The sequence below is a fragment of the Dipodomys merriami genome, unplaced genomic scaffold (assembly GCF_024711535.1).
Source record: "Dipodomys merriami isolate MVZ:Mamm:240054 unplaced genomic scaffold, mDipMer1.0.p SCAF_15, whole genome shotgun sequence".
NCBI lineage: Eukaryota > Metazoa > Chordata > Mammalia > Rodentia > Heteromyidae > Dipodomys > Dipodomys merriami.
The window spans coordinates 557861-679756 of NW_027202826.1; the positions used below are offsets into that span (position 1 = coordinate 557861).

General features: G+C 51.1%; 2 protein-coding genes across 5 annotated transcripts; both read left to right on the forward strand.

Annotated features, from left to right (window-relative positions):
* Positions 1-59462: 59462 nt before the first annotated feature.
* Jade1 (jade family PHD finger 1) lies at positions 59463-121602 on the forward strand. 4 transcript variants are annotated; one of them, XM_070022083.1, is made up of 11 exons: positions 59463-59511; positions 91253-91329; positions 96771-96856; positions 99674-99831; positions 100487-100674; positions 102146-102357; positions 105237-105404; positions 106233-106349; positions 111262-111780; positions 115724-115841; positions 118071-121602. In XM_070022083.1, the coding sequence occupies exons 2-11, from the start codon at positions 91278-91280 to the stop codon at positions 118973-118975; spliced, it is 2523 nt and encodes an 840-aa protein (XP_069878184.1). In that variant the 5' UTR covers positions 59463-59511; positions 91253-91277; the 3' UTR covers positions 118976-121602. The 4 variants fall into 4 exon arrangements, with proteins under 4 accessions (XP_069878184.1, XP_069878181.1, XP_069878183.1 ...); XM_070022080.1 differs by lacking the exon at positions 59463-59511 and adding an exon at positions 77229-77438; XM_070022082.1 differs by lacking the exon at positions 59463-59511 and adding an exon at positions 81301-81989.
* On the forward strand, positions 80228-81648 carry LOC138827043 (uncharacterized). The gene is made up of 2 exons (XM_070022567.1): positions 80228-80702; positions 80834-81648. The coding sequence occupies exons 1-2, from the start codon at positions 80228-80230 to the stop codon at positions 81646-81648; spliced, it is 1290 nt and encodes a 429-aa protein (XP_069878668.1).
* Positions 121603-121896: the final 294 nt, after the last annotated feature.

The window sequence follows — 121896 nt, forward strand, 5'->3', positions numbered from 1 at the left end:
GTCACCTCGATTACTATGAAAAGCATAACTAGGAGGATAGCCGTCCAGGTTGGCCTGGGCAAAGAAGGATCATATCTCAGAAATAACCAGAACAAGAAGTCCTTGAGGTGTGGCTCAGCGGTAAAGGGCAGCTTAGAAAGTATAAAACCCTAAGTTTAAACTTCAGTGCCACCAGAAACAAAACAAAACAAAAGATTTGGGTGGGTGGATGGAGAAAGGGATAAGAGAGGTGGACGGACGCACAAATGGAAGAATAGATACTCTTCCAGAAGTAAGATACATATTTTACTTGTCAATGTTGATAGTTGATGTCTCAGAAAGGACTATTTTAATAAGTGAAAATACAAATAAATACCTGAGAGTTCATAATAGCCATTATAATGGCTGCAGTGAATCAAGGCTTCTATCCCAAGACATCTTGGCTTGGCCATGTGCCCCTTTAATGGCTCAGGAGGCTAGTGATAGATAATTTTCTTCACTACTAGGATTTTCCTTGGGAATGCTGCTTCAGTGGCCCATGAGAAGGCCAGGCTGCATCAACCAGAGAGGGCAAAAGATTCAGAGTTGCTCGGTTACACAGAGTAGCCTGGCGTAGACAAACATTTCTTTCCTATCCCTGAAATGCTGTTTATAAAGAAAAACAAGGAAGTTCAAATTGGAATATATTTTCCCCAGTGATGTTTAATGAAGTTTATAACAGTCCTCCTGGAGTTTGGTTCCTATAGCTCCTAGCCCCCTTGGGTTTAATTATCAACCAAGTATTGAAAATAGAAACCTTTTGAAGAAAAGATGTCACTCTGTCCTCTGAGAGTCCTATACAATTGTGGGCCCTCTCAAGTTGTTGCCCTGTTGTTAAAGTATTGCCCATGTTTCTACTCTGTCCTCCTTGAACTTGACTCTGTCCTGAGCTTGCTTTCTTTCTTGCTCACTACCTATTTCTTAGACTGTCCTTTCTCATAGTCCGCTGCTGGAACCCACCCATCCTCCAGCACCAGGAGTTGACAAGCCATCAGTTTGTCCTTAGCTCCGTAGCTCTTACTACACACCATGTGTGTTTACACACATCATGAGGCTCATTCTTGTATCTCCATTGTAATCTCCAGCTTCAGATATCTAGTCTTGACCTTTGCCCAATGTCAGATCTCCAGCCTTTAGCGACTGTGGCCTGTCTGCGTCAGAGCGCCACATGCACTTTGACCACTGCTGTACAGCCTGCGTCTCGCCTGGTGCCCATTGTGTCTAGAATTGGAAAGTCATCTAGTAGAGTCCAGCAAACAGCAAACCAAGACGTCAAACATCTCAGTGCTACTTCATGCTAGCTGTCATGCTAAACGTGAGGTACAGAGAGAAAAGTGACATTCCCTGTCATAAAGAACATGCATTGCAAGGGGAAAGCAAGCAAGCTAACGCTAAATGCAATGCAAGGGCAGTACTTCAGAAGGAAAACACCGGATGTGTAGAAAGCCTGGAAAGAGTAATGTTGGGTAGGGACTTGAAGAAATGACAGCTCACCGGGCGCTGGTGGCTCACGCCTGTAATCCTAGCTACTCAGGAGGCTGAGATCTGAGGATCGCGGTTCAAAGCCAGCCCTGGCAGGAGAGACCGTGAGACTCCTATCTCCAATAAACCACCAGAAAACCGGAAGTGGCGCTGTAGCTCAAGTGGTAGAGCGCTCGCCTTGAGCTGAAGAGCTGAGGGACAGCGCCCAGGCCCAGAGTTCAAGCCCCACGACCGACAAAAAAAAAAAAAAAAAAAAAAGAAATGACAGCTTCAAAGATGATAGATTTCACAATAAAAATGAGGCATAGTCAGGTGCTGGTATCACAATTTGAGGGCAGGCCACAGCTGGGTGAGGTGGTGTGTCCCTCTTAACCAGCTACGTGAAAGGCTGAGGTTGGGAGGCTCAAGGTTCTAGGCCAGCCTGGGCAGGAAGATCCTCAAGACTCCAGCATGCACCTGTGATCAGCAATGACCGGATCTGAAACAGATCACAGCTCAGGTGTGCTCTGGGCGGGAACCAAGACCCTATGTCAAAAATGGAGCTGGAGATGTGGCTCAAGCAGCACCAGCCTAGCTGGTAGGAGGCCCTGACAACTGCAGTTGCTCCCCCTACACACACATACACACACACACAGAACGTGGAAAACCAGGATATCACCAAAAGCGAGAACCACATGAGAACAAGCACAGAGGTTAATGTATGGCTTATTTCAATCATCATTCATTCATCTAATTGAAATTTAAAATTTGTTCTTAGAGGAAAAGGTATCATAAATATACCTGGAGGATTGGGTGACTGTGCGTGTCAGGGAAGATGGGATATGGCCACAGAGGATGAGGCAGTAAGTTGGGCCAGCCCTGAAGGTAGATGTTTGTGTCATGAGCTTTAGTGAAGCATTGTACTTCCTGTGAGGGGCAGGCATTCACTTATTCATTTATTTATAAACTAATACAAGTTGACCTCAAGTTAAAAATGTACCACCACGTGATTTCTTGCTATATGCCAAAGAAATTTATAGCAATAAAATAAGTATTTAGTGAGCCAGTATATTGTGGATCCTTTCCCAAGTCTCCTTGCTCTCCTGGCCAGCTCTGTACAAGAAGGCAGCTCAGATTAAGAAGGAAAAGGAGGAGGAGGAAAGGGAGACATGGAGGTGGCCAACACAGCTCTGCTTTCAGGAACAAGGCCAATACATGGCTACCATTCTCCCCAGTGAGTGTGGGCTGAATGTGCCTGGAAAAATTCCAAATCTTCAATCCTTGAGCAAGGAAAGCAGGAGAATTTCCTTGAAGGGTGGTACCCGCCACACCCTAAAAGACACAGTGAGGAACTGTGAAAATGGTCTAAATCCAGGTTGTGGGCACCAGTGCATGGGAGGTGAGCTTCCTGTACAGAGGTGACATCTGGCATCTGAGCACCTGCACAAGAAGGGATGGGCCTGGGGCAGACCTCAGGGATGACGGTGTGCTGGTCGAATCTCACTGGCCTAGGAAGCAAAAGAACGAGGGGTTGGACTCTAGGGTTTGCTGCCCATGTCTGTGAGGTGCTGCCAGTGAGCAAAAGCCACTTTTCCTTGGGGTAGTAATCGGTGCATGACACACCTGAGTGTCGACCTCTTATCCACAGTGTTTGTCTAAACAGTCCGTTACCTAGCCTGAATTGGAAAAGTGATTGCACACACAGGCCTCATAAATGAATTATTTTGTTCCTCCAATGGTTTGAGGAAGATTGTAAGTGAGGATAGAGAACTCCAGAAAGAATTGGTGACACTAACAGTAACACTAGCAGTGACAGTGACCCTAGTGCGGTGTATCCAGAGGGTGTGAAATCTGAGGGCATTTGCCAGATCTGAGAGGAGATGTGCTGCTCTGCCTGTGGACATTCCAGCCACACCAGGGGCCCTTTGTTGCTAAGTTCATGCACGTTATCCCAAGACATGGCAGGGAGTCAGCAGGCCCTGGGCAGAGGGCGTGGGTGCTCTGGGGAGAGCCATGGAGGCCCTATGGGGAGCCTGGAGGCTCCCTCCATCCTCTCTGATGTCCCAGGGTTCAAGGGAGATGCAGAATGGACGCCTCTGGGGAGGGTATCAGAGTGAGCCAAGGGTTTATCTTGGTACCGTGAGCAGGGCTGGTGGGAGCTGTGTGGTCTGGTGGTGTCTCGACTTTGAGCTCTGTATTCCGATGACTAATGCCTCAAGCATTTTCTCTCTACTCAGAACAGTGTTTCATGAATTGACCCATTGCATCATTACAGCAACTCGGCAAAGCACACCATTTATCACCATTTAGATTTTTTTTAAAGTAGTGAGGTAAAAAGATGCGAGTAACCACTTAAAGCCACAAAGGGGCAGAGTCTCTCGCACTCTTTCTCTTCATCTCCCTCTCTCTCCCTCCCTCCCTGTCTCTCTCTCTCACACACACATATAGACAACACATACAAACACACATGTTTTTCAACCTGTTCCTTTTTTTCTCTAACAGTACTATGGTTTGAACTCAGCCTGTGTTTGCTGGTCAGGTACTCTACATCTTGAGCCATATTAGTTTTTTTTCTTTTTTCTTTTTTCTTTTCTTTCCTTGTCTTTCAGATGAAGACTTGTATCTTTGCCTGAAGCAACCCTAAGACATAGATCCTCCTACTTTTCCTGGTAGCTGGGATTATAGGCATGAACTGCTGTATCTAGTCTGTGGCCCATTTCTCTAGGCTAATCTTGAGCTCAAACTCTGAGGTCTCCTTCCGGTGACCCTGGCAGTCACTGATTCAGTGGCCATTGCCTCCCTGCTTCCTTCCTTGCTCTGGTAGACAGGAGTGCTGCCTCACACAAAGGCCCCATGGTTCCCATGTGACTATCAACAAGTATTTGAGTGTCTTGGGATGGCATTTCCTTGGCAAGCCCGCTACACTATTGTGTGGTACTAGGAAGTGTTACTTGGTTACTTGCTCATGTTCTCGGTGTCTTTTCTAACAGCAGATCAGACTGCTTTAACCACAATGAGTAATAATTGGTGGTAGTGATGACAGAAGGCTTAGATTTTGAAAATAAGCTAATTTTGGATCAAAAGGCCTTTATGTTGGAGGTTAGAAGCCAATGGTGAAATGTGAGATAAAACCACAGTTATCTAAAGTATGGTAGAAGCAGTGGACATGTGCAGTTGGTGTTGGGCATAATGAACTCCTGCCCATACCTGGTGCCACATGCTACAGCCACTCTGGGACCTGGAGTGAGGTTGGCAGCTGTCCTGGGCACAGGCAGGGGTGTCTGTCTGCCACGAGCAGAGGTGTTCACCATGAATTTAGTGGCCTACACAATGTGAAGTGGTTACCTTACAGTTCTACAGTTCGTAAGTCCAAAATGGGCTGAAATCAAGGCTGTCTACTGGAGACTCACCTCTGCTTTCCAGCGTGGAGCTTGCCACCTTACATCAACAGTGCTTTCCTCTGTCTCCAGGCCAGCAGCATCGGTGGAGTTCTCGAGTCTCCCACATCCAAGGACTCTGATGATGATATCAAGCTTCCTGGATGGATTGTGAGTTTGAGTTTATAGTTATCAGTACATTCTGTCAAAATCGTAAGGTTGTAATAGTGCTGAAAATTCCCATTACCTAATGCCACAGTTGTGGCAGTCGGGTAGTGTGGTCTCAGTCATGGGATCGTAGTAGTGTGGCGGAAGCTGCGGCAGTGTGGAAGTTGAGCCCTCCGTTGTGGCAGTGTGGTAGCCTGGTAGTAGGCCCACAGTTGTGGTAGTGAGGCTGCAGTTGTGGCTGTGTGGTAGTCAAGCCTGTGGCTCATGACAAGGAAAGTGTGAGCACATATCCTGAGCTGTTCAGGTTGTATGATTATAAAGGCAGAGTAAGCATAGATAGGCACATTGTGCTAATAAACAACTATGTTACCAATGAAGGATTTACTGCACAATGCTTTTTGCCATTATTTTAATGTGTAATCCTCTATTTATTTAAAAATATATGTGGTAAACAGTATGCCATGTTGTGCTAGCAATAACTTCATATCTCATGTTTACTGTCTGTGGATTTTGTCTCTTGCTTAATTTAACATATGGTATGGTATATAAGACTAGCCTACCTAGGCTCATGTATGTGAATTCCTGATGACACACTTTTCAGAATGTGTTCCTGGCACTAAGTGATACAAGACTGTAGTTACTTCATACTATGTGAACAACTACCTCAAAACTTGGTGGCTTAACCATTGGCTAAGTTTTGGCATCAGCCTAAGTACTTACTACAAATGAGCAGAGAAAAGGTGGGATAGATACACAGTAGAATATTGTTCAACTATAAAGAATGAATTATATCACTTGCGGGAAAATGGTAAGTGAAATAAGCCTGGTTTGGAAAGCCAAACCACATATTTTCTCTCATATACAGAACCATAGGTGAATGTAGAGATGAGACTGGGGGGAGGGATTGGGAGAGGAAAGAGAGTGATGAGGTTGAATGTCAACATATGTAAGTCTAATAAATGAAGACAATGTGATGAATCCACTGAAAGCTATTGAAAAATCAGGGGCAGGGACAGGATCAAGAAACGGGAGAGCAATTAAAAAAATATATATGCCTATGTGAAATGCCAAGATGAAATGCCTTTATATAATTAATATACGTTAATTTAAAAAATCTAATTTAATTTAAAAAACACTGTCTTAACTATTAGAACAACAATTGCTTCTCAAGATCAAAAAGTAGGGTGACAGAAAATAGGATGACAGATGGTTACCAGCCGGAGGTCCAAAGCTAGCTGAGGTATAGGCAAGGTGGGAGATAGGACTGAAGAGCCACCAGTGGTGTCCTACCTAAAAGTATGCCGACCCTGGTGAATGCAAACATGGGATTGTGACAGAGTTATCCCATATCCAGGGACCGGCAATAAGGGTGGGGAGGACCAGGAGGGCCAGATGCATGCTCACTAAGAAGGGGCTGTTGATGGAGTCTGATCTCAGCCTAGGATTGCTGAGTGAGGAGGACAGAAGGCCAAGCCTGGCCCCTGCTCAGTAGAGAGTGAGGTGCCTCACAGCTCCACCTGGCCCGTGGAAAACACGAACTAGAGCCAGGGCAGGCCACAGAATGCTGACAGATGCTCACAAAGAACAGCAAACCGCTACAACAGAGTCACACCAACAGCTCTTTGCTAACTGGGAGAAAGTCCTGTCGACTCTCAGCTTGCTGGCCAAAGCTGCCTTCTGTCATATTACAGTCTCGGAATCCATTAATGTCAAATTAATACCCTATTAGTCTGTGTGGTCAGAGATAATGAATCACAAAGAAGTGATTTTTCCAGGAATGGAAGGTCAGACTGTTTAAGCACAAGGCTTTTGAAAAGTTGAGCCATTATCACAGAAATTGAGATAAAGTAAATTTCAGTCTTCACAGCCTCATTGAACAGTACATATTGCACATCATTTGGTCTGTGCTTGGTGCTGTGACTCCGGTGATGGATGGGCAGTCCTTGCTGATGAATGTCCACACTGCAGTCCTTTCCAGGCCCAGAGGCAGGGTGGTTCTGCCCTCATCCTCAGCCCCCACCTGCACCCCGGTCTGGGCTAGTTTCTAGTCTTTCTGCCTTGACCACGCTGCTCCTAATGGATCATCTCTAGCTTTTGTATCAAAGGAGAACTCTGAAAGCAAAATCAAGTTTCTTATCTGCCTTCCTATTGATGTGGAGTTTCTATCTGCAAGTTATAAGGCCTTACAGACAGAGGACCCTGTGTTATGCTGTAAATTTACTGCAGACTCGGGCGGGGACTTTTCTTAGAGTTTAGGCGCGCTTTACATGCGCTCACCTACAACTCCAGCTGTGTCCAGATGTTTCCAATCTTCCAGTGTGACGCTGGGCAGGAAGAACATCATTGGCTACATTGGCTTGTGTTCTCAAAGATGACCTCATCCAACACCGTTGTCTCATACTATTTTCAGAATTTAATTTGTCCAAAGAACAAGTAAGGAAGGACACCCAGCCTGTCGTAGCCTTTTCTGTGTAACTAGCACTCTTCCATGTACAGGCATATATCCACAGTCATTAGTTATTTCGCGCCATTGGTGACTCAAGTTACTTCCTGACTCTGCAGCTTCAGCTAGACTCAGTGTTCACACACTGGGGCATCTTCTGAGACAACCAGCAACAAGCCTGAGTTTTTTCACATGGCAGACAAGGAGGTGACTCCTCTGCTCAAACACTCTGCAAGCTCTGTTCTGTCATGTCTGCCCATGCCAAGCAAGGCATGGGGCCAGTGCCAAATTCAAGACAGGCACAGTCTACACAGCCTGATGGCAGGGCCACCGAGTCAGGACGGAGCGCATACATGGGGCAGAAAGACGTCCTTCCTCTGTGCTGTCGGTCACACACACTACTTGTGTCCTGCTCAACACACATGGCATATGCTACTTGTTTGGCAGAGAGACTCTCGCTCTTCCTTCCTGCAGCCCACTAGGGTGGGTGCTCCTCCCGCTACCAGCCCACGAGAGTGTTCTTCTTCCCACTTGGGGTCATCTCTTACTTGTTCCTTCCTTAACTATTCAGCAACTCGATTATCCTCAAGGGCAGCTTCTCTGTCTGTCTTTATTCTCATGTTTACTGGCTGATAACACAACGGGCCTTGTAGATTGTTAATATGCCCTTTTTGAAACTGTTACAAGTGAACTCTCATTTTTCTCTAGTTCTCTGATGCCTCTCTTTTGTTGTCTTGTTGTCTTTTCCAGTGCTCTGTTCCTCCTTCCATGTTTCAATGTGAGGTCTACCTCTTTTCTTTGACATTCACTTATATAGCTTCAGAGCAAACTTCCTGGCTCATGGTTTCACAATCTGTATTACCAGTTCCTAACTTTCTTCTCAAAGTCTGGCTCTGTTTTTCAAATGGCCCACTGAATATTTCCACTCAAGTGTGTTATCTAAAGTTCCTCTGAAAACTATTTTGTGTACAGAGAAGGTAGTGTGGGTAACTTGTGACTACGTATGGCTCACTCATAGCTGCTAAATCATTGGACTCCAGGCTTTCCTTCAGGTGGAAGGGACTGGGGTGGGAAGGCAGTGTGCCAGCAGCTGGAGGCTGATCACATGGTGATTGGATGCTATCCAAGGTGGACAGCACTGTGGACATCTCAGGGGAGCTACAGCACACTAAGGAAATGGGGCTATAGACAGCTCTGTTGTAAGAAATTCATGGTGTCTGACCAAAGCTTTCAACAACAGGTATCTCAGGGTTCATGAAGAACATCATTCCCTTCTGAGGAACCAGGGTACAAAACAAAGCTTCACCTCTCCTCTCCCCCCTGGAAAGATGCATAGAGGTTCCTGGATATAAACGAAGCTCCTGGTAGCATTTGTAATATCAGCAGATTTCACTTATGGAAGTAAGGGAGATAACAGGTCAGACTTCTGTTCCTTCCTCTGCCATTTCTCTCTCACGTCCTTGATGAGCTAGTTAGTTACATTGTCAGCTTGTTCCTAGGGCTCTGCTCTTCCGGGAGGACTCTAGAAAGCATAACTCAGCAGGCCATCTGGGGAGACAGCAATGGCCAAAGACAGGCTCTAATGCTATGGTTAGGACCAATTTCAAAACTACCTTGGCTTTGTTTTATTTTCATATCAATAATGCAGCTGGAGGTTCTCAGCCCCCACTGGAGTCTGTGATAGGATGCGGACTGGTGGGGACAAAGGATGCTTGATCCCCAGCAGGCAGCCTGCTGGGTGGCCATGTGGCTGGCATTATATTCCTCTTTCTCTCCCTCCCTCTCTCCCTCTCCTCCCTCCCCCTCCCCCCGCCCCCATCTTTTAAAAATTGGATTAGATGAGAATTTGTCAGTGCTACTGTTCCCTTTTGGCTCAGCTTCAGTGTACTCACCTTGCTGTCAATATTCCTGTGGAGAGTTGTGCCTCTTCTCATTACTGCCTTCTCTGGGAGCTTATTGTAGGAAGCATTGTGTTGTGAACACGAGTTACCCTGCTTTGCTCATGCCTCTTCCTGCACAGTCCTTACTGTTAGGTGAAGTACGACTGTTTGTGAATTTGGCTAACAGCCTTGGAGGCAGATGAGAGTTTAGCTCATGCTTGATAACTGCACTGGCTCTGTCTGGGCTCTTTCATTAGGGGAGCAGACATGCTGAGGAAGAAGGTGCTATTTTTACATGGGGACTTTTTCTACTGAAACCACATGATAACACTGTGCTGTTAAAACCATCTCGAGCATGCTGAGTTAGCTGAGGAAACAAAGCCAAGCCAGAACTATTCTGAGCCTCTTCGCTGAGGTCCTCCGGCTCTCCTCAGTGGTGAGGAGGAAGAGACCAGGAGAGGAGCTGGTGAGGTGTGAATTTCAGGTTGCTGTGATTCTTGCTTGCTTGGTTGAAACACGGAAGGCCTGCGTATCACTGCTGTTGGGTATCACTGATACCTGCCATCCTATAGGTTACACACAGGTAGAAAGCAGCCTGTGATTTCAGCTGGGCAGCTGAAGTGTGGCTACCTCCAAAGCAGTCCACACACAAGTCTGCAGATGAGGCAACCTGTTGTGTGTGGAGTCAGGCCCTCTACCACATAGTGCTTATGTTTCACTTTTCCACATCCAGAAAGTATTCATGAGAACAACTGAAAAGTGTGGAAATGGAATCTTTCCAGTTCGCTTGTGAACCATCTCAGGGTATCCTGAGCCCTCAGACATGGTCTCCCCTCTGACATGGCCAGGGTCCCCTCAGCTGTACCCCAGAATTTGAATCGCAAGCAAATTCCTGACAGAAACATCATTGAGATAGCTCTTGAACACTCTTCTTCACTCAGACATGACTCTAGAGAAGATTTCCTCTGGGGACCAAGGTAGTTCCCAGGATCTCATACATGACCAGGTTTTGGGCAAGGAGATGAGTTGTTAGCCTGGGATCACCAAAGGTGCCACCTGCAGAAGGGCCTCGCTCTGAAACATGGCGAAGAAAGAGGCAAGAAATTCTGCATGTGCTGAATTTGGGGAAAAGTTGAATTCAGAGAGAGGAAACAAAGTATTTGGGAAGCAATGTCACATATACAAGGAGTAAAGATGGCTGTGAAAAGTGATTTAAGAGTTTACAGAGTGTTAGTAAAACAACCTCACTCATGTCATTTCTCAAAAAAAAAAAAAAAACCTACAAAAAGACGTTAACTAAACACAGCTTCTTTTGGAGGTCAGGTCAGTGTTTCCTGGCAGTGTGGGGACACTGTGGGTCACCCTGAGGCTGCCGTGATGTTGATGAGGCTGCCAGAGCAACAGTGATGGACCAGCGAGGGCCCAGGGTGCCTGGCCCTGGGGAGGGGTCCCTGCAACACTGGCAGAGGGACAGAGGAGCCTCAGCAAGCCCACATGAGGGTTGGGGGGGTCTTCTAGGCAGGCCAGAAGAAGGAACACTGTGACTGTCCCAAAGCATATCAACCCAGGATAGAAACAGAGGATGATAAAACTAACAAAATTGCCTTCTGCTGAGCCCAAGTGACCAGCACCAGGTCTGTCTGGTGGCTGCTTGAACGCCAACACTGAGGGAAAGGAGCTGCTGGGGGGAAGTCGGGTATCTCAGGCTGGTGCTCTTAAGAAGGCAAGATAAAAGCAACATGTGGGACTCAGGTGCAGGAAGAGGCATTTATTGGAGGGAAAATGAGGTGTGAGGGAGGGGGGCAGGAAGACAATGTGCTGGGCAGGGCCTTCATTGTCAGGGACATGAGTCTTTCTCTTTTTTTGGCCAGAGTATAGCAATGAACTTGGCTCCCGGGTCTAGATCTTGTAACTCCTCAAACAAGCACATCACCCTACACATGCTGAAATGATCTCAAGATCACCATCTGTTTAGAGACAGCTCTTGTTTACCAGTTTTAGAATGCTGGGCAAAGGGAGGGCCAGCAGCTCCACCGAGGACAGCCCATGAGGCAGGGTCTGTTACTAACCCGCCCCCCCCCCCCCCCGTGAAGCAGGGCTATCACCCCAACCCCCAGCCTGCAGAGGCCCAGTGCTCTGGGCCTCTCTTCAGTGCAGGCAGCATCCTTACAGGGCTGATTGTAAAGGTCTCACAGTGGTCCAGGCCTCCATCACCTCCATCACCTCTATCACCTCCATATTGGCAGTCTTCCTGCTTTAGTACCTCCATGGTTTATTGAAAAAGTCACCAGAGGTGTAAATGATTTTATGAACATGAAGCTACTTTCACATATTCATTTTAAACATATTTCTCTGTCTTCACTCACAGTTGATCAAAGAGCATGCTTGGTTGATGTTAATTACACATGAAGTGACAGACAGAGTATAGAAAGACTTAAATATAGGGGTGAGTTTAGCAGAGATTTGTAAAAGCCTCATTTCACTATAAATTCCAGAAGTGAAATAATTTCCATGTCTTAAATTCTCAGGAATTGACCCTGTCTTTATAGCCACATAGCTTCCACTAAGATTTCTAGAAAATTCACCTTAGGTTTCATTTATGTTTGGGGAAAATTCTGGTGTTTTTCTTCTTGTTCAATATCTGAGGAATGGCCAAATGGTTGCCACTTGCTGTTTTAGAAGAAGGGTCAGCGACAATGGCAGATGTTCAGACATTCCCCTCTGCTCACTTTGATACTTCATTGCTACCCAGTGGTCAAAACGTCCATCTGTTGCTTAGAGCCCAGTATTAGTTTATGTAAAACATATTCAGGAATGAAACAACAACTTCCGCAAAAAATACTCATTTTTGTCAATGGTGAACATTTCTTAATTTTGGTTTTGAAGCAATCAGTAATTTAAAAAGAACAATAAGTTTCTATTTTAGAGACAGTATTCAAATCCAATAAGATATTTCGTGTATAAACTGAAAATAATGTGTAAACAGAAACCTCCATCAATGAAAACAAGAGTGGTCCCGGAGCCCAGTGGGTATGAAGTCCTTGGGTTCTGATTCTTCTCTGAGTCACTGAGCTCTCCTGACCCCTGCACCACAGTTCAGTGCAGAAATAAGGAGTGCTGCAGGGGCTGGAGAGCTCACTGCCCAAGCCAGCATTTCCAGTAGAATGCCATGGTTTTTAAGGGAGATGTGATTTTAAAAAGTTGCTAACTTGAAGCTTACTTATATGTAAAAACTGGAAGACACTGGGGTAATTGTTTAGTGTTCAGACCAGTGGAAGATTTTTTTTTTAGGGAGGACAGTTTTATCACTAACATTGTTTATAATGGCAGAGAATGGTGATAATAAAAACCAGACCACGTCTTCTTCAGCTCTGTTACAGTTCCTACCTTTTCTTGACAGAATGTCTTATTACTGCCCACCCTCTGGGTGGACCACTCCCCCCTGAACCCTCGACAAGCCTCTGAGCAGCTGCTAAAGCAACAAAACCTTAACAAGGACACATAGATAATTTTGAAATTGAACATTTCACAAAATATTTAACTGCATAAAATCTTAAAGGCTGGGCCTAGAACAGTAATGTAGCAATAAAAAACCAAGAGATTGTTACTTTCATGGATTTTAGGATTTTAATTTTGAGCAAGTATTTACAAGAAAAGTCAGTTAAATGTGTATTATAAATATGTGGTGTTGGACCCCAGACAAATGCCTGCTTCTGTGGCAGGCTAGTGTATCTTTTTCTTTTCTTTTTTCTTTTTGTTGGTTGTGGGGCTTGAACTCTGGGCCTGGGTGCTGTCCCTCAGCTCTTCAGCTCAAGGCCAGCACTCTACCACTTGACCCACAGTGCCACTTCCAGTTTTCCGGTGGTCAATTGGAGACAAGTGTCTCACAGACTTTCCTTCTTGGGCTGGCTTTGAACCATGATCCTCAGATCTCAACCTCCTGAGTAGCTATCTAGCAGTCAAATGCTCTGTGATGACTTTGTGAATGAAAGGAGGAACTGTCTTCTCAGTTTAATTCCTACAGCTCCTCCCTGCTTCCAGCCTCTGGCATTTGCTAGTAAAGGAGAGTGAGGTCCCAGGGTCTCGGTACTGAAACATGGGGGATCCTAGACAATGCAAGTTAATGCTCAGGTCTCCACCTACAGGTGTTGAGAGAGGCAGATGGTCCTGGAAAGGACTGAGGGAGAAAATACCATTCTGTGTAGAAACATCAACTGAGAGCTACCTTCTTTGTGGCAAGAAGTGATGTTGGATATGAAATTGAATATTGTAGGTTTGTTTGTTTCTGCATACATAGGTCAAGCTGTCCTCAGACTGGCCTCAAATTTGAGATCCTCCAGCCTTAGCCTCCCATGTACTGTGATTATAGGAGTGTGCCATGCTTGTCAACTACTTCTGAAAAATATTTGTTGTAATTGGAAAGTCTGTGTTTACATGTGTATTAGTGTGTGTGTCTGTATTTATGTTTATTGTGTATGATCACATTTCCCTTTGGGAGACCCAAAGGGATGTAAAATGTGTCTTCATCCCACACTGGCATACATTCCTTCCGAGTACTCAAAATGCAGGAGACAAAAGCTAGAGAGAAAATGTGAAAGGAAAATGCAATGTGTAGCATAACAATAAAATTAAGGACTTTACCATTCTTCCCCTTCTTCCCACAAAAATGGATGTGCTCCAGGGTGGCCTCCATGCCTCCTGCAGAGCTCTGGAATTCAGCATGGAATGGTTCTCCAGGACTGAGGAGCGAGGTTATCTTCACCCACACCCAGCACTGACTTAAGAAGAAAATGATGCTAGGATGCCACATGACCACAGAAGGCCACTTCATCACCATTGGATTGTTTGAGCTGGTTATTTGGAAAAATGGAGCCACAAGAGATATTCTGAAAACAAGTGGAGTAAACATGAAGACTTGTGCAGATGTGTCAGTGCTTTTCATCAGTGAGTTTGGGATCTTGGGGTGGAGCAGCTTGATTCTGTTTTGTCTTCTTCCTGGTACATGGCAGGAGTCATATTTATAAATTAAGATTTCCTTTATAGGTGCAGATTTCTCTTACAATGTGATTATACAGCTTCTTTTCAGAAAGTTGCTCACCCACCTCATTGCCTACAAATGACAATTGACCTGTGTACTCTACATTCATTAATTTGTACTGATGTTTGCTATGTCTAACTGTTAAGACAAAAATATTAGAAGTGGTGCTGTGGTTGAAGTGGTAGAGTACTAGCCTTGAGCTGAAGAGCTCAAGAGACAGCTCCCAGGCCCAGAGTTCAAGCCCTACCACCATCATCAAATAAAGACAGAAATATTGACAAGTATTCAGTTTATTGGTCTAGAAAACTCATCTTCTTCCTCATTTTAATGACAGTGTCTAAAATTGAGACATAAGACTTAATCCCTGAAGTTTCATGTGTTACCCTGATATCTCTTCCCAGATTCAGAGTCTAGTCACAGCTTGTTTTTCTCCATGTCTGGGTTCTTAAGACCTTGGGGTTCTCCCTCTTCTATCTTGCTTACTGAAAGCTTCTATTGTGTTCTTTCTCACTTACTTAAATCTTCTTTCTTATATCAAAAGCCAGGAATTTTCAGAGTCATAGTGTTCGAGCCTCTAGAAAGTTCTCTTGGCTCAGAGGTGGGGACATGACCACAAGCAACAAAATGTCAAAGGCCCAGTCCAGCAGGAAAGGTCGTCAAAGCAAAAGTGGAAAGGAATACTGTGAGCCACTGGCACTGGAGGGGAAGGCCTGGCAGAATTCTCAAGGGAAAATACAAGAGCCTGTCTGTCTCACACAACTGGGAAACACTAAATACCAAATCAACCCAATGCCCAGGTTGTCTTCGTGCATATTGGCAAAGCTGTGACATTAAATGGCTCTGTTTTCAAGAGCCTCAGAATTCTCATCCTTTGATCCAACAGTCTTCCCTAGTTACTCCAAAATGCATTGAACCAACTATTATCTAGCTGAAAAGAAAATCAAGAAAATAATCCCACTCTTAATGACATAATAAAGTATAAGATGTCTAGGAAAAAATTTAATCCAAGAGGTCAAATATCTATGCACGAAAACTATAAAACCTGGATAAAAGAAATTGAAGAAGACACAAATAAATGGGCAGACATCTATCCTCATCGATTTGAAGTACTGATATTGTTAAATCAAAGTGATCTAAGATTCAGTAGAATTACTATGAAAATTACAAAGACAAGTTTCACAGAAATAGAATAAACAATTCTAAAAAGGCTCCAAATAGCCAAAGAAGATTTGAAAAGAATAAAGAATATCTCCTGATCTCAAGTTATATTGCAAAGCATTTGTAACTAAAGTGTTGTGATATAGGCGTAGAAACAGACAGAATCAATAGAACAGACAGCCCTAAGTAAACCAAGGTATACAGTCATTGACATTGAACAAATATACCAAAAACACATAAGGGAGAAGCAATAATCTCTTCAGTAAATGATGTGAAGAAACAATCTCCACCTGGACAAGAGTAAAATTCCTATTTTATGCCACCCACAAAAATAATCAACTCAAAATGGATTAAAAGCTTAAATGTTGAAAATAAAATTATGAAACTCCTAGAAGAAAAGTGGGAGAAATGTCCCTGGCCATTGGAGTTGACAGTGATTTCAGGGATACAACACCAGAAGTACCAGCAACCGAAATCTGAGTTCTCACTAGTGAAGGGAGCAGCATCTCCACAAAATGCAGCCTGCACACCACAAGAAAACATGGGATGCTACTATTGAGAACATATAAAGAACTCACACAATGCAGAAAATAACCCAGGCAACAACACTAGCTGGAAAAACTCTGAATTACTTGGGACCATGAGTTTTATTTTTTTATTGTGAGAATACCATACAGAGGAGTTACAATTACATGGGCAAGATAACAAGTACATTTCTTATCAAGCATTGGTGCCTCCTTTTTGTTTCCCCTTCCCCTCCCTTCCCATACTCCCCCTACTTCCTCCCACCTGATCCTTCCCCCCCCCACCAAAGTTGTGAAGTTCGTTTTCCGACATAATGATTTGTACATCTCATTGTTGCAATGGGTCCACCTATATCCCTAGTTAAATGATTTGTTTTTGCCCTTCCCTTCCACAAATTATACCAACATCAAATACAGTGAAAGCAGGGGTTATACCGTGGGGGAGGGACATACAAAGCAGCATAGAAATCATCTTATAAATAGGTTAGAAACAATTGCATAAAAGAAAAAAAACACTTGAATACTTATCTTGGGGTTCATTCCCCTAACATCAACTTATCTGACCTTTTCTGCTTGACTCAGACATATACTAGTTATTGCAAATAAGGGAAACCATGGGACCTATGTTTCTTTGGGCCTGGCTTACTTCACTTAATGTAATTTTTTCCAAGTCTTTCCATTTCCTAACAAATGGGGCAATGTCATTCTTTCTGATGGAGGCATAGAATTCCATTGTGTATACATACCACATTTTCTCGATCCATTCATCTACTGAGGGGCATCTGGGTTGGTTCCATATCTTAGCTATGGTAAATAATGCTGCAATAAACATAGTCGTGCTGGTAGCTTTAGTATGGTCTTGTTTGTGAACATTTGCGTAAATGCCCAAAAGTGGGATTGCTGGGTCATAGGGGAGCTCTATGTGGAATCTTTTGAGGAACCTCCATACTGCTTTCTAAAGTGGTTGAACAAGTTTACACTCCCACCAACAGTGTAGTAAGGTTCCCTTCTGTTCACATCCCCTCCAGCATCTGTTGTTATTAGAGTTCTTGATTATAGCCTTCTAACTGGGGTGAGGTGGTATCTCAATGTTGTTTTGATTTGCATTTCTTTTATGGCTAGGGATGTTGAGCATTTCTTCATGTGTCTATTGGCCATCCTTCTTTCCTCTTCAGAGAAGTTTCTCTTTAAGTCTTTCGCCCAATTATTTATTGGGCAGTTGTTTCTTTGAAGATGTGTTGTTGGGGGATTTAATTTTTTGAGTTCCAGGTATATTTTAGATATGATACCCTTGTCCGTTGTATGGCTAGTGAAGATTTTCTCCCAATCCATGGGCTTTCTATTGCTCTTGCTAGCTATGTCCTTTGCCATGCAGAAGCTGTGCAATTTCATGCAATCCCATTTGTCCAACCTTTCTTTGATTTGTTGTGTTTCTGGGTCTCTATTAAGAAAATTTCTCCTGTGCCAAGGAGACCTAGGGTTTCTCCCATTCCATCCTGTAATGTTTTCAGAGTGTCCGCTTTCACTCTGAGGTCTTTGATTCATTTGGAGTTGATTCTGGTGCAGGGTGATATATAAGGATTTAGCTTTAGTTTTCTACAAGTAGTTAACCAATTTTGCCAGCACCATTTACTGAAGAGGCTGTCTTTCTTCCATTCTATTTTTTTATCTCCCTCTTTCTTCCATTCTATTTTTTTATCTCCCTTATCGAAGATTAGATGGATATAGGTCTGTAGGTTCATTTCTGGGTTTTCCATTCTATTCCATTGGCCCTGAGGTCTGTTCTTGTGCCAGTACCAAGCTGTTTTGATTACTATGGCCAAAGTTTGTAGTAGAGTTTGAAATTTGGTGTTGATATTCCTCCAGCACTGTTCTTTCTGTTGAGGATGGTTTTTGCTATTCGGGGTCTTTTATTGCTCCATATGAATTTTTGGATTGCCTCTTCTGACCAAGGGTTTTAGAATTCATACTTTTCAGATTTCAGAACATATGCATATATAGATGAGTTTTTGGGGGGAAGAGACTTGGGTCTAAATGTATCATTTGTTTTTGGTTCATACATACTGGCTACTGCTCATCTCAGGCAATTCTAAACAGTATTCTTAGATTTTGACTGTGACCCGTTCCTAAAGTCAGGTATGAACTTGCCTCTGTAGCATCACGTTCATGCTCAAAAAGTTTCAGATTTTGGAGATGCAGATGCTGATTTTCAGGTCAGAGATGTTCAACTCTAATAACCTACTTTGAAAAAGACCAAAGTCTTAGCATAGACATTTTTTTCAAGGAAGACAAAGACACACAAATGGCCAACAAGTCTATATAAAAGGTTAACATTACTAGTCACCAGGGAAATGAAACCCAACAGTAATAAAATAACAACTCATGCCTTACCATGACATTTAATCAATAAATGGACTCTCTCCACTGCAGAATGGCCCTGCTGGAAGAGGGGCCAGTAGCCTACTCACTGCCCCACCCAGCCATTCTGACGCTCTTCCCACACACCGATGACATCATATGAAAAGTTTCATGTCACCTAAATACTGAACCAAATGCCCATCTAAAAAGATTATTACAATTATAGGCAACATTCCAAATAAGGAATTGCAATTATTTTTCTTACCAGTTCCCGTGTTCTTATATAATTCACTCTTGATCAGTAGGGCCTTAGTAATCCGAGTTCACAAAGTTATCAACTCCCAGATCCAAAAAGTGAGGCCTGGAAACCCCGGCATAGTCCCGAGCACGGTCTGAACACAGCAAGACTGTCGGCATAGAAGCTCCTGTTTGTGAGTCCACTCTTTGAAGTATCACTGGCTAAGCATACTCAGCAGTCCTTACATCAACCATACTAAGACATTTTGTTGAAGGTCTGATCTCTGACAGCTTACAGCAGAGCCTCTGGGCAAGCACAAGACAAAAGCAGAAAGGCCTCTGAGGCCTGGTTCACTTAGTATAGCAGCAGAAGAGAAAAGGCTGTCTAATGCATGAGTGTTTCATAAGAGTTGATCAATGCTTTTGCCCTCTTGGGCATACTACAGGCATCAAGAGTAATTCAAATTCTTCAGACTGTCCTCTCAAGTTAGGAAGTGCCCAAACTGGTATATGAACCACATTCCTCCCTATCAGTCTAACTTAGGAAGACAGAGCACCCTTTGTCACTGCATAGCACTTCCCAGCAAACTCTTAACAACAGTATTGAGTTTCTTAGAGAATCGAGCTGCTCAACAAATGTAGTTATTTCTACCATTCTTTTTTTGGTTGTTTTTTTTTTTTTTTGGTCTGGTCATGGGGCTAGCGCTCTACCACTTGAGCCACAGCGCCACTTCCGGCTTTTTTTTTTCTTTTTGCTTATGTGGTGCTGAGGAATCGAACCCAGGGCCTCATGCATCCAAGGCAAGCACTCTACCACTGAGCCACCTTCCCAGCCCCTACCATTCTTTTTTTGTAATGTGAAAGAACAAATCGTTGCAATTTTCCAAAGTTCTTCTGGGAATCTAAAAGATCAATTTAGTTGTAAAGATGTCATGAGACGTTTAGTTTTTCTGAATCTAGAGGCTGCTCTTAGGAAGGCAAAGGGTGACATAGAAACTTAGGTAAGATCATGAGTGCCTGAGAAAGAAAAGAGTAGTTACTTACACAGTACAACAATGGTGCAGCATTCCCAAATAAGTGCAGAAAAAGAATAATTTTAAAGAATCACTATTCTGGGGCTGGGAAGGTGGCTCAGTGGTAGAGCGCTTGCCTTGCATGCCTGAGGCCCTGGGTTCGATTCCTCAGCACCACATAAGCAAAAAGAAAAAAGCCGGAAGTGGTGCTGTGGCTCAAGTGGTAGAGTGCTTGCCTTGAGCTGAAGAACTGAGGGACAGCGCCCAGGCCCAGAGTTCAGGCCCCACGACTGGACCAAAAAAAAAAAAAAAAAGAATCACTATTCTGGCTCAATATAATTTTCTTCTTAGATTACACAGAAGTAAGTAATAACTGCTTATTCCCCTAGCTGAGAACTCTTAAGGCCAGTTTATCCATTTTAACAAAGGGAAAGTCAAATTCTGTTTTTGCACTAATTCAGTATTTGGCAATAAAAGATTCCAAGTTCCTGTTTAAAAATCATCATTTGAATAATCCTATCAAAAATAAGAAAGCTTTGTGACGAAACGTTAGCATATTTTATTCCTTCTTCCCAGAAAAGCAAGATAAATATGGTTCACTTTCATCAAACCCTATTAAATTTTCTATATCTATTTATGTTTTGTTTTTCTCTGTCATATTTTATAATCTAGAACAGACATTTTCCTTTGAACCAACTACTCACTTTCCTTGAAAAACAGCAACATTATTCCTTACTTTGGAAATATTTCTGTACTTCTCTACATGACTGTCTGTACTATTGGCACCTTTGTTCTAGCACTGTCTACTACCCATAGTAACAAGAATGAATTATTTATTCATTTAGTGCTGGGGGGGGTCAAACCTAGGGTCTCATATATGCTAGACAAGCACTTTATCTCTGATTTCCATCCTCAGCCTAGTTCAGTGTAACTTTTTTTCTTGGGGGGGGGGGAGGAGTCTGGTCGTGGGGCCTGAACTCTGGGCCTGGGCGCTGTCCCTCAGTTCTTCAGCTCAAGGCTAGCGCTCTACCACTTGAACCACCACACCACTTCCGGCTTTTTTTCTTTTTGCTTATGTGGTACTGAGGAATCGAACCCAGGGCCTCAGGCATGCAAGGCAAGCACTCTACCACTGAGCCACCTTCCCAGCCCCACGTTTTTTCTTTTTATGTCACTTGCAGGGCTTGAACTTAGGGCCTGGATGCTGTCCCTGAGCTTTTTTGCCCAAGCCACAGCTCCACTCCTGGTATTTTTTTAGTGATTAATTTAAGATAAGAGTCTCACAGAACTTCCTGCCCAGGCTGTCCTCAAAGTCTCAGCCTCCTGAGTAACTAGGATTACAGGTGTGGGGCACTGGAGCCGGCCAGTTTAGTATAACTTTAAGCAAGTTTATCAGTCTCTATTTCACAGAGAAAGCTATGTGATGCATACTTGATAACTGAGTACCATATACAAGCAAAGATGAACATGTTCATTAATACAGCCAACGTGATGTCACTCTATCACAGAGCAGACTAAGAAATGGAGCTTACATATGTTTAAAAACTGTTTGGAAATTTGTACTCTATCATAAGATAATCCATATTTTCAAGGATTTTTCATTAATCTTTAAAGTGGTTAATCAAACTTATTAAATTTAGGATTAGATAACCTTAAAATGATTATTTCATTTATTCCAGTGTGACAAGGCATTAGAATTGGTTTGAGCCTAGCATATTTTAAAAAGTGATTATTGATTTCGACTAGATTGTCAAATTATATAATTCAATGTGTTTAGACACGTAATAGTTGATTGTTCTTGTTGTTGTTTGTGGTGCTGGAGGTCAGACCCCAGGGCCTATTGCATGCAAAGCCTGTGACTAGGCATATAGTTGTACCCCAGTCCTACATGCAGAGTCCTTCACATGGTTCATGATTCCCTAACAGTTCATCAATAAACTAGTACACAGAGTTGAGGAAGTTCAGAAAGCAAACAGATTCTGTAAAAATGAAATTTCCAGTATGGGCGTGGGGCTCACATGTGTAGCTCTTGCCAGTTCAGGGCCTGAGGTTTAGTTCAAGTGCATTTTCTTACTAGAGAACAAAATCAGGGTTTTTTCCCTACTTAAATAAAAATTACAAACTAAATTTATCCAAAGATTTACTATGTATTACATATTTAGATCATCATATAAAGATTTTATATATTTAGATCATATAAAGATTTTTATATATAGATCATATCAAGGTGCTACTGGGTTAACACCTTTGAAAACTTTTTTATTAAAAGGCTACAGAACAGAATATTAAAATTGCTTATTTTCTGGTTAGTCTAGAAATATATATAATCATCTACTACTCTCTCTAAGTCGACTAGAACAGTGTTTCTTTAATTAGAAGACCTTATAATACAGTTTAGTAATACTCCTAGAGGCAAGAAAACATTGTACACACAGTGCAGGCTGGATGCATTTCTAGATTACAGAGAGCATTTGCTTCTGCTCAGTAATCTCAGCCATAGGTCAGACATAAGCATAGGGACAACTCACCATTTCAGCTTTTAAAGCACCATTTTCCTTTCTGGTGGTCTCAAAATATTTCCTTAATTAACTTGAACTCATAAATAGACAATAGGCAAATGATTGACAAAGTACATTAGCTACTCTTTCTCTCCTGATAGAATATAGAAAGGTTCATCCCATAGAGGTCACCAACTGGCTATAGCCCAACACCACTAGTTCCCTGGCAGTAGTCCACCATGCCTCTCGTATGAGTGTGTTAGAACATCTCCTGACCGTGAGTTCCATAATACTGTGCTTTAGATTATGAACTTGATATTGATTAGAAACAAAACCATGGATTCACCAGTGCTGGACCTGTGGCCTAGATATACCAGCTCTCTAAATGCTGTCTTAACCTGTAACATTTGCCTATTTCTGTGGTATAAACTCTACTATAGTGGCTATTTTATGCTGTCAACACAATGTAAAGGATGTCAGATTGGGAAGAGATGACTGCCTTTGGTCCTCAGAAAACTGTGACCTGGATCCAGGGCATAACTATGCTTGACCATAAAAAGTTAGCCCAAACACAGACACTCCAGCAGAAACAGGCAGAAAAACAGAATCAGAAACCAAGAAAGAAAGCATTGAGGAGTACAGAGTTAACCATCTGGAGGACAGGGAAAGCTGTGCCTGGGCTGAATTAGACCAGGAGATCTGCTCTTCAGGCCATGCAGCTCAACAGCACCTGCGTTGAGTCCTTGGGATATCTCAGGGCATCTCCCCAAACACCCTCGACGCACTCTTCACAAGACAGTCGTCGTGTTGTGAACAACTTCCATAGCTAGAAGGCTTGCCTTTATACTCTGCCAAAGACCCTTTTTCCTTCCACTTCTGACCAGTGGCCTACTAATGCCCTGGGGCAACACACCAGATAAATCCATCTCTGAGCCAATAAGCCCTCCATACTGAGTACAGCTGTATTAGGATCTGACCCCTTCATTTTACAAATAAGGACACTGAGGCCCAGAGAGATGTCAGTGATGTGATTTGTCACCTTTGATGGAATCAGGAGTAAAACTCAAAAGTTACTGCTACACATACCTCTTGAATTTTTGTTCCTTGATTTTATTAATACTTCGTATGTTTTCAGGATCTCTCATCTAATTGCTATCTTCTTGACATTCTAAAAGCCAGTACGCAGGGTCTAATCAAATGCTGTAGTTAACTGTGTTAGTACAGTCTAGAAAATGTGTCTGTCTGGATTGCCCTTTAGCAGCGGTCCTGCAGATCTCAGCCTCTGGAGTAAGTGGAATTACAGGAGCGAGCCCCAGCTTCTGGCTCCGTGTAGCTTTTATGAACTGGAGATCTAGATTAGAGAAGAGACGATGTGGCCTCAGCATCTTCCTCCCACACAGAGAAGGCTGAGGACAGCCTGCGGCATGCAGGTCATAATGCCCCGGGACATATGCCGGCAGCCTCCCACATTCCCGGAGCCCCTCTGCTGAGTATCGGGAAAGGCAAATGCACACGTGGAACCAAACAGCTAAGAGCTCATTCCGTGACTTCCATTCTTGACTGATAGAGTCTCAAGATGGAGCCATCTTGACGTCCACGCCCCAAATGTGCAGTCTTGTCGGCTGGGCACTGCTTGTTTATTTTCTCTAAATCATAAACCTTTTTTATCATGTTTCCACTCAGACAATTATGGCTATAATGCAGCAAGTTTTAGGTAAAGATAAAAATGTGTGCCAACAGAGAAGTCAGATGAATCTGGGCAGAATTCTTTTTTTTTTTTTTGTCGGTCGTGGGGCTTGAACTCTGGGCCTGGGCGCTGTCCCTCAGCTCTTCAGCTCAAGGCGAGCGCTCTACCACTTGAGCTACAGCGCCACTTCCGGTTTTCTGGTGGTTTATTGGAGATAGGAGTCTCACGGTCTCTCCTGCCCGGGCTGGCTTTGAACCGCGATCCTCAGATCTCAGCCTCCTGAGTAGCTAGGATTACAGGCGTGAGCCACCAGCACCCGGCTGGGCAGAATTCTTGCTGATACTCCTGTCAGTTGCCTCTGTTCTTACTTAGTGTGAGTGACCCATGCTGTGCAGTGTGCAGAATGACACAAAAACTGAAAAAAATCCCAAACGGTTAAAATTTACTGTTCTGTTGCCACATGTAGTAAAGCCTTTATTCTGAGCATAAAGGGCTATATACATTTTATTAGCAAAAACCATTTCTCCCATTCTTTCTCGATACATGGTTAAGAAATACTAAAGGGCTCTAGGCTTGGACTGTTGCCCAATCATGAGTCCACTTGTGTCTTTCTGCCTTCGGATTGGCGCCAGCTCTAACATCTGGAGCTGTGCAGACCACGTCGCTTGACTAGCCTTCAAGGATTTGAAAACAGCTGCTTCAGCCTTGTGCAGGCTTCTCTTCTCCAGATTAAAGAACCCCTCATTGGGAATGGTTTCAGGATTTGAGATTTAGCCTTCCTGTGGGGGTGTTCTGAGGGGGCATTTGAGTTTGCCAGTGTGTCCCAGGGTGACTTCCAGGGTTGAACACAGCACAGCAGGTAATTGATGCCACATTCTCAACAGGCAGTCATCTCAAACAGGCTCTACCTGTTTGCCAACTCTGTGGTAAAATAACAAGAGAAGTTAAAGGAAAATAACACTCCTTTCATGGACTGGCTTCATGTCTTCAACTTCCGGGAGCCACTGGTCAGATTCCAAGGTTGTCCAACCTGTGTTCAATCAAGAGAAGAAACACCACACCAGTTGTTAAGGAGTGAATTTAGTGTAAAGAATGAGCTGGGGGCCGTGTACTTGCTTGTGTGGCTGTCACTCTCACTTGAGCTATACCTACAGCCTGGCTTTGGAAGTCTTCTCAGCTTTTCGGCTCAGATGGGCCGCTAACAGTGGTCAACTAGATCTCTAGTTGCCATTATAGGAGTGAGCCACAGGTGCCAGGACAGAGTTGTTTTCCTTTGGTCACTGTCTACAGTCATACTTGTGGGACAGATTGGACAGAGGCTTAGAAGAGAATAACTGACCTCCGTTTAACTGACATCGAATAACCTTGGAAAGTTGCTTTTGAGTAAAAAGGTGATAGAGTCAGATCTGTGCCTTTCTAGAAGAGGATTTTGCCCGAGGAGAAAAGACAAAGACCTATCAGAAATTTACTCGAGATAATAAAGCCTTAGACTAAGCTGGTTGTAGGAGTGGAGCTCATGCCAATCCAATGCTTGAGAACAATTTCCCCAACACAGACAGGGATTTCCAAGGAGATGAAAGTTGTAAACTATTTAGAGAGTAATGGGAATGTTGGGCTTGGCTTTCTATTCTCTTTGTCCTGTTTGGCGTCTTTGCTGTATTCATATCCATGTGCCCATTTGCAGACAGTACAGACTGGTGGCAAGGTAGAGATCCCGGTACTCTGGGTGGGATTTATGTGATCCAAATCAATGAGAATACAATGTAAATCACTGGGGGAAAAAGAATTCTGTTTGTACGATAATTATCATTTTCCGTTCAAGAGATTCAAGAATAGAAGAGCACCCTTTGTTAATTACTTCCTGCATTAGTTGTCTGTAATTGCATAATAAATTTTCCCAAGGCTTAGTGGCTTAAGACAATAATAAACACTTATGATAGCCTTGACAGCTTAGTGGGTCAGGAATCCTGGCGCAGCTGTGAAGGGTTCCGAGTCAAGTTGCACATGAGGCAAGGGGAACATGGGCTGGCAGAGGCTGCAGTCAGTTTGCTAAGGCTCTGGTGCTGAGGCTCCCGGGGCTGGCTGGCCTGAAGACTTGGATTCCTCACACGGACCTCTCCCCACCGTGAGCGGCCTGTGGGGCCACCGATGGGAGGCACAGGCCTCTTCAGAAGCTAGCACCAGAGTGGAGTGCTACCCCGCCCCTTCTAGACTCTAGACCAGCTCACCAACCCAGACAGCATTCTCTCAAGGAACAGGAATTAAACTCTACCTTTTGAAGAGAGAACAGATAAATACGTTTTAAGCCGATCCTTTATTGTAACAAAATACCCCAAATTGGGGAATTTCTGAAGAAAGCAAACTTCCTTCTCACAGCTCTGGAGGATGGAGGCATCAGCGGTGCAGGGTTCTTTTTCCAAGATGGCGCTTGGCTGACACAGTCTGGGGTGGGGTACAGACGCCTGCTCACATGCTAGGAAGGGGTGATGTGCTTACTTCCCCAAGCCCATCGTAGCAGTCCTCATCCCACCCCTGAAGGCAGAGCCCTCCCACCCCACTCACCTCCCACCGCTGCACAGGGTTGCGCGTTCATACCACAGCGGTGTGTCCACCACTTTGTGAGCATTTCTTTCAAAACTATGCTTCCTTAACTTAGAAAATGGGTTTTGATACGCTGTACTCCAAATAACATTCCCAGCCTGTCAGACAGCATGGCAGAAGGAGGCCCTTGGGGACTGATGCTTCCAGAACTCTGACAAACAACAGTCTACCCATTTTCACTGAGATGTCTGAACTACAAAGTTGATAACAGATGAGAAAACTGCCAGCCTTGTTCTCCAAGGGTAGGAGTATCCAAACCACAGGAGGGAATCATTCATTCATACGATTTCCCCGGCATTTCCACAGGGAAGTCTTGAAATTCAAGCCTTGGTATGGTAAGAATGAAAAAGCCCTACCTGGTTGCTGGCATGGACAGCAGGAAGTGGCATCTAAACAATCGGTGCCCAGTGGGAATCGGGTAGAGCGATCTGCCCAGGACACAAAAATCAGCACAGCCAAAGAAGAAATGTTTCTGCATTTAGCAAGTAAGGAACAATGTCTTCAAGATTTTTTACAACAAGGTTTTGCTGGGTGGTAGTCCAGACTAGCCTTGACTTTACAATCTTCCCACTTCAGCCTCCTCAGCACTGAATTACAAGTGTGATCCACCACTAAAAGTCCTCACGATTTTTAGAACACTGCCTGGGTGAAAATCAAAGGTCAGTACCTTTCTTTTTTTTTTTTTTGTAGTTTCTCACCTTGATTGGTGTGAAGTTAAATTTGAGCTGTGATAAATTTTGCTACTGCAATTACTTTTGGAAGATCTGTATCTTTCTGTCTTTCACATCTGTGAGACAGGCAGGGAGCCCTGTCGCCTGCCCCTTGGATTGAGTCTTGGCTCCCAGAATTTCTTTGTAGCTGAGCTGAAATCAGGAATCAACTTCTGAGAAATCTCAAAAACAAGTCTCACTAAAAAGCAGAATAATTTACAAATAGCAGCAACTTTAATAAGACACTCTGAAGCCAGTTCCACTTCCTTTCCTTGGGAGTAGAGGAAAACATAAATCCAGAACTTGATGCTCTCTTACGAGAAAGGAGAGAAGTACAGGGTGCATATGGGGGAATTTGGGACCAGGAGGAGCCAGGAAGTCAGTCTGTAATGCATTTAGAGAAATGCAACCAAGATGGCCCAGCACTGTAAGAGCTGGACACCTGCTTGGCAGCCCTGGACTTGACAGCAAAGCTGTGTTGGTGTATGTTTGTAGGACTGGGTCGGGCAGTGGGAAAACAACAGTACAAGCTTAAGAGCTCACGAGTGTTATGGGATCTCTGAGGCCCTCTCTCCTACTTGGCTTCCACACCTCCACTTTGTTCTAGAAGAATGAAGATGGTATTGATCCAAATCAAACTAATCTTCTACCTCACTAGACAAGAGTGATCATAACACCATCTGTTTTTTTTTGTGTGTGTGGTGTGATTCTCACTAATACAACTCATAGAAGATTCTGTATACAGCCCAGGCAAACAGTAACTTCCAAGTTCCTCATTGTGAGATTGTTACTTCTGCCATAAAGAAATTGGGATTGCATCTGGACCTGATATCTCTCTGTGCCCCCCCCCACTCCATTCTACCACTCCTCTATTAAAGGCTTCAAGGAAAAGTTTAAAGTCTGAGTCCCAACTTCTAGAAAAGGGGCTTAAACATTTGTAGACTCCAGTTAGAGTCTTTCCTGTGTGATGTCCTTCACAGTGGAAAGGAAGTTTGATGTTTTCTTTTATTTGTTTGTTTTTTGTCAGTCGTGGGGCCTGAACTGTGGGCCTGGGCGCTGTCCCTCAGCTCTTCAGCTCAAGGCTAGCGCTCTACCACTTGAGCCACAGTGCCACTTCTGGCTTTTTCTGCTTATATGGTGCTGAGGACTTGAACCCAGGGCCTCATGCATACAAGGCAACTATATCACTGAGCCACCTTCCCAGCCCTGATAGTATTTTTAAAGAGTGGGAAATACAGTGTGATAAAAGAAAAGTTAAAAAACAAGAATTTATTTCTCAGAATACCTCCATTCACAGAACACCATGATGACTATGAAAATCAAGGATTTTGTGCTCTGGGAGGCTTTTGCAGGCTCAGGAGTCACCGTGCTACGGGGCTCTCCACTTACTCATCTCTACGAGAGTCATCAAGTGGTTGTCATCCCAGAGGGCATGGCTGTTGGTCAGATGCCCCTAAGAAATGGCTTTGCCATGCTTACCATTGCCTTAAGGTCACTGAATTTGGTCTGTCTGTGGACGTGGCCCCATGGGAACCATCAGCAAATTATTCTAGACGCTGGCATGGTGGTCATACTTTACTCTTCCCCTTCCACCACACCATTCCTATCCCCTCCTGCATCCCTCAAGCTTCCTTACCTCAGATCCTAAACCCCCTCAGGCCACAAGCCACAGAGCATGGCCATCCCAGCCACGGGACACGGCCATCCCAGCCACGGGACACAGCCATCCCAGCCACGGGACATGGCCATCCCAGCCACGGGACATGGCCATCCCGCCACAGAGCATGCATCCCAGCCACGGGACACGGCCATCCCAGCCACGGGACACGGCCATTCCAGCCACAGAGCATGGTCATCCCAGTCACAGGACACGGCCATCTCAGCCACCGGACATGGCCATCCCAGCCACGGGACATGGCCATCCCAGCCACAGGACACGGCCATCCCAGCCACAGAGCATGGCCATCCCAGTCACAGGACACGGCCATCTCAGCCACCGGACATGGCCATCCCAGCCACGGGACACGGCCATCCCAGCCACAGAGCATGGCCATCCCAGTCACAGGACACGGCCATCTCAGCCACCGGACATGGCCATCCCAGCCACGGGACACGGGCATCCCAGACACAGAGCATGGCCATCCCAGCCACAGGACACGACCATCCCAGCCACGGGACACAGACATCCCAGCCACAGAGCATGACCATCCCAGCCACAGAGCATGACCATCCCAGCCACGGGATACGACCATCCCAGCCACAGAGCACGGCTATCCCAGCCACGGGACACGGCATCCCAGCCATGGGACATGGCCATCCCAGCCACGGGACACGGCCATCCAAGCCACGGGACACGGCCGTCCCAGCCACGGGACATGGCCATCCCAGCCACGGGACATGGCCATCCCAGCCATGGGACATGGCATCCCAGCCATGGGACACGGCCATCCCAGCCACAGGGCATGGCCATCCCAGCCACGGGACATGGTCATCCCAGCCACGGGACATGGGTCATCCCAGCCACAGGGCACGGCCATCCCAGCCACGGGACATGGCATCCCAGCCACGGGACATGGCCATCCCAGCCATGGGACATGGCATCCCAGCCACGGGACACGGCCATCCCAGCCACAGGGCATGGCCATCCCAGCCACGGGACACGGCCATCCCAGCCACGGGACACGGCCATCCCAGCCACGGGACACGGCATCCCAGCCATGGGACATGGCCATCCCAGCCACAGGGCATGGCCATCCCAGCCACGGGACATGGTCATCCCAGCCAGGGGGCACGGCCATCCCAGCCACGGGACATGGCATCCCAGCCATGGGACACGGCCATCCCAGCCACGGGACATGGTCATCCCAGCCACAGGGCACGGCCATCCCAGCCACGGGACACGGCCATCCCAGCCACGGGACACGGCATCCCAGCCACGGGACACAGCATCCCAGCCACGGGACATGGCACGTGGCACAGCCATCCCAGCCACGGGACACGGCCATCCCAGCCACGGGACACAGCATCCCAGCCACGGGACACAGCCATCCCAGCCACGGGACATGGCATCCCAGCCATGGGACACGGCCATCCCAGCCACGGGACACCACCATCCCAGCCACGGGACATGGCCATCCCAGCCACGGGACACCACCATCCCAGCCACGGGGCACGGCCATCCCAGCCATGGGACACCACCATCCCAGCCACGGGACACGGCCATCCCAGCCACGGGACACGGCCATCCCAGCCACAGAGCACGGCCATCCCAGCCACGGGGGACATGGCCATCCTAGCCACGGGGCACAGCCATCCCAGCTGGGCTCCCAGGTTGCTCTGCCTTTCCTAGGTGAGGCCGCGGATAGTCTGCTGGGTGAAGGGAAGGCTCGTCTGGTGGAGAGGTAGAGATTGTTTTTGGATCTATTTAGTTAGTCCCTTTGCTTCTCAAAATAAACATCTTTGTGCTCAGTTAAAAGCTTTCCAAGATGTTCACAAGGGAAAGAGGGAATTCTTGCCAAAAACCTAATCCCAGCCAGACAGGGATACTAAAATTTTTCTGCCTGTGGAAACACGTGACCAAGCAGTATTTTGGCACGAGTGCAGTGATCTGTGCTTAAGAGCTGGCAGCCCAGACTTGTGGTGGCTCGGAGGCTGTGTCCGGACGCCCTGGCCCTGGCACAGGGTCCGACAGCTTCCTGACAGGTCCCACTCAACTTTCACTCACAGTGGACACTCACTCTTTCCAGAACCTGCAGCTTGACAAACTCTGGTCCTGTGGTTGTGGGAGCCCCGTGGGGGGTGGGGGGATGAAGAGAAGTACTTCCCTCACTCTTCCCGTTTACATCCAGCTTCTAATTTTTAGCTGTCACAAAGTGCTTTGGGAGAGCCAGGCCCCAGAGCTGGGCTGCCATTTCCAGTGTCGTGACCTTGCGCAAGGCACTTAGTCACCTCTTCAATTTCCTCATCCAGAAGTGTACTGACAGTGCTTCCTGCCTTTTCTTGTGTCAGCTTAGCAGATGCCTGCGACCGTCGGCTGAAGGTGGCTCCCAGGGCTGGCAGTTCCAGTGAGGGGCTGAGGGGCCTGTTTCTCAGGGTGGGAACATTCTACTCATGAAAGGGCACCAAAGGGAGGAAGGGGAGGGAGAATGCAGCTCCACTGCCTCCAGAAAGCATCCTAGCCTTTAACCCAGGAGCCTCCTGGAAAGACTTAAGGTCTGAGTGTGGCACCGTACAGGACAGTTGAAGATCAAGTGAAGGAACACAAAGGACCTGCTGGGGACAGACCAGCGTCTCCACTTCCTAGCTCTGTCTTCCCTTCACCTGCCTCTTTGCTCTTTAAGCATCTTCCTGGTCTTCTCACTTCAAGATTCTCAGTGTGGCTAAAACTAGTCAAATCTGTGTCTGTACTTGACAGATCTACCTTTCTACTTAGGGGCCGATTCACAACATCGGCACAGCTCCTTCCATTTCTGCTCTTGTGCGTCTAAGGTTAAATAACTCTGTGCTCCATGCTAGAGACACAAAATTGAATGAGTAGTGGCAGGACTCAAAGACCTGCCACTAGATCTGTGCATTTCATTCCAACAGGTGTCATCGAGCTGGACAACACAGAGCCGTAGGCAAGTGTTCGCTGTAGAAGGGAGAGCCATGCTTCTTGGAATTCAGATGCATTAGGTTCCTTAAAAGTTCTGCTATTGTCACATCCCTTGTTGCCTTGCCCTGTGCCTCCCCCTTTTATTCCTAAAACATTTTAGTTACCTTTGTGGTTTTGTGGGTGTTGGATTCTCTATTAGGCAAGAAGAGCTCATTCCATTTGCAATTACCAAGTTTAAATAGGAAAGAGAGCCGAGCCCACACGAAGCAAGACAACTTATTATTTGATCTTAGAAAAATCTTGCCCGGGAAGGTTAACTTGTAGAACAATCCACAGTTCCATTGTTTGTATCAGGAAATTCCTGGACACCAGTTTATCTGAACAATAAGTTTGCTCCCGTGGGCAAATGTACGCAGCACATAGATGACTCCTTTGTCTCCTCAAACAAAATTGCTTGGAGACCCTCTCATTACTGTACTCAGCAATACCAGGCCACCATAAATGTTCCCACCCTCTACTTGCTCTCCCTCTGAATCCTTGTCCCAGTCTTACACATCTCTGCTCCCCATTCCTGCTTCTGAAGATTCCAGGCCACCATCAAAGTGGTGCTGTCCTTTGTATCTTACGTTTGAGCAAAAGATTATTTTGGTAGGTGTGTGGGTAGTTTGCAGTTGACAACTTGAGTCAATCACTAAAGCAAAGGAACCAAATTTTTTTTTAACATTTCTTTAAACGTATTTCTAGAGTCATATTTGTGTGAAAATTTGGACATTTGTTGGAATTTGTGATTCCTATTATATGGTTTGAATAGTTTCATTTTAATGACATGACATAATTACTTGGAGTTTCTTGAAGGTTCAGTTCACACTTTGGTAACACCAAAGATGTGATAACCACAAAGCATTCCCTTTTCTGTCCATTATTTTTCTTTATGTATATTGAGATTTTAGCTAGTTGTGTTATAATAAAGTACCTGGAAGTTTATCACCAGTGTCACATTGGGAGTGGGTACTATGACTTTTGCTTAAGTTCATGATTGAAGATTAACTTTGGATCAAATTCAAATCAAGCAGGTTTTGGGAAAATGAGTTCACTGGGTCCCACAGCTGCAAAGTCCACAGATAAAGTTCCCTGAAGACACACATGAAGGCGGGAGTCATGGAGGTTTTAAAGAGCTCTGGGTTTTAGCCTCTCTTTAGGCTGCGCTTTCCTCTAACTTCCCTTCCAGTTTAAACAGTAATTAATCCAAATTACTGGTACCCTGAGAACTCTTAGTTCAATGCAGTTTACCTTTTATGTTGATGAATTTGACCTAATTATTCTACAATTTGTAAATATCATTACAGTGCATTGTACCTCATAAATATATAACTTTTTGTTTGTTGACTAAAAACAAAATATAAATTTTAGTAGTTAAACAAAGAAACCCAGTGACTCTGAGAGAAGAAATGGGGGAGTGTAACTCCTGCAGAGCAGCCAGCGCCGCGGGACCCAGCCCGTTCCTCCACAACCTGTCGGGCCGCAGTGCCGGGGCGGCAGCGCCGGCCCGCTGACACCGCGCTTCCACGGCTTCGTGTCTCCTAAAACTTTCCAGGCTTCAAAGGCAACATAGGAATTCTGGCTTTTGTTCCAAAAGACATAGGATCTTTTAATGTTATGTACCTCATGGTCATTCAAGTCTTACTTTTTTCTCTCATGTATGCCCTTTATTTTAGGTTTATTTCTCTCAAGACATAAATCATGAAGCCACCATGTGGACATGGTTAAGGCCACCATGAGGCCATGGTCCCAACCTGTGATCTGAGGGGCTGTGTCTGGCCTGAAGCCCTGGGTGGGGTGGGAGCTAGCATCTAAGCTGAGATCATCATGTACAAGTATTGAAGCCAGTGCTTCCTGAGCCCTATGTGCAAAGTCCCACAGAAGAACCTCCCTGCTGCCTTCTGCCCTCCAGGCAGGGTTCCTTGGTCCCCTATGGGAGCAAATCCCAACTTTGGCCACCTTGTTCTTCAGCAATACCCTGGTCACATTCCCCAGCCCACTCGCAAAAAACAGCCCCGGGCAGAGATCTGCTGACTTAGCATCACCTCTCTCTCAGCTTGCCTGTTACCTCCTTTGTCTCTACCTACCTCAGTGGTCGCTTGGCGGAAAAGGAAAAGGCAAAAATTTTACGGCTTAAAAGTAGAAGTGTCAAGACGGTGTCACAATTACAGCATGAGTCTGGAGCTGCGCCTCACACATAGGAAGCTTCAGAATATAGAAAGCTGATTTCTAAAACAGTTTTATGGCACGGATTTAAATGGTTTGGATTTTTCCTCTATGAAGTTTATTTTACTTTTTTCTCCTTTTGGTTGTAATCAATCATCTCAAAGGCAACTGGGAGAGGCCCTTGGAAATGGGATGTTTTTGGGTTTTAATTTATTGTTTCTCTCTTGGTGCTGAAGATGGAACTGGGGCCTTAATCACACTCAGCTCAGCAGGTATTTACCACTGAGCGGCATGCTCCCCCTCGGGAAAAGTAGTTTTAAAATAAGGTATCAAAATGACCTTAGAAGACAAAAGGAAGAAAGTACAGCACACCATCAAGAAACTGCAGGATGCTAAAAGCATCCGACCCCAGAGCTCAGTTCCAGCTCAGTTCCATTGCTTAGAGGCTTGAAAACAATGAGCAAACTCCACAACCTTAGACAGTCACCTGACACAAACCTTAAACAGTCACCTGACACAAAGCCTGTCTTGCCGGAGGAGAAATGTCAATGGCATTTCTGATTGGAACAGCCATCAAACATGGCTGCTTTAGATGTTTGTTGTTATTGTTGTTGTTTCTGGGTAGATCTCCCTACCCTAGTGTCTTCATGATGAGCTTTAATCTCCACCAAAAAATGTGTAGTCAGCCAGCCACATGTCATTCTATTTGACTGAGTTCTTCTGAGTTACCGCCCAGGACTGTTGCTGGTATAGAAGTCATGCCATCTTGGGTGGGGGGACACTTGGAAGTGTGTGGGCTGGGACAGCATCAGCACATGGAGTGTCATGAAAAGCTTGTGATATTTTACCTGTTTCCACTGACTTCTCCGTACACTAACGAATGCCACCCACAATGGAAACGTAACATTTTCTGAACTGCTGAGTAAAATAAGGTAAGATGCTAATATTCCTAGCTGCTCACACCTGCAGCAGATACCACGCACTTGCCATTTCATGTGAACATAGCCTCGAAAGTATTCTTTTTGGTCCTGTGCCTACACTGCAAAAAGATAAAAATCAAAAATGTCAGTTGGAAGTTCATATTTTAAGCTTACACTAACTTGTGCAAGTGAGTATTAGAGCCAGAAGAAAGGAAAGAAAGTCTAGTGATGGCATACAATACTGGGCAGATAGCTGAGGAATTTCTCTCCATGATAGATGACTCTGAGCAAAAGTGTCAGGCAGTTCATAAAGAAAAAGGCAGGCTGTAACATCTCCAGGCAGAGGGCGGTCTTAATATACATTTTGTGGTGTGAAATGCCTACAGTCTATCAATCATTTCAGTACAACACAGATACATGACTTAGAAAACCTCCGTGATAAAGCCTGGCAGGAAAGAAATGGACAAATGTGTACAAACAGAGATTTTAGTGACACTGCACAGTATGTCCATGTGAGTTGTCAGATACTGGGTCCTGAAGGAAAAACATCCACCCACAGCAATCATCTACCCACCCTCCCATCCACCCTCCCATTAATTCTTTCGTTTTTCTAGCAAAGACTCAATGAGCATCTACTAAGCACCAGGCCCTGATAGGTCAGGGGGCTGTGAAGATAGAGAAAATGCCTCTCTATAGTGAAAATCTTGGGTTTTATTATAGCCTGCCTTCTACATATACTTAGTAGACATGCATTCATATGTACACCAGAAGATGGCACAGCATTTTGTAACAGCTCTGTTTATAATTGCGCTTACTGGAACCAGCCCAATAGGCTTGGCTCAGGAGCCTAGATAAACCATGGTCATGACAGAAACACTACTCAGCAATGAAAATAACAAAGTACCAGGGCACGGGTACATTTTCAAGCAATGGGAATAAAGTAGACTCCACCCACATAGAATGTGAACGTGGCAGACCTGAAATGTGGCAAGGGAGCACTGAGGCGAGGCTATCGATGAAGAGGGGTGGGCGAGCTGCTTGGTGAAGGATTATGAGGGGTGCCATCTCACATTTCTTTTTCCCTGGAACTCAAAACAGCTCAGTGCTGTCCTGGCCTGTGGAACCTTCACGAACATCACTGGAACATATATGATGGAAGATAGGAAGAGAGTGGAGCTCTCTTTCTTTCCCTTGGAGATTGGTAGCTTGGTGGCCATCTAAAGAGGTGGATGTTGGTGACTCAGTGGCCATCTAAAGAGGTGGAGACTGGTGGCTGGATGGCCGTCTAAAGAGGTCTAAATAATGTAAAAGAGACTAATGTAGCAGTCGTGTTTAGGGCTGGCCTCACACAATGCGGAAAACAGTCCCAGGCAGACACGAGGTGTTCTGTGGAGTGTCCACAGCAAGCGTGGGCTTCTGCCCTGCTGTCTCACGGCCTCATAGGGCTGGACTCCAAGCGGCCTTGCCAGAGGGTACACTGAGCCAATCTGTCTGAAGTCAACGTTGATTCCATGGCATTTTTTTTTAATGAATTAGAGTATTAAGACAGTAATAAAGACAAAAGTCAAGAGCTTTCCGTGGGTTTCATTTTGTCATTTTTATTCACAAGTGCACTGTTTTCAGTGTTGTTCATCCTCTGTCATTCTCTTTTCTTCCCCCTTTTAATTTTCTTGAACAGCTCAACAATTTGTGTGTGTGTGTGTATGTGTGTGTTTACCTTCTACGTGCTTAACTTTTGTATCTAGCATTCACAAATGAACCCTGCTTACTTTGCTTAATGTGATATTCTCTAACTCTATCCACTTCTGGGCAAGCAACATAATTTCATTCTTCTTCATGGCTGAATAATATTGCATTGTGTGTGAGTACCACGATTTCTTTATCCAGTCACTAGTGGCATAATGTCCAGGCTGGTTCCATGGCTTTGCAATTGTGAGGAGTGTTGACATAACTTGAGATATGAGTGCCTATGCTGTATCCTGACCTTCTTCAGTGTGTTCTCAAGAGAAGCATTGCTGAATCCATAGTTCCTGACCTCCTCGTTCTTCAGTGTATTCTTGAGAGAAGGATCGCTGGCTGGATGGTTCAGTGTGTTCTCAAGAGAAGTGTGGCTGGATCAGTGGTGGGAGGATGCAGAAGAGTGACGAGGTTTGTCAGTCTGTGCACGTGTGTGTGTGTGTGTGTGTGTGTGTGTGTGTGTGTGTGTGTGTGTGTGTGTGTGTGTGTGTGTGTGTGTGTGTGTGTGTATGTAGTACTACAGAGAACCTCTGTGAATAGTTGGTATACTCTAGAAGATGGGAATGTAGAACAGGCCCTGTCTAGGCCGAGGTCCCAGCGGTAGGGGAGAGGGAGAAAGATGAGCCAAGTACTTTACGACAAGTGTAGAGATAGGACAGCCAAGCTTGCTGAGATGGCTTGGAACCCAGAGGAGAGGCAGGAGGGGATTCTGATTGAGATGATTGTATGCATAGTTTGGCATGTCAGAAGGCAGCACCTTTACAACTCATTGACATTAATAAAATTTAAAAACATAGAAGAATGTGAAGGAACATACAAATCCTCTGGGACATGATTGAAAGGCCAGACATTTTTTATATTGAATGTTGAGGCAGATTAAAGGCATATTAAACCTGTGGACCAGAAGAAAATTCTCAACATTAAGAAAAGACCTGGAAATCCAGATCAGGAGGCATTTGACTCCCTGCACTCAGAAAATCACCTTTCCATGCCACATTACAGCCAAGAGTTTATGACATTGGTTAACCTCAAAAGTGTATTTTATGGTATTAAAAATTCATACTTGGAAGCATTTCAACAAATTCCTATGACTGTAAATCAGAATTATATTAATATTGTTATTTATATTTCCCCTTTTATTCCTGCCCAATTCTTTTTTAAATGAGACGAAATTAATTGTACAAAGGGTTCTATTATGATATTTTCATACATATAATGTACTCTAACTCCTCTCCCTTCCCTGTGCTTTTGAAAACATTATGCTATTTTCTTATACATACATAATGTACTTTTATCATAGTCACCCCCTATCACCCACTTCATCCCTCTTCCTCCCCCAAAAGTGCCCCTTTTACAATCATCCCACATAATAAATAATTATGATGATGATTATTATTACAACTTCAGGCCTGAATTCCACATCTGCCTGAAACATATGGCATTTGTGTATTTGAGCATGGCTTATCTCATTGAGCATAATCTCTAGTTTTTATAATTTTCCTGTAAGAAATGTAATTTCATTCTTGTTTATAGGTTAATAATACTTGATAATTATGCATCTGTTCCACATTTTAAAAATCCAATCATAGCTGGGTGCTGGTGGCTCATACCTAGCTATTTAGGAGGCTGAGATATGAGGATTGTGGTTCAAAGCCAGTCTGGGCAACAAAGTCTGTGAGACTCTTATCTCTAGTCAGTCACTAAAAAAGCTGGAAGTGTTACTGTTGCTCAAGTGATAGAGCTCTAACTTTGAGCAAAGGAAGCTCAGGGACAGTGCTCAAGCCCCTGAGATCAAGCCCTCGGACACAGTATACATGGACACACACAGACGCACACACATCCATTCATTTGTTCATCCTTATACAATTCTAACTGCTGCAGGAAAGAATTAAGTTTTTCTAATTTTTAGCTTGTTTCAGAACAAGTTCAACAGATCAAGAAGCATGTATTCCTTTGGCCTAGATCAATTTTATGTGTATCTTATTTTTATACATGTGATTTTCATTACACTGCAGCAAGTTTTTTCTGTGCAAAACGGAGACACTGGAGACTACAGAACCTCTTCCCCTGCAGTGTAGAGAGCTGGAGTCTTTGAGCAGCTAGGTGTTCTGCAGTATATAACTAGCATATGTGTGCACACATGCATATAAATGCATGTGAATGTTTATGCATCTGCCTTAGCAAAGTCATTGGGACCTCTACAGGAATATCAAGTACAAAGTTTGGGTATTATCAGTAATGGAGATGCCTAGTGAACCCAAACTTGAATGAATAAAAATAAAAGAAGTGCAGAGAACTCATCAAAGGGAAGAGGCCCAGCAGCAGACACAGCAAGCCAAGTTTTGTTTTTATTTTAATAAACAATAGAAATCTTCAGGATTAATTAAAATCTTCATAAAAGTTATAGCTTTTACAGTATATGTTTTATTGTTCGTTTTTGTATTAAAAATCTTAAAACAAACGAGGCTATTTGTAAAAGAGAGAATGGAAGAAATGGAAATATGTATGCATGCTCTAATGGGGAATTAAGGCAGATAGATGATGGCAGCTACAGAGAAGAGGCTTTTGGAGGTCCCAGCTCTGTCTACCTGGGGTAGCAAGAAATGGCATGAGGCTCTAGCTGGCCTGGGCCTCCTCAGCTCAGCCTTGGGGTATGGTCGTGATGCTAGCTAGAATCACCAAGAACTTCCACAGAGTACGCATTGGAGGGGAAACTTCTCCAGAATAGAGCAGCAGGGGGTGGGGAGGCCTGAAACTCCCCAGTGAACCAGCGTGAAGGTCAGGTTGTGCCTTAACGTGCTTGCTTTTGTAAGTTCTACACCTCCGATGTCCTTTCTGGTTTATGATGTCCTATGACTGTATCTGGAGTGTGAGGGTCATGAGTTGTCCTGCTGAGGACACTGTGAATGCTATCACCGAGGATACCACTGAGACCACCACTGAGACCATCACTGAGACCACCACTGAGACCATCACTGATACCACCACTGAGACCATCACTGATACCACCACTGAGACCATCACTGAGACCATCACTGAGACCACCACTGAGTCCACCACTGAGTCCACCACTGAGTCCACCACTGAGTCCACCACTGAGACCACCATTGAGACCACCACTGAGACCACCACTGAGTCCACCACTGAGTCCACCACTGAGACCACCACTGAGACCACCACTGAGACCACCACTGAGTCCACCACTGAGACCACCACTGAGACCACCACTGAGACCACCACTGAGTCCACCACTGAGTCCACCACTGAGACCAGCACTGAGACCACCACTGAGACCACCACTGAGACCACCACTGAGACCACCACTGAGTCCACCACTGAGACCACCACTGAGACCACCACTGAGACCACCACTGAGTCCACCACTGAGTCCACCACTGAGAGCCACCACTGAGACCACCACTGAGACCACCACTGAGACCACCACTGAGACCATCACTGAGAGCCACCACTGAGACCACCACTGAGACCACCACTGAGACCATCACTGAGAGCCACCATTGAGACCACCACTGAGACCATCACTGAGACCACCACTGAGACCACCACTGAGACCATCACTGAGACCACCACTGAGACCATCACTGATACCACCACTGAGACCATCACTGAGTCCACCACTGAGACCACCACTGAGACCATCACTGAGACCACCACTGAGACCACCACTGAGACCATCACTGAGACCACCACTGAGACCATCACTGAGTCCACCACTGAGTCCACCACTGAGTCCACCACTGAGTCCACCACTGAGACCACCATTGAGACCACCATTGAGACCACCACTGAGACCACCACTGAGTCCACCACTGAGTCCACCACTGAGACCACCACTGAGACCACCACTGAGACCACCACTGAGTCCACCACTGAGACCAGCACTGAGACCACCACTGAGACCACCACTGAGTCCACCACTGAGTCCACCACTGAGACCAGCACTGAGACCACCACTGAGACCACCATTGAGACCACCACTGAGACCACCACTGAGTCCACCACTGAGACCACCACTGAGACCACCACTGAGTCCACCACTGAGTCCACCACTGAGAGCCAGCACTGAGACCACCACTGAGTCCACCACTGAGACCACCACTGAGACCACCACTGAGACCATCACTGAGACCATCACTGAGTCCACCACTGAGAGCCACCACTGAGACCACCACTGAGACCACCACTGAGTCCATCACTGAGACCACCACTGAGACCACCACTGAGACCATCACTGAGAGCCACCACTGAGACCACCACTGAGACCACCACTGAGACCATCACTGAGAGCCACCATTGAGACCACCACTGAGACCATCACTGAGACCACCACTGAGACCACCACTGAGACCATCACTGAGACCACCACTGAGACCATCACTGATACCACCACTGAGACCATCACTGAGTCCACCACTGAGACCACCACTGAGACCATCACTGAGACCACCACTGAGACCACCACTGAGACCATCACTGAGACCACCACTGAGACCACCACTGAGACCATCACTGAGTCCACCACTGAGTCCACCACTGAGTCCACCACTGAGTCCACCACTGAGACCACCATTGAGACCACCATTGAGACCACCACTGAGACCACCACTGAGTCCACCACTGAGTCCACCACTGAGACCACCACTGAGACCAGCACTGAGACCAGCACTGAGTCCACCACTGAGACCACCACTGAGACCACCACTGAGACCACCACTGAGTCCACCACTGAGTCCACCACTGAGACCAGCACTGAGACCACCACTGAGACCACCATTGAGACCACCACTGAGACCACCACTGAGTCCACCACTGAGACCACCACTGAGACCACCACTGAGTCCACCACTGAGTCCACCACTGAGTCCACCACTGAGAGCCAGCACTGAGACCACCACTGAGTCCACCACTGAGACCACCACTGAGACCACCACTGAGACCATCACTGAGACCACCACTGAGACCACCACTGAGTCCATCACTGAGAGCCAGCACTGAGAGCCAGCACTGAGACCATCACTGAGACCACCACTGAGACCATCACTGAGACCACCACTGAGAGCCAGCACTGAGACCACCACTGAGACCATCACTGAGAGCCACCACTGAGACCACCACTGAGTCCACCACTGAGACCACCACTGAGTCCATCACTGAGAGCCAGCACTGAGAGCCACCACTGAGTCCATCACTGAGAGCCAGCACTGAGAGCCACCACTGAGTCCATCACTGAGAGCCAGCACTGAGAGCCAGCACTGAGACCAGCACTGAGACCACCACTGAGACCACCACTGAGACCACCACTGAGACCAGCACTGAGACCACCACTGAGACCACCACTGAGACCACCACTGAGAGCCACCACTGAGACCACCACTGAGACCACCACTGAGACCATCACTGAGAGCCAGCACTGAGAGCCAGCACTGAGAGCCAGCACTGAGTCCACCACCGAGTCCACTGCTGGCGGGCTCTGGACTCTAGAGACCAGAAGCTCTTCATTCTTGAGGCAAACACTGCCTTCTCCTCAGAAGCTAGCCAGGCAGTCAGTAGGTGTCCAGCGAGCCTTTTGAGAGGGGTGGGCTCAGAGACTGCAGAGAACTCGTCTGATGTGCGTGAGGTCCTGGGGTCAAACAAAAGCAACCTAGCCCCAGCCACACAAAGCACTGCCAAGAGTTTGGCTACCTTGGAGAAATGGCACCCCATTGCAATGGCTCTGCATGGTATGCTCTGTGAGTAGAAAAGACCCTAGAAGGAAACCTCCCAACACAAATCATAAATGCCCTGTTGCTTACCATTCAGACTAGTGGACAGCACCAGAGTATTGTGTAAAACACTACCATGAGCCCCTCACACAAAACTGTCTATAAACATTTTCATTTTCTTACAAATAATTACAGTAAGAGAAAAGCATGGAGAAGAAAGGACTTTGCACCCTGAGCTCTGCACCTCATCCAAATCCGCCTCCCAAAACGCCACAGAAGGACAAGGAATATGATTTTAATGGCCGGGGGTGGTTCTTGCATTGTAAGTGAACAAAGCAGTAGGTTTGGAAAGCGCAGTGCTCTGAGTCACCCAATGTACTTTATACGTTTATTTAGAGAAGAATAGTGCAGCTTTAATTATTTATGGTAATAGCTCTCAGTGTACTAGTAGATGTCCTTTGGTGCATATTTTGTAAAGTAATGAAGTCTTTGTAATGCAAGCTTTCTCTTCAGCTCGAAGCTGTCCTTTCTTTGCTGGAGTTCTAAGGTAGCAGAGTGTGTTTGTGTTTGTGTATGAGTTGTGTATAAATTACCAGGCTTGAGGTTTAGCAGGTGTCATTGAATCTAATTTAGGATTTTCCAGAGTGATTCCCAAATATCCTCATAGCCCCTGTCCTCCACCTCCCTTTCCCAGCCAAAGTACCAATCATCATCTTAACTGACGAAAACATCTCTTTATGGGAGATGAGTTGCCTGTCAGTTGATTCATTGTTCATGGCTTTTTTTCCAATGGTTGTTTTTCTTTTTCCTTTGTTGTTTTAATTATCGTATTGCAATAAAACCCAGAGAGTGAGAGATGGGGAGGAGAGAGAGTATAAATCTATTATATTCCCCTCTGGCCTAAGTGGTAAATACTCTACAGATAGGTCTTTTGCTGTCAAAGAACCTCCTCTCTCATTTTGCTCTTCTCTTCCTGAGTCTGCTTCCAAGAACTCTAGGAAGCGTCCCTATATCAAGAGCAGCAAGTATTTAAAGGTGAAGTCAGCCTTCATATGTTGTCCTGTTAGCTCACAATTTCACCAAATTACAGATGCTGTCTGTTCTTTCCTAGTAATGTGACTGGTTCCAGCTTAGGGCCCCAAGAAACCTTGATGATGAGAGTGAACAGTGTTCTCACCACAGTTTGTAGAGCAAACCTTTGGGGTAGCTGTTTTACTATTTTTCAAGTCTCTCAATGGACCTCAGTATGTTGTAGTTTGCAACAGGTGTCAAAGTCATAGAGATTTTGTAAGAAGTAGGTTTGGGGCTGGGAAGGTGGCTCAGTGGTAGAGCGCTTGCCTTGCATGCCTGAGGCCCTGGGTTCAGTTCCTCAGCAAAAAGAAAAAAGCTGGAAGTGGTGCTGTGGCTCAAGTGGTAGAGCACTAGCCTTGAGCTGAAGAGCTGAGGAACAGCGCCCACAGTTCAGGCCCCACAACCGGACCCCCCTCCCCAAAAAAAGGTGAGCTGATGTCTGTAAGGTTCTGTACAGAAAAATAATTCAGCCAAACCTGAATGGTGGTAGGTGAGAATGACAAGCAAGCAGATGAAGAGGAAAGGGACAGGCAAGGGACCCAGCAAGCCAGTCAAGATGGTCTTCATTACTGATGTTGGAGACTTGGGTTATTACGACTTCTAGACACAGCCCCTGAGGTTTTCCTGTGGTGTGTATCTCCTTGTCAGATGAGACTTCAGACAAATTGTATTTGTCCTGACAGGACAAAAACAGTGGTGCTGCGGCTCCGTAGAGTGCTAGCCTTGAGCAAAAGAAGCTCAGGGACAGGGCCCAGGTCCCGAGGTCAAGCCCCAGGACTGACCCAAAAAAGAGCAGTAAAGCCCACCTGCCTTGAGTGTCGGCCCCAGGAGGCAGAAGAAAGGACTGGGAGGGTGATGAGGAGAAGTGCCTGCCCATGGTCATGATGTGGACTGTGGCTGCCCACCAGCACACCAGGGGGTAAGCCAGACCCATCCATGTGTGCTTAAACACTAGTTTATGCAGTAAGATCCCACACACAAACTTACTCTCTAAGAAAGGTGCTAGGTAAATGGACTAAAATCTTGTTATGAGACAGAACTTAGAATTTATCTTAGCCTTCCATCTGCTCTACATCTTAGTATGAGTATTCTGAATATTTGGTGAGGAGACATTTTCATCTACAAAAGTACTCAAACTGACAATGAAGCAGTGAAAATAATCACCACTTGCAACCCTGAATGAAGTACAAACTCTGGGTGCTCTCAGTGTCTGATAGCATCTGGAGAAGAACTGATCGGACATTTTGTGCTTCAGGATCAAGGAGTGCAAGACCTACACAGACTTGTTGCAAGCCATAAAGCAGCCTGATGAAGCCTTTTGGCACAGCTGCCCTTTCACAGGACAGACCGGGGGACTGGAGTGGTTTCCTCACGAAGTACCTTGAGGATGGAATCTACAAAACTCAGCCACGCTTCCTCAATTAAAATGGATCTGATGGAGGGCCCGAGGGAGGTGTGGTGGAGGGGAGCTGCACGGACCTCATTTCTGTGACGTAGGAGCAGCAGTGAGATGCTGGCCATGTGTAGATGCTGCCCCGAGGGGATGCCTGGCGATGTGCAGTATGTTCAGCATTTTGGCCGATAACGCTGTCGTGATTATATTCATAGTATCCACGTACAGGGAGAACAAATGGTCAGATTTCTTCAGAACAATGAAGAATCAGAGGTGGAGTCACCTTTGATGGGGAATAGATGAATCAAAACTATTGATACAGACTCGCTGGTTTCCTCAGTTTGTGTTTGAGAAATTTTGCAGTGTTTTTTAATCAATGGAAACTATGAAATTCAGCTGTCATAGCTTTCAAACTAGAGAGAGGGCTGGGGACAGAAAAGGCAAGGAAATTGAGTTTGCCAACAATAATACAAGGCGAGGAAGAAGGAAGAAAACAACAGTTGCCCCAGTAGTCAGTGGAAGTCCTCTCCTCCCCTGACCACTCACTCGTGGGCTTCCCAGATCTAGCCGCTCTGCAAGCTGGTTTTGAGCAGGAGACAGGGTCTAATCTCTGCCCAACCACAGAAGGTCTGTCCGTGGAGCCTCTGGGCTGAGGTAGGCTCAGGCTTTGGCAGCTTTGTGACAGCTGTCTGGGGCTAGAGATTCCCTTTTGCCACAGAGGGAAACAAAGCCACTGGGTGATCGGGAGCACTTAGCTCCCACCTGAGCCACCTCAGTGCTGCCCACCTGCCCACACTCCCGGGGCTGCAGGGACAGCCCAAAGCTCTCGCCTCAAGGAAGACCAGCCTGACATAATGCCAAGAGCCTCAAGGCCTCTGACACACTTGTGATATGTGACTTGGCATTGTGTAGTAGGAGGGAGCTGCACCTTGAATGAATGAGTGACACACACACACACACGCACACGCACACGCACACGCACACACACACACACACACACACACACACACACACACACACACACACACACACACACACACACACGGGAAGGCGGAGGCCACAGCTGAGTGAGAAGCTTTCCGAGAGGATGGGAAGCTTAGAAAGGAGGAATGAAAAGAAGAGGAAGAATATCTTTCTCTCCCCCCCCACCACTGCTATGAATTTAGGTTCCTTTGTCTTTCCCAGGTTTGTCCCTTTTACCTTTATCTAGTTATTTTCCCAGTTGCCCTCTGATATTTTCTTTGTTCTTTGGCTTCATATTTCAAAGTGTAACTGTACAAATGCCTAAACATTTCATTTGTTCCCATGTTGCCCCTAGAGCTGCAGCTCTCTCATTCCATTCCTCTTCCTCTTTGTCAGGTCTTGGTTTGGGTTTTTAATCTCTCCTCCGTTCCCCCTCCGTGGCTCTCTGGCTTATGCTTGCCCTGCTCTGGCTAGTAAGGACCAGGACCGGGACGAGGCCAGGCCGGGGTGGGCCTCGGAGCGGTCAGAGTGTGTCTGCTGCACCGCTGTGGTTACCACCTCTTCTTCCCATCCCGCACACTCACTAAGCAGAATGTCTGAATCTTCCTTCATTCTGCTAGTAAGGTCTCTTCGGGCTGTACCAGTCAGGTTGCTTTTTGCCTCTCCCAACTTGCTTCTCATCTCTAGTATCACCTTAAATGGCATCTGGTTGAAGATGAGAAGAAAGAATTCAGAGCAAGAAATAGAATGGGAAAAGAAAATGACCTCTGTCACCTGCCAAAACCAGCTTTGAGAAAATCATAGCTGATTTTTTTCTTGTGGGAAATGGAGCTGCACCAACACAGGTGTGAATATCACAGTTAAAGATGGTAACAACCCAGAACTGTTCTAAAAAGAGAAAACTACATGAAGGAAAGCTTAAAAGGGGAAATCAGTACTCCAGAAATAGACCTCCAGATTATTTATTTAGACAGGATTTCTGTATCGGTGCCAGTGCAAGCCACATATGTGTGTATATATACATATATTTTTACCGTATTTGCTCTCTGTGAAATATAATGCATATACATACACACATGTACATATACACTTTCTGTGAAGTGTACATATAATACACATACACATACATGTATTTTATTAACAAACTTACGGAGTGGCTCCATTTCAAGCCCAGTTTTACAAATGAGAAACTAAATCACAGAGGAGCGAAATATTATTGTATGGTTTCACAGCTGTTCACTGGCAGTCCCAGGATTAGATTGCAAGCTGTCTAACTATAAGGCAGCTCATATAATTACTTGTCATATTTGGGGATATTTTTCAAATAGAATTTTTACTTCATGAATCAACTTTTTGTTTTTATGAGATAAGGTTTCACTATTCAATTTAGGCTAACCTTGAACTCATGACCCCTTGGTGTCAAGCCTTCTGAATAATGGGATTACAGACATTTGTTTTCACACCAGTAATAAAATTTTAAGTACAGTTTAGTTTTCCAGGGTTTCAGACGGAAGATGAATTCCAGAATCTCTATAAAGTGAAGTTTTTGCGTGGACCTTATCATATTTCTGGAACCCGATGGCTTCAGGCTCTAGGCAGCAGGCACCACAGGGGACCCAAAAGAGATGCCAACAATAAGAAACATTTTTTTGGCAGCAATGGAAGTTGAACTCGGGACTTTATACTTCCTAAGGAAGCGCTCTACCGCTCAAGCCGCACCTAGCCCCTCTAGAACATAGAACATGATTCTAAATTCTTTAAAAGATTAAGAAGAGAATCTGTTAAACTCTAAGATACCAAGAAATCTGAACAGCCTACTGGAAGTAACAATTAGTTGTAAAAACAAAAATGCAAGATTTACATTTGAGGAATGTTGATAGGAAAACGTCGTTTCTCTACATGAATGTGCTGTGATACACAGTTCAGGTGACTCCCAGATCACATGATGACTTGGTAGATGGACCTGGGCTGGTGGCAGCAAGGGTGAAACTCCACCAAGGAGACCTCTCAGGAAAGGAGTCACCTGCACGGCATTGAGATTATTGAGCAGGAACCAGGAACCAAGCCTCCGGAGCCATTCTGTTCCTCCTGGCCCTCTCTGAAGTGCACAGGGGCTAGTCTCTAATCTTGTCATGGCTGGCAATGAACTTGCTGGGACAGCTAAGTCATGATGAGTTCTGAGGCTCTGTTGATCAATAATGCATCATTAAACTTCGGGTGTAAGTTTCCATTGGTAGGGAAGAGGAAGGAGTCCTGACGTGGAGAGGTGGTGTGGCCACGAGCTGAGGTCTCCACAATGAGGAGACTTCCTTTAGTCTGGGAAGTGCTGCTGCAGGACATGCGGGGGGTGGGGGGTGGAGGCCCACCTCTTCCTTTAGTCTGGGAAGTGCTGCTGCAGGACACACAGGGGACGGAGGCCCACCTCTTCCTTTAGTCTGGGAAGTGCTGCTGCAGGACATGCGGGGGACGGAGGCCCACCTCTTCCTTTAGTCTGGGAAGTGCTGCGGGACATGCGGGGGACGGAGGCCCACCTCTTCCTTTAGTCTGGGAAGTGCTGCGGGACATGCGGGGGACGGAGGCCCACCTCTTCCTTTAGTCTGGGAAGTGCTGCTGCAGGACACACAGGGGACGGAGGCCCACCTCTTCCTTTAGTCTGGGAAGTGCTGCTGCAGGACATGCGGGGGACGGAGGCCCACCTCTTCCTTTAGTCTGGGAAGTGCTGCTGCGGGACATGCGGGGGACGGAGGCCCACCTCTTCCTTTAGTCTGGGAAGTGCTGCTGCGGGACATGCAGGGGACGGAGGCCCCTCTTCAGGTTCACTGCTCAAATAGATGGGTGCATTGTTAACAGCTTGAGATATTCTTCTATGTCTCTTTCTCTGTTAAACCCTATATTGGTAAGAAAAAGTTCTTCCTTAAGGTTGAATTATGTCAAAAAATGAAAATATTTTGTGGATATATGTCTTCTAATTCTCTTTCATAGATATTCTGAAAGTTTTTTGTTTGGGGGGGGGGTCCGGTCGTGGGGCCTGGGCGCTGTCCCTCAGCTCTTCAGCTCAAGGCTAGCGCTCTACCACTTGAGCCACAGCGCCACTTCCGGCTTTTTTCTTTTTGCTTATGTGGTGCTGAGGAATCGAACCCAGGGCCTCAGGCATGCAAGGCAAGAGCTCTACCACTGAGCCACCTTCCCAACCCTTACTCTGAACTTTTGTATGCTACAAACATACTATTCTATTCACTGATTAGTGATAAATTTGTTATGCATGCTTGTCTGCTCCATGTTGACTGTTTAAATGTAAACCCCTAAATATATGGTTCACATTTCTCTTTTATTATGGAATTTAACTAATAAATAGCTCTTTGGCTCTGACTTTTGATTTTTTTTGTCACCTGCTTAGTATTTTGCAACCAGTCCTATCTACTTTTTTTGTGTGTGATTTTTTTTTATTGTAAAGATACTATATAGAGGGTTACAGTTACATGAGTGAGGTAATAAGTACACTTCCACTTCCTCTTGAACATTGTTACCCCCTCCATTGTTTTCCCCCTACCATCCCCTCTCTCCCTCCCTTCCCCGAGGTTCTTTTTTTTTTTTTTTTGATTGTGATTAAGTGATTACATAATTTCCGGAAATTCACAGTATTGTGGAATAATGATGCTCATTTAAAGTCACAAGTTCATTCTAACTTTCCTGGAGCAAATTGTCTATCACAGTCTGTAATATATAATGGTGCTCACATGTTATATACCATATATGTGATCAGCAGCATGGGGATATTTGGTAGTGGTTCAACCAGATGAGTGGGAGTTCTTTGTTTCTTAAGTCCTGTTAGTTTTGTCATATCACCTAACATTTTGGATTTAGCATCCACTTATCAGGGAGACCATGTACCGTTTGTCTCTTCGTTCTTGGCTTACCTCGCTCAACATGATTCCTTCTAGCTCCATCCATTTCCCTGCAAATGCCATTCTTTTGTCATTTCTAATGGCTGCATAATATTCCATTGTGTATAGATACCACAATTTTTGGATCCATTCATCTGTGGTGGGGCATCTAGGTTGTTTCCATATCCTAGCTATTGCGAACAGTGCTGCAATAAACATGGAGGTGCACGTGTCCTTGTATATTGGTTCCTGTTGTTCAGGGTAGATGCCTAGAAGTGGTATGACTGGGTCGTAAGGGAGGTCAATCTTTAGCTTTCTAAGGACCCTCCAGACTGCTTTCCAAAGTGGTTGTATGAGTGTACATTCCCACCAGCAGTGTAATAGCATTCCTCGTTCTCCACATCCCCTCCAGCATTTGTCGTTGGCTGATTTGTGGATGTGGCCTATCTACTTTTATGACTGTTTAATTAGATTCAAACATGTTAATAGACAGATAAATAACATGGACAGGCCAGATTCTGGCTCAATTTCCTTTAGTAAGTCAGTATGTTAGGAAAAGAGTTAAGAAAATCATTGTAAATCTGTCCATCCTTTCTATCTATAAACACAGTACAATTAAAAAAGATGCCAGCTAGATTTTTTAGGTATTTGGTAAACATATGATGTGAGTAGGCAGAGCTAATTTTTAAAATCCAGAGTACAGAGGTGTTAGTGTGTGCTGTAAAGCCTTGGTAAAGACGGGGACACATGAGTGGACAGTGAAGTTCTTGGGGATGCCCGTGTGGCAGTGGAGTTCCCCAGACCCACAGGGTCAGGAGACTGCGCTCTGGGAGGCGATCAGTGATGGCTGGGTCCGTTCCTTAGGATGGCGTCGGTGTCTTTTCTGATGCAGTATTGGGCGGTGTGTGACTTGAAAACATCTTTTTTCCTGTGTGCATATTGATGTGTTAGCTTGGACTCAGACTCTTGGGCCTACCAGGAGTGTTTAATATTTTCTCCTGAGAAATCTTGAAGCAGCTGAGTGTTACAATTTTGTTCTGTGTATTTTTATTAGCTACAGAATCTTGCTATTTTACTCATACTAATCTGCAAGTCCTGTAATTATCGCAAAAAAAAAAAAGTACTCTGGCAAATTAAACCCACTTCTCAATGCAGGCTTAATAGGAAAGAGAGCTATTTTGAAAGCTCAGTGGATTATAAACACTGCTTTACAGAACATACTACATCCCCTTGTGCTTTGAGGTGCAGCCTTTCACAGTGGAACAGGTTCCCTGACACTACCTAGGCATGTTTTCATCTTTAATTTTCCTATTGACCTCATTACCTTCAGAGTTCCTGACTGAATGCTGCACGTGGGCAGCCGCAGTGGACAGCGAGGACTTGGTGTCACACTGGAGGACAGCGGGGACTTGGTGTCACAGCGGAGGACAGCGAGGACTTGGTGTCACTGGAGGACAGCGGGGACTTGGTGTCACACTGGAGGACAGCGGGGACTTGGTGTCACAGTGGAGGACAGCGGGGACTTGGTGTCACACTGGAGGGCAGCGGGGACTTGGTGTCACAGCGGAGGACAGCGGGGACTTGGTGTCACAGTGGAGGACAGCGGGGACTTGGTGTCACAGCGGAGGACAGCGAGGACTTGGTGTCACACTGGAGGACAGCGAGGACTTGGTGTCACTGGAGGACAGCGGGGACTTGGTGTCACACTGGAGGGCAGCGGGGACTTGGTGTCACTGGAGGACAGCGGGGACTTGGTGTCACACTGGAGGGCAGCGGGGGCTTGGTGTCACACTGGAGGACAGCGGGGACTTGGTGTCACTGGAGGACAGCGGGGACTTGGTGTCACACTGGAGGACAGCGGGGACTTGGTGTCACACTGGAGGGCAGCGGGGACTTGGTGTCACACTGGAGGACAGCGGGGACTTGGTGTCACACTGGAGGACAGCGGGGACTTGGTGTCACAGCAGAGGACAGCGGGGACTTGGTGTCACACTGGAGGACAGCGGGGACTTGGTGTCACACTGGAGGACAGCGGGGACTTGGTGTCACACTGGAGGGCAGCGGGGACTTGGTGTCACAGTGGAGGACAGCGGGGACTTGGTGTCACAGTGGAGGACAGCGGGGACTTGGTGTCACAGTGGAGGACAGCGGGGACTTGGTGTCACACTGGAGGACAGCGGGGACTTGGTGTCACAGTGGAGGGCAGCGGGGACTTGGTGTCACAGTGGAGGACAGCTGGGACTTGGTGTCACAGCGGAGGACAGCGGGGACTTGGTGTCACAGCGGAGGACAGCGGGGACTTGGTGTCACAGCGGAGGACAGCGGGGACTTGGTGTCACAGTGGAGGACAGCGGGGACTTGGTGTCACAGTGGAGGACAGCGGGGACTTGGTGTCACAGTGGAGGACAGCGGGGACTTCTTGTGCACAAGGGAGTGCATATGGACCACATTGGAGATCTGGGCTGTTAACACAAGCACCATTGGACAGTAATTGAAAGAGCAGTACTAGGTTATGGGCAGTAGCCATGAACAGAACCTGTGGATCCAAAGTAACAGACAACTGCTTAGCATAATTTGAGATGCTGAATAACCCACAAAAAAATAACTTTGAAGAAAAAGAATCAAAATGTAGTCTTGGATGTTTTGATTCCTGAAGCTAGAACAGTAAGAGAAACTGTGAATGTAGACGTCTAAAACAAGTACCTGCAGGACTCAGGGAGACCAAGAGCTGCTTTTAGAGAACTGTTAAGACAGATGCCCTGTATGGTAAACTAAAGTGATTCCAGGACTCTCCATTATGCCTGAACTCTCATAGACGGTGAAGACCCAGTGTGCTATTCTGTCCTGGCCCCTTGCAGCCCAGGACACAGGTACAGCCCGTCGCTGTGGACAGCAGAACAGCGCACTCCGTCTGTGTAAAAAATATATATCTATATCTATCTATACACACACACGCGCGTGCGTGTGCGCACGCATACATATCGATGTGGTTGTACAGAGGAGTCGTCATTCAACAAAGCAGTTGAATACATATGCGTCTTGCTCAATGTCACCCCTTTCAACATTCTCACCCCATTACCCACCCTCCCTCTCCTCACTTTTCCTAACTTTTTAGGAAACATGTTGAACTTTTTTTGACATTTAACAAAGCAGTTTACGACTATCATGCATTTTTATCTGTGTCACCATTTCATCATTCCTCTCCCCTTCAGCCCACCCCTTCCTTTAATTTTCTTAATTTTGCAGCATAGACAGTGAATTCTTGCCCATATTCTTCCCCCCTCCCTCTTCATTTGGACAGCCCCCTCTAAGCACGGTGCTCTGGGGACTCCTCACACGCGAGGGATGCTTGCTGAAGTGGGTGCAGTGCAGGCTCTGTGTTGGTTTGGTCATACCGTTGCCTCTGGCCACACCCCTGGCCTTCTGACCAGCACTTGGCAGCTTCTCACAACTGCATCTGCACAGGCAGGGTCCTCCTGACCTGTCTGACTACAGCAGCTTGTAATCAGAAATCACCTTGTTGATTTGTGGACACATCTGTAGTCGGTCTCTCCTCACCCGGAACAGAGTCTGAGCTCAGGACATAAACCACACCGGTCTCCTGGCATCATGGCACATGCATCTCCAGTGTTGAGAACTCAGTAGGTTCTCAAGGACCATCTGTGAGTGGGTCACGAAAAGAAGGAAGTGGATCAGGTGTGGAGGTTTCCATAAAGGCAGGACAGTAAATCTGCTTTATGGAGGCCTTTGTCAACTATTCTTCTTATAAAAACATCCTTTGGCCTTACAGAAGACAGCTTCTACATTTTTAAAACTAAAAACAGAAAATAAAGAAAAATGCAAGCAAAACTAACCTCAGGTAGGAGGTGGTTCAGAGCCGTAGCCGTCAGCCCTGCTTTTAGAAGGAAGGTTATGACTGCAGTTACCCTTGCGTCTGACTTGGGCAGGGGAGGAGGACTGAAGTGGCAGGGCGGGGCAATTTCCTCCCGCAGTCCCTCCACTCGGGTTTCCTGGAGCAGCGCTTTCCCCGCCACCGGAGTCCTCCACACCTCCCACCTTTTCCTCCTGGTAGATTGTTCTAGGTCCCTGTCAGAAGATTTCCCTATGGAATTGGAATTGGGCCACTAAAATTGAGTGAATGAGGTGTGGGTGGTGGCTTGAAGTAAACTATTTGGGTCCATCCGTGACAAAGTCAGATGCAACCTCATACTGTTAGATTGTGAGGATGCCACAATAAAAAGCAAGATCCCTGGTGTGCCCAGGGTGAAATCTTGGTGTTTCTTTAGCATGGGCATCCAGTTGCCTGGTAGTGTCTCTATGCTGACAAAGCATCCCCAGAAGAGCTCAAAGAAACTCAGAAAGAAGGAGACAGACAGAACCCCAGCCCCAAAGCCAGAGGGCTCAGGACTGGCTGTGGTGAATTTGATCAAAGCACATTGTGTTCCTATGTGGACATACCAGAATGAAACCGCTTTGTAGAATTCATTAGAATGATTTGCCATTTGATTTGGGGTGACTACATTGTCACAATGAAATTTCCCCTCCCACATGACTGATGTATGTTAATTGAGAAACACTGATTGGCGCAAGTGGACTAGCACCTGTCTTACAGGTGTGAAGCCCTGACTTCAGCCCCCAGGACTGCCAAAACAAGAAATGGCGTTCGTCCTCAGGGAGAGAAATCTAGTGGAGAGATGAGACACAGAGAGCATTAGATAATAACTAACATTAATTAAGGTAAGGTTCGGTAAGGAAAACATGACAGTGTGTCTAAGATGATTTTCTTCAGTTCAATTTAAATTCATTGAAGACAAAATGAAAATAGATGCTAAGGAAATAATGGTTACTGTCTCAGAAAAGCTTCAGTAGTAAATTTTGACAAAATAGCTTTCATCTGAACCCTTCTTCCCTCTTACCATCTAGCAGATTTCAGACCCTCTCCCTAAGTCAGATCTGTACAGATGCGTGAGGAGTTAGCCACTGGTGTTTTTCCAGGAGACAGCGACAGCCCTCAGAGCATCTGAAAGGTATTCAGTGCAGCCCCGATGATGAGATGGGGTCCCTGGTGTGCTCAGGTGAAATCTTGGCGTTTCTTCAGTATGGGCGTCGGGTACCAGTTGCCTGGTATGTCTCTATGCTGACAAAAACATCCTCCGAAGAGCAGTCCCCAGGGACTTGCGTGATGGGGTGCATCTGGGATTCATTTTATCTGAGCTAACCTTTGTAGAAATGACATCTTCTGGGAACGCCTTCCTCAAGATCTTCGCAACCTGAAGTGGAAACAGCCCTCCCTGCATTAAGTCTGTCAGGACGTTTTAGTTGTAAGCTTGTAAAAGCAATAAGCTTATTAAGATTTATTATTTTTATTATATTTTTATCAACACATCATTCTAAGAGGAAATGAAGACGGACAGTGAAAGCACAGTGAACACCGTTGCCTGGATTGTCAGTGTGCAGACATCAGTCCACTCTTCTCCATCTGCTCTTCACCCCTCAGCCAAGTGACACAGGGTTGGACACAGGTTTCTGATCCCCACATCTGGGCTGGGGCCTTTGCCTTTCTAACCAGTCCCCAGTGACGGCTGCTCAGATCCTGAGTCCTGAGTGAATTCGCCCCGGGCCACTGTGGCCTGGTCATCAGCCAGGTCTGAGCACAGTGCCTGTGACTGCTTGGACCACCGGAACTGGAGGAAGAAAAGTCTGTGATGGTTTCCTGGTGAACCCTGCTGCGTGGCCACACACTGTTGTCACTGAGGTGGTGTTTTCTATTTCTGTATCCTCAGACAGCTGCTGCTTAGGTCTCTGAGGCTTGGCAGTCAGGAGCAGGGTCAGGTGAGACTCTCCTCAGGTTGGTCTGGTCCTCAGGTTCAGTGGTTGGGACTGACCACAGGCAGGAAGCACTCACGCAGTACAACATGCATGAGCCCCGAAAACACTGTGCCAAGTCAAAGGAGACCTTGCAGAGTCGGATTTTATTCACAGGGAGCAACACGGAACTCTGCATAGAAAGGTACAGACATAAACCTGACCAGACAGGGAAAAATGATTTCTAGGGCTGGAGACCTGGCTCAAGTGATAGAGTACCTGTCTAGCAAGTGCAAAGCCCTAAGTTCAAATCCCAGTACTTCAATAAAAAAAAAATCTAGCTTCTCTGAGGAAGCAGTCTGTAAAATTAATTCAAGTTCTCTAGTATAATAAGAAGTGGGAAGAAACCCCCAGCTTGGAATGAAATGTGAGGCTGGGGCTCCAGAAAGCAGGTGAAAAGAAATAAGTTGTCCTTTGCCAAGGTGCACAGATGGTACTGAGAGCAGAGTGGCATTTCCTCTCAGCTACAGGAGGAAGCTGGAAAGGAGGTTTGAAGAGGATGGCCCGGAATAGCCCAGGCCTTCTTGTTGGATACACAGAGAGGAAAGCAAACGCCACAGAAGGGGGACATGTCCCCAGATCCCACTGTCTTAGAGCTGGCTCATTAACTGAGATGTTCAGGAAACGTCTTCCAAGAACCCGGAATGGCTCCCAACGCTGTAATCAGATATGGTGCTGGGTTGGAACAGCACCAGAGTCCTCCCCCTCCCCCCCGCCAGTGCTCAAAGGGCTCGTTGTCCAGTGGAAACTGCCCGGCCTTCAGATGACCACCATGATAGAAGGCACACTGCAGTCACCACAGAGGGACAGGTAAATGGCCTGGCCCAGAGGCTGCTTCCTGCAGAGACTGGCTGAGCAAGCACGGCCAAAAGGTAGCCCAGAGGGAGAGGGAGCACTTACCCAGCATGTGCAAGGCCGCAGCACATGCATGCACAGGCACAACAACAGCGGCACTGAGGCACTCAGGATGGGGAGGGTGCTCCCACCTGGGCCGTGTCCCAAGTCCCTTTGGCTTTGTGTTCTTCGATAGGCTCTCCGGGTTTTGCTCAGGCTATCTGCCTTCTGAGTAGCTAAGATGACAGGTGGACCACCTTGGCCAAGAAGACTCTTCAAGCAGTGGGGACGTAGCCAGAGCCCCTGGGCTTGTCCATTGCAGCAAGGCCTTTGGTTGGCCCAGGCCATGTGGAGTTGGCCCTGTCCTCTTACTGAGTGGGACAGTCAGCCAGAGATGTGAGGACGGTGTCCGGTCGCAGTTAGGAGCAGGTGGGGCCTCAGCAGGCCACCACTGGCAGAAGCCTGGCATCTCCATTTCCTCTGCCCTCCAGTTCTAGAACTTGGTGTTGCCGTTTGCTTCCTAATTTTGCTAGGCTCCATGTGGTCTCTCAATTCAGTTCCTACCATCACGTGTATACCCCATTCATTGCAGTAAGTATTCTGGCTCCAAGGCCAAACAGACAAAAACGTAGATAAAATAAAAACAAAAAACAAAGCCCTGCAGATGGGGAAGATGAAAGCAACTCAGAGATGACAGAGAGGAGGGTGGAGGTCTAAAGGTAAGGGGCAGCCAGGAGGGAGAAGAGCCTGATGAGGAAGGCAGCGGGGTAGCATCGAAGCCATAGAAAGACTTGGAGGGAAGTTGTGTCCGTACTCTTGGCATGACGCAGCAGCAGCCCTCCAAGACTGGTCCAGGCCCCTTTCATGCTCCTGAACACCACCACACTCCCAAGATGGCTCCTTCTGTAGACATCCCATGCGGACGTGGTGATGTCCCAGAAAATATGACCCATTAGTGATGCTTTGCCTCTCCACCCCTCAGCTTTCCCAGTGTGAAGGCATCTGGTCATCTGGTGAAGAGGGAGAGGCCTGCTCAGCTATGGGGACTCTGCACTCACCCAGGGGTGAGGGCCAGGGGTGGGCAGGGTCAAGAGCTGGACTGCTGGCCAGCAACCTCAGTAGCAGTGGAACTCACCCACAGCTGAAGCCCTTGCTGACCAGAGACCAGAAAACAGGGTCAGTGCAGAGAGCGGAGCACCGAGGACGGGGCTCAAGGAGCACCAAGGCTGAGTGGGAGGCGGCTGCTTTGGAGAAGAGCCGCAGTCGGGTGTGCCCTCAGCCGGACCCACCAGAGGGCACCCCCGTTAGCTGGTCATGAGGCAGCCACTGGGTTCTCTAACTCTTCATTTTCTTACCTGTAGAGAAAATAATTACACCTCTTTCATCAGTACTGTTAAGAGCAGGGGTTAAATACTGTAGTTAGCATAGGACATTTAGTAGGTTGAGGTGATTAAATTATTAGCATTAATGATGATCTGCTTCAAAGATGTGATAGAAATGAAAAGAGAAAAGGATGTTTAAAAATACCTCCAATGATGCCGGCAGTGGCCAGCGGCGGGCTCTTGGTGTTGCTGAAGTAAGAATCTCGTGTCAGAAGCTCAGAGGAATTTTGAAAGAAGGTTTATTGGAAGAAAACCAGGTGAAAAGGCCAAGCCACACACTAAAGATGGTGAGGACTGGAACCCACACACCTCCAGCACCCCAAGCCCTTGGGCTGTGCGTTAGGTCAGACATGTTCATTTTGTGTACTCAGTTTTCCAAGAAGTGGAGGACAGTGTGGTTTTGCCTAGCCAGGGCCTCCCAGATCCTGGCTCCCAGTCCCTCCGGCATGGTCTGGGCATCCCAGCAGGGCGGCAGGCCCCACTGGAGGGTTAGAAGCAGGTGGGGCCGGGTCAGCCGCGGCACCAGGCTGTTTGTGAAGCAGGATGTTTGGCCGCTGCTCCGGATGTGGAGTGGCACCCTTCTGCCCCCCGACCCCATCGCAACAGCTGTCAGCCAGAAGTCAGGTCAGGTAAGCACCCTCAGGAAGTGCCTGAGCTGCCGTGGTCACATGCCCAGTGGTGGCTGTTGGCTCGTGTTGGACTAGAGGTCAGCTGAATCCACGAGATGGTATTTACACAAGTTCCTGCCAAACCAGTTCTCTTTCTTTCTTTGTAGCTGACAGCAGGATTTATGCTTTATCTGGTCCACCATATCTAATGATTGGTTTTAGTCAGTATTCTCGCCTGACAAGATCAGTTTGAATCTTGGATCAGTTAGTCTTCTGTTAGGTGGCTTTTCCATTGCTAATATGTCACATGTGTATTCGGTGTTTATGTCTTGTATATTTTTATCCAACCTTATAAATTATGGCAGTTATTTTTCTTTTCTGTTTGAAAGAAAAGTTTCCTCTAAGCTCCGATCAATTTCCCTAACTGTAAGTTAATTATATTTACCTCACATAAGGTTGCAATAAGTAAGTAAATGCCCAACATGCCTAACTCCATCTAGCACATAGGGAACGCTTCAGAACTCTCGTACTTCCTCCCTCCCTTGCTTTGTGAATTTTCTTAAAACATTGTTTTACCATATTGCCCTGCTCACCAGGAGAAAACACATAGAGAACACCGCATCGAACTCCGACTTCACGGAACAGACCAAGCTGAGTTTCTTGCTTTGAATTGGCAGCAGGCCCCTAACCTGCTAGCACCCTAAGACTCCCCTAGCCCCACTTGCTCACAGCGCCTCCTCTGGGTGCCCAGCCCTCTGCAGCCTCAGACAGACCACAGTCAGCGTATCGCCCCTGTGGTGATACACCCGGTCAGCGGAGCCAAAGCCCTACACCAGCTCGGGTACCCGGGTTTCACCACCTCAAACTAGAGTCTTCATTGTTTTGAGTGTCAGCTATCTCAAGCAGATTCCTAGGGCTGAAGAAGTCAGAGAACCTTCTGCATTGTTGAATGTCAGCTAGCTCCTGCGGATGCCAGGCAGTGGAAGGAGCTGGACGTCTTCCGATTCTTGGCTTCTTCCCCAGGTCACACACACGGAACTGTTGACAACATTTAGTGAACCCTTCATGTGCTCCAGCTAGGTGGACAAGGCCTGCTTTCTCATGGGAATCCTTTCTGGAGGGAGAGTAGACAGTCCCAGAGGAGCAAGGCCAGCGCGGGAGGTGAGTGTGATCTTACAAGCCTGGCCAGGTTGGGTATAGAAGTGTCTGCCCAGGGAGGGACAATGGGGAGGGACCAAGGGGAGTTGTGGGGAGGCTGAGGGGGAGGGGCGAGGGGGAGAACAGGGCTCCTCTGGCAGCTCCTTTGTTCGGCCTTGAACTTTGCAACACAGTAAGTATAAAGCCCTTGAACTTTGCAACACAGTAAGTATAAAGGGGGCAGGAGCGATTGTTCACAGACTTGTAATTCCAGCACTGGCGATGCTGGGGCAGGAGGGTCATTAGTTCAAGACCAGCCTGGGATTCAAAGTAAAACTCTGTCTCCAAAACAAAACAAAAAACAAAAAAAGAAAAGTGTTTATCCTATGTTGGTGCTGTGAGCAAAGTTTCCTTGAGTGTTTGTGGTTCCATACTGAACAAGGGACTCAGCCAGTTTGGAAGAGATGTGTGGAAGAGATGCTGAGAAAATGAAGAGAGAGAGAGAGTGTGTGTGTGTGTGTGTGTGTGTGTGTGTGTGTAAGTGCACTCAGGGCCTTTTGGTTCTTAGCTTTTTTGCTCAAGGTTGGTGCTCTACTACTTGAACCATACCTTCAGTTTCTGCTTTTTGCTGTCTTAACTGGGCATCCAGCATTAATAAGCTATTTTGTAGAGCAATAAGAATTTTTTAAACATTGGGAAAGTTTACAATTAAATACAGAAATATTTAAGGAAATCACACACATTGTATTAGTATTTTGTGTAAAGAAATCTGTATATTTAGTGCTTTATTTATCATGTTTAAGAGAACATAGCCTATTAGAATAATATATTAGATGTGTAGCAGTCATTTAAAATATGTAATCTAAGCAATTGATTTACATTTGTGATTTTTAAGTGGAACTATTTCAAAATGTAAATTCACCATTAGACATTTAAAATAACTTAAGATTAGCATATTTATAGGATTAATTTATTTGGTATATATGAATTACTTAAGTAATTGGAAAGGATGTTTTGTCAGCCAGACAACTGAGGTACTTAACAAAAAATGAGTGTATTAAATTGATAAATGCAGCTAAAATATTTAAAGTAGGTTAATTAAAGAAATTTGTAAATGTGACCAAACATCAATCAGAAGTCTCCTTAAGAAGATTGTTCAGAGTTAACTATATCTATAGCATTTGTGTTGCATTTACAAATTTACCCCTTTGGGTTTTGATTTTGCCAAGTCACATATTAATTCTTAAAGCCAGTGACCTTGGACAGCGTTGTAACGCAGAGTTCACGCTGACTATGCCTGTGTACTCAGCGGCAGGTCAGGAGGGGTGGGTGGGGAGAGACTGTCCAGAACAAGCCTGGGGCCCCTCCTCACTCCTGTGGGGACCCCCTCCTCTGCCCCTGCCCTCGCTCTGCCCTGGGTGGGTCACAGGGTACGCTGCCTTAGTACCAGCATGGCAGGCTCTCCCCTCCGAGAATCCTGGCGCTGTGTCTTGGCCTTTCTGTATCAACTCTTCCACGGCCCAGGGACCCTAAGGACCACAGACCAAGACTGATTGTGACTGCATTAAGCAAGGACATGGAGGCCTGTGAGGTCCTGGACATATGGGTGCTCGGCGTGGAAGAACAGGGTGTAGACACCCCTCTCCAATGGCAGCCTAGCCCTACACGGGGGTGGGACCTTCCTCCTCCCTTGGCACCCAAGTTGGAGGCCTCCCCCCTGCCCTGGCACCAAGCGGGGGCTCTACCCCACTGTCGGCAGCGTCTGCTTGAAGTCTGTTCTAAGACTGGGCAGTGGCAGAGCCTTGCTCACATTGGGACTAAAGTATGCTGAATTACATGTTCCGCATTCACTCCCACTGGAAAAGCTGGCATCTTGTTGACTGGAGGCTCACTGGAGGAAGAGGAGGAGGAGGAGGAGGAATGTGATTTAACAAAGAGTGCTACAGAGATATGTACAGACCAGCTGCCCATCCACCAGGAGCAGGTGTCCAGATGGAGGAAAGCACTTACAGTATCTCCAATAAAGACCAAAGATTGACCAATATTGGAACATTGAACACAGAGCCAGGAAAGAGGAGCAGGGAGGTGTGAACTCTTGATCTATGAATGCTCCAAGAAGAGGCTGCACAGGTCCAAGCCCTCTTAGGGGAAGGACTAACTGACATGGTTTCTGGTTTTGAGGATTCATGAATAGTGGCAGAATGTGACATGGTTTGTTTGGTTTGCTTTTTTGTTGGTTGTGAGCTTGAACTTGGGGCCTGGGCACTGTCCCAGAGCTTTTTTTCTCAGCAATAGCTATACTACTTGAGCCACAGCCCCACTTCTAGTTTTTGAGTGGTTAATTGGAGATAAGAGTATCACAGGGACTTTTCTGCCTGCCTGGCTTCAAACCGCAATCCTCGGATCTCAGATCTCGGCCTCCTGAGTTGCTAGGATTACAGGTGTGAGCCACCAGTCCCGGGCTATGCAACATGTTTTGTGGAAAGGTGACCTTGAAAGACAGGGACAGTTCGGAAGCGTGATTTCTCTCCTCCAGCCCCTCACCTCAGAATCGTTGTAAGAATCACGGCCTCACCTCTGCCCACGTGTCAGTGGCTGGCAGCTGCTGATGGACATCTAACCTTCGGTGACTTCCTCAGTGCTTTTGGAACTCAAAAAAGTAGGCGATTTGTCTTCCAAGTCAAAGGTAGACTTGGAATCTTGATTAACCACAGCCTGAGGAAAAATGGTGGTCGTCAACCCCAAGACCTTCGTATATAGATAGCAGTGACTGGACCAGCAAGATTTAACTGGTTACATTTCCCAACAGTCATATTCTGGTGTTTCAGGTGGACATGAATTTTGGGATGCACTGTTCGGGCTAGTGTACTGGTTTAGTGCTCAAGCCCTGCGCTCCAAGTTCAGCCCAGCACTTGGAAACTTGCAGTGCTGGCTCAGGAGCCGAGTCTCCTTGTCTGCCCCATACAGGAGCAACAAGGCTGTGAGCAGGAGTGCGCCATGGTCTCTGATGGCTTTTGTCACAGTGGAACAAGGGCTGTGGACGGGGAAAACCAGTTACAGCATTTGGGAAGTTGAGTGAAAAGCAATAGGTCCTGAGAGGGAAGGAGATAGAGGGGAGGAGAGAAAGGAGCAGGTGGACCCAGTGTACAGGACCAAATGAGAGTTTGCCAGAGCTGGCGACTTTGCATGGCAGGGCCGAGCAGAAAGCTCTTGGAGGCTCGCCAACACCTGCACAGCAGCCGGTGAGTGGTGGTGAGCCCTGCGAGAGGCAGACCCCGCCCAGACCAGCAGAAGTGCGAGGAGGCTCATCAGTGAGTTACGTCCGTGGGAAGTGCACTGTGTGTTGCAGGATTCCAGGGCACTGACCTGGCCTGCTTTGTTGTGCTTTTAGAAACCATTTGCATCAGGGTCCTTACCTGAGCAGTGGCCCTTTCCCACTGCTGGTGCCTGCCCCCTGCCTTGCTCTCCCCATGTTAGCAGGCTTCCCGCTCTGCTGCTGCAAAACCGTGACTTCTTTTGAACGTGACAGACATTTTGTACCTAAATAAATTACCAAAACATGTGATCACATTAGTGTGCCACGAATTACCTGGACATTTGAGCACATTAGTGTACCATAAATTACCGAAACATTTTTTGTGGACATTTAGGTTTTCCTTTATTTAGCTACACTAAAATAGGCCAGAAATGAAGTCCTTCTATGTAATTGGCGTTTTGTGTAATTTTTACCGAATTGGTGCTTACAATGATACTTAGAACTTGAAAAGTGACAAATGTGTTATTTTTCTAGGTTCTGTGTTTTTCTGGTTTTTATTTCTGTGTGTCTTTTACACACTTCCCTGCTTATATTTTGAGAGGAAGAGATAGGAGAAAGGAAACAGGCTAAAGCAGTTAGATTTTGGTTATCTTTGAATTCTATTTATTCCATTCCTACCCTTCATGTCCAAAGTAATCTAGAAATGACATTATGGTCATGCTAGCCCCTTGGTTGCTTCTTACACAGTAATAGGTTCTTGTTTTATGGTACCCCAGCATTGTCTGTAACCAACAAAAGCAACATGATACCTGGTTTTCCTAGACATAAACAAATCTTGTCATGGTGGGAAAGCAAACGATTTCCTTCCTTCCTTCCTTCCTTCCTTCCTTCTTTCCTTCCTTCCTTCCTTCCTTCCTTCCTTCCTTCCTTCCTTCCTTCCTTGTTGGTTTTGGGGCCTGAACTCTGGGCCTGGACGCTGTCTCTTAGGTCTTCAGCTCAAGGCTAGCGCTCTACCACTTGAGCCACAGCGCCACTTCTGGCTTCTTTGGCTTATGTGATGCTGAGGAATCGAACCCAGGGCCTCATGCATGCAAGGCAAGCGCTCTACCACTGAGCCACCTTCCCAGCCCCCCAACAATTTATTTCTTGACAGGAGAAATGTTGGGTGACACACACTGCATCAGTCGACACCCAGGTCTGCACGCTCTTCCCTTGTACGTCCGCGGGGGTCAGCAGGCTTCCTCGCGGACTTCTCACCAGAGTAAGGTTTTAGAAAGCGTTATTCATATTGTTAGCCTTGGACACCAATTAAGTGGTTCTCAGTCTAACATTGCTTTGTTTGCTTTTTTAGGGAAATCTGCCCACCTTACAAACCTACCAGACCTAACCATCTTGTTTTCCCCTCAGAGGCCTGGCGCTGCTGGTTTCCTGCCGGCTCCTACTTTCAAATGGAAGAATTTCACTTTCTCTTGTTTCTGGAACAGAGAATTCATTGCCCTCCAACCGTTGCCAGCAGTGTCCCTCTCATGTTTTTAAAGTGAAGCCGAACATTACCTATGACCTGCTGGGGCCCGGCCCACAGAGAGCAGTCCGGGTGGTGTGAGGTGTCCGCTCTGCGGCCTGGCGTCCGGGAGGCAGGGCGGGCTGTGTGAGGCCAGCCTCCCCGCCGGGGAGAAGGCCGTCCTGTAAACCAGACAGCCAGGTGACAGAAGTGTGTATAAGGGACTCCATGATTTCCAGATTCAGTGCTTTTCCTCACCACGCTGCACTGCATTCGTGCTCCTGTGTCTGGTAGCAAGGAGGAGTGTGTTCCAGGGATCTCAGAATGGGGTGTGTATTGGCCCTGCTGGTGGCAGGTAGAATCCTCACTCGTTGGCTGTGCTGGGTGAGGAGGGAAATAGTTTTGAAGTTACTTTCTAGGCAGGGTTGAACATTTGGGTTTTCTCTCGGGATTGGCTGTCTATAGTTAACATATACTTTTAATTCTGAGATGATTGTGGAATCACACGCAGTTCTGCCGGGGAGGTTCTGGGTCCTCTGGCCGTGACATCTGTCCACTGCAGTACAGTATGACAATCAGAATGGAGTCCAGCTTCGTAAAAACCCTTCACCGCAGAACCTCCTGTGCTGTTCTTTACAGCCAACCCCCTTGCTGCCTGATGATGGTCACGAATTTATGCTTCATCTCTGTAAGTTTGTCATTTAGTATATTTCTAATACAAATTGACTCACACAGAATAGGAAACCTTTTGCTGACTTTATATATATATATATATATATATATATATATATATTTTAAAATGTTTATGTGTTGTTATTATAAAGGTGATGTACAGAGGGGTTACAGTTATGTAAAGTGTTCATGTGTTGTTACTATAGAGGTGGTGTACAGGGGGTTACAGTTATGTAAGTCAGGTAATTAGTGATGTTAGCATTCTCCCCACCTCTGGTCGTCAGCTCACCCAGTCCTGAGCTTCCCCCTGCCCTGGAGTTCTTGCCAGGGTAGGTGGCCACTCCCACTCTCCGCCCAGACCTACCTGCGTGCAGAATACCTGCCTATTAGCCCCAGAAGGACCACCTGCATGGGGCAGTCCGTGCATTGCTCCCTCCCCCCGGGGGCACTGTCGCCCTCTAATAAATCTTACAAATAAATCTTACCTCCAGGTGGCCTCTGGGACGGCCCGGGATGCCGGGATGTACCCTAACAAGTACATTTCTTTTGAACACCTTCCTTCGCTCGCTCTCCTGGCTTCCCCCATCTCCCCCCGAAGCTGGACAGTTCATTTTCCACATAGTGTCTAGCGAGTACCACTGCTGCTTGTTCAGCCTTTCTCTCACCACTTCTGTGCTTTCCTTACCCTCCCAAAGACAGGTAAACGAATGAACAAGACAAAGGGAAATGAAAACAGAAACAGTAAAAGAGAAAAAAAGCCTCCATTTCCTGGGGTTCATTTCAATAAGATATTTATTGAGCCAGTCCTGGGGCTTGAACTCAGGGCCTGGGCACTGTCCCTGAGCTTCTTTTGCTCAAGGCTAGTACTCTACCCCTTGAGCCACAGCACAAATTCTGGCTTTTTCTGTGTATGTGGTACTCGAACCCAGAGCTTCATGCATGCTAGGCAAGCACTCTGCCACTAAGCCACATTGTGCAACCATGGATGGACCTGTTGCTCAGACATTCTCAATGAGAAATACTTCTTTTTTTCTAACAGAATTACTAGATTTTATTTAAAGTTTGAGTCTATAGAGCTCTTTATATATGCTAGATAATAGTCCCTTGTTGGTTTCATGGTTTGAAAATCATTTTTACCAGTCTAAAGCTTGTATTTTTATTCTCTTGTAAGTGCTTTTCAGAAAAGTTCTAATTTTGAGGCCCAATATATGATTCCTTTTTATTGCATGCTTTTGGCATGAAATTCCATAACTTTATGCCTAGCATGTGATCCTGAAGAAGATGCTGATGATTATCTTCTCTCCCTCCCTCCCTCCCTCCCTCCCTCCCTCCCTCCCTCCCTCCTTCCTTCCTTCCTTCCTTCCTTCCTTCCTTCCTTCCTTCTGTCTAGCACTTTATGTTCAGGACCACAGTCACCTGTTTGCTCTACCATATTCTGTCTGAAATAAGTCTTAGCATGTGGAGTCCTTTCCATCCTCGCTTTCTTTATCAAGGACGGAGAGCCAACTGTGGCTCACATCCCTGACGTCCGGTTGCACTTGCAGGCCTGGTCAGTTCATGGCTCTGGCTGCACCACTCTGGTGATGATGCTGCAGCGTGGATGTGGGGCCAGACGGTCCTGGATCAGGCAGTGCCAGCTTGAAATAGCTTGATGGACTTACGCATGCTATTCAATTCATTTGAACTCCATCTCTTCACATCATTCACATCAGGATGAAAATAATAACACTTGTTCCACTGGACTCTTATGAGAAAAAAATGAACAATTTTGTGCAGAATCCTTAGCACACAGAGGACAGGAATGCTAGACTACATTGTTCCATTTTGGCTATTTGAGGCTGGCCTCAAACTCTTGCTCCTCCTGCCTCGGTTTCCCAGGTGTCAGGATTACAGGAATGTGCCATTATATCCAGCCATGATCCTTCCTCCCCCTTAACTGTAACTACTCTACTTCTTTGTATACTTTTTGATTTGAGTCAAAGCTACCAATAGAAAGATGAGGCCATTAGTGAACATTCTAAAAAATAATATTTTCACAGTGTGCTTACTTTCATCAGACTAGAGGCTATTTCTTTTGAGTTTTTCCTTTTGTTAGTGTATATTCATTGTATGGAACAATGGGTTTCATTATGATTTTTATGCATGTATATAATCTATTTGATCAAATTCACATTCCTCCTTCCCCATTAATCTCTTTTGTCTCCACTTCCTCTTTCTCTCTTAAATAGCTTACCTTCTACTTTCATGCCTTATTAAAAAATCTAGAGTCCACACATGGGAGAAAACATGTGGTAGTTATCTTTCTAAATCTAGCTTATTTTATTTAACATGATGAACTCCAGTTCTGTCCATTTTCTTGTGAATATGATTATTGTGTTTATGGCTAAATAATACTTCATTTTTTTGTGAATATGATTTTTGTGTTTCTTTGTGGCTAAGTAATACTTCATGGTGTCACGTTTGCTTTATCCATTCATCCACTGATCACTTGCTGTTGTGAATCATGCTGCATAAAGAGGTGCACAGGTAGCTGGCTATTTGCAGACACTGGTTCTTTCAAGTGTATCACCAGGAGTATAATCAGTTCTAATAGCGCTCTAGAGACTATTTAATTACATGAATATAATGGCCATTCATCCCTTTCATTGAAAATATTTATGAAGTGCCTACCAACTTTAGGCCCAGTACAAGGCACACAATGGAGAACATAATCGTCAAAGTGCTTGGGCCTTAGATGTCTAGTGAGAGGCACACAAAAACCATAGAACCGTGAAGGAAACAACAATACGGAAGGTAGTGCTGGATGTCTTGAGCACATAGAGAAGAGGGAAGGTGAGAGAGGTAGAACTAGGCTTTCTGTTAGAACTTGAATGGGTCAGAGGTGACTGAGTGGACCAAGGATGTGGTATGAACACTCTCACAGCACGCTCTGGATTCCCGGAGGAATCCTACAGAGAGAAATGGGAGGGCCTGAAGTCATCTCAGGAAGGTGCAGAAGGAGGAGGAATGGATGAGTAAGGCCTTACAAGTTGTGTTGGCGAGCTAAACTCAGTAGGAATCAGGAAAGTAAGTAGGAAGGCTGGTGTGGCACCATATGCCTGTAATCCCAGCATTTGGGAGGCAAGGGCTGAAGGTCAGCCTGGGCCATGTGGTAATATTCTGTGAGGGGGAGGGGAGGACAGACACACAGACACAGCAGAAAAGAGGGAGGAAGGCAATGGAACATTGTAAGTGGGGGGGCATGGTCAATTATGACCCTGATTACACGGCAAGAGGAAGACCCACTGCTCCTGCGCAGGGAATGAACAAAGGAGGATGGGAGAGGATGCAGAAAAACCAGGTGTAGCTGAGACCATGGCGGTGATGACAGGGATGTCACTTCATGGCTGCTGGGCAAGGAATTTTCAGAGAAAAGCAGGGTCAGAGATTACATTGGCTCCCATGTGGGAAATTGTGGTGCCTCTAGATGAGGTAGGCCAGGGATGAAGAGACATGATGGGGGAGACTGAGGTGGAGATGCCTGTGTTCTAGAAGGAACTGGAGGTAAGGATTGAAGGTCACGTGTGCACGTGGGAGTACAGACGTCTTTGAGGGTGGTCACAGGTTCTCAGGTCACAGGAGGTGATGGTTCTGAGGCCACAGGAGGTGATGGTCACAGGAGGTGATGGTTCTCAGGTCACAGGAGGTGATGGTTCTCAGGTCACAGGAGGTTATAGTTCTGAGGCCACAGGAGGTGATGGTTCTGAGCATCACAGGAGATGATGGTTCTGAGGTCACAGGAGGTGATGGTTCTCAGGTCACAGGAGGTGATGGTTCTGAGGGTCACAGGAGGTGATGGTTCTGATTTTCTCAGATGATGATGGTTCTGAGGTCACAGGAGATGATGGTTCTGAGGGTCACAGGAGGTGATGGTTCTGAGGTCACAGGAGATGATGGTTCTCAGGTCACAGGAGGTGATGGTTCTGAGGTCACAGGAGATGATGGTTCTCAGGTCACAGGAGGTGATGGTTCTGAGGTCACAGGAGATGATGGTTCTCAGGTCACAGGAGATGATGGTTCTGATTTTCTCAGATGATGATGGTTCTCAGGTCACAGGAGATGATGGTTCTGAGGGTCACAGGAGGTGATGGTTCTGATTTTTTTTAGGAGATGATGGTTCTGAGGGTCACAGGAGATGATACTTCTGATTTTCTCAGGAGTTGATGGTTCTGAGGTATCAGGAGGTGATGGTTCTGAGGGGGATGGTCATAGGAGGTGATGGTTCTGAGGGGGATGGTCACAGGAGATGATGGTTCTAAGGGTCACAGGAGGTGATACTTCTGATTTTCTCAGGAGATGATGGTTCTGAGGTATCAGGAGGTGATGGTTCTGAGGGGGATGGTCATAGGAGGTGATGGTTCTGAGGGGGATGGTCATAGGAGGTGATGGTTCTGAGGGGGATGGTCATAGGAGGTGATGGTTCTGAGGGGGATGGTCATAGGAGGTGATGGTTCTGATTTTTCTCAGGAGGTGATGGTTCTGAGGGGGATGGTCATAGGAGGTGATGGTTCTGAAGGGGGGATGGTCACAGGAGGTGATGGTCCTGATTTTTCTCAGGAGGTGATGGTTCTGAGGGGGATGGTCACAGGAGGTGATGGCTCTGAGATCACAGGAGGTGATGGCTCTGATTTTTCTCAGGAGGTGATGGTTCTGAGGGGGATGGTCACAGGAGGTGATGGCTCTGAGGTCACAGGAGGTGATGGCTCTGATTTTTCTCAGGAGGTGATGGTTCTGAGGGGGATGGTCACAGGAGGTGATGGCTCTAAGCCGGGGGAGACAGTTCTGAGGATGTGTAGAATGAGTACGGGGTTGTGACAGAACCCTAAATAAACCTAACCTTACGAGCCTGATAGTGAGAAACAGAATGGACTCAAACTTGTTCTGGGCTAGGAATTTTTGCACGTCATGTAATTTACAGCTCCTTCTGGGAAGCAGTTAGCATTCCTGATAAAGCGCGCCTTCTGGGAAACTAGGGTTTCACGCCCAGCAGATTGACTAGTCTAATAGCCCTTAACCAAATGGGTTTTGTTTTTTTTCCCTTTGGTATCCTTTCTAAACACGGTGAACCCTTCCTTTTTCCTCATCAAATGTTTCTAACAAACTCTTCCCATTGAATTTTTCCAAACTCTCTTCGAAAGAGAAATATGTGTGGGAGAGAATCAGCAGTGTGGAGGGGTATGGCAGGACTCCGTGGTGCGGCTGTGGAGGCATGAGACATTGTAGGAGTCATGTCCTGAGTGGCCAGTGCCTGCAGATGCAGGCAGGTCAGCTCCAGCAGGGACACGAATTGGGCAGCGCCTCAGCAAGAGCAGTGTCCAGAGTGACCTGAGCAAATTCTGTTCCTCGGCATTGACCAAGGTGTGAGCCAGAGTTCAGGAATTCTTTCAAAAAGTGTGGTCTGAAAGAGGAGGAAGAGGAAGAGAGCTTCGAGAAGGAATAATAAGCGATAATAACCAAGTGTATTTGGGAAGGAGTCCATAGGCAGACAAGGCTGGTGTTGAGTTGGGAGAGCCCAGGCATCCAGGGTCCTGAGTGTCTGTGGGGTTGGAGGCCAGGCGTCCAGGGTCCCGTGTGTCTGTGGGGTTGGAGGCCAGGCGTCCAGGGTCCCGTGTGCCTGTGGGGTTGGAGGTCAGGCGTCCAGGGTCCCGAGTGTCTGTGGGGTTGGAGGTCAGGCGTCCAGGGTCCCGTGTGTCTGTGGGGTTGGAGCCCAGGCGTCCAGGGTCCCAAGTGTCTGTGGGGTTGGAGGTCAGGCGTCCAGGGTCCCGTGTGTCTGTGGGGTTGGAGGTCAGGCGTCCAGGGTCCCGTGTGTCTGTGGGGTTGGAGCCCAGGCGTCCAGGGTCCGGTGTGTCTGTGGGGTTGGAGGTCAGGCGTCCAGGGTCCCGTGTGTCTGTGGGGTTGGAGGTCAGGCGTCCAGGGTCCCGTGTGCCTGTGGGGTTGGAGCCCAGGCGTCCAGGGTCCCGTGTGTCTGTGGGGTTGGAGGTCAGGCGTCCAGGGTCCCGAGTGTCTGTGGGGTTGGAGGTCAGGCATCCAGGGTCCTGTGAGTCTGTGGGGTTGTAGGTCAGGCATCCAGGGTCCTGTGAGTCTGTGGGGTTGGAGGTCAGGTGTCCAGGGTCCTGTGTGCCTGTGGAGTTGGAGGTCAGGTGTCCAGGGTCCTGTGAGTCCTGGGGTGGGAGGTCAGGCGTCCAGGGTCCCGTGTGCCTGTGGGGTTGGAGGTCAGGCGTCCAGGGTCCCGTGTGTCTGTGGGGTTGGAGGTCAGGCGTCCAGGGTCCCGAGTGTCTGTGGGGTTGGAGGTCAGGCATCCAGGGTCCTGTGAGTCTGTGGGGTTGTAGGTCAGGCATCCAGGGTCCTGTGAGTCTGTGGGGTTGGAGGTCAGGTGTCCAGGGTCCTGTGTGCCTGTGGAGTTGGAGGTCAGGTGTCCAGGGTCCTGTGAGTCCTGGGGTTGGAGGTCAGGTGTCCAGGGTCCCGAGTGTCTGTGGGGTTGGAGGTCAGGCATCCAGGGTCCTGTGAGTCTGTGGGGTTGTAGGTCAGGCATCCAGGGTCCTGTGAGTCTGTGGGGTTGGAGGTCAGGTGTCCAGGGTCCTGTGTGCCTGTGGGGTTGGAGGTCAGGCGTCCAGGGTCCCGTGTGCCTGTGGGGTTGGAGGTCAGGCGTCCAGGGTCCCGTGTGTCTGTGGGGTGGGAGGTCAGGCGTCCAGGGTCCCGTGTGCCTGTGGGGTTGGAGGTCAGGCGTCCAGGGTCCTGTGAGTCCTGGGGTGGGAGGTCAGGCGTCCAGGGTCCCGTGTGCCTGTGGGGTTGGAGGTCAGGCATCCAGGGTCCTGTGAGTCCTGGGGTGGGAGGTCAGGCGTCCAGGGTCCCGAGTGTCTGTGGGGTTGGAGGTCAGGCATCCAGGGTCCTGTGAGTCTGTGGGGTTGTAGGTCAGGCATCCAGGGTCCTGTGAGTCTGTGGGGTTGGAGGTCAGGCGTCCAGGGTCCCGAGTGTCTGTGGGGTTGGAGGTCAGGCGTCCAGGGTCCCGTGTGTCTGTGGGGTTGGAGCCCAGGCGTCCAGGGTCCCAAGTGTCTGTGGGGTTGGAGGTCAGGCGTCCAGGGTCCCGTGTGTCTGTGGGGTTGGAGGTCAGGCGTCCAGGGTCCCGAGTGTCTGTGGGGTTGGAGGTCAGGCATCCAGGGTCCTGTGAGTCTGTGGGGTTGTAGGTCAGGCATCCAGGGTCCTGTGAGTCTGTGGGGTTGGAGGTCAGGTGTCCAGGGTCCTGTGTGCCTGTGGAGTTGGAGGTCAGGCATCCAGGGTCCTGTGAGTCCTGGGGTGGGAGGTCAGGCGTCCAGGGTCCCGTGTGCCTGTGGGGTTGGAGGTCAGGCGTCCAGGGTCCTGTGAGCCCTGGGGGGGGGGGAGGTCAGGTGTCTACAGAGATGCCGAAGGAGCAAGAAGGAAGCTCTGAGCTGGACCCTTGGGGGAAGGGGACAGGCAGGGAACCAAGAGTGCTCTCTGCATTCTGGAGACGGGGACTGTGGATGCTGTGTTCAGGAGCCAGGCAGCACGGGCTGGCTATTTTCTCCAGAAGGGTCTACCGGTCCAGATTTGGGTATGAAGACGACTACAATAATTGAATTGATTGTTCTGGAAGTGTGTGCCAGGGGAACCAATGAATTTCTGCGTTGTTTTTTTTCCCTCTCTGTCCATCCTTTGAGTTTTCATGTGTGGTTTCTGGCCCAGGCCTGCTTTCTTTTTTTCTTTTCCCAGGGAGCTCTGAAGGGTGCCGTGAGTCTCAGCCGTCTTGGCGGCTGCACGTCGTGCCATTAGTGCCCTGCAACAATTGTAAGGCCGTTGATCTCTATCTTGCAGCTGCTAGAATTACTTTAAACATTTTCTGGTTACTGTGTACAAAGTTCCAAAGAGTACATACAACTAACCTTTAGATCATGAACTGTCTTACCTAGTTATCCATATTGTTCTTAGGCAATAAAAAATGCTGTCTCTGTGTTTTCATACTGACAACCGTGTTTGTCAGTAAGCTTTGTTCATTTCTTCAGAGGAATGAGAAACTGCATATGTGTCTCTGCTCTTCATTTCAACACAAACAGAATTTTAGTGCTAGGAGTGGAACTCAGGCTACAGAATGCTCACTCCACATCCAACAGTCTGTCTGTGATTCTGTACTACAGATAAACAGCCCAAGTGAAGTGATGAGTGGTACCAGAGGTTAAGTGTGCATGGCTTCAGGCAGGAGTGCGAGTGTTCTGTGTCATGGGAGCCTCTGGCGTCAAGGGCATGTGGCGCATCATCATTGCCTGGCCGGCGGCCATGGAGTGTCTTCCTCTCTCCACACCGCCTGGTCTCCTGTCTCCCCTGCAGTGTGTCCACACACCTGGACGCAATTCTAAGGCCTCAGCCTGGGGCTGGGTGAGCAAGGGGGGACGGGTGGGGACGGGTGGAGGAGGGGTGTCAATGTAGGAGTGTCAGGGTAGGGGAGGGGTAACGAGGGGAGGGGTATGCTGTAGGGGAGGGGTTTCAGTGGAGGGGAAGAGTGTAGGCGAGGGAGTCGGTGAAGGGGGTGTCAGTGCAGGGGTAACTACGTGGAGGGGTGACTGTAGGGAGGGGTGACTGTAGGGTGACTGTAGGCAGGGTGGACTAGGAGAGGGGTGACTGTAGTGGAGGGGTGACTGTAGTGGAGGGGTGACTGTAGTGGAGGGGTGACTGTAGTGGAGGGGTGACTGTAGGGGAGGGGTGACTGTAGGGAGGGGTGACTGTAGGGGAGGGGTGACTGTAGTGGAGGGGTGACTGTAGTGGAGGGGTGACTGTAGTGGAGGGGTGACTGTAGTAGAGGGGTGACTGTAGTGGAGGGGTGACTGTAGTGGAGGGGTGACTGTAGGGGAGGGGTGACTGTAGGGGAGGGGTGACTGTAGTAGAGGGGTGACTGTAGGGGAGGGGTGACTAGTGGAGGGGTAACTAGTGGAGGGGTGACTGTAGGGGATGGGTGACTGTAGGGGAGGGGTGACTAGTGGAGGGGTGACTGTAGTAGAGGGGTGACTGTAGGCAGGGTGGACTAGGAGAGGGGTGACTGTAGTGGAGGGGTGACTGTGGGGAGGGGTGACTGTAGTGGAGGGGTGACTGTAGGGGAGGGGTGACTGTAGGGAGGGGTGACTGTAGTGGAGGGGTGACTGTAGGGGAGGGGTGACTAGTGGAGGGGTGACTGTGGGGAGGGGTGACTGTAGGGGAGGGGTGACTAGTGGAGGGGTGACTGTGGGGAGGGGTGACTGTGTGGAGGGGTGACTCTGGGGTGACTGTAGTGGAGGGGTGACTGTAGGGAGGGGTGACTGTAGGGGAGGGGTGACTAGTGGAGGGGTGACTGTGGGGAGGGGTGACTGTGGGGAGGGGTGACTCTGGGGTGACTGTAGTGGAGGGGTGACTGTAGTGGAGGGGTGACTGTAGTGGAGGGGTGACTGGGGATGGGTGACTGGGGAGGGGTGACTAGTGGAGGGGTGACTGTGGGGAGGGGTGACTGTAGTGCAGGGGTGACTGTGGGGAGGGGTGACTCTGGGGTGACTGTAGTGCAGGGGTGACTCTGGGGTGACTAGTGCAGGGGTGACTCTGGGGTGACTGTAGTGCAGGGGTGACTCTGGGGTGGCTCTGGGGTGACTGTAGTGCAGGGGTGACTCTGGGGTGACTCTGGGGTGACTAGTGCAGGGGTGACTCTGGGGTGACTCTGGGGTGACTGTAGTGCAGGGGTGACTCTGGGGTGACTCTGGGGTGACTGTAGTGCAGGGGTGACTCTGGGGTGACTCTGGGGTGACTGTAGTGCAGGGGTGACTCTGGGGTGACTCTGGGGTGACTGTAGTGCAGGGGTGACTCTGGGGTGACTCTGGGGTGACTGTAGTGCAGGGGTGACTCTGGGGTGACTCTGGGGTGACTGTAGTGCAGGGGTGGCTCTGGGGTGACTCTGGGGTGACTGTAGTGCAGGGGTGACTCTGGGGTGACTGTAGTGCAGGGGTGACTCTGGGGTGACTGTAGTGCAGGGGTGACTCTGGGGTGACTCTGGGGTGACTGTAGTGCAGGGGTGACTCTGGGGTGACTCTGGGGTGACTGTAGTGCAGGGGTGACTCTGGGGTGACTCTGGGGTGACTGTAGTGCAGGGGTGACTCTGGGGTGACTCTGGGGTGACTGTAGTGCAGGGGTGACTCTGGGGTGACTCTGGGGTGACTGTAGTGCAGGGGTGGCTCTGGGGTGACTCTGGGGTGACTGTAGTGCAGGGGTGACTCTGGGGTGACTGTAGTGCAGGGGTGACTCTGGGGTGACTTTGGGGTGACTGTAGTGCAGGGGTGACTCTGGGGTGACTGTAGTGCAGGGGTGACTCTGGGGTGACTCTGGGGTGACTGTAGTGCAGGGGTGACTCTGGGGTGACTGTAGTGCAGGGGTGACTCTGGGGTGACTGTGGTGCAGGGGTGGCTCTGGGGTGACTCTGGGTGACTGTAGTGCAGGGGTGACTCTGGGGTGGCTCTGGGGTGACTGTAGTGCAGGGGTGACTCTGGGGTGACTCTGGGGTGACTAGTGCAGGGGTGACTCTGGGGTGACTGTAGTGCAGGGGTGACTCTGGGGTGACTCTGGGGTGACTAGTGCAGGGGTGACTCTGGGGTGACTCTGGGGTGACTGTAGTGCAGGGGTGACTCTGGGGTGACTGTAGTGCAGGGGTGACTCTGGGGTGACTCTGGGGTGACTGTAGTGCAGGGGTGACTCTGGGGTGACTCTGGGGTGACTGTAGTGCAGGGGTGACTCTGGGGTGACTCTGGGGTGACTCTGGGGTGGCTCTGGGGTGACTCTGGGGTGACTGTAGTGCAGGGGTGGCTCTGGGGTGACTCTGGGGTGGCTCTGGGGTGACTCTGGGGTGGCTCTGGGGTGACTCTGGGGTGGCTCTGGGGTGGCTCTGGGGTGACTGTGGTGCAGGGGTGGCTCTGGGGTGACTGTAGTGCAGGGGTGACTCTGGGGTGACTCTGGGGTGACTCTGGGGTGGCTCTGGGGTGACTGTGGTGCAGGGGTGGCTCTGGGGTGACTGTGGTGCAGGGGTGGCTCTGGGGTGACTGTGGTGCAGGGGTGGCTCTGGGGTGACTCTGGGGTGACTGTGGTGCAGGGGTGGCTCTGGGGTGACTCTGGGGTGACTGTAGTGCAGGGGTGACTCTGGGGTGACTTTGGGGTGACTGTAGTGCAGGGGTGACTCTGGGGTGACTGTAGTGCAGGGGTGACTCTGGGGTGACTCTGGGGTGACTGTAGTGCAGGGGTGACTCTGGGGTGACTGTAGTGCAGGGGTGACTCTGGGGTGACTGTGGTGCAGGGGTGGCTCTGGGGTGACTCTGGGTGACTGTAGTGCAGGGGTGACTCTGGGGTGGCTCTGGGGTGACTGTAGTGCAGGGGTGACTCTGGGGTGACTCTGGGGTGACTAGTGCAGGGGTGACTCTGGGGTGACTGTAGTGCAGGGGTGACTCTGGGGTGACTCTGGGGTGACTAGTGCAGGGGTGACTCTGGGGTGACTCTGGGGTGACTGTAGTGCAGGGGTGACTCTGGGGTGACTGTAGTGCAGGGGTGACTCTGGGGTGACTCTGGGGTGACTGTAGTGCAGGGGTGACTCTGGGGTGACTCTGGGGTGACTGTAGTGCAGGGGTGACTCTGGGGTGACTCTGGGGTGACTCTGGGGTGGCTCTGGGGTGACTCTGGGGTGACTGTAGTGCAGGGGTGGCTCTGGGGTGACTCTGGGGTGGCTCTGGGGTGACTCTGGGGTGGCTCTGGGGTGGCTCTGGGGTGACTGTGGTGCAGGGGTGGCTCTGGGGTGACTGTAGTGCAGGGGTGACTCTGGGGTGACTCTGGGGTGGCTCTGGGGTGACTGTGGTGCAGGGGTGGCTCTGGGGTGACTGTGGTGCAGGGGTGACTCTGGGGTGGCTCTGGGGTGACTCTGGGGTGGCTCTGGGGTGACTCTGGGGTGACTGTAGTGCAGGGGTGGCTCTGGGGTGGCTCTGGGTGACTCTGGGGCAGCGCCCGGCCCCGCGCACGGACAGGCCTCCGCCCGGCCCTGCGCCCGCTCCTGGGCGGAGCCCCGGGCCGGCCCCGCCCCTGCGCGGCGGCGGTGACCCAGAAACGCGTCCCCGGCGGCCGCCGCCGCCTCCGCGCGCCCGCGGCCCGAGGCCCCGCCCGCCGCGCGGCCCCGCCCGGCCGGCCCCTCGGCGCGGGCGCGCGCGGGCGCGGGGGCGCGCGGAGGCTGCGCGCGGGCTCCGGCGGCGGCGGCGGCGGCGGCGGCTCGGCCATATTTGATGGTTTTGTTGCGGCCGGGCTCCCGGAGCTCCCGGAGGCGCGGAGGCCGCGGCCGCCCCGGGCGGAGAGGACCGGGCGCGTCACCAACATGGCGCCGGGGCCCCGGGCGCGGGCGGCGTAGCGCGGGCGGCGCCGCGGGCCGCCGGACCCCGCGGACCGGGCCGGCATGGTGTGCGGACGCTGAGCGCCGGCTCCGGACCAGTAAGTCCCGCGCGGCGCGGCCCCGGGCGGCGGGCCGGGCCGGGCGTTGGCGGCTCGCGCCCCGGGGCGTTGGGCGGCGGCGGCGGCGGACAGGTGGCGGCGGCGGGCGGCGCAGGTACGGCGGCGGCCCGGGCCCGCACCCGCCGCCGGCTCGTCCCGCGCGGGCCCCGCGGCGCCGGAGCCCGGCCCGCCGCGCACTCGGCCGGCGGGGCCGCGCACGTGTCCGGGGCCCGTGCGTGCGTCCGCGGGCGGCTCGCGGCCGGGCGGCCGGAGCGGAGCCTCCGCCGAGGAGCCCCGGCGGCCCCGCCCGGCTGCGCGGCCCGGGGCGGGGCGGGGCGGCGGCGCGGCGGGAGGCAGGTGCACGGCCGCGGGGGCCGCGGGGGCCGGGGCGCGCGGCGCGAAGGCCTCGCTCCGGCCGGGCGGGCGGGAGGCGCACGTGCGGGGCCGCGGGCCGACTCGGCGGCGCCGCGTCAGGTAACGGACCCCGCGGCGCGGCCCGGCGGCCCGCACAAAGCCCGCGCCCGGCCCCGCGTCCCCAGGCCGCGTCGAGGCGCACCGGGCCGAGCGGATGGCGCAGCCGGCGGCGGCGGGGCGGGGCGGGGGGACGCGGGGCCGGGCGGGATCCGGCTCGGGCGCTTCCCGCCCGCGGCGGCGCCTGGGGGAGCCGGGGCCGGGGCGGGCGGGGGGCGGGGGCGGCGCCGCGGAGGGCGGGCGGGCGGCCCGCGGGCCCCGGGAGCCCCCCTCGGGGACCCCGGCGGCCCCGCCCCGCGCCGGCGCCGCGGCGCGCGGGCAAAACGCGGGCGATTTAAACGGACGCGCGCCCTGGCGCCGCCGCCCGGCCGTTGGGAGGCGGCCTGGCGGGCCGGAGCCGGCAGCGGCCCGCGATCCGGTCCCCGTCCCCCGTCCCCCCCCACCCCTGTTCCCCCTCCCCGTCCCCTGTTCCCCCCCCAGTCCCCCCCCGTCCCCCTCCCCACCCCTGTTCCCCCTCCCCGTCCCCTGTTCCCCCCCAGTCCCCCCCCGTCCCTCCCCACCCCTGTTCCCCCCCAGTCCCCCCCAGTCCCCCCCCCACCCCTGTTCCCCCTCCCCGTCCCCTGTTCCCCCCCCAGTCCCCCCCCGTCCCCCCCCCTGTTCCCCCTCCCCGTCCCCCGTCCCCCCAGTCCCCCCCCGTCCCCCTCCCCACCCCTGTTCCCCCTTCCCGTCCCCCCCCGTCCCCCTCCCCACCCCCGTTTCCCCCCCGTCCCCCTCCCCGTCCCGCTCCCCCCCCGCCCCCCTCCCCACCCCTGTTCCCCCTTCCCGTCCCCCCCGTCCCCCCCGTCCCCCTCCCCACCCCTGTTCCCCCTTCCCGTCCCCCCGTCCCCCTCCCCACCCCTGTTCCCCCTTCCCGTCCCACTCCCCCCGTCCCCCTCCCCACCCCCGTTTCCCCCCCCCCGTCCCCCTCCCCGTCCCGCTCCCCCCCGTCCCCCTCCCCACCCGTTTCCCACCCGTTTCCCCCATCCCCCCCCCGTCCCGCTCCCCCCGTTCCCCTCCCCCCTGTTTCCCCCCCCCTCGTCCCCTTCCGGCCCCCCTCCCCGGCCCAGTGCAGCCCTGGGGCGCCTGGCCCCTCCTGAAAGTGACCTTGGGCTGCTGGGGGCTGTTGTGGCCGAAGGGGCGGCGTCCTCAGGGTCCGGGAAGGATTGGCCTTAGCCCTGTGGACAGGGGTGTGTGTGCGTGTGTGTGCCTCTATACGTGTGTGTGAGTACACCTGCACACCTTCACACATGCAGGTGTGTGTCCACACGTGCACATAGACAGTTTCACACATGTATGTACACGTGGACACGCATGTGCACATAGACACCTTCACACATGCAGCTGTATGTGCATGTGGACACGCATGTGCACATAGACACACATGCAGCTGTATGTGCACGTGGACACGCATGTGCACATAGACACCTTCACACACGCAGCTGTATGTGCACGTGGACACACGCATGTGCACATAGACACACATGCAGCTGTATGTGCATGTGGACACGCATGTGCACATAGACACACATGCAGCTGTATGTGCAAGTGGACACACGCATGTGCACATAGACACACATGCAGCTGTATGTGCGCGCAGACACACGCATGTGCACATAGACACCTTCACACATGCAGCTGTATGTGCGCATGGACACACGCCTGTGCACATAGACACCTTCACACATGCAGCTGTATGTGCGTGTGGACACACATGCATGTGCACATAGACACGCAGCTGTATGTGCGTGTGGACACACATGTGCACATAGACACCTTCACACATGCAGCTGTATGTGCGCACAGACACACATGCATGTGCACATAGACACCTTCACACATGCAGCTGTATGTACGCATGGACACACATGCATGTGCACATCCTGGCCCGGCTGTGAGGGCCCTGTGAAGTGAATTCTGGGGAGCCGAGGCCACTGTGGCCCAGCCCAACCCTGCAGACTCAGGGCGTGATGCTGGGGACTCATGAGCCCCGGATTAAAAAGTGATAGCAGTGTGGCGGAAGTGACACATGGTCCCATGTGTGAGCAGGTGTGAGTGAACTGCGGGCTCACCTCGCAGAAGCCCTTGAGAGGCCTGGCCCCGGGGCTCTGGTGATGAGGGCATCTTCAACACACAGTCACGGGGCTGCAGACCAGTCAGACCCTCAGAACCCCAACAGTGCTGACCGATCAGACCCTTAGAACCCCAACAGTGCTGATGGCCAGACCCTCAGAACCCCAACAGTGCTGACCGATCAGACCCTTAGGACCCCAACAGTGCTGATGGATCAGACCCTCAGAACCCCAACAGTGCTGACTGATCAGACCCTTAGAACCCCAACAGTGCTGATCCAGACCCTCAGAACCCCAACAGTGCTGACCCAGACCCTCAGAACCCCAACAGTGCTGACTGATCAGACCCTTAGAACCCCAACAGTGCTGATCCAGACCCTCAGAACCCCAACAGTGCTGACCCAGACCCTCAGAACCCCAACAGTGCTGACTGATCAGACCCTCAGAGCCCCAACAGTGCTGACTGATCAGACCCTCAGAACCCCAACAGTGCTGACCCAGACCCTCAGAACCCCAACAGTGCTGACCCAGACCCTCAGAACCCCAACAGTGCTGACCCAGACCCTCAGAACCCCAACAGTGCTGATGGGTCAGACCCTCAGAACCCCAACAGTGCTGACTGATCAGACCCTTAGAACCCCAACAGTGCTGACCCAGACCCTCAGAACCCCAACAGTGCTGATGGGTCAGACCCTCAGAACCCCAACAGTGCTGACCCAGACCCTCAGAACCCCAACAGTGCTGACCCAGACCCTCAGAACCCCAACAGTGCTGACTGATCAGACCCTCAGAGCCCCAACAGTGCTGACTGATCAGACCCTCAGAACCCCAACAGTGCTGACCCAGACCCTCAGAACCCCAACAGTGCTGACCCAGACCCTCAGAACCCCAACAGTGCTGATGGGTCAGACCCTCAGAACCCCACCCCAACAGTGCTGACTGATCAGACCCTCAGAGCCCCAACAGTGCTGACCCAGACCCTTAGAACCCCAACAGTGCTGATGATCCTCAGAACCCCAACAGTGCTGACCCAGACCCTCAGAACCCCAACAGTGCTGACCCAGACCCTCAGAACCCCAACAGTGCTGACCCAGACCCTCAGAACCCCAACAGTGCTGACCCAGACCCTCAGAACCCCAACAGTGCTGACCCAGACCCTCAGAGCCCCAACAGTGCTGACTGATCAGACCCTCAGAACCCCAACAGTGCTGACTGATCAGACCCTCAGAGCCCCAACAGTGCTGACCCAGACCCTTAGAACCCCAACAGTGCTGACCCAGACCCTCAGAACCCCAGCAGTGCTGACTGATCAGACCCTCAGAACCCCAACAGTGCTGATGACCCTCAGAACCCCAACAGTGCTGAAATCCCTCAGAACCCCAACAGTGCTGATGATCCTCAGAACCCCAACAGTGCTGACTGATCAGACCCTCAGAACCCCAACAGTGCTGACCCAGACCCTCAGAACCCCAACAGTGCTGACCCAGACCCTCAGAGCCCCAACAGTGCTGACTGATCAGACCCTCAGAACCCCAACAGTGCTGATGATCCTCAGAACACCAACAGTGCTGAAATCCCTCAGAACACCAACAGTGCTGACGGCCAGACCCTCAGAACCCCAACTGTGCTGACATGATTAAAAAACTGGGACATTGGTTGTGCTTTCCCTTTAGAAAACACCTGAGAGGGTTTTTTGCCTCCTGCCTCCCTCGGGAGGTGGGTTGCCTGCCGGGGTCCCCCATTCCAGTCTGGGGTCCAAGTGCTGCTTGCCCTCTCCCCTCCCCTCTCCCTTCCCCTCTCTTCTCTCCTCCTTGCCCTCTCCCCCTTTCTTCCCCCTCCTCCCTCTTCCCATTACAGTTGGTGCTCTGTGGTCTGCATGCCAAGTAAGCCCAGTTTTCCAGGAGGTTATACGAGTGTCTTCTTGAGGAAGGTGGACTTTAGGAAACACTTCTGGCGGCGCGGGCCTGGCTTGGTAAGCCAGGGAGAGCTGTCTCAGTTTTTCATCGCTTTCCCCTCTCACTAACTACCTTAGAAAACTGGCACTGTACCATGAGTGAATAGTCGGACTCCTCACACCTTTTTTTTTACATTTTAACATAATGAGTTTGCTTAGAATTACTTTTTTTCTTAAAAGGCACTAGGAGTCTGGTGGCAACATTGAAAATGTTTTAATTCCTAAGAAAGTAGATTTTCTTTAAAGGTTCAGTGTTCCCTTTTTACCCACTTTTAGTCTTTTTTCACACTCTGATCCTGTATGTAAAATTTAGGGCTGGTTGTGTGTTACTGTGTAGTGTGCTATGTATCATTGGAAGGCCCTGAGTTTGATAACCAGTAAAAAGAAGTGTAAGTTTGGGTAATGGGGTATTTTTATCCTTAGAATATATCTGTGTTGAGATTTCATTGCAAGTCTTTTGTCATTTCTCTGGTATACTTTTCACACAAACACTTCGTGCGTCAGGAGGCTGTGTGTTGTGGTTTCTGGTTTTTAATGTCTTTTTTAGCAGTTGGTCTGTCTTGGTGAGCGCAGTGGTGCTCATGATGTTGAGGGGAAGAGCCGCTGGTGCTGGCCTGGACATGTGGGCAGTCTCCTCCAGCCCTGGCTTGAGTGGCCTTCCTCAAAGCACAGGTCCTTACTCAAGACCAGATACGTGGTGTCTGATATACAACAAATGTCCAAAGGTGGATTCTTAGTATTGTCGTGGATGGAGACCAGTCTGTGGCATGTTGGAGAGAAGGGGGAGGGGGCGCCCGCCTTGTCCTGGGGCTTATCTCAGGGCCCAGGCTCTGTCCCTGAGTTTCATCAAGGCTGGTGCTGTTTGCCGGTTTATTGGAGATGAGTCTCATGGACTTTCCTGCCCAAGCTGGCTTTGAACCATGATCCTCAGCTCTCAGCTTCCTGAGTTCTAGGATTACAGGTGCAGGCCACTTGTGCCCAGCTCAGAGCAAACTTTTGACTTGTTAAGTGAGAACCAGAGTTGGGCGTGAGATGGTTGAGGGCAATTTGGTGCCGGGAGAGAAGGTAGAGCGAAGCCTGCATACTGCACTGAGCACGGCCACCAGCCCTACGAGTTTATTAAAATGTCAGGTTCTCTCTAGTTTATTTGTTGAAGAAATTAAAAGTAGGTTGCTCTGTTGAAAGCACTAAGATTGGACAATAATTATTCTCCACAGACTTTTTCTGGTGAGGTTTGAACTCAGGACCTTGGTCTTGCTGGGAAGGTACACTACCACTTGAGCTATGATCTCAACCTATTTTGCTTTGGTTATTTTTCAGAGAAGGTCTGCATCCTTTGCCTAGACCTGGGCTTGGACAGTGATCTTCCTACCTATGTCTCCCATGTGGTTGGGTGACAGTCTGCCCTACGCAGCCTTTCTTTGCGGGTTTCTCTTGTTGAGATGGGGTTTCCCTAACTCTCTGTGTGAGTGTGTGCTGTAGGTATTCCTTAGGGTTCACAGACAGCACTGTCATCTGCTGAGGCACAGGAGTCTGGAAGACCTTTCCTGAGAAGACTTAGTTTTATCACAGCACACTCTGCAGGTGAGACAGTTGTGTTCATGAGAAAAGATAATTAATGGGCCTGTGGGCCAGTGAAACTTGATGAACACTGAAATGTGAATTTTTGTGTGCTTTTTGTGTGTCATGAAATGTGAGCTTGATGTGCTTTTCGCACGTCATGGACAGTCTTTATTCTCTCCTGATTTTTGAAGATATGTGAAAAACCATTCTTTACCAAGGGCTGTTCCAAACCAAGCTTTTGACCCTGATTTATAATGAAACACCTGGTCACCTGCATGTTTTCTGTTGGTGGCTGATAACTCTTTCTTGCAGGGACCTGAAGAAACACCTTGAAGGTAGAAGTTTGGTAAATATGTTGGTAGTTGGCTAGTTTGAGATTTTTTAGTCCTAGTTGTTCTAGAATTGGGCAGGTAACGCGTGTGTCATTGCGTGAGGGTCGTAGGTCTTGGTTGCACTTGTGCAGTGTCCGCCTGGGCCCTGTCTGTGTACGGGTGTGCCCTTGAGGGCTGACTGTCCCCTGGGGGAGGTGAGTGGAGGGCTGGTGCCTGCTAACAAAAGTGGAGCTGCTGTGGTTGCGTAGAAGGCTGGAGCCCACCGCCAGCTCTGCTGGGCTCACTGTCCTCACTCCCGCGTGCCAGGCCCGGCCGGCTCCATGGATGCTCTTCAGTGCCCACTGGAAGGGCACCGTGGCCTGCCCTCTAGACAACCCTCAATGGTTAGTTCTGGAAGCTGTCAGCTGGTCTTGGGTTTTGCTGTTCATTTTGCCCATTTCCTCCAGATTGCTGACCCTGTGCAGAATTGAGTGTGCTTGTCTTTGAAATCAGGAAGTGTGTTGTGCTTGATCTCTGAAATCTCTAGTTCTTCAAGTAGGGTCTTACATGTTTCTTTGGGGAGAGTCCTGTGGACACAGTCCTGTGGTCTGATGCCTTTCAGCACTAGCCACAGCAAGTACTTTGCAGGCCTTGCTAGTAGTTTTCAGACCATGATAACAACGACTTGTTTGATTGTGATGGAATGCTTGTTTTCATTGGTAACTCAGGTGAGCGTGGTTGCAGTTTTTAGTAAATGTGCTATCTAGGTCTTTTAGTAGACAATGTTGGACGTTTGGCTCTGTCTGAGGCAGTAACTTTATAAATTTCTGGTGACTGGGCATTGTTAGTAGTAACTGATAGTTTCTGATAACCGGCTGTAATCAAGGAACAGAGTTATTCAGATCAGGTGCATTTTGATCAGCACATGTTGTATATAATTGTCATTCACTGTTTTGAGTCTGATGTCTACAGAAACCTTGTATGTCCTGTCTAAAAACATCTGGTTTAACATTTAAAAATCTGAAAATTACCCTGCAGATGCTTGGATTGGCTTAGATGACACAGTAGGCTAGCATATTTCCCAACCTTCCTTTTCCCATGGTCTGTCTAGCTCTCTCTCAAATGTTCCTGGTTTGACACGTGTGCATGCGTGTGCGTCCTCAACCATGTGCCTGTGATGTCACAGGCAATGTGTAAGATAAAACCTAGTTCAGAGACTCCAGAGCAGAATGGAGCACCAACTTAACAATTTCAGTGAAGTGGTTAGAAAGTGAAGATTGGCATGAAGGAGTCCGGGAGGGAGAGTAGTGAGAGGGCACACCACAGGCTCTGGCTCTGGCTCTGGTGAGGCAGCCGTGGTACGGGCACCTCACCTGTTCAGTGTCCTGTTACTCACGTGCCTGTTACAGCTGCTCAGGAGCAGTGAGCGGGCCCTCACGTGGCTGTCACGGGGCTGTCACACTGCCTGTGAGGTGAGCGTGCCTCTCACGTGGCTGTCACACTTGCTTGTGAGGTGAGCGTGGTTCTCACGTGGCTGTCACTGCTTGTGAGGTGAGCGTGGTTCTCACGGGGCTGTCACAGCTGCCTGTGAGGTGAGCGTGGTTCTCACGTGGCTGTCACTGCCTGTGAGGTGAGCGTGGTTCTCACGTGGCTGTCACTGCCTGTGAGGTGAGTGTGGTTCTCACGTGGCTGTCACTGCCTGTGAGGTGAGTGGTTCTCACGTGGCTGTCACTGCCTGTGAGGTGAGTGTGGTTCTCACGTGGCTGTCACTGCCTGTGAGGTGAGCGTGGTTCTCACGTGGCTGTCACGCTTGTGAGATGAGCGTGGTTCTTACATGGCTGTCACACTTGCTTGTGAGGTGAGCGTGGTTCTCACGTGGCTGTCACACTTGCTTGTGAGGTGAGCATGGTTCTCACGGGGCTGTCATAGCTGCCTGTGAGGTGAGCGTGGTTCTCATGTGGCTGTCACACCTGCCTGTGAGGTGAGCGTGGTTCTCACGTGGCTGTCACTGCTTGTGAGGTGAGCGTGCCTCTCACGTGGCTGTCACAGCTGCCTGTGAGGTGAGCGTGGTTCTCATGTGGCTGTCACTGCTTGTGAGGTGAGTGTGGTTCTCACGTGGCTGTCACTGCTTGTGAGGTGAGTGTGGTTCTCACGGGGCTGTCACAGCTGCCTGTGAGGTGAGCGTGGTTCTCATGTGGCTGTCACAGCTGCCTGTGAGGTGAGCGTGGTTCTCATGTGGCTGTCACTGCTTGTGAGGTGAGCGTGGTTCTCACGTGGCTGTCACTGCTTGTGAGGTGAGCGTGGTTCTCACGTGGCTGTCACTGCTTGTGAGGTGAGCGTGGTTCTCACGTGGCTGTCACTGCTTGTGAGGTGAGTGTGCCTCTCACGTGGCTGTCACTGCTTGTGAGGTGAGCGTGGTTCTCACGTGGCTGTCACTGCTTGTGAGGTGAGCGTGGTTCTCACGTGGCTGTCACACCTGCCTGTGAGGTGAGCGTGGTTCTCACGTGGCTGTCACACTGCCTGTGAGGTGAGTGTGGTTCTCACGTGGCTGTCACTGCTTGTGAGGTGAGCGTGGTTCTCACGTGGCTGTCACTGCTTGTGAGGTGAGTGTGGTTCTCACGTGGCTGTCACTGCTTGTGAGGTGAGTGTGGTTCTCACGTGGCTGTCACTGCTTGTGAGGTGACCGTGGTTCTCATGTGGCTGTCACAGCTGCCTGTGAGGTGAGCGTGGTTCTCACGTGGCTGTCACTGCTTGTGAGGTGAGTGTGGTTCTCACGTGGCTGTCACTGCTTGTGAGGTGAGTGTGGTTCTCACGTGGCTGTCGCTGCCTGTGAGGTGAGCGTGGTTCTCACGTGGCTGTCACTGCTTGTGAGGTGAGTGTGGTTCTCATGTGGCTGTCACTGCTTGTGAGGTGGTGAGCTTGGCTAGATTTTGCTCTGCTGGGGCATATTTACTTTTGAGGTAGTATTTTCTGCTTGTTTAGAGCTTTCATACAAGTAGTGTTGGGGTGCCAGGCCCTTGTGCACTGTGCGGTGTTCCTCTTGGCACCTAGGGAGCTGGGGTGACTTCTGAGCTGGAGAGGCACAGGGGTTGGTGATCTAGGCACACTCAGGACAGGGAAGGCATTTGCTTCAAGTTGTGGGGGCTTCCAGGTAGGTTTTGCAGCAAGGGTCAGGTGGTTGATGTTGGGGTGGTGGATTGTGGCGTTGCATCCTGCTCATACTCGGGGAGCAGGGGAAGGACCTCTGTGAAGGTTCACTTATCTCTTGGTAAATCCTTCTAAAACCTTACCAACATTTTTATTGTTGAGTTTCTCAAAAGAACATATAAAATGGTGCACATGTGGATCCTTGGCCTAAGTATTTGGGAGGATTAGCAGTTAGACGTTGTTTACTGTGCTTCTGGAAAATTTCCAGAGGCCTTGCAGAAGAAGAGCTTCTTTGGTAGTACTGGTGATGGGTGTGCACAGACACGTGAATGAAGTAGAAATCCTGAAAGGCTGTGGACTAGAGAATGGAAATCCTGAAAGACTGTGGACCGAAGTGGAAATCCTGAAAGACTGTGGACTGAGAAATGGAAATCCTGAAGACTGTGGGCTGGGAAGTGGAAATCCTGAGAGGCTGTGGACTGAGAAGTGGAAATCCTGAAAGACTGTGCACTGGGAGAAGTGGAAATCCTGAGAGGCTGTGGACTGGGAGAAGTGGAAATCCTGAAAGGCTGTGCACTGGGAAGTGGAAATCCTGAGAGGCTGTGGACTGGGAGAAGTGGAAATCCTGAAAGGCTGTGCACTGGGAAGTGGAAATCCTGAAAGACTATGGACCGAAGTGGAAATCCTGAAAGGCTGTGCACTGGGAAGTGGAAATCCTGAGAGACTGTGGACTGGGAGAAGTGGAAATCCTGAAAGACTGTGGACTGGGAGAAGTGGAAATCCTGAAAGACTGTGCGCTGGGAGAAGTGGAAATCCTGAAAGGCTGTGCACTGGGAGAAGTGGAAATCCTGAAAGGCTGTGCACTGGGAAATGGAAATCCTGAAAGGCTGTGGACTGGGGGAAGTGGAAATCCTGAGAGGCTGTGGACTGGGAAATGGAAATCCTGAAAGGCTGTGGACTGGGAGAAGTGGAAATCCTGAAAGGCTGTGCACTGGGAGAAGTGGAAATCCTGAAAGGCTGTGCACTGGGAGAAGTGGAAATCCTGAAAGGCTGTGCACTGGGAGAAGTGGAAATCCTGAAAGACTGTGGGCTGGGAGAAGTGGAAATCCTGAAAGGCTGTGCACTGGGAAATGGAAATCCTGAAAGGCTGTGCACTGGGAAGTGGAAATCCTGAAAGACTGTGCACTGGGAAGTGGAAATCCTGAAAGACTGTGCACTGGGAAGTGGAAATCCTGAAAGGCTGTGCACTGGGAGAAGTGGAAATCCTGAAAGACTGTGCACTGGGAGAAGTGGAAATCCTGAAAGGCTGTGCACTGGGAGAAGTGGAAATCCTGAAAGGCTGTGCACTGGGAAGTGGAAATCCTGAGAGGCTGTGCACTGGGAAGTGGAAATCCTGAGAGGCTGTGGGCTGGGAAGCTTGTGTACTATTGTATACAGAAGGGGGTTTGTTATCTAGAGACTGACTCTGGAAAGGATATCTGTGGATGAGATGAAGTTCAGTCACAGATGGCATCTTCCTTACAAAGGCAGTTGATGCCTCGTTCAGGTCGGCCTGGGAGGCCTAGAGCTCCTGGGTACTGGGTCTCAGTTCTGTGATGTAACCCAGGACCGCCGGCTTCATGGACGCATATCCGCCCAACTCTGGGTCTTGTGCTAGCACAGTGGTTCTCCGCTCCTCATCAGAAGCACTTGCGCACGTGTTCTGACCTCGACCAGAAGCACCTGCACCATGTGTTGTGACCCTTACCAGAAACGTCTGCGTCATCTATGTTGTGGCCCCCACCGGAGGCCTCTGCGTCACTTGGTGTGACCCTCACTGGAAGCATCTACACATGAGCCCCTCACTGGAGGTGCCCACATTACGTGGTGCAATTCCCTGCCAGGACTTTTGGTGGGTGGGTGGGTGGGTGAGGGGCTTTGTACCTTTTAGACAGGACAGTACTCCTTCCTTTGGGGTGTATTGATCTGGCATTGAGGTGCAGACCCTGCAGAAAACACCCAGGACCGGTATGACTCACGCCCCTCTAGTCTGCCCACCCCAGCTGCCACTTCCTTTGTGCAGAGGGGTCAAAGCCCAGCTCTTGTAAGACTGGCCTTCTGTGTGGTCAGTTGTCCCTGTCCTGAGATGAGTGGGGGCATTGGGCATGGAAGTAGAACTTCTTAGCACACACTGAGACCTTGGAGAATTGCTGACTAACCGGTTGGCCCTCACTCCTAGAATAAGAGAGGGGTCTGGTTCAGGGTTCCTTCCTGTGCAGACACTGAGGGTCAGCAGATGGGGTCATTTCCATGACCCAACTCCCGGGTGTCAGGCAGTGTCTGGCACAAGCCCTGCCCCTCACCAGCACACAGGACATTCGGGTCTGGCTGTGAGGGAGTCTGAGGGGACTTGGCTGTGAGAGGATGGTCTGACTGTGAGAAAATGGTCTGACTGTGAGAGGAGGTCTGACTGTGAGAGGGAGGTCTGACTGTGAGAGGGAGGTCTGACTGAGAGGGTGGTCTGACTGAGAGAGGGTGGTCTGACTGTGAGAAAATGGTCTGACTGTGAGAGGGAGGTCTGACTGTGAGAGGGTGGTCTGATGGTGAGAGGAGGTCTGACTGTGAGAGGGTGGTCTGACAGAGGGTGGTCTGACTGTGAGAGGAGGTCTGACTGTGAGAGGGTGGTCTGACAGGGTGGTCTGACTGTGAGAGGGTGGTCTGACAGAGGGTGGTCTGACTGTGAGAGGGTGGTCTGACTGAGAAAATGGTCTGACTGTGAGAGGGAGGTCTGACTGAGAAAATGGTCTGACTGTGAGAGGAGGTCTGACTGAGAGGAGGTCTGACTGTGAGAGGAGGTCTGACTGTGAGAGGAGGTCTGACTGTGAGAGGAGGTCTGACTGTGAGAGGGTGGTCTGACTGAGAGGAGGTCTGACTGTGAGAAGGTGGTCTGACTGTGAGAGGGTGGTCTGACTGTGAGAGGGAGGTCTGACAGAGGGTGGTCTGACTGTGAGAGGGTAGTCTGACTGTGAGAGTGGTCTGACTGTGAGAGGGTGGTCTGACTGAGAGGGTGGTCTGACTGTGAGAGGAGGTCTGACTGTGAGAGGGTGGTCTGACTGAGAGGGAGGTCTGACTGAGAGGGTGGTCTGACTGAGAGAGGGTGGTCTGACTGTGAGAGGGAGGTCTGACTGAGGGTGGTCTGACTGTGAGAAAATGGTCTGACTGTGAGAGGAGGTCTGACTGTGAGAGGGAGGTCTGTGAGAAGGTGGTCTGACTGTGAGAAGGTGGTCTGACTGTGAGAGGGTGGTCTGACTGTGAGAGGAGGTCTGACAGAGGGAGGTCTGACTGTGAGAGGAGGTCTGACAGAGGGTGGTCTGACTGTGAGTGGGTGGTCTGACGGTGAGAGGGAGGTCTGACTGTGAGAGAGTGGTCTGACTGTGAGAGGGTTGTCTGACTGTGAGAGGGAGGTCTGACTGTGAGAGGGAGGTCTGACTGAGAGGAGGTCTGACTGTGAGAGGAGGTCTGACTGTGAGAGGAGGTCTGACTGTGAGAGGGAGGTCTGACTGTGAGAGGAGGTCTGACTGTGAGAGGAGGTCTGACTGTGAGAGGAGGTCTGACTGTGAGAGGAGGTCTGACTGAGAGGAGGTCTGACTGTGAGAGGAGGTCTGACTGTGAGAGGAGGTCTGACTGTGAGAGGAGGTCTGACTGAGAGGAGGTCTGACTGTGAGAGGAGGTCTGACTGAGAGGAGGTCTGACTGTGAGAGGAGGTCTGACTGTGAGAGGAGGTCTGACTGTGAGAGGAGGTCTGACTGAGAGGAGGTCTGACTGTGAGAGGAGGTCTGACTGAGAGGAGGTCTGACTGAGAGGAGGTCTGACTGAGAGGAGGTCTGACTGTGAGAGGAGGTCTGACTGAGAGGAGGTCTGACTGAGAGGAGGTCTGACTGTGAGAGGGTGGTGGTCTGATGTGAGGGAGCCTGACGGAGGAAGTGTTCTGACTGAAGAAGCTCTCCTACTGATGGGTCATCTCTGCAGTCCTCCTGGACTGGTTGTAGCTACAATGTTTTGGGAGGGAGGGAGGGAGGGGAGAAGCGGGTGCCTTTAGGAGGCCCACTTCCAATACCCTTATTCCATCTGGTCTGTTAGTGATTGGAACCGGTTACGTGCCTCTTCCATTTTCTGTTGGAGAGCGACCTAAGGCCCTTTGGCTGTTGTCTGCTGTGGATCTGCGCTGGTGGCCGACACAGCTGGATGACGCGTGTGTGTTCTTGTCTCCTTGCCTTGCAGGCTGCCTGCTGTGCCCTGGGAGACCATGAAACGAGGCCGCCTTCCCAGCAGCAGTGAGGACTCCGACGACAATGGCAGTGAGTCCTGCTTTGTTCTCAGCCGGCCCGGCTGGGGCCAGCGTAACACTTGACTTCTTCATTCGTACTTTCAGAGGCCGAGGCCCTTTGCATGTCAGTGTGAGGCTGCAGGTGTGTGTGCAGAGCTCCCTGCCAGGGACTGCAGACAAGTCCCCAGGGTCACCATGGTGTCTGCGTTCCCTGTGCATGGAACTAACTTGTGCTTCACAGGTGCTTCAAGCCAGGTCATGACTGATAGGCTCGGCCGGGTCCACGGGGAGATGGGGGGCTGCTGGTGACGCCAAGTGTGTGAAGTGGGTGCTGCATAGTCTTGATACCGGTGTGGTCTGTGTCTCAGCAGTCTGGTCACCTCGTGTCTTCACAGCACAGCTGGAGTGAGCTGGCTTGTGTTGGTGGATGTCACACTGTCGATGAAGGCCCACCTGGGTTCAGTGGCCGCCATGCGGTATTGGCAGACGTCACGTGGCATCCGCCGATGCCATGTGGTATTGATGGATGCCACACGGTATTGGTGGATGTGACGTGGTGTCGGTGGGCATCACGGTGTTGGTGACCACCACATGGCGTTGGTGACCATCATATGGTATTGGTGGACATCACGTGGGGCCAGTGGACCCACATAGTACAGGTGGACGCCAAGGGGATGGTGAACTGACACGCTCAGATTCCTGAGCTTCTCATACAGCGGATGGAGATTTTGTGCCTGGCACAGTGCTGGAGCGTGCAGTTGTGCTCTTGTGTGGGGGGAGGGGCCTGGGGAATTGCAGCTCGGCCAGGTAGGAGCAGCTGTGATTGAGGCCATGAGGACAGTTTCTCAGCTGTCCTTTGATGTGTTAGGGACATATCGACAGACTGAAGAGGAAACTTGACGAAGAGATGAAGGTTTTTAATTTCAGTTGCTTTAGTCTCTTAAGTTATCGGCAGATTAAACGCTGTAGAGTAGCACGATGTCTGTGGTAAGTGTCTCTCCTGACAGCTGCGGGAACCATGGAAGGGTCGGGAGGAATTCTGGCTGGCACTTTGGGAAGGTGTTAGAGCAGTGGCAGGTGTGTGCAGGAAGCTGACCAGCCTAACCCTGAGGAGAACAGGGAGCCTGCACTGTTGTTAGAGTAGAGGGAGGGAGGGAGGCAGGGGAGGGAGCAGGCCCCGACGGGGTCTGACCGCACGCACCAGTGGGCTGATGTCAGGGCTTGTTTCCTCCAGCGTTCACTGTATTGGACGTTGGACGCCACAGGCACAGGCACAGCGGGCTGGGGGGGGCGGGTGTTCTCCACCTCGGATGGCAGTTTCCTGACTCATCAGCTAAGGGCTCAGTAAATGCTTGCTGCTTGTTCAAGTGCACAGTTTAGTCCTCCAGAAATGCTTAGAAAAAGTCGTGCCTTTAGGTTTAGAATTAATCCTGAGATGGCTTTGTGAATGCCCACAGCAGGGGCTGAGCGTCCTGTGTGCAGACGTTGTGTATGTGTGTACATGGACACATCCGTTTGTCATCATTGATGGGAGTGTGCGCACTGTGTTTGCTCTCATTTCCTCCGAGCAAGACTGGAGCTAGAGATTCTTCTGGAATGTTCTCTCAAACAGGAGCCTTTCTCTTTCTGGGCAGCATTTATTAGAATAGCGTGTTCTAATCTGGTACAAGTAACAAACTGAACTTTAAGATTCCACTTAATTTTTAGTGAATTTGGACGTGGAAGCCATGTGCAGCAGGTATGCAGCCCAGCCCCTCCCAGCCTCAGCCCAGGGTGGAGCCTGCAGGCCTCAGCCAGGCCAGGGTGTCAAACGAGTACCCCAGATAACCCGTGGGTGGACTCAAGGAGGTGCAGCTCCAAGGCCCGAGTGCTGGCCGGCTGGTGTCCCCTCCGCCTGCACCCTCCCCGCAGCCCCTCCCAGTGGGCTGCGCCCCTTCCCCCCAGCAGCTGGTTTTGACTGGAGCCACCTTTTGAGGTTCCTGCTCCAAGAACAGTCACACACGAGGTGCTAGGAGTTGAGGCTTCACACAGCCCTACAAGACCAAGTGCTTCCTGTAGAAATGCATTTCTAGTCTGGTGTGGTAGCTCACACCTGTAAAACCAGCACTCAGGAGGCCGAGTTTGAGCCCGGCAAAGAGCTTCACACTCAACTTCAGAACAAACCAGTCTCCTCATCTCTGCGCAGAACTCTGGCCGGAAAGGAAGGAGAAGAGAATGTCTGTGTCACATCTCAAAGGCGTGACTCCTGAAAACAAGTTTTTGGGGCCAGGCCATTTTCTTCCTCATACCTTGTTGCCGGCCTCTCTGAGGACTCTGGGTCCGGGGTTTGTGAACATTTCTAGGGTGCCAGGGGTTTGTCCTGGGGGCGTTAAAGCCCAGTTGTGCTCTGGTCCTTTGCTGGTTGTGGAAGTGGGTGGGGCACAGGCCTTGTGTGGCGGTCCGGGGAAGGCTGGGAGGGCTGTGGCAGAGGGTGCCATCTTGGGCTCGGGGAGCACGTCCGTCCTCCACAGATTGCTCTTCTGTGGCTCTTGGGACTTGTGATGGAGGGATGGTGGTGTGTCCTTGGTGGCAGGCCCCAGTTTACTTAATCTGCTGAGCTTCTTGGGCCAGTTCTCGGCACCCAATAGTGAGCTGGACCAGGAGGTCAGGTGGGCTGGAGTGGAGAGCGAGGGCAGGTGTCGGGCGGCTCCTGTTCAGACAGCGGCCAACCCAGGCGCTTTGTCTTAATAGCAGCAGTGCTTTCTGTGGCTGAGAGCTGACGCGGGCCGCTTCCTCGCAGCGCCGCGGCTGGCAGGCCTGTGTGTCCGCTCTGTGACGTGTACGGCACCCTGCGGCAGGTGGGGTGTGTGGTGGCGTGAGTGTGGGTTCAGAGCCCACTCTGTTGGGGGGCTTCTTCCACACGGCTGTGAGGTGTGAGGTGTGTGCGTTCTCCTGACCTAGGTCCTAATATCTCCAAGGGGCTGTGGTGATGTCTGAACTACAGGACGAGAGGGCGGAGTTCGGAGTGTTGGACTTGCGTAACTGCAGTTCCCAAGGGGTCTGGCCCAGTGGAGCTGGGATAGTCAGAACGAGACTAGCAGATTGTCAGTGTGGGATTGCTCCTGAGCAGTGCACATGCCCCGTGTTGGAAGCCACAGAAGCCTGCTTCTAGCTTGGACTTCGGCAGTAATCTTACCTTGCGAGTGGCAATAAGATGCGTTAGACACTATTGTCGATGTTTAGGACTGCCAGCATCTCTCCTGAGAGCAAAAGGAAGCAGTTTCCCTCGTATATTCTTATCATTGGTACTAACATATCAGCATCACAGAGACAAGTGCAGTGCCAGCCAAACCTGACCGTAGCGCAGAACTAGAGGTGGTCTTAGCACACAGCTGGGCACAGACCTAGCCTACGTCAAGATGTCATCTTTGCACACACTACATACAGTCTTGGCACACAACCAGGTACAGTCTTAACACACATTAGATGCCTGATGCTTTACCACAGCGTAAATCAGTCTCTCAGACCAGAGTATTTCTAATTAACAATATGAAAATTGTTATTTTTACTGTTACACTCTGACTATGATAAGGACACACCACGTTGGGTGTTTCTTTGAAACAGGGTCTTTATAATAAAGCCCAGGGTGGCCTCCAACTTGGGCTTCTGCTTTTTAGCCTCCTAGGTACCAGTGATTTCTGTTTGGGGGTTGAGGGTGACCTAGACAGACGGCGCTGGAGTTGTGAGGACAAACGGCTGTAGTGGCTCTGGGCCTTTCTGTGGTGGGAACGCGTTCCAGGAGCAGGCCTCGGGCCCTCCTCCCCCTGTCTTTGAGGTAGAACGCCAGGATGCTCCTGGCGCCTGCCATTGCCATCCCTTGGCTCACAGGGACGGATCTCCTAAAAGCAAGACTACCTGACTCTCCCCGATGCCACTGTTAAAATTTTGTCTGCTCTTGAAAAATGCATTTATTGGGAATTGTCTGTGGAAGAACAATTAATTGGCTGTACCCGGTCCTACATTCTGTGGCTCATGCCAGTCACTCTTACAATAGCAGTGTGAGTCGGGAGGAAGACAGCGCCCAGCCTGCCGCTGACCCAGGACGCTGGCCAGCTGCTCTGAGCCCTGTCTCCTGTCTGTTCCTCCCTGGGTTTGCGGCCATGCGTAGGTTTTATATAAACCACTGGTGCATTGCGAGACCGAGTTTTCTTTGACTGTATGGTTAGTGCCTGTCTCCGTGGTGGTAGGCTTCTGTCGCTTTATGGAGGGATGGTTGACACACAGCAGCTGTGGGTGTCCAGTGTGGCTGGAGTGAAGCTGTGCGGCCCTTGGTCTGGAGAGTGGGTGTGGCACTGAAGCTGTGTGCACCCCCAGCGGGGCGTGTTTCTCGGCCCTTTGGGACTTAATTCTGGAAGGCAGAATGGTGGGTTGGGATGGTAGAGGTCAGTGACGGTTGGGAGCTCGGCAGTAGTCTTGCACCCGTGGTTATGTGGCTGCTGAGGAGCAGCAAGCCGTGGTGGGTGGAGAGAAGGGAATTGGAAGTTCAGTCGATAGCTGGACCGTCCAGGGGAGAGCTGGGAGCGCTCACGGGTAGGTCCAGTGTGTGAGAACTGCGCAGGTTTTTGTCTAGCTAACGGTTGATGTCTGCTGTGGAGGCCAGCGTAGACGGCAGGGGGGGATGGAGGACTAACAGACTTCCTGGGTGTGCTGGGTACAGACACCACGGGTTACAGGTGCACAGAAGAGAAGGGCCGGAGGGGAACTTTCAGGACAGAGGCCTGCCTCCAAGACCAGCTGGGTGGCCCTCAGTGCCAGCCTTCCTGGCACTCCAGAGGCTGGACCCACCGGGAGAGTCTGTTGGAGGCACGGGGCATCCTGGGGAGGGGAGAAGGCACACTCATGAGAAGCTAGAAGGGGCAATGATTATTTTTGTTGTTGTTGTTGGTCATGGGGCTTGAACTCTGGGCCTGGGTGCTGTCCCTCTGCTCTTCAGTGCTCTACCACTTCAGCCAAGCACTTTTGAGTGGTTCATTGGAGATAAGTATCCCACAGACTTTCCTGCCCGGCCTGGCTTTGAACTTTGATCTTCAGATCTCAGTCTCCTGAGTAGCTAGGATGACAGGTGTGAGCCACCAGTGCCTGGCACAATTATTGTTTTAAACTCACGTGAAAGGGGTTCTTTTTTGTTTTTGGTAAGGCCTTTGGGTGATGTTAGCGTTAGAAAGCTTACTGGGACTGGGCAAGAGGTGTTCATCTGTCCGTGAGGAGTGTGCCCAGCAGTTCCGCTGCCTGCGCGGTCTCCCTGTCTGTAGGCGGGAGCTTGGGGAGCCTCAGGGTCTGCGCAGGGCCGCGCGGGCCCGCTGTCGTCATCTGGAGCTGGGATGCTCGTGCCTGTGCCGAGCCGCGGCTGGAAGAGGCGGGGATGAGCGCTGCGCTTGGGGTGTGGACCCTCCCAGCCTTCCATGGAGCCCATTTTGACCTTTGTTTCCGTAGGCCTGTCCACTACTTGGTCCCAGAATTCTCGATCCCAGCACAGGAGAAGCTCCTGCTCCAAACACGAGGATCGCAAGCCTTCCGAGGTACCTAGTGGTCGCACGTGTCCTGTGTGTGTGTGTGTGTCCGTGTGTGTGTCGTGTTGCGTGTGCATGTCGTATCCGCATGTCGCGTGTGCCAGTGCCACAAGCGCACGCACACACGTGTGTGCACGTCAGGTGTACTACGCGTGTGTCGCGTGTCATGTGTGTCACGCGTGTGCACACACGTGCCCGCTGCCGGCAAGTACAGCCTGTGGGTGTCTGTAGGGCGGGGGTCTCGTAGGGGTCAGTGGTGATACTTAGGGACTCAGGTGTGGTTTCTGTCTGTCACGCGGTGTGCCACAAGTGTCAGCTGTTCTTGTTAGCTGGTCCCTCTCGCCGGCTTCCAGCCCCTCCCCTGGCCAGAAGGTGAGCAGGCCGGCGGCTGGGCAGTGGCTCCCAGCCTCAAGTTTCAGCCATGAGTTTGTGGCCTGTCTGGCCACAGACCAGTGCAGTCCTGGGAGTTGGTCTTGGGTTTCTTGCTTCAGGCTTTCCCTGCTCTTCCCTAGTTTGTTTCTCATCCCCCCTCTCCGGCGTGGCCGGCATTTTGTTGTCAGTCTTGCTATCCGAGCTTGTTTTCCATTCACCTCTCACGCCGCTCAGCTGGCTGTGGTTGGTGATTCTCTCTGTGCCTTGTTCGGCTCCAAGCACTCACTTCAGAGTGGTTTGTTTGCCACCGTTTCTCAGCGGGCAGCCTGGGAGGGAGCTCACTCCAGGCCGACTCTGGCCTTGTGCTGCTTCTGGTGGAGCGATGCCCTGCCTTACGACAGCACTGCGCAGGAGGGCCTTCCCCGGCGCCAGCCAGGCAGGGGTGTGGGCTGAGGGCCTTCCCCGGCGCCAGCCAGGCAGGGGTGTGGGCTGAGGGCCTTCCCCGGCGCCAGCCAGGCAGGGGTGTGGGCTGAGGGCCTTCCTCGGGCACAGGCCAGGGCAGGGGTGTGGGGTGAGGGCCTTCCTCGGGCACAGGGCAGGGCAGGGGTGTGGGCTGAGGGCCTTCCTCGGGCACAGGCCAGGGCAGGGGTGTGGGCTGAGGGCCTTCCTCAGGCACAGGGCAGGGGTGTGGGGTGAGGGCCTTCCTCGGGCACAGGGCAGGGCAGGGGTGTGGGCTGAGGGCCTTCCTCAGGCACAGGGCAGGGCAGGGGTGTGGGCTGAGGGCCTTCCTCAGGCACAGGCCAGGGCAGGGGTGTGGGCTGAGGGCCTGCCTCGGGCACAGGCCAGGGCAGGGGTGTGGGCTGAGGGCCTTCCTCGGGCACAGGGCAAGGCAGGGGTGTGGGCTGAGGGCCTTCCTCGGGCACAGGCCAGGGCAGGGGTGTCAGCCCAGCAGTGCCTGGCCCAGAGCAGTGAGCTGGCTGTGAAGCTAGCCCCTGAGCAGTGTGTGTGTGCTTAGGGCACGGAGGCTGCCCCCAGAGGCCTTCACCTGAGACTGGGGCGGGGGCGGAGGTGTGGGTGACTCAGAGGGCGGCGACCAGGCCTTTCGTGCACTTGACCTGTGGGGCCTGCTCTGCTTCTGTGGATCTGTGCAGCTCCTTTCGTTCCTGTACCCAGGATGCCTTTCTGATCATCATACTTGGTGATTTCGGTGACCGTGCTGTGCTGCCGTGTCCTGATACAGTGGGGTCCCTGCAGGCTGGGTGCCTTTCTGGAGCTCAGACTATGTCCTGCCGTAGTGCAGTGCTGCTTTGAGCCTAGTGTAGCTGAGGCATCTCTGCTGGAGGAGATCAGAGCCCCGCCCAGTCAGTAGGGATGGTGCCTGTGCTCACATGGCTCATCTTGTCCTCCCAGTTTGGTTTGGTTTCTTCTTTGGAGTCGGTTTGTGTGGACTTTGCTCTGTGTAGGCCTGTGGGGCCCCGTGGGGTGAAGGATGCTGGGCTGTGCTAGGTTCAGGGCTCAGTCTCTGGGTGGTTCTGTGGAAGAACTGGGAGTGAGGATGGCAATACGGTTCCGGAAGGACGGCCAGAGAGGGGAGGGCCTGTGCTCGCACACTGATTGTAGAAGCCACCACCAGTGTGTGAGGCTCTGTCGGCAGCAGGCACGAAACGTGGATGGTAGACAGGTGCCAGGTGTGGTCTGCTGAGCAGTGTGAGGGTGCGCCCTGTCCTGTGTACCCAGAGGACTGCCTTCAGACACCAGACACACTTGGGGCTGGGCTGACACCCAGGTCAGGCCTCCTTAGGTAGCTTAAGACGTGAGTGGCCGAGAAGAAGGTGTGGGAGGAAACCAGCAGTTAGTTCCAGCCAGCAGCTCAGGTTGGCTTTGTGACTTGGCTGCCGCTAGAGGCCGCTGTGGTCCTGGGAGGTGATGAGGAGTTGGAGAGGGGCATTGTGGGGCATCATTGGCCAGGTGGGGATATGTCCCCTCATCCAGCAGCAAGGGACTGTGCCAGAAGAGCTGCAGTGCGTGCATGCACACGTGCTTACGTGCACACACATGTGTACACGCACGCGCGCACACACACACACTTGCCTTCCCCAGTCCTTTCTGGGCAGGTATCTGAGAGGCCTAGTGTTGGCCCTACCTCCGCAGCACGGTGAAGCGGGGTTCCTCTCCCTTGCCCTCAGCCCCACCACCCAAGGCAGCACTCACCGTGAGGACGGCCCTGTAGGCCAGGCTTTGTCTGTGGTCGGTGCAGGTTTGTGTCTGACAGAAGTTAGGCGTTTCTCCGAGACCCTTCCCGGTGTGTGGAGGCTGGGCGTGCGCTGCCTGTGCAGAGGGAGCAGGGCTGGCCTTCTGGCCTGGGTGAGGGAACTGCTCCTTCTGTGCGGCATGTGGCAGCTCCAACTGCTGTGCCCGAGATAAAGCGTCGGCGTGCCCCTTTCCCTCCTTCAGGTGTTTAGAACAGACCTGATCACCGCCATGAAGCTGCATGACTCGTACCAGCTCAACCCGGATGAGTACTACGTGCTAGCCGACCCATGGAGACAGGAGTGGGAGAAGGGAGTCCAGGTGCCCGTGAGCCCAGGGACCATCCCTCAGCCTGTGGCCAGGTAGCGCCCTCCCTGCCCTGCCGGGGCTCCGTCCTGCACCAGGCACAAGGGAGGCTGGTCAGAGCCCTGCACAGGGCAGGATTAGGAGGAGTCGCTGGGGGGGGGGGGGCAGGGAGGGGGGAGCCCCAGGACAGCCTGGGGAGTGACTGGAACGCAGAGGAGTCCGGCCTGGACGCGTTGTAGATGATGCTGCAGGAGCAGACCCGTCTGGCTAGGGCTCCAGAGGAGGAACTTGTGAGATACTGCCCTTTCTAGCTGTCAGGCACACTCTCCAGACCCACTGAGAAGTCACTCCTCTGTCGGTGGGCGGGCCCCGGGCTCAGGTGATTCCCTGGGCCGTGCTGTGTGTCCTGGCGTCTCTGCCCTGCCGGGTGGCTGCTCTGCTGCAGGCTGGCCCATGGCCGGCATGGAGAAGAGGCCTCGCTCTCCGGCTTCCCCGCTCCATCGCTGAGGGGCCGGGCCACTGCCTGGACGTGGGCTCCTATTTCCATTGGAGGCCTTTGTTTTTCATCTAGTTAGGGTTTCCACTGACACTGGGGCTGTGTGTGAACCTGGGAGAGGACCTGAGGGAGGAGGAGGAGGAGGAGGAGGACGAAGCTGCAGCTGGGTTTTCTGATGCACTTGTTGAGTGCCCTGTGTTGTGTTTGTTAATCAGGGTCCTGTCTGAAGAGACGCCCCTCATGTTCATTAGGCCGAAGAAGCACATGGTCTCCGCAGGCTCGGAGCCTCCAGCCCTGGGCTATGCTGACATCCGGACGCTGGCTGACAGTGTGTGCCGGTACGATCTCAACGATACCGATGCCGCGTGGCTGGAGCTGACCAATGAAGAGTTCAAGGAGATGGGTAAGGCTCGACAGGGGCGGCTGTTGGGCACGCACGTGGGCAGGAGCGTACGCCAGCCTCGGAGTGCACTCTGGCGGCTCCTCACACTGTGGTGTGAGGAGGCACTGCGGCGTCTTCCCTGGCGCCCCGTGTCAGGCGCGCTCCTTGACCTGCTGCTGTGCCGCCAGGCTCCAGCACCACCTCGTGGTCGCCTGCCACCTGTGTCCTTCCATCGCGCTCCTCACTGCGGGCAGTGGCCACGGGAGCCTCCTGTCTGTGGGCCTCTGTGGTGCCGTCTCCACGTGCGCCCAGCCTGCTGCTCAGGGCCCCTGAGGGCCGCCACCGCCAGGCCGGGAGGGCACGTCTGGCCATGCAGGGGTTGTGCCGTGGTCTGGAGTAGGTAGCCACAGGGCTTGCACTCTCGTCTGGCTGTGTGGAAGCTCACCTGCCGCTGGCCCGGCCGTGGACCACTGCCCCTTCTGGCTGTCCTCACCAAGGAGATTGCTTCCCCTCAGCCTTTGCTTTCGGTGTTTGCAGCCAGACCTTGCCTTGCGAGTGGCCTCTCCCTGTCTCACTGGAGGATGGTACTGCCGGCTGGTGGCTCCGGGGCCCAGCCACGCCCTCGCCAGCCGCCTAGCTCCCTTGGTGCTCAGGCCTGTGCTGCCTGGGAATTCGGGGGCTCTGCAGGCCTGGAAGCAGGGCGGCAGTCCTGTGTGCTGAACATTCATTACAGGGCGGACTGGGGGCCAGCGCCTCCAGCCAGAGGAGGGGACTGCGAGGAAATGTGGGGCTCGGGCAGTGGGGCTCATCTCACCTGTGTTCTCTACGTTTCTGAAAGTGTGAGAAGTTAATTTGATAGTTTTAGAATTTATGGTAAGTGCAACCTGCAGTCATTTCCTTTGCTGTTTCTGCAGGATTTGTATCCTTGAGTGGTTTTTTAACCAGCTTTTTAACTGCACAAATATTTTCATTGTAAGGAGTTTAGAGAATGTGCAAATAGAAGATGGGCCTGCCCCCTGCCCTAGCCAAGACCATGGCTCTTGCAGAAGTGTGGTTTACAACTGCACTGTCTGCCACTCTGCACTCTCCCGTGTTTGTCTTCCATGTATCCGAATAACTGTGCATTCTTGTGGGTGGAACTCAGAGGAGAGGCTGGCCAGGAAGTCTGCTTCCAGGGCACAGTGGTAAAGGAGAATTCCAAAACAAATAGTCAAACCCCATAATACGTTGTGGTCACAGTTTTGAAACTTAACATGTTAGCTGTTAGGGGCAGTTAAGTATAATGAAACGGCTTATTTCACAGTCTGGGTATTTGATATTCTTGTTCCTTGTGAGATTTATGTATGCTTTCCCGTGTGCAGCCAGAACGGGAACGGTTTCGTGAGAGACTTCCCCGTGGAAGGCTTTCACAGACGGCGTTGTGCTTTCCTTATCGGTTCTGAATTGTTGAGGCGCACCAATAGGGCTTACTGGCATGGATCTTTCCCTTCAGGAATGCCTGAGCTAGATGAGTTCACCATGGAGCGGGTCCTGGAGGAGTTTGAGCAGCGATGCTACGACAACATGAACCATGCCATCGAGACGGAGGAAGGGCTGGGGATTGAATACGACGAAGACGTGGTCTGTGATGTCTGCCAGTCCCCCGACGGCGAGGACGGCAACGAGATGGTGTTCTGTGACAAGTGCAACATCTGTGTGCACCAGGTAGGGGCGGCCGGGCGCGGGGCCCGGGTGGGCTGGGGGTGCGCGGGGAGCAGGGCTCCACCTCCTATCACAGAAGGCTGGTCTAGTTCGGAACACCAGAGAGGGCTAGCTGCTTCCTTAGTGTCCACGTTCAACAGACTGTGTGGCTTTCGTTAAGCAACTGGAGTTGGATTTTTGTCGAAGAGGGAGGTTTGAGAACAGGGCTGTAGGGCAGACCCTCTCATTGGCCAGAAAACCTCCCCCCAGCACCACTTCCTTTGCCTTTCCGCTCCAGTGTCCCAGGTGGCTTCTTGTCCGTGGAGCCCACCTTCTCCTGTCAGTCCCATGGACCCATGGTCCATCCTGTCCTCAGAGTCCATGGTCCATCCTGTCCTCAGAGTCCATCGTCCATCCTGTCAGTCCTCAGAGCCCATCGTCCATCCTGTCAGTCCTCAGAGCCCATGGTCCATCCTGTCAGTCCTCAGAGCCCATCGTCCATCCTGTCAGTCCTCAGAGCCCATAGTCCATCCTGTCAGTCCTCAGAGCCCATGGTCCATCCTGTCCTCAGAGCCCATGGTCCATCCTGTCCTCAGAGCCCATGGTCCATCCTGTCCTCAGAGTCCATCGTCCATCCTGTCAGTCCTCAGAGCCCATGGTCCGTCCTGTCCTCAGAGCCCATGGTCCATCCTGTCAGTCCTCAGAGCCCATGGTCCATCCTGTCAGTCCTCAGAGCCCATGGTCCATCCTGTCCTCAGAGCCCATGGTCCGTCCTGTCCTCAGAGCCCATGGTCCATCCTGTCCTCAGAGCCCATGGTCCATCCTGTCAGTCCTCAGAGCCCATGGTCCATCCTGTGCTCAGAGCCCATGGTCCATCCTGTCAGTCCTCAGAGCCCATGGTCCATCCTGTCCTCAGAGCCCATGGTCCATCCTGTCCTCAGAGCCCATGGTCCATCCTGTCCTCAGAGTCCATGGTCCATCCTGTCAGTCCTCAGAGCCCATGGTCCATCCTGTGCTCAGAGCCCATGGTCCATCCTGTCAGTCCTCAGAGCCCATGGTCCATCCTGTCAGTCCTCAGAGCCCATGGTCCATCCTGTCCTCAGAGCCCATGGTCCACCCTGTCAGTCCTCAGAGCCCATGGTCCATCCTGTCAGTCCTCAGAGCCCATGGTCCATCCCCTCAGTCCTCAGAGCCCGTGGTCCGTCCCCTCAGTCCTCAGTGCACCGGGCTGGCTGCTGGCTGCCTTGTGTGTGGTGGCTGCGGGGTCTGTGGTTCGCCCACTCCGGTGTTCCTGTATTAGCATCAGCCGGATTTCAGGGCTTTGCTGGGGTACATCCCCATCTCACGTCAGTGTCTTCCATTTTCAGGGACTGTAGATAAGGTCGTGTTAGGCTTCTGCTTAGCTTTTGGGGGGCAGAACATAGGAATATATAGAGCAGAGGAGAGCCGCCTCTCTCTCCTCCCTCTCCCTGCCGTCTTTCCTACAGCACTGAGGTTTGAATTCGGGACTTGGTCTACACTGTGTCGTGTAGATCCCAGCCCCCTTGCTTGCTTTGGGTATTTTTGGAGAGGGCCTCAGGCCTTTTCTCCCGGAGCTGCCTTGGACCGTGGTCTCTACCTCTGTCTCCCTCAGAACCGAGATCCTGGCCAGGAGCCCCGGTGCTCTGGCTTGTTTGTTCAGATAGGCCCTCACACACCTTAGTCTAGGCTGGCCTGGAATGCTGGCGCAGATGGGTGGGATGCGGGGTGCAGAGGCAGTCTGGAAGCTTCCCGTGGATCTGTCGGGCTGAGGTTCAGACAGATTGGGTGACGTCACCGAGGAGGCTCAAGCCTGGCCCCCATTTGCCGCCACGGCTCAGCAGTCTGTGGTCTTGTTCTGCATGTCTTGGGAAGCTCGTCCGTTTGCGTGTCCTTGGGCAGTGAATTCCTCGGATGTCAGCCGTGATCATGGGCCTGGTGGCCACCATTGCCGCTTTTGGCTGATGGTACTTGTAACCTGTGGAGGACTTTCCACACTTCCTTTACTTGTCTGCTTGGAAACTTAAGAACTCTGTTCTAGAAACTTGTCATTGACATCAAGGCTAGTGGGCTCAGTTTCAGATGCTCTTTCTCTGATCTCTGTGTTTAGTATATTTTTCTCTTCTGACCTCTTCTTGGTTTGTCTTTAAGCCATACTTACTAGCTTAGACCTGCTTCTCACTGTGCTTTTACCCCGTCAGAACCGTCAGTGTTGTTAGCCCCAGGTCTGTCTGTGCACCTGTTCTGGGCCCTGACGTAGCGAGGCGGTTGAGCAGCTTTGCGTGCGGGTCCCGTGGCGTCTGTGGGGTCGGTGTTGTTAAGACGCCGTCTGAGGAGGTAGCACTTCATTTTTATCAGTTTGGCTTTTAAAGCTCTCTGGGCCTCTGGTACCGTTGGGGTAACTTACTCAAATTTGCCTTTTTACTCCTTGAGCCGTCATGATTACATGAGCTGTGAAGCCTTGATTTCTGCAGTGTGCTATCTCGGGTGGCTTCGCCATCTTGTGCAGGCTTTGTTTTAAATATTCTCCTTGGGTCTTGTTCTTCCGCGTCTGTTTGCTCCTCACGTGGCTTCTGTGTCGGCCACTCTCTCGCTGCCCTGTGTGTGGCCGTGCGTTGCTGCCCTGTGCTCCCCGCTTTCTGTGAGGCGAGGGTAGGTGTCCCCGTGCGGCCCTGCCGCATTGGAGAGCCTGGCGTAGGTACAGGCCTGTGTGGCTGTCCCTCAGGGGTCTGCACAGCGCATCATGTCTCAGCCCAGAAGCCTTTTGCCTTTGCTGGGGTCGCAGCCCAGGGTTGGGATCTCAGCGTTGGTGGGACTCTGTGTGCATTCGGAGAGGAAATGTGTTTCTCTTTGTCTCCTTTGCCTTGTGCTGTGGCTTTGTCCAGGCCTGCTATGGAATCCTCAAGGTGCCAGAGGGCAGTTGGCTGTGCCGGACCTGCGCCCTGGGTGTGGAGCCGAAATGTCTGCTGTGTCCCAAGAAGGGGGGCGCCATGAAGCCCACCCGCAGCGGAACCAAGTGGGTCCATGTCAGCTGCGCCCTGTGGATCCCAGAGGTACGTGACTCCCGCACACCCTCCCGGACGGGGCAGGGCGCGCGGCCTGACCGCCCGGGATCCTTCCCAGTCGCTGCCGGCTTGGCGTCCGCCGTGTTGTCCAGGGGTGGGGACGTGGGAACTGTGTTAGGGTCAGGTTTCTCCCTCCGCACAGGGCCGGCCTGGCCTGGGGGTCCTTCCCCGACGGTGCCACACACTGGGCCACACTTCTGCAGGTCGTAGTTGAAAACTCTGACTCAGCCGCAACCTTTTTAACTGCGGGGTTTGTTTTGTCTATTTCCTGTCCCACACCTTGACTAATTTAATTGGCCGTGCCACTCTGAGAAGATCATGTGTGGCTCAGACTGCCTGGCGTTGCAGAGGGCAGGCGGTGCGGGATCCTGTGTTTGCGGTCAGCCCGTCTGCTGGGTTTGGGGGATGGAAGGCAGAGATGATGTTTTATCTCGCCTGTGGGATTTCTTCTTTGCATCATTCTTCTTTTCATTCTGGTGGAATGAGCTAGTATGTTTATGGGAAATGGATAAGAAATGGCTTTTGTACTTGCTCACTCCAAACTGAGAGTCTGTGTAGGCATTTTAAGGTGATTTTCGTCCTGACCAAACTGTTACTGGTTCAGAGGAAGCCTGCACTATCCACATGCCAGGTCTTTGCCGCCACATTCTTCAGTGGGAAGGGACAGGGTAGCCGTCGGCAGGAGCCGGCCAGGCAAGGGTGTGTGTGAGCCAGGGCAAGCGCCCAGGGCAGCCCTCAGAGTGACAGGTCTTGAACTCTAGGGCGTCGCGTTCTGCTGCTGATGGCTGGGTGTTCGCCCTTGCTGTTGGCCTGCAGGTGAGCATTGGCAGCCCGGAGAAGATGGAGCCCATCACCAAGGTGTCTCACATCCCCAGCAGCCGCTGGGCACTGGTGTGCAGTCTCTGCAACGAGAAGTTTGGGGCCTCCATTCAGGTAAGCTGCTCAGCAGGTTTGGCCGCCGGGCCGTTGCTGTTCCAGGACGGGAGGGCGCATGGGGCCGGCCCAGGTACCTGGGGCTAGCTGATGGTCCAATGTCCCTGGACCCAGAGCTGTTACCTGGAAGTTCCTTGCTTTCTGTTCTGTCCCAGGCCTCCTGCTAGGCCCGGGACACAGCTGCTGTCCCCGGGCAGACATGAAGACCTGGGTGTGCAGGTTGCTCTAGGAAGAGGTGGCCTGCTCTGAACACAGCCTAGACATTGGATTTTTTTTTTTCCTGGTCCTGCAGTCTGAATTCAGGGCCTGGGCGCTGTCCTGAACTTCTTTGTGCTAAAGGCTGGCACTCTACCACTTAGCCACAGAACTACTTCTGGCTTTTTCTGAGTAGTTTTGTTTTTTGTTTTTTGGGTCTGGTCGTGGGGCCTGAACTCTGGGCCTGGGCGCTGTCCCTCAGCTCTTCAGCTCAAGGCTAGCGCTCTACCACTTGAGCCACAGCGCCACTTCCGGCTTTTTTCCTTTTTGCTTATGTGGTGCTAGGGAATCGAACCCAGGGCCTCGTGCATGCAAGGCAAGCGCTCTACCACTGAGCCACCTTCCCAGCCCTGAGTAGTTTTTTGATATGAGTTCTCTTGGACTTTTCCTGCCCAGGCTGGCTTTGAACTGCAATCCTCAGATTCAGCCTCCTGAGTAGTGAGGATTACAGGCGTGAGCACCAGCGCCTGTACGTTTGATTTATGGCACTTGCTTACCTACAAGTAAGTGTGTCAGATGCGCAGATGCAGGCAGGCATGACAGTCCTGAGTCCAGTGAAGGGAGAAAGCACAGCGTGCTGTTTCCTCTTGTCATCTGATGGCATCCGTGCGTTGCTTTCTGGGCCTTGCGTCCTAAGGTCTGGATGGCCGTGGTCTGAGAGGCGTCTCTGGCTGGCACGGGCTCTGGAGCAGAGGTGCTCTCTGGGCTGTGTCTCCCCAGGCGACACGGTGCTCAGCACGGACAGCGCCTGTGTGTGGTCCTGATTCCCCACGGTGCCAAGCCACGTGTGTCACCTGCCCCTCCTCCCCTGCTTGCCGTCAAGCGCACCACCCCTCGAGCCAGGCCCCTTGTTTCCATTCACGACTTTGTGGTCAGGGTCCCAGCTTGCGCCTGTGCTGGCCTCCATGGGTCCTGCTCGGCTTTCTGCGGTTAGGGTCACGGGGGCGCCGCCACACCAGCTTCTTTCAGTGGTTGAGCTTTGGGCCAGCCCCAGACCATGATCCTCCTGACCTCAGCCTCCCAGGTAGCAAGGGTTAGAGGCGTGAGCCACCGTGTCCAGTTTTCTCTCTCTACCTCCCTCCTCCCTCTCCTTTTTCCTCTTTCCTAACAACCCTAGAGATTCCACTTATTGTAACTGCCATCTCCTGGTGTTTGAGGGTCTGAAACCTTTGCAGAAATATCCAGAGGCTCGGGGACTTGGGTGTCAGGAGAATTACCAGTACCTCCGCCTGAGCGTGGGTTGGGCAACGGAGAATGGAAGAGAGAGTTCAGACACTGTGTTTACTTGGGGACAAGCCACCACCCTCTGGTGAGCTGGCGGCAGGCGGGGAGCCGCTTCTCCTCTGAGGGCTCTGGCCACCGATTGACTTACGTTCCTGATGGACTCACTTTCCAGAACATGTGCTTGAAGGAGAAGGGATGGGAGGAGCACTGATGACATTCTGTGTCTTCCTAGAGTCGTTTTGTCAGTTCCTGTCTGCACGTCTGCGGCTGGGGGGCTGTGCTTCCATCTGTCTGCTGAACAGGAAAGCCCAGGGGCCACCAGTGCAGGGCTGCTGTAGCCCCTTTCTCTTGATGGTTAGCACACTTGCATTAGTGCAGCTCAAAGCCGGGCACAGATGGGCTCCAGCTAGCGCCAGCTTCCACTCCTGTGGCTGCGGCTGTGCTGAGCAGGGCCTGGGCAGGTGTGTCAGTGTGTGCTGAGCGGGGCCTGGGCAGGTGTGTCAGTGTGTGCTGAGCGGGGCCTGGGCAGGTGTGTCAGTGTGTGCTGAGCGGGGCCTGGGCAGGTGTGTCAGTGTGTGCTGAGCGGGGCCTGGGCAGGTGTGTCAGTGTGTGCTGAGCGGGGCCTGGGCAGGTGTGTCAGTGTGTGCTGAGCGGGGCCTGGGCAGGTGAGTGTGTTCTGCCAGCGATGTTGCCTCACCCGCTTGAAGCTGTTGTTAGCTGTGGGTTGCACAGCAGGTATTTCTCCAGTTTCTATGGGCTGAGTGCTAAAAGCAGAATGAAGGGATAGGTTTTCAGTGTCTCTGACACAGAAGGATAGGGGCAGGCAGTGTCCTGTGTCCCACGGCTCTGGGTTTGGGGTGCTGAGTGGGCTCCCTCTCTGCAGCCTTCCTGGGCTAGGTGCTTGTGTTCACCCGTGTTGGGTCGGCCTTCCTGGGCTAGGTGCTTGTGCTCACCCGTGTTGGTGGGCCTTCCTGGGCTAGGTGCTTGTGCTCACCTGTGTCGGGTGGGTCTTTCTGGGCTAGGTGCTTGTGCTCACCCGCGTTGGGTCGGCCTCCTCCTGAGGCCGAGGGGCACGGAAGCCGAGTCACCTCACGCTGGCTGGGCAGGGCAGCTGCACTGGGGCACCTGGCAGCCCTGCCCAGGCAGAGGGGAGGCGCTAGGCGCACAGCTCCCTGAGCCCGGGCTGGCTCCCGGGCTGGCTCCCCGTGGCTGGCTCCCCGTGGCTGGCTCCCGGGCTGGCTCCCGGGCTGGCTCCCGGGCTGGCTCCCGGGCTGGCTCCCGGGCTGGCTCCCGGGCTGGCTCCCGGGCTGGCTCCCGGGCTGGCTCCCGGGCTGGCTCCCCGTGGCTGGCTCCCCGTGGCTGGCTCCCGGGCTGGCTCCCGGGCTGGCTCCCGGGCTGGCTCCCGGGCTGGCTCCCGGGCTGGCTCCCGGGCTGGCTCCCCGTGGCTGGCTCCCCGTGGCTGGCTCCCGGGCTGGCTCCCGGGCTGACTCCCGGGCTGGCTCCCGGGCTGGCTCCCCGTGGCTGGCTCCCGGGCTGGCTCCCCGTGGCTGGCTCCCGGGCTGACTCCCGGGCTGGCTCCCCGTGGCTGGCTCCCGGGCTGGCTCCCGGGCTGGCTCCCCGTGGCTGACTCCCGGGCTGGCTCCCGGGCTGGCTCCCCGTGGCTGACTCCCGGGCTGGCTCCCGGGCTGGCTCCCCGTGGCGGGCCGATGCCGTCTCTGCCCTGGCCTCCCTGGCCCCAGTGCCCCCGCCTCCTCCTCACCCCTGGGGCTGTGTCCTCTCTCCCTCTCCCTCCCTCCATGCCACTCCCTCCTCCCCCTCCCTCTCCCTCTCGCTGCCGCTCTTCCCTCTCTGCCTCTCCCTTCTGAGCTGTCTCTACACTAACATGCACTGTATAAAGCGTCCTTCCACACAATGTACTTCTGATCAACTTCACTCCATTACTTTCCCGTTGTCCCCCCTTTTCAACAAACAGGCTGGGATGTTGCTTTTGTGGTGAGGATGGGTTTCTTTGAGCCCTGCCACCCTTTCCCTGTGAGGGAGGGAATGTTTGCCATCCTCAGCCACGGTCCCTGGGGCCACCCGTGTTCATGGCCCGTGAGGACCCCTGGCTGGCACGTACCTGTCTGTAGAAGATGCTTGAGGTTTGTCATAAAACCCAAAGCCAAAACGTACTAAGTACAAGGCGATGTGGAGCATGCTGAGCCCCCGGCCGGCTGTCAGCTCTGGGTGTGAAGGCGGCCAGGCGGGCGTGACGATCCTCAGGGCCATCTGCAAAAACGCCGGCCTGGAGACGTGGCTCAAGTGCAGAGTGCCAGCTCAGCGAGCAAGCTGAGCAGGCATGAGGTCCTGCCTGAACTCAGGGCCTGGGCGCTGTCCCTCAGCTCTTCAGCTCGGGAATCGAACCCAGGGCCTCATGCATGCAAGGCAAGCACTCTACCACTGAGCCACCTTCCCAGCCCCAGGTCCTGAGTTTATACTTGAGTTGTTTTAAGCTACTGGTGGTTTTTGTGGTTAGGAAGCCTCCACATGCAGAGTTCCCTTTTCTCCAGGCTCTGCTTCACTGAAAGCCTGCCGGGTTCACTTTGCTGCCACTGTGCATGTGCATGCATGGGTGCCAGAGTGTGATGTGTGATGGTGTGACGTGCGTGCACGCGTGGTGTCAGGTGTGACGTAGCATGTGATGGTGTGACGTGCACATGCGTGGTGTCAGGTGTGATGTGAGGTGCGTGCACATGCGTGGTGTCAGGTGTGACGTGCGTGCGCATGTGTGGTGTCAGGTGTGACGTAGCGTGTGATGGTGTGACGTGCATGCGTGTGCATGCGTGGTGTCAGGTGTGACGTAGTATGTGATAGTATGACGTGCGTGCACATGCGTGGTGTCAGGTGTGACGTAGTATGTGATAGTATGACGTACGTGCACATGCATGGTGTCAGGTGTGACATAGCGTGTGATGGTGTGACGTGCACATGCGTGGTGTCAGGTGTGACGTAGCATGTGATGGTGTGACGTGCACATGCATGGTGTCAGGTGTGACGTAGCGTGTGATGGTGTGACGTGCGTGCACATGCGTGGTGTCAGGTGTGACGTAGTGTGTGATGGTGTGACGTGCGTGTGCATGCGTGGTGTCAGGTGTGACATAGCGTGTGATGGTGTGACGTGCACATGCGTGGTGTCAGGTGTGACGTAGCGTGTGATGGTGTGACGTGCACATGCGTGGTGTCAGGTGTGACGTAGCGTGTGATGGTGTGACGTGCACATGCGTGGTGTCAGGTGTGACGTAGCGTGTGACGGTGTGACGTGCGTGCGTGCGCATGCGTGGTGTCAGGTGTGATGTGTGCCTGGGGGGTACCCCGGGGTGTGCCCTGTGTGTGTGTATGTGTGTGCCTTTGCTGTGGTCGCTCCGTAAGTCTCTCCTCTGCACGCTCTCCGCAGTGCTCGGTGAAGAACTGTCGCACGGCCTTCCACGTCACCTGCGCCTTTGACCGCGGCCTGGACATGAAGACCATCCTGGCAGACAATGATGAGGTCAAGTTCAAGTCCTACTGCCCGAAGCACAGCTCGCACCGGAAGCCCGAGGAGAGCCTCGGGGAGGGGCCCGCGGAGAACGGGGCTCCCGAGCGCTCTCCCCGGAGCCCCCTGGAGGCCCTCGCCGGCCCTGGGCAGCAGCGTGACGAAGCCCACCGCACCAGCGTCCGCAAGCAGAAGCTGCAGCAGCTGGAGGACGAGTTCTACACCTTCGTCAACCTGCTGGACGTGGCCAGGGCCCTGCGGCTGCCGGAGGCGGTGGTGGATTTCCTGTACCAGTACTGGAAGCTGAAGAGGAAGGTCAATTTCAACAAGCCCCTCATCACCCCAAAGAAAGACGAGGAGGACAATCTGGCCAAGCGCGAGCAGGACGTCTTGTTTAGGAGGCTGCAGCTGTTCACGCACCTGCGGCAGGACCTGGAGCGGGTAATGATCGACTCCGACACCCTGTAGTGACCTAGCGACGAGGATGCAGAGGCCGGGCTCGCCAGAGCAAGAGGTGATAGCCAGTCCTCACGGTGACCTGTGCGCACCGCGCACCAGGCCCTGCGGGCTAGTGCGGTGGCGGGCCGGCCGCTGCCTGCGCTGGTGCGCCGCCGCCGCTCTGGCGGGCTTCTCTGTGATCTTAGACACTCTCCCTTCACCTTTACTGTTGGCAAGATCAGAGGGCGTTCCTTTCTTTACCCTCTTTTTCCAGAGGGGACCGAACCCCAGGAAAATGACCAAGGGTTGACTCAGAATGTTTACAGACTAACTTTGACAACTAGGACGGGTTTCACTTGTGAGTGGGGGGCAGGAGTAGGGAAATGACTTGTGCAGCCGGGGAGAGGCCTGCAGGGGCGCGAGGCTCCGCCCCCCGGCCCGGCCTCAGCACCACTGTGAGCGGAGCAGGCTGAGGGCCCCGACCTGTGCGCATGCTTGTGAAGACGCTCCTGACAGGCTGCCGCGTCCTCACAGAGGCTGCATCCTGGCTGTGTATGCACGGTGTGTGATGTGAGTACAGTGTGTGTTCAGTGTGTACGTACAGGATGTATGCAGCGTGTGTCTACTGTGTATACACTATGCAGTATACACACATGTGGGTGTGGCGTGTGTGTACAATGTTTATACACCATGTGTATGCAGTATGCATGCGTGTGTACTGTGTATACACTGTGTATACGTGCATGCACATATGATGCGTGCATGTGGTGCGCCGTGCATATGTGCGCGTGTACAGTGCATATACACTGTGTGTATGCCGCGTATGTGCGTGTGTACAATGCATGCAGGTGTGTGTACAGTTCATATATACACCGTGTGTATACAGTATGCATGTGTGTATGATGTGTGTATGGTGTGCGTGCCGTGTATGTATGTAGTATGTGTGCATGCATAATGTACATACCACGTTGCACTATGCGTCCGTGAGCAGTGGCACACACCATGTGTATGCAGTATGTGTGCGTGTATGATGTGTATGGTGTGTGTGCGCACAGTATACACTGTGCAGTAGATGTGTGTGGTATGTGTACAGTGTATGTATGCCGTGTGTCTGAGTGTACCATGTGTATACGCCCTGCAGTGTGTATGTGTGTGTGGTGTGCACGTACACCGGGTGTATGCGCTATGCATGTAGGATGTGTGCAGTACACGTGCGTGCACACTGTGTGCACAGGCACGCACTGAGTCGGGTGTTGCGGGTGTGTGACTCCTGGCACAGGCCTTGGTGCTAGCCAGAGGCCTGGCAGTTGTGCTCCACTGTGTGCTGCCGATACTTGTGTGTTCTGCTGCGCAGCTGCAGCCGTGGATGCCGGCACTGTGCATGTGTGTGCTGCTTTGTACCCCCAGTTCTCCTGGCCTTCGGGGTCTGCGTGAAACTCCTTCCCACTTGGGCTGGCTCCCTTCCCTGGGCCTCCTGCCCCCTGCAGGTCTTTCTGCCTGGGCTCACTGGTTCTAGAAACTCCCCCCCACTCCCCCCCCCCCCCCCGCCTCCCGGGCTGTCGGCTACCATTAATTCGTTAGTGTGGCCAGGATGGCATGGCGTTCTCTGGCCTGGGGTGGACTGAAACAGCAAAGGGCCCCCAAACCCTGGCTTGCTGGTGGGGTGTGCACCCTCCCTGGGAGTCTGCTCAGATGTGGAGATGAGAGGCTGGGCCGCAGGGCAGAGCAGACGAGATGTCTAGACCTCCCAGAGCCTGGCTGGCCTGGAGGTGGGTCCACAGTGCTGCCACCCCTGGCCTCTAGGCCTCCGTCCTGCAGAGACCTCAGGGTGAGGCCCCCTGGTGGTGAGGCCAGGGAAGACCCCTTCGCAGGCCCGTGGCTCCTGTGACGCCCGGGGCTGAGGCCGGCCCGGCAGTGCGGCCCGGCCCGGCTCGGGGAGGGAGGGCAGAAGTCTCGTGTTTGGGCTGTGTCTGTCTCAATCACCACAAAATAAAAGTGTAGAAAATGCCTGTGGTGTACTAACTCTTCTCTGTATTTAAGAACATGCACTCACAATTAAATTCTGAACTATTTTTGGAGTCACTGCTGCTTTCTAAGTAGAATGCCTATGATGTATGAAACACAGGGAATAAATCAGGATTTGTGTGTGCGTGTGTGTGGTATTACTTGTATTTGTCTTATTAAAAAAATCAGATGTTAGGGGATTCAGTATCAGTTGCTTACGGTACTGGAGGTTGCGCTTTCCTGAAATTTGCTATCATGCTGTGATAGCAGCGGCTCTAAAAAGTTGAACTCTGCCCCAGAGAGGGCAGTGCTCGTTGTAATTATGAACAGCGCGCATGTCAGACCAAGGGCTAATCAGGGCAGTGACAGTGAGAACTAACCGTGAGGCAGGGGACTTGTCTCAGTCCTTGGAGTTCTGCCCTCATGGCTCAGGGCGTGGCCCTTCTTCCCAGCACAGACACAACTCCATAAGATAGGAACGGATCTGCGTGGTGGTGAACACATTGAGCCCCACGGCCGCCTTCCTGCCTGGAGCTCCCCTCAAGGCCCTTTTCAAGACACAGTGAATGGCTCAGAGAGTGATGTTTGGCCAGGGGTTCAGAAGGGGCCACAGTCCTGTGCTCGGGTCACATGTGAGGAGCTGGACACCATGGCTTTGAACATGGATGGGTTGGGGTCATGCTGTGAGCAGTGCCTGGAGTCAGGAAAACCTGTAGGAGCTACCTTCCAGGTAGTTCTTCAGGCAATTCCGGAAAATTCATTAGAAGTGCAGTCAGGTGTTTGCAAAGTAGTGCTTGAGAGAGAAGTGTGGTCAGGACATGGCATGGTTTGGGAACGGTGACCTGGTTGGGCTCTGCAAGGGGCCGTGCTGGCAGCGCGGGGCAGGACCAGGGAGGGCAGGCGGGTGTGCGGGCAGGTGCCTAGGGAGCGGCCGTAGCCAGCAGTGGAGGACCACAGGGGCAAGCTTCCCAGGCGTCTCGGCAAACTCACGAGATGCGGCTCTGGCGAGGCCCCCCACTGTCCGCCGCCGGGCTCCTGTTCTGTTCACCTTCTGGCTTTGGGGTGTGTCTGGGAGCAGGAACTGACCAGGCCAAAGATAGCAACACCAGCTCCCCTCGCTCCTCTGAGGAGGCGGCGGGGCGGCGAGACCATGCTCTGTCACCCGTGGGAGAAGCCAGTGCTGGAGTGTAGTGTGCAGGGGGTCTGCAGGAACAAGAGGAGCGAGCGGGGGGCCGGCAATGCGCCCAGGCGGTGGCGCCCCCGTGACCGAAAGAAGGCACGGGAGGCAGGAGGGTGGACCCATCACGGAGGTAACCGCGGTCCTGTTCACACGGCGCTGCCATGCTGTGCGCTCTGGGCTCATGAAGATGCGGGAGCCTGGCATCCGTGGCGCTTAGTGGCTGAAGCCATAGCTTTGGGTTCTAGACGAGGACTGAGGCGGAAGGCTCCGTGTGGCTAGTGATGCGTGGTCCTATCTGGTGGTGCGGAGCGCCTGGGCCTTCCTGTCACAGGAGGGTTCCGAGGCCTTGCTGGGCACACAGCCGCCAGCTGTTTGTCACGCCCCGTGGACAATGGCTCACTTGAACTGTGACAGTTTGGTGGTGGAGGGGGCTTGGCTGGGGGCCTCTTCTTCACAAAGCACAGTGGTGGCTTCCGAGTCCTCTGAAGGCCATGGCCGTAGAGCCCAGGGGAGACCCCGCAGGTGGGCGGGGGCAGGGGCAGACCCCGGCGGAGGAGCAAGCCTCTGCGGGCGGGCTCCGTGTCAGGGCGGCGCTGCTTCCGAGGTTAGGTGTGGGGCAGCACCAAGGGAAACAGCTGGACTTCTTGTTGCCAAAAAGATAAAGATGGGGTGAAAGGCTTAGCCCAATTTTCTCGGCTGAAATGAACCCCAAGGCACTGTTGCTGCTGTTGCTCACGTAGAATCTTTTTTCTCTGCGTTCAGGTGCGGAACCTCACGTACATGGTCACACGCAGGGAAAAGATGAAACGGTCGGTGTGCAAAGTCCAGGAGCAGATATTCAGTCTTTACACTAAGCTCTTGGAGAAAGAAAGAGTTCCAGGTATGCACTGAGTCTTCTTGGCTAAAAGGCAGGGCAGATGTTTGTAAGCCTTAGTACTGTTAAAGGAAAAATGGTCTGTCCTTTTTCTTCCTATAAAAACTTTAAGAAGTACTGATTTTCATCAAGGAAATCATTGAGACCCAATGTTAAGGGGGTCTCCCACGGGGGGGGTGTTGAGTCCCCTTGTACTGATCAAGCACAAATCTTGTCTTTCCAATCTCTTCTCTGTAGAATGGGGATACAGCAAGCTTCGCGTTGAAGCTGTCTTGAGACCAGAGTCAGATATTGCAGAGCCTGACTGATATTTAAACATCAGCCCAGCCTTTGGGTTGACCAGTAATACGGGAGACAGCCTGGAGTTCTTGGGGGCCAAGCACAAGTGGGGCATCTTGACTCATCTTGGGTTCTTCTCATCTGTAGGAAAGGCTTACGCTGTGACCAGCATCCTGCAAGTTCAAGTCCCCAAAAGTAGGGCTGGAAGAGTGTGGAAATGGTAGGCAGGTCTGGCCTGCCTTCTGAGGAGTTGAGTGTCTCTGCCCTGGACTGAACTAAGTTGGAGCAGTGTCCTTGTTTGCACTTGCGTTAGTCACCGTTGACTTCTACTTTTCTGCATTTGTGCATTTGTTTCTGCATTGAGATTATTATGACCGGCAGAAACAGCAAACATGAATTAACTTTATCCTTGTGAATGCCTTGGTCAGCTAAACAGATAGTGGCTGAGTTTTGATCTTGATACGTGACACCATTTTAACAGCATTGACTTATTGATACTATTTTAGATCTTTCCTGGCCAGGACTAGGTATTTTCCAGATGTAGCCTACCCACATCATTAGCTGGACCTTGGAGTTGACTGGCAAAGCTCTTAGGAAGTTGTTCCTCGTAGTGTGTTTAGGAAAGATGTTCAGTTCTGATTCTTCAACTTCAGCTTCCATCTCTCCCTTCCCTTATTCCTTCTTGACTTAGTGTTGCCTGGGCTCCATCTAGGTTGGGCCCCTGTGGCTCTTGTCTTGTGGAGGTGACTGTGGAGGTGAGCTCCGAGTGTTCCCCAGGGTCTTGTTGTCCTGTGGAGGTGAGCTCCGAGTGTCCCTCAGGGTCTTCTTGACTTGTCTGTCAAAGCGAGTACTAAGTGTTCCTCGGGGTCCCTGTGGATACTGCCTGCAGGATGTTCTGCATATCAAGGCGAGGGTTTTACTTGTGTGAGCAAGTGGTGTTTCTCACAAGGCTACTGTCCTGAGGTGGCCGTTGTAGGTGCTGTGGGCAGTGGCTCTCCCCACGCCTTCGTGCACTGCCCTGTGGAGCACAGGAGACCCCCAGGGTGGCTCTTCACCTTCCCCACTGGGGACGAGGTCAGATGCCTTCCCTGTGAGGACCTTCCTGGGTAAGGGTGTCGGAGGTCTGCAGACAGACACCTGCTTAAGAATCACTGGCCTCCATTCTGTTTTTCTGTGGTGCCAAGTGTCAGAAATAAAGAAGTATGTCCGTTAGGTGTGGCACCGAAGCCGTCCCGTGGCCTCGCAGATAGGGCCGGTGACGCCTCCCTCCATGTGTGTGGTCGTGGCCGCACGAGCTGTTGTATAGAGGACTGTTGTGCAGGGCGCTGTGCTTTGGGTGGCAGGAGGCTCCTGCAGGAAGGAATTCAGGCCCGCTCACTGGTGGGGTGACTCAAGGCAAACAACACAACATGCAATGACACGTGATTCCACAGGAAAGGAAGTTCTGCTCCTGTGTTATGGGACTTAGTTCTCGCCGTGATTCACCTCAGAAGACAGTGTGAAGTCATCCTCAGCTCAGGTGTCGTGCAGCTGAATCCCACTGATAGATTTTGTACATGATGGCGGCTTTAAGAAACAAAAGATCCCTCTAACTGTGAAGAGCGGTTGCCTCACAGTCACACGTACGCGTGAGGCGCTGGGGGACGGCGGCTGCCGGGCCCTCCTGCGGGGCGGGGCGGCGGGGCGGACAGGCAGAGGCAGCGAGTGCCTGGCCAGGGGGTCCTGTTTGCAGGAAAGGGTAGTCCTTGAATAGGTAGCTTCATGAAGGACCATATGAATTGTAGCTGGAAGAATCTAGAATACTGAGCATGTATTAATCTGGATTCTCCTAACTGGAAACCAGTTTTTACAGACAGGCTGACGGTTGTACACTGGTGGGTCGGAAGTGCGCGTGGAGCGGGTGGCACTTAGGTCCGGGATTGTTTTGGATTTGCCTTTGTGCTTGTGTGTTCACAGGTGTGCCTTCTTCCTGTGCGTCCTCCTCCTCCCTGGAAAACATGCTTTTGTTTAACAGTCCTGTGGGTCCTGGCACTCCCACCATAGAGGACTTGACGTGGCATTCGGCCTTCTTCAGGAAGCAGATGGGCTCATCCTTGGCCCCGTCACTGAAGAAACTCCATAAACGAGACCCGCTGAGACCCGGGAGCATGGGCAAGGCCTCCCTTCGACGGCCGGGCCTGGCGGGGGGCCGGGGCGGGCTGGGGGCCCCAGGCGGCTTTCTGACCTTTGAAAAGACCTTTGCAGATGCACGCTTCCTATCATCAGCACAAGAGAAAAATGGGGTTGCGACGCCAGACCATGGGAAACGGAGAGACAATCGCTTTCATTGTGATCTCATTAAAGGCGACTTCAAGGACAGGCCTTTGAAACCGAGTCACAAGCCTCTCAGGTCCACAGATTCATCCCAGAGGCACCCGGGCAGCCCCCGCGTTGCCACTCTGCCCGGGGCGGGGCAGTGGGCACCCGGCGCCCGGAGGGAGGGCGTGCCCAGGTGCAATGGCTCCCTGCTCCGAGCCAGCGGCTCCCAGACTGCAGCCCAAGTGCCTACCACACCTGCCAGCCCGGTGAAAAACTGGGGCGGATTCCGGATTCCAAAGAAGGGGGAGCGGCCGCAGCAGGGAGAGGCCCCTGAGGGGCCCGGCCACCAGCACACAGACTGCCCGTACCTCAGCCTGGGCCGGGCACCGGCCAAGGACCGGGCTAAGAGCAAATTAAAATCTGACCACGAGAATGACGGGTACGCCCCGGACGTAGAACTGAGTGACTCTGAGGGCGAAGCATCGGAGAAGAAATGTCCACAGGCCAGCGGCCCCCTGGGCAGGAGGGCGGACTTCATCCGGAGGAGCATCTTGGCCTCCTGATGGCCGAGGGGGACAGACCCCCCGACTCCCGGGCTACACACACATTTACTTACAATTCAGATTGGGGTTGTTTTTTTTTTTCAGAGTCATTTATAAATCACTGTTGTGAGAAGTTTGTGTTATTAGCAACTTGTTGAGAAAACAGAAGAGTAGACTAACGTAGGACAGCTAAGGTCAGAAGCTGAGTGTTAAGGGTTACAAGAAGGCAAGGCTTCAGTAGGCCTCTGCATACTGTGTTTCTTGCCCTCTGCATTCTTCCAAAGCACAAACTCTGGGTTCCCTGAATGTACAGAATCCTATCTAGTTCTGCAGAATGGACTGACACCCCGTGGAGCCCTGAGGTGTATTCCTAGGACTGGTCGATTCTACAATCACTCTGGCCCCAAAGGCCATTCTTGTTGCATTGATAGTGTGCAGGCAGCAGCTCTGGGGCTCCCCTGCACCCCGCGTCAGGAGAGTTGGCAGGAAGGGGGCTTCTGGAGGGCTGGGCGTGGGCCCGTGCCACAGGGCTTGGGGAGTCAGGGAAGACGCCGACGGCCCCGCCGCCGGGAGCCCGTGCGTGGCCTGAGACAGTGCTCACCAGTCCCCCTGTCCTTGGCCACGGCCACACCTTTGCCTTCTGCCCTCCCCAGAGCCAATCACTAGTGCACATCGGGGAACCCGGGCCTCCATCGCGAACGGGCTCCCTGAGGAAAACAAGAAGTGAGGTTATATTTTAAACTATAGAAAGGCAATAAGTTGCAATGAGCTCTTACCATTGACCTAGTTATGTAGACAAGAGGTTGAAATGCACCCAGGAATAGGTTTTTGGGGTCAGAGTTCTTATTTGTAACTTGGACTTTCTAATTGCAAATGGCAATAACTAGTAAGTTATCAGCAATAATAAGTTTAGCATTAAATTTGAGAACAATGTTGTAGTGCATATGTATTCAGAAACTGGGTAGTGTTAAGGTCCTGTTAATTTTCTTTGGAATTCAGTGTCGTTGTGAGTCAAACTTACGGGAAGCTTAAGCAGCAATGAGATTTAGAATCACGGGCGTCGGGAGCCAGCCCAGCGTCCCCCACACCGCCCCACAGTCAGTGCCAGCGCTTGCACTCCTGGTTCACTTTCATGTCTGTCCTCGTTGGCAGAGCGGTTCTGCTGCTTAGGAGTGATGCTCCGAGCACTGTAGCTCACTGTTGAGTCTTCCAGGTGACTGTCAACGCCAGGCTTTGTGAGCTCTGTCTTGCTATGCAAGTTTTATCAGATGATTGGATAGCAGATCTGACATGCTCAAGCCAAGTCTTCACTTTTCCAAGTACACTGTAGCTCATTCAGGGGAGGGGAAAGACTGGTTTTTAGACTGACTGCTTCTGAGCCCTGAGGCTCACTGCCAGAGACTGCTGTCCTAAGTAGCTGTTGCTGTGGGCGGCGGAGGCTCTTATCCAAGTTGCACGTTTGCTAGTAGCATAATTTATGGATTTTTTTTTGTAATTTTTGCATACGAGCAAAACCCTTCTGGACAGAGGAGAAGGTTGGACTCCACCTGCAGTTGTCTTTTGATGACAGCTCTCGGTGAGAGGAGGGTTGTAGAGGGGTAATCTGTGAAGCCATAGAAAGAAAATCTAAATTAATGTAGTGTATGGCCTCTCACCACTCAGAGGTACCAGACTCATTTGCACTATTTAGGAATGCTAGTTTTGTGCAAAAAAAAAAAAAATGCCTTACCTGTTTTCCCCCACATTTAGGTTGAAAAGCTTTCAAATGTTCCAAGTTATGCTGAACCAAAAAAACAAAAGAAAAAAAACCCACAAAAAAAGTCCATACTTTATAGTCCTGCTCTGAAATGCCGGTGGTGTGCGGCCCCTGGACAGGAGGTGAAAGCTCTGTCGCTGCAGCCGCCCCCAGCCACCCACTGCGTCCTATTAGCATTGGAACCGTTGGCTTTTTCTTTTTCCCTTGTGCATCCTGACCAAGAAATACCTTTGATTATGATCAATGTATTATGTCAAAATGTAGGCTAGTTAAGCTTTTGTAAAGTTGCCTGGAGTGTCATTTGTTAGGTTATAAACACAGGACTTAAATGACGGTTTTATGTGTTGTGTACAAATCTAAATTATTTTAATGGACAAACTTGTCATTACATTTGTAACCTTGTACAGAGGATTTTTCACTATGTGCCTAGCTTGGTGTCCATTCAACTGAATTGAAAAAAAAAAGAGGTGCATGAAGAGCTACAAATCAGAAATTAAACAAAGTCTATGTAGAGATGACTATTTTATATTACACGGCCCAGTCCTGTATTTATTTCTACCCCCTTTTTGAAAGTATTTATAAAACTAGTTGAGGACAACTGTATTTTTTGTTGAACTATTTAGTAGAATTGTGCCTTTTTGTCTGTATGTGAATAAATGCTGTACATTTTGCAATACAGTCACGTCTTTGGGAATCTGATGTGCTGAGGGCCTCCACCACCCACGGCGGGCCGGGCATGGAAGGGGCCTGCCGGCACTGGCAACTCTCCCAGGACATAGTTCTGGGTCTGGAAAGATCCAGTGGTTGGAGCAATCAGGCGTTAGAGACAGAGAAGCCCGTGATTCTGATCCTATAAAGAGAGAGACGGTCTTAGTGGTGGTAGGACGGCAGGGACCGCATGCAGAGCTGAGGTGTGGACACAGGCGGCCAGCGTCGGCTTGGACACGGGAGACAAGATGCCGTGTGAGGGAGGCGGGAAGGCTGCACTCACAAAACGCTTTTCATGGAGTGTTGCTGTTTGGTCTCACTGCAAACAGGGTTGTCCACGTCACTCACTGAAGACTGGTCCAGGGACACAGCCCGAGCCTACAGCTGCTGCGTGCAGAAACGGCCACAGACGGAACACAAGCAGTGAAGCTGGGACAGTCCTCGTGTCCCGTGTTGCTGTAGCTCGCGTGTCCCGTGT

Excerpts from the sequence above, each read along its gene's own strand:
- LOC138827043 (XM_070022567.1), top strand. The coding sequence starts at position 80,228 with ATGGATCAGACCCTCAGAACCCCAACAGTGCTGACTGATCAGACCCTT. Across the intron at positions 80,703-80,833 it reads AACCCCAACAGTGCTGATGG|ACCCTCAGAACCCCAACAGT; the intron begins GTCAGACCCTCA and ends CTGACTGATCAG.
- Jade1 (XM_070022083.1), top strand. The coding sequence starts at position 91,278 with ATGAAACGAGGCCGCCTTCCCAGCAGCAGTGAGGACTCCGACGACAAT. Across the intron at positions 105,405-106,232 it reads GCGCCCTGTGGATCCCAGAG|GTGAGCATTGGCAGCCCGGA; the intron begins GTACGTGACTCC and ends GTTGGCCTGCAG. Across the intron at positions 115,842-118,070 it reads GGAGAAAGAAAGAGTTCCAG|GTGTGCCTTCTTCCTGTGCG; the intron begins GTATGCACTGAG and ends GTGTGTTCACAG.